A 144,179-nucleotide genomic window follows, 5' to 3' on the forward strand; every position below is an offset into this window, starting at 1 on the left:
AGACCAAGCCATAGACAGACACCCGCAGAGAGTCAGCCACCACACTCATGGGCAACCCCCCCTTAAGAATCTGTGCGCCAAGCTTCAACTTAAAGACCCATGGAGACTCCAAAACCCAGACGCTAGGGACTACACCTTCTACTCTCACCCTCATAACTCATACAGCAGAATAGACTACATCCTTATCTCAGCCACACACACACACCTCATGGAGCATACAGAGATCACCCCGAGAACAATATCAGATCACTCCCTCGTCAGTCTAACACTTAGCGGGCGCCACAATGAACAAACAAGCCATAGATGGAGATTCAACAGGGACGTCATTAGAGACCCAGCGAATGCAGCCGCCATAGAGGAGGCCATAAAAGAATACCTAGAACTCAACGATAAGCCAGGCACAAATAAAGGAAAACTCTGGGACGCCACAAAAGCTATTTTTCAATGTATAGGGCTGCAGCTGTTTCCAGGAGAAAAAAACTAAAATATGTTTAGCCAGCCCGACTCCATTCCAGTGGAGGGGGAGCTTGTATGCCATGGGGAGCAGGTCCCAGAACCACTTTCAAAGAGAGAATTGCTCAATTCCCTAGACACGCTCTTGGGTCTTCAAGCTTCATCCAGGGGCAGAATGGCTCAGCTTCTTAATTTCCTCTGAGAATGTTGCTTTGTGGGATAGTAAGGCAAACAGGATGTGTAGCAAATGAGAGAAGGCTTACCCGTGGCAGCTTTTTGCCCATTAGTTTGCGAGAATCCAGGACTGACCCATACACACTGGCACCTCTCCCCCACCTCATAAGAACACATGTGTACACATGTATCAAGGACTAAGAAGTGGACTCCACTGGCCAGTTGACTGACTGACTGAAACTGAGAAGACATATTCCTAGAGTGACCAGCTGACCAGTGGCAAGTGGACATGGACAAGTTTGTACTTGTGGTCTCTGATGGAGTAGGCCCTGGACTCTAACGGGTAGATTTACAAGAAAGTGTTGCATCTGTAGAGATGCATCACTTTCCCTGTGCCACCATGCAAAACCCTTGCGTCACAATGGATGCGCCGTATTTACAATATGGCACACCATGGCGCAAGGATTGACAGATGCGTCAGAACTTCTGACGCATCTGTTGACGGAAAAGTCACGCATTGATGGAATCGTGTATCAAGCACGACGCGACACCAGCAATGAGTGTTGCGACTTATTCCCAATACACTGCGTCACTTCTTATGCCTCCTTCAAGCAGGCGTAAGGTTTTGATGCAGTGGCATCCTAAGTTACGCAGTGAAATCTACAAGATTTTACTGCGTCACTTTTACGAGGCTTTTCTGAGTGGGAACTCCTACTGTGCATACATTATACCTGATGCAGGTATAATGTCACACAGGGCTTTACAACGTGACGCATCTTCCTAGATGCGTCACGTTGTAAATGGCCGGCAACTTTTACACCAATGCTGCTTCACAAAAGTGATGCAACGATGACGCAAAAGTGACGCAAGGGGCTTGTAAATCTGTCCCTAAGTCTACAAGCTTTAGAAATGAGGAGATGCTACTCCAAAAAGTTGGAATATTTGGAACTTTCTAGCTCCTGATGCTTGGGTTGAACCTCCAAAGGAGGGACTTTGGTGGACAAGGAAATCAGGTTGGGCCCACTCAGAGCTTTTTGCTGCCCAAAGGAAACTAGAGGATCCCTGTGGCTAAAGTACCATGCTTCTGTGCAACCTGCCTGCTATGTCTTTTAGGCTTGTCCTGATGGATTTAGATTTCATGCTCCAAAATTTCCCTGACTCAGGAATCTTGATTAGTTGCAGGAATGAAAAGAATATGGCCATTGTAAGGACTTCACTGTGCCACGCTCTTTTTCCCATTCGGCGACCAGACTTTGGAATGCCCTCCCCTTTGCCATCCGAGGAAATAGCAACCTCCTCTCATTCAGAAAGGCCTTGAAAACGCATTTGTTTGCTAAATCCTGCTGATCTGCCCCGAGCCTGCGCTAAACCATTTTATCTTCAAGCGCTGCGAGGCCCTAGGGCAGTTATGCGCTATACAAATGCAATTTGTCATTTCATTCATTTCATTTCATTTCAAATCAGACTTTTCCTGCTATGACCTTTCCTTGCCAAAACCAACAGCTTCAGGGAACATTTTTCAGTGGATATTCAACTTCAAGTGGACATCGTCAGATGCAACCTGCCAAACAGAAGACTAGGTTAGAAGGTAAAAACTTTGACTGGGACGCGTGCTTGGTGTATCTGACCACCACTCCATCATGGTGACCCTGAAAGCACGCCAGGGTCATGGTCAGTCACAAGCTGTGACTTTTGACTGGGGCTTTACTCTTTCTTAGTAATTTTTAGCTTACAAGTTTTTAGGTTACTCATTTTATGTCATTTTAAAAAAATGGTGTGGAATTCTTTTGTGTTTGACTTTCTAATTGCTTTGGTACAGGTAAATATTTAACACATTTTCTTCAAGTGAAGCCTGTTGGCTATATGCCATAGCTACCAAGGTTTGAGCCCAGGTTTATTTTATTGAACATGTGTGTTAGCTCTGACCACATTTGGACTTATTACTCACATCCTCCCCAAGTAATAATCCATTTTCTTACAGTGGACCTTCTGGAAAAGGTACGTTTCCTCTCCCTTTGATGCACACTACCCATATCTACATGTTATTTGTTATCTCTCTTATTTATGAAGTATTTGGAATGACTGGTGAACCTTTTCCAATACTGTGTTATGCAGACTGCAGAAGACCTCCGCCTGTGTCAGCCCCCTATAGTTTGGACATTTGCACCGCTCTAGGGGCCTCATTTATGAGGCTGTGCGTCACTTTTACGCCACCGGTGCTTCACTTTCTGTGACGCACCAGCAGGGTAAAACATGCCTCCTGTTGCGCTCTATTTACAAAGTGACGCATCTAAGCAGATGCGTCACTTTGTAAACCCCTGTGCTACATTATACCTGTGTCAGGTATAATGTATGCAGGGGGGGGGGAGTCTCCCCGCAAAAAGCTTCGTAGAAGTGACGCAGTGAAATCTGTGAGATTTCACTGCGTCACTTCTAGGACACCGTTGCGTCAAAATCTTGCGCCTGCCTCACAACAGGCGTAAGACTGACGCAAGCCCTTTCACTACAATATCTGCCTTTCCTCCCATTTCTAAAGTTGGTAGTGCATCGCTAGTTCTTTGTAAGGAAGCCCTACATCCATTTGTCTTGGTAATAAAGGAGGCAGGTCAAAGGTTTGGTATCATTTATCATTGTCAGCAGAAATATGAAACATGCTCAGGATTTCTGTAAGGAATGTTTATTACTTTCATGTCCTCTCTGGCTCCTTCTCATTACGCAAATGCACATCCTTAAATAACACGAAAGTAAAACGAAGCTTTTCTTTTTATATCACTGCCAAAGAAGTCACTCACAATTATTTTATTTATTATCAATAAATCAGACCAACTCTCTTAATAGCCTCTGAATTGCACTAAGTTTCACAGTTTATAATTGAATTTTGAGACAAAAGGCTCTTTTAAAATATTACCTTATTCTCAAGATTTAAAGCACATTTCACGATGATCCTTTTTACAAAGTGATTCGTGATTTGATGTCCCTTAAGTGCAAAGATGTTCCCCTTGATGCAAAGTACCGCACAGTAGGTTGTAAGGTTCCCTGCTCATGTTGAAACAGAAATACACTTGTACAATTCTGATGAATTAAGTAAAACGCTCATGCTGGATGTGAAAAGGTCTGTCCAGGAGCTTCATATTTGCCTGCCTTCCCAGAAAGGAAGGTAAATATGTCCATAGTTATATACTTTTTACTGTCCCCCAATAACTATGCACCAACAATTCAAAATATTCCTCTACTTTTATTATTACTTTTAGCATCCACTTATCTGTACAAGTAGAAACTTACGGCACACATTTACTAGGTGGAGTATTACTGCAGAAATAGGTACATTTATATTTATGCAACAAAGCTGCTCACGTCACTGCACAGGTTTTGTGAGATAAGTAGCTTTGGGATAACAATATGGAATTATATTAATCTTGATTTACTTTCTAAATCACAACTGTTGAAAAACTAGTCATTTGTTTTTCCTGCTAGTGTGTGCTTTTCCCTCTATTCTTCATGTCTTAATGTGTCCTGAAACTAGCCTTTGACATTTTTCATCATAGGATTATTCTCCTATATTAAAAAAGTAAATAAACATGGCTCATGATAATTGCATATTGTTCAGAATTGTACTAACATACGCATGTTGCAATATAAATATAGCAGCCATGAGCTTGTGTTTGCCAAGGTGTTTTATTTGCAGATAGGCAGCATGTTTCTGGCATGGTGTCCTTGCATGAGTATTTTTCGGATGTATGACATTACAACGCATGCTTTTACATCGCATGCCTTTACAACGCTGTTTTTACAACACATGCCTTTACAACGCATAGTTCTTTGGGGTGCTGGATAGTGAATAGTTTAATTTACTATTCCAACTCCAGTCCCCGTGGATAGTAGGGAAGGTGTTGGATAGTAAATTAAATCTATTCCCTATCCTAGAGCGCCCCCCCAGTGCAATGCATTGTAATGGTTTGCGTTGTAAATACCGCGTTGTAAAGGCACTACGTTGTAAAAGTTGCGTTGTAAAGGTTGTTTACCGTATTTTTCATATCGGAAATATCGAACACTCTTTAATAAAAGCCAGCACGTTGTGGGTGAAAATAGCAGAGGCCCTTTCGTGGATCCAGGGGAGGTGGAAAAGTACCTCCAGGGATGGAGGGAGTGGAGAGAAGGGAATGGGAGGGAGGAAGCTGTGGAGAGTCCCTTCCTCTGAAATCATGTGACCACGGAATTCTTCTAATGGTTTATATGCTTAAGCTGTCAACGTTCTAGCATCCCTTGATTTTTTTTAATGAGAGTTATTAGACATGACGTTTCACTTCCACAGCTTCAAACATGGGTCAGCAAGTCCCAGCATGCATGCCAGTTCCCGGATATGTAATTAATTCCATTAGGAAAAAACAAATGTGTTGATTGACGCACTGGCAACTGTGTATGGGACGAAAGTCACACATGGGCTAAAGTCTGGGTCAGGCAGTTTTGGTGCCTTTACACAGTGGCCAAAAGCATGGTAGAATCTTCATTCTTTACCGATAGCTACATTAGTTGACATAAATGCTGCTAGAATTCTCCATGTCTTCAGGGTACATGTTTTCCAAAATCGCCTTTAATATATATATTAGACAGTGGTATCGAGTGCATTTGTTCAGTTGGTTAACATGCAAGAACCAAGATGCCTGGACACAGAGTGCATTAATTTGCTACATGGGAGCTCGATAGTCTCACATGTTGTTCTACCAACTTAGAGCACTTGTTCATCCTGCCCTCCATGACCAATTACTAACCTGCAGCTCAAACAGGAACTCTGTGTATCTGCTGCAGCAGCTGTACAATTTTAAAGGAAAAGTTTGAGAAAAATGGAAGCAGTGTAATGTTCTATGTATCGTGAGATGAGAGAGGGGTGACTGGGTGAGTCACCCACCTGCGTTTCACAGTTGGTTTGACCCGCGAGTCGTCATGCGCAGGGGAGTTAAAATAATAAGGGCATGGCCCGGGGATGCAGTCTCGGGACCAGAGTAGTGAAGGACTGGGCCCCCGCGTGGTCTCCGCTGCATCAAAGTGCCTGGACTACACTACAGCTAGGCCTCTACACTGGTGATGCGGTGGTCGGTTATCCACATTGCTGCAGTGGTGCTGGATGCTGCCAGCCCGCTCACTACACTCTCAGTGGGGCACGCTTGCTGCCGGCACCACTTGGTGCTCAGAAGGCCTTAGCCCCTCCCGCCGCCTGCTTCACTGCGAAGGACAGCAGGGTGGCAGCCTATGTGCTCGGCAAGGCTGCCAGGAGCATTGGGGAAGGCTGTGTGCTTTCACGGTGAGAACATTTCTTACAGAGGTGCCAACACCCATATCAACAGGAAGGGAAAAAAAAATACAGCGTCTGGTGGCACAGGGCACAAGACACTCACACCTCCAGGTGAATTACATTGCCTCAAGTGTTTCTCACCCTCCGAAGGAATTTCCTGCCCCCCCATGAATGCAGATCAGTGCAGGTGAGACTTTGTGGGCATAGTAAAACTCCATCACCTACACAACAGCCCATTCAGACTAGGAGCAGTAATAACGCAGCAACAAGCAAATGAGAACTGGCCCCCTGAAGCCTATGCCAGTCGCTCCATGACAGACACTGAACAACGATACTCCCAGAGGCAATTGCAATCCACTGGGCATTCTGGCATTTTCACATATATGTGTATGGACACCCATTCACCGTCTCCACGGATTACAAGCCACTTCTATCCCTATTTCAGGGTCCAGCATCAAAACCTCCCCCAGGATCGAGAAGTGGATCCTCCAATTGCAAGGATATGACTACAAGCTAGAGTACAAATCAGGAGCATCAAACCCTGCCGACTATCTATCAAAACATCCTCGAGCTGCCACCGCAGAGGAAAGAGCCAAGGCGGAAGACACGGAAGAATACATATGGCTCGTGATGGAATGATCACGCCCCCTCAAGATAGAACTAGACTCGCTGGTCGAAGCAACCAAGAAAGACAAATCCCTGCAACTTGCAATCACTGCCATCAGACCCAATGACTGGCGTCCTGACATAGCAAGCCTGACCCGGAGGACACCACAGGCCAAGGACATTTTTGAGTTGCTGATACATGTTCGGGAGGAACTGTCTATGGACACCAGTGGATGTGTCTTGAAAGGGCCTAGGTTGGTCGGTCCATCAAGACCTACGTCGCAGGGAGTGCAGTTGGCCCATCGCGGACATCAGGTTATTCTGAAGACCAAGTGCTGACTGAGAGCGAAGGTGTGGTTTCTAGGAATGGACAGAATGGTTGAGCAAGTGGTCAGCTCCTGCCAGTGGTGTCAAATCTCTGGAAACCCTGAACAACCACCCCAGTCATTACTGAAGACAACCCACAGCGGCCATGGGAGAATGTGAGCATGGATTTTGGACACCTTCCAGATGGACCATACATACTCATCGACATTGATGTCTACACAAAATATCCCAAAGTAGAGATTATTGGAAGCCAGACTAACGCTGAAGTCATCACCAAAGTCAAAAAGTTCATCGCAACCCAAGCATTGTTTAAAGTGGTAAAGACCGACAATGGGGTGCCATTCCACAGACAATAATTTGCTGACTATCTCCATTCCTGGGGCACACGTCATCAAAAAGTAACACCATGGTGGCCCAAACCAACGGGGAGGTTGAGCGATTCATGAGGACCCTAAACAAGGTAATTCGAATCACTCACACCAAAGAATCATATCTGGAAAGAGCTATCTACAGCTTCCTGAGGGAGTACAGGATACACCTGTATCCTCATGTCTATCATAGGTGTACCCATTTGAAAGAAATACTGATCGACTACCGCATACTGCTCATACAGACGCTCGAGCATGTAGAAGGTTGAGTTCCAACGTGTTGCCACCTCCTGGATGAGTGCTTTCACTGGCAATTTACGTTCATGTTGCAGGCACCTCAGCTGCTTCCGGGCAGCTTGAAATGTGTGCACAATCTTCGGCAGGTGGTCAGTAACTCGGAGACTGGACTTTCTTCACTCAAGAATTTTTTAACAACCAGGTTTATACAGTGCGCCAGAAACGGCACTCTGAATTACTTACCCATATCCATGGCCTTAACTACATTGGCGCCATTATCCGTGGAAACATAACCAATCATGCGTTTTCTTGGGGACAGCCATTCAAAGACCTTTGTATTAAACTCATGCAAAATGTTTTCTCCTGTATGACTTTTCTCCATGGCAAACATGGCTATTGTTGCATGTTTCCGAGCAGCTTTATAAACTTTGTCCGAGTCAACACCTGCGTTTATCTTTGCTTTAACCCCTGAAAAAGAGACCCAGTGTGCAGTGATGCACATGCAATCAGTGGCTGCGCAACTGGTCCACATGTCTGTTGTCAGATGTATAGTGTGAACAGCACTCTTCTGCAAAAGCTGCCCCAATCACCTCCAGCACATCTTCATGTAGTCCTGGAACCGCAACTCTGGCAAAATAGAACCGGCTAGGAACCTTCCATTTAAGGCAGAGCGTTGCCACCATTTCAGGAAAACCCACCCCTTCCACAAAAGAAAAAGGGAGAAGGTCCAGCGCTAGCATTTTAGCCAGCTTAGTGTTATACAGACGCGCCATTGGGTGGTTGCTTTCATATGGCGCTTCTGAAAACAACATGCTTCTAATGGTGGGCTGGACCATTTTACGGGATGATGATGACTTCTGCGACCCAGTTACGCTCAGGGATGATGAACTTTTTTGCATTGGTGTCTCACTCTCTCCCACACTCTTAGTGTGGCTCATATATCTTGCAGGGGGTGTGCTGCTGACAGGAGTACTGGGTGTAACTTAAAAAATGTTTGACGCTTCTTCCTCCTCGTCATCAGCAGATGAAACATCAACGGATACAATTTGTTGACTTGCAATTCGGGCATCCTTGATCTCCCTTGATCTCCCTTAGGTGCGCATGCCATTTGACAGTGTGCTTTCTCTCAAGATGACCTCTCTGGCCTCCGGTACCATAGTTGGTACCAAGCTTACCACGACTAACTCGAACCTTACAAATGGTACAAATGGCTATGTTTTCCCTTGTTGGGCTAACACTAAAGAAGTCCCAAACTGGGGACTTCAAATGTCTGTGGGGGGCGGAGGAGGCCATACTGGGAATAATGCTAATGCCAGATGAACTGGAGGATGTGGCTCACTGATTAGAGCGGCAGACCCGGATGCAGAGGTCTGGCCCGGGACCAGGGTTCAATTCCTGACGCGGCAGGGTCCTGAGCCCAAAATGTCCACGGACTCGATAATTCTCGCCTCGGTGCCTATTCTAATCATGGGGTCCCACGCTGCAACTCTGGGCAATAGTTGCTTAATCTCCACTACGGCGGCCCACCCGCTGCGGGATGCCTGGCTTTCACCCTGGGGATACCCAGTAGGGGTTATCTCACAGGGAAAAAGCCAGGACGGGTTCCCAAGGCAAGCGCCTTGATGCCTTCGGGTGATACGTGCGCTATATAAGTCGCAATACATACATACATACATGTGTGTTGCCGAAATTTAGTACGTTGTGCACTTACAGCACCACTAATTGAGGAAATGGAGGTCGAGGTGGATGGAGGTCCCTTCTGGCGAGAAAATATGGAAGCTGTAGGTGGTGGTGTACTAGTTAACTGCATTTGTAGTGGTAGTCCCATTCCCACGTCGCCATCATCATCATCACGCTCAGCAGCATTTCGGGCTAGGGTTAAAATGTCTGTTTGCTGCATGCCTGCTGAGGCTGGAGTGACGTGTATGATGACTGCGTCGTCGTCGTGAGAGTCTTCATCAGCAGGAGAATACGCCACTTCTTGTTCAGCGTCATCATCACACTCCATAACTCTGAGACTTTTGGGGACCTTCCTTTTATGCTTAGCTACCTTTGTCAGATCATGGTGTGCCTCACTCTCAGACGGCCGTGGTGGTTCCCAAGTTTCATCCATATCACCAGAAGGAAGGGGGCTTGAAGAAGAAGTAGACACCATCCTTGATCTTTTCCTTGCTGGGGATCTGGAAGACAATGAATCATCAGGAGGAGTGGCTTCCTCATGTGATACCTCGGCTTGAATGTCGATTTCCTGATGTGCCCCTACTTCGGGAGGAACAACTATTGTGGGCACTTGTGCCGCTCCATGCACCTCTGCTTGCTCCTCTCCTTGCGTCGCCTCTCCTTCCACATGTACTTGGGCTTGTACTTGCACATGTGGTTGTTGTTGCGGCTGTGGTTGTTGAACACTCGTCAGATGAGTTACAACACCTGTGTTGATTGAAGGATGCTGCTACTTTCTTGCGATGAGCCAACATCACTGGTCGATGGTGATTGAACAACTATACTGGCTGCCTCTGCAGCACTCAAGGGCTTGGATATAAGTTGGCGTGGTGGTGGTGTCACTGAGCCCAATGGAGCGGAGGTGCTGCTCCCAGCTTGGTCCCCAGCAGACCCCGCTGCTGCTGCAGGCGTACTTTTTTTTTCCCCAAAAAATGCGGCGGTCGGCACACCAGTCTCCTTGGTATGTGGCGCCACTTGCTTCTTCTGCTCCTTACTGGCAACTTTATTGCTAGAGGAGCTACGGGCAACTTTTTTGGGGGCAATCTTCTTCAGATGTCAGAACAACAGGCCGCAGTTGCACAAGTTGCAGAGTTGTCTGTGGCCACACGTGACGTTGTGCTGCACACACCGCAGCAGGACTTCTTCCTGGCACTGATGAAGAACGATGAGGCTGATGATTCGTCTTTCTGCAAACGAAGCCAGAGGAACATCAGTTAAATAAATGTTGCATATGTAGCGCTTCAATTAATAGTTTGCAAGTAAGCATTTTTATTATACCCACCACCCAAAATGGAAAGACCAATAAAATGCACCACTGACAGAGTACCCCTGGGCATATTGGATGAAAGCATGGCAGATTGGGTGCAGGTCTATGACACAACAAAGCACACTGCCTGGCTTCAAAATTGCCCCTAGACCCCCACCCACATGGCCAGGCCCTGCCTGGACCAGGCCTCAAAATGGCCCCCACCCACATGGCCATGCCCCATCAACACCCCAAAAAATCGAAAAACACACATAAATCACCACAATCCAATGCCATCCATGCCCTCCATGATCTTTACATTCAAGACACCCCACAGAAAGACTAGGCCCATGCACCACTGAGTACCCCTGGGCAAAAGGCCCCAACAGCCAAAAAATCGAAAAACACACAAAAATCACCTTAATTCAATGCCATCCATGCCCTCCATGATCTTTACATTCAAGACACCCCACAGAATGACTAGGCCCATGCACCACTGAGTACCCATGGGCAAAAGGCCCCAACAGCCAAAAAATCGAAAAACGCACAAAAATCACCTTAATCCAATTCCATCCATGCCCTCCATGATGTTTACATTAAAGAGACCCCACAGAAAGACTAGGCCCATGCACCACTGGGTACCCCTGGGCATAATGGATGAAAGCAAGGCACATTGGATGCAGGCCTATATCATAAAGCACACTGCCTGGATTCAAAATGGCCACTTCACCCCCACCACATGGCCCTGGACCAGGCCTCAAAATGGCCCCCACCCACATGGCCATGCCCCATCAACGCCCCAAAAAATCGAGAAACACACCAAATCACCACAATCCAATGCCATCCATGCCCTCCATGATCTTTACATTCAAGACACCCCACAGAAAGACTAGGCTCATGCACCACTGAGTACCCCTGGGCAAAAGGGCCCAACAACAGCCAAAAAAATCGAAAAACACCCAAAAATCACCTCAATCCAATGCCATCCATGCCCTCCATGATGTTTACATTAAAGAGACACCACAGAAAGACTAGGCCCATGCACCAGTGGGTACCCCAGGGCATAATGGATGAAAGCAAGGCACATTGGATGCAGGCCTATGGCACAAAGCACACTGCCTGGATTCAAAATGGCCCCTTCACCCCCACCACATGGCCCTGGACCAGGCCTCAAAATGCCCCCCACCCACATGGCCATGCCCCATCAACACCCCAAAAAATCGAAAAACACACACAAATCACCACAATCCAATGCCATCCATGCCCTCCATGATCTTTACATTCAAGACACCCCACAGAAAGACTATGCCCATGCACCACTGAGTACCCCTGGGCATAATGGATGAAAGCAAGGCACATTGGATGCAGGCCTATGGCAAAAAGCACACTGCCTGGATTCAAAATGGCCCCTTCACCCCCACCACATGGCCCTGGACCAGGCCTCAAAATGGCCCCCACCCACATGGCCATGCCCCATCAACACCCCAAAAAATCGAAAAACACACAAAAATCACCACAATCCAATGCCATCCATGCCCTCCATGATGTTTACATTAAAGGGACCACACAGAAAGACTAGACCCATGCACCACTGGGTACCCTGGGCATAATGGATGAAAGCAAGGCACATTGGATGCAGGCCTATGGCAAAAAGCACACTGCCTGGATTCAAAATGGCCCCTTCACCCCCACCACATGGCCAGGCCCTGCCTGGACCAGGCCTCAAAATGGCCCCCACCCACATGGCCATGCCCAATCAACACCCCAAAAAATCGAAAAACACACAAAAATCACCACAATCCAATGCCATCCATGATGTTTACATTAAGGAGACCCCACAGAAAGACTAGGCCCATGCACCACTGAGTACCCCTGGGCAAAAGGCCCCAACAACATTAGCCAAAAAATCGAAAACCACACAAAAATCACCACAATCCGGCACCACCCGGCACACATCAAATGTGCCGACCATAACCGCCCGGACATTTGGTGCATGAAAAACATAGGTCACCTAATCCGCAAATTCAGATTGCGTTGGAACTCGTAGAATGGAGCCTCAGGATTCGACTGCGAAAGTCAATGTGTCCCATCTGATTCTCCCTCTGAGTGCTGCGCTTTAGTTATAGGAGGAAACCGCTGGCTGTTGCGTTGGCCCCCATTGTTGCGAGCATTTGTTTTTTCCCCACTTGGCGCCATCCTTCCAGCCAGTCCCAGGCCTCCTCTGGGGATAAAAAAAACAATACCTGCCTTCTGATTCCACCCGTAGTTTGGCTGGGAATAGCATGGAGTTTTTAATGTTTTTATCACTCAGGGTTTTTATCACTTCAGTAAAACTGCGTCGTTGTGCCTGAACTTTGATTGTGAAGTCCGGAAAGAATGTAAAGTTTGCGTTGTCAATTTTCAACGGGGATCCGGTCCTTGCCGTCTGTAAGATGACGGCCCTGTCTCGAAAATTAAAAACCTTTGTAATTATGGGCCTCGGAGGAGCTCCAGGTTTTGGGCATCCCCGGGGTCTCTGTGGGCCCATTCAATGGAGAAGAAGCTCGAGAGACGCTTGGGCTGAAGTTTATTGAGTACCAAGTCCTCCATGAAGAGGTCAGTGGCCGGACTTTCCATTTTTTCAGGCACACCAAGAATACGGATGTTGTTCCATCTCGCCCTTCCTTAATAATTGTCTAGAAGCTCTGCCATTCTTTTCTGCTGGTTCTGAAGCTGAGCAATTTGTTGCTGAAGAGTAGATGTGTCGGACATAAGGGCTGTCGTGGTAGTCTCAAATTCTTTGACCCAAGAGTCCATCTTCTTTAGGTCAGCTCGTAGGAGGGTCACTTCAATATTGACTGAGTCTATACATGTTTCCAAAGATGTCCTAACTCCTGCTATAGCCTCAATCACGTCCTCCAGGGTGAGAGTCATAGCTGGGGGCCGAGATTGTGAGGTTTTAGGGTTCACGTCTGATGCCATCTCATTGTCTTCTCCTTGTTTAGTCCTGGAGAATTTTGCCAATTGTTTCTGACCTTGAGATTTCGGTCCTCTGTTAGCAGCCATTAGCAACAAGGCAGAGATAGGAGGTGCAGTCGTTCGGGGAACCACACCTGCAATGGCCGCCACCTGCACGAGGAAAAAAATAAGGGTGCTATCTCCTCGCCGACCTGTCAGTGTTCCAGATGGTTTCAATAAGCTAGAGAAAGTAATTGCGCCTCCCTAGTGGACCAGAGCCTTCAGAGTGTAGAACCAGCTATGAAGTATTTGTGGATAAGGACCCCGGCTTTCCCGCACCAGTGCCTCCCAGTGGCTGGTCGTGGCCTGTATTGCGTCCGTCACCGCAGGGGTCCAACTGAGATCACAGGATGTATAGGAATGCTCCACCTAGCAGCGCTCCGCCGTGCTTCCCCGGGCCAGAGTTGAGGAGCCCACTGTCACCGCATCACCTAAGGTGGGTTGGGGCGTATTGCCCTCGATTGCCGCGTGAGTGTCCACAGAGGCTGGGCTGCCCAGTTCTCATCCAGGCCCTCCTCCGCTTGCACAACGTTCAGGGATATTGGAGAAAAATGCAGGTATTGGTGCCTCCTGCCCGTGTGCCAGCAATACAATATCCCCACCGACTCCCAATGAATCTAGAATCCGGGGAGCAGTCACAACTTGGCGTTTTCAGTGGAGTAGGCCTGGCACCTGGGGTCTTTCTTTATTGTCCGCTGCCGTGTCCGCTATTCACTCAGTGCGGGCGATGGTAGACCTGCTTGCGATCCTTTACCCCCAGGAGCCCCAGATGTCCCCAAGTGCTCCTCCTCACCTCAGTGTTGCTGGTTGTTCGATGATTCAGTGGGATCTGGCAAGATTAGAGGCTCCGCGCATAGGCCCCAGATCTGGAGATCTCGATTGCGCCGGTCCTCTGTTCAAAGCTCTGTCGCGGGTGAGTCTCAGCTGCGTCCTCTCTTCCGCAGCCGCACCTGATTGTTGCCACAGCACTGCTGCTCCTCAGGATCTCCCAGGGGGTGAAGCAATGTTCCGAAGTGCTGGTTTCCACGCCCGGACCGTGTAGTCGCTGTCTGTTTGTCCCGATTCGGGCTAGTTTGTTTGCTCCTTCCCAGCCGCCACTTTGGGTCTCCCAAGGCGCTGCCGTCCGGGCGCTCTCACCGGCTGAAATGTGAATAGGTAGCCTTCCCGAGCCGTTCAGAAGTGTTGGACTAGTTTTAGGGAGAGTTTCCTGATGTCTTGGGGAAGTCTCCAAAGCATTGATGCACGCTACGCTTATCTACATGTTATTTGTTATCTCTCTTATTTATGAAGTATTTTTGAATGACTGGTGAACCTTTTCCAATACTGTATTATGCAGAGTGCAGAGGACCTGCGCCTGTGCCAGCCCCCTATAGTTTGGACATTTGCACCTCTCTAGGGGCCAGATGTAGGAGCCCAAATACCGGTCGGTAACGGCCGATTTCGGCCGATTTCGGCCGTTACCGACCGGTATTTGGGTTTTGCAATGTAGGGGGCTTAAAATTACAGAATCGGTATATTTACCGATTCGGTTAAATTACCGATTCGGTAAATTACCGAATCGGAAAATATACTGATTCTGTAATTCTAGATGTAGCTAGCACTTCGAAGAGTGCCACAGGCCCTTAAGAGTCGGTATTTTACCACACAATCCTATTGTGTGGTAAAATACCGAATTCAGGTGTGCATGCACATCTTTGCATGCACACCTGTGCCATGTGACACACAGACATGCCCTTAGGGCATGCATGTGTGCCACATGTCACACAAGCCTGTACTTGGGGTGCTAGAGGGTGTCAAAGTGACACCCCTTGCACCCTTGCAGGATTCGGTATTTACTGATTCGGTAAATACCGAATCGGTATTCCCCATTGATTCCTATGGGCTTCAAGGCCCATAGCAATCAGAGACCGCCCTCATCGCAGCCACCGACGACATCCGGACCCTGCTCGACAAGGGGGAAACAGTGGCCCTCATCCTCCTGGACCTCTCCGCTGCGTTCGACACGGTCTGCCACCGCACCCTAGTCCAGCGCCTCAGCAACATCGGTATCCAAGAGAAGGCACTGGAGTGGATCATCTCGTTCCTCGCTGGAAGAACACAAAGAGTCCGCCTCCCTCCGTTTTGCTCCGAGGCCACCGAAGTCATCTGCGGCGTCCCGCAAGGATCTTCACTCAGCCCCACCCTCTTTAACATCTACATGAAACCTCTCGCAGCCATCGCACGCCAGCACAACCTCAACATCATCTCTTACGCCGACGACACCCAGCTGATCCTCTCCCTCACCAGAGACCCCTACACCGCCAGAACCTGCCTACACGAAGGGATGAAAGACGTCACCGAGTGGATGAAGGACAGTCGCCTGAAACTGAACTCGGACAAGACGGAAGTCCTCATCCTGGGATCTTCGCCCTCCGCCTGGGACGACTCTTGGTGGCCCCCAGTCCTGGGCACCGCACCCAAGCCAACCGACCACGCACGCAACCTGGGCTTCATCCTGGACCCCTCCCTCTCGATGACCAGACAAGTCAACGCCGTCTCCTCATCGTGCTTCAACACCCTGCGTATGCTTCGCAAGATCTTCCGCTGGATCCCGACCGAGACCAGGAAGACTGTCACCCAGGCACTCGTCACCAGCCGACTGGACTACGGAAACGCCCTCTACGCCGGAACCACAGCCAAGCTACAGAAAAGACTCCAGCGCATCCAGAACGCCTCCGCCCGACTCATCCTGGATGTCCCCCGACGCAGCCACATCTCCAGCCACCTGAGGAACCTGCACTGGCTCCCCGTCGACAAGAGGATCACGTTCCGGCTCCTCACCCACGCACACAAGTCTCTCCACGACCTGGGCCCCAAGTACCTCAACGACCGCCTGACCTTCTACACGCCCACCCGCCAGCTACGGTCCACCAGCCTCGCCCTCGCAGCCGTACCACGCATCCAAAGAGCCACCGCCGGAGGAAGATCCTTCTCTTACCTGGCTGCCAAGACTTGGAACTCCCTCCCCATCCACCTTCGGCTGACCCAGGACCATCTCGCCTTCAGGAAACAACTCAAGACCTGGCTGTTCGAGCAGTAGTATACCCCTTTCCCCAAGCGCCTTGAGACCCTCCCGGGTGAGTAGTGCGCTATACAAATGGCATGATTGATTGATTGATTGATTGATACCGATTCGGTATTTACCGAATCGGTAAATACCGAATCTTACAGATTCGGTAATTGTTATTTAAAAATTACCTACATCTGCATCCTTCTAATTTACCGATTCATAAATACCGAATCAGTAAAATTCGGTATTTATGAATCGGTAAATTAGAATTACCTACATCTAGCCCTAGGTTCTGTATTTTTCAAAAGAACTATGGCCTGATATTGCTCTATAAAACTATTATCTCAGATGCACAATCTAATCATCATATTGTTCAGCTCTTTTGTACATGTCTTCCTCAATATCTACTCCACCCACTCAGAGAGTCTACTACAATATCTGCCTTTCCTCCCATTTCTAAAGTTGGTAGTGTATCTCTATGTCTTTTGTAAGGAAACCCTACATACATTTGTCTTGGTAATAAAGGAGGCAGGTCAAAGGTTTGGTATCATTTATCATTGTCGGCAGAAATATGCAACATGCTCAGGATTTCTGTAAGGAATGTTTAATACTTTCATGTCCTCTCTGGCTCCTTCTCAATACGCAAACGCACATCCTTAAATAACACACGTAAAACGGAGCTTTTCTTTTTATACCACTGCCAAAGAAGCCACTCACAATTATCTTTTTATTATAAAGAAATCAGTCCAATTCTCTTAATAGCCTCTGAATTGCACTCAGTTTCACAGTTTATAATTGAATTTTGAGACAAGGGGCTCTTTTAAAATATTACCTTATCCTCAAGATTTAAAGCACATTTCACGATGATCCTTTTTACAAAGTGATTAGTGATTTGATGTCCCTTAATTGCAAAGATGTTCCCCTTGATGCAAAGTACCGCACAGTAGGTTGTAAGGTTCCCTGCTCATGTTGAAACAGAAATACACTTGTACAATTCTGATGAATTAAGTAAAACGCTCCTGCTGGATGTGAAAAGGTCTGTCCAAGTGCTTCATATTTGCCTCCCTTCCCAGAAAGGAAGGTAACTATGTCCATAGTTATATACTTTTTACTGTCCCTCAATAACAAAGCATCATGGGGCCTCATTTATGAAAAGTGTTGCATCGCTGCGTGAAAACAGTGATGCGTCACTTTTCACTGCGCCCTCCTTGCGAGACCAATGATGCGTCATATTTACAGTATGACGCATCATGGCGCAAGGAGTTACAGATACGTCAGTATTTCTGACGTATCTGTAATCGTAAAAGTGACGCATTGCTAGAGTGTGTCACAAAAGTGACGCAACTCCAGCAATGTGTCCTTTCACATGGGGAAAGCCCCATGTGAAAGGGCCTGCGCCAGTCTTACGCCTGCTGTGAGACAGGCACAAGATTTTGACGCAACAGCGCCCTAAAAGTGACGCAGTGAAATCTCATAGATTTAACTGTGTCACTATTACGAGGCTTTTTGCGGGGGAACGCCCCCTCTGCATACATTATACCTGACACAGGTATAATGTAGCGCAGGGGTTTACAAAGTGACGCATCTGCTTAGATGCGTCACTTTGTATATAGTGCGCAACAGGAGGCATGTTATACGCCGCCGATGGTCACAAAAAGTGACGCATCGGAAGCGCAAAACTGACGCAAGGCCTCATAAATGAGGCCCCACCAATTCAAATTATTCCTCTACTGGTATTATTACTTTTAACATCCACTTATCTGTACAAGTAGAAACCTGCGGCACACATTTACTAGGTGGAGTATTACTGCAGAAATAGGTACATTTATATTTATGCAACAAAGCTGCACACGTCACTGTACATGTTTTGTGAGATAAGTAGCTTTGGGATAACAATATGGAATTATCTTAATCTTGATTTACTTTCTAAATCACAACTGCTGAAAAACTAGTCATTTGTTTTTCCTGCTAGTGTGTGCTTTTCCCTCTATTCTTCATGTCTTAATGTGTCCTGAAACTAGCCTCTGACATTTTTCATCAAAGGATTATTCTCCTATATTAAAAAAGTAAATAAACATGGCTCATGATAATTGCATATTGTTCAGAATGGTAGTAACATACGCATGTTGCAATATAACTCTAGCAGCCATGAGCTTGTGTTTGCCAAGGTGTTATATTTGCAGATAGGCAGCATATTTCTGGCATGGCGTCCTTGCATGAGTATTTTTCGGATGTATGACATTACAAAGCATGCTTTTACATCGCATGCCTTTACAACGCTGTTTTTACAACGCATGCCTTTACAACGCATAGTTCTTTGGGGTGCTGGATAGTGAATAGTTTAATTTACTATTCCAACTCCAGTCCCCGTGGATAGTAGGGAAGGTGTTGGATAGTAAATTAAATCTATTCCCTATCCTAGAGCGCCCCCCAGCGCAATGCCTTGTAATGGTTTGCGTTGTAAATACCGCGTTGTAAAGGCACTACGTTGTAAAAGTTGCGTTGTAAAGGTTGTTTACCGTATTTTTCATATCGGAAATATCGAACACTCTATAATAAAAGCCAGCACGTTGTGGGTGAGGATAGCAGAGGCTCTTTCGTGGATCCAGGGGAGGTGGAAAAGTTCCTCCAGGGATGGAGGGAGTGGAGTGAAGGGAATAGGAGGGAGGAAGCTGTGGAGAAAGTTAGTCCCTTCCTCTGAAATCATGTGACCACTGGATTCTTCTAATGGGTTATATGCTTCAGCTGTCAACGTTCCGGCAGCCCTAGTTTTTTTAATGAGAGTTATTAGACATGACGTTTTACTTCCACAGCTTCAAACATGGGTCAGCAAATCCCAGCATGCATGCCGGTTCCCGGATATGTAATTAATTCCTTTAGGAAAAAACAAATGTGTTGATTGACGCACTGGCAACTGTGTATGGGACGAAAGTAACACATGTCTGGGTCAGGCAGTGATGGTGCCTGCACACAGTGGGCAAACGCATGGTAGAATCTTCGTTCTTTCCCGATGGCTACATTCATTGACATCATCCAAGTCTTCAGGGCACATGTTTGCCAAAATCGTCTATAATATATATATTAGATAGTGGTATTGAGTGCATTTGCTCAGTTGGTTAGGATGCAAGAACCAAGATGCCTGGACAGAGACTACATTAATTTGCTAAATGGGAGCTCATAGTTTCACATGTTGTTCTGATGATAATAATAATAAAAAAACGCATATTTTGCGGCTTGCCGAAGTCAAGAACCTCGTTTATGTGTAATAAGGTAACAAATGTATGTTTTACTAACGTTTATGTTAAGTTTGAACACAGATAGTGAAGCTTGCACATGTGTTTTACTAAAATAATTTACCCAAGTCACCTAAAATGGCCGCCGCTTGTATTTAGTTACTGCGCATGCGTCAGCCACACTCACGTGTCCTGACGCGTCTGCAGAAGTGGAGGGAAAGTTATGCGCATGCGTAATTCATAGCTGTGCTTATCATGTGGTACTGCTCGTGCCATTGCTCTTGTGACTGTGTCAATGTAGCTAACATTTTAATGCAATAGTTTTATTTCTTGATGATGAGTCAAAAGTACAAATCCTGTGATGTATTTTCATAATGACATTATTATGTATTAATTTGTTTTTCGCTTACTTTTTATGTACCGCGGGGAATGGGGTTTGTCTGTGCCGAGAACCATTTTGGAGGTCCTTCTGCGCCTGCGCGACCTGCCAAGCCAGAGCAGACCTTGAGTGATGGAACTCAGCCAGTTGGCAGTGATGAGCAAGATGCTCCTGAGAACGACCCGAAAACTCGGCTGAACCAATCACATGTACTCACAGAGCAACAATGTTAAAGTTGCCATTGTATTTCTGCACCAGTTCTCATGAGAACCCCAATCTAGTTAGGCGGTACCCTATTATGCAAATGAAGGCTTGAGACTCTATGTCGTGATTGGTGTGCTACCCAAATCCTACCTTAGGACCAATCCAAATTGAAGGATTCTGACACTTTGCAACATTGGGGGGTGGTACACTGACCCCAAACTGTATATCTACCCTGGGTTCACCTAGTGAACCGTCCGACTTGTCTGGTTTAGCTGACCTGTCACTGACCCAACGCACTCAATAGGTGACTGAAGATACAGAGCGCTGCGAAGCACTCTGTCCGAATTTGACCATAGACGAAGGTTCTACTGAACCTTAAAGTGCTGGCAAAGCACTTAGCTGGGAGTTCGCTGACCCAATCGGGGTCTTGATCGATAGCTGCAGAGCGGGTGGAGCGCAGGCGTTGCTTCCGAACTGTGGGTTCCGGTCCTGTCCTGAAGAGGGTCCTGTCCTGAGGGTTTGCTGTCCTGTCCTGAGGGTCCTGTCCTGATTCCTATTCCGAGGGTATCCTGTCCTGTCCTGGGTGTCCGTTCTGCACCTGCTGTCCTTTGAGGGGTATCCTTCCTTGAGGGTTTCCTGTCCTTAACTGACCCGTGGCCAGGGTTTGGTTTCCACACCTTTCTAGGTAAATATTGCTCTGAAAACTCTTTAAATCTTGCACCTTCTGAATTTCTGACTTTTGCTTTAATAAAGTTCATCATTGCATATGTTATATTTTCCATGCTTTTCCGCAACTATTGAAAGTCAATTACATATTTTTCCATAAGGTTTTGTTCCTATGTCTACTCACTGGTTAGAAATTATATTTTGCATTGCAGTCTGTAATTTTATGATATGGTCTAGAACTTCATTGCCTAGATTGTTCAAAGGCCCATTCACCTTAAGTGAAGCGTGTTACTCTTTATAGACCCTCCCATAGTTATTCATGCATAAACTGTCCATGCTTAAACATTTCTGAGATTTTATAGTATTTTCCATCTGCATTTCATATTACATTCGAATGATTACCCTGTCATTATTTCTTTATGCCTATATAATTTACGTTACCTTGGTTATTGATTGCCTTATTTTACTGTACCTCATGCAAGAAGTTATTGAATTTAGATAAACATTTTAAAACTTCCAGTTGTCCGTGGTCATTTAAACAGTATTTGAATGTTATTGTGTGGGTTTGCATTTTGCTGCCTTTCTTTTACAGCTAGCTCCCTGATTCATTGTGGTCATTAGATACCCGCATCGGTGGATGGTAAGTCGGGTGCACTGAAAATTATTAGCAGGGAACACACACACATCAACTTGGTAGAGCTCGTGAAGTCACCCGATCGATGTATATGGTGATTTGAAAGTATATGGGCCCTGAAGCCGGAAACGGCGAAAACTATTGGTCGGGTGGCCTCGCGCGCTCTATCAGTTTTCTGGTAGCTAGAGGATGGTTAGGGACTAGTTGAGAGTAAGGCAGGGATTAGTTGGACTAAGTTGAGTCGGAAGCTGCTATTATATTGATGCTGCTAGAAGAGCGGCTGTTCTAAGAGACCTGATCATTCTCTTGTGAATACGCTGCTGAAACTCATGAATTTTTGCATTTTTATTATTCTTGTTCTTATATTGTTATATGTACTAATCCATGCATTTGTCAATCGTTTAGTTTCATGTTGTCCGAACTCCCCGGGGAATTGAAAGGGCAAGTGGTGAATAGAATCCATTGTCCTGAGGTCACAGGTTCGAGGAAAGTTAGGTGCAGGTTAGGATAACCGGGAAGCACTAACTAGGGTTTTCTGAATACATGTGTGAATAAATGACAGTAACGGGGTTCATTGGCAAAATTCCCATAGTGGCGTAACCTAGTAAGGGTCACATCGGAAGAGTAGCAGGTTCCTCGGAGCTAGCGTGAAAGCAGAGGGGTCCGCTGAGAAACCTTAAAACTCGGAATATATCCCGGATAGAAGTGGATGAGTTTAGGGGAATAACAGGTTCACCGAGGCTAGAGTGAAGGGTAGGCGGAAGAGATCTGCCCGCAGCGAGTGAAAAGTAAATGGAAGTAGTTTACTTGCAGTAAAACAATTCTTTCTCTGTCTAGACACTTGAGCACTGTGGCGAATGTGTATTTGTTGTAAAATAACCAAGCACTGAGCACTTTAAAAGAAAGAAAGTTTCCGTTACCTTGTGAAGGGAGGGAGTCAGTCGCGAAGCGCCTCTGACGTCACTCTGTGCCGCGCTGGGATTGGTAGAAGCAGCGGGCGGGTAGCGGAGCTGGAATTGTAAAGGAGGGGTGAGCGCCGGAGCGTGGGAACTGTCTCACGAAGGGGCCGCGCACCCATTGGCGGAGCTTATTTAGTGTCGCGCACCCATTGGTTACACGAATTTCTGAAGCGCGTTCTGATTGGAGGTAGTTTGTAAACAAAGTTTAGCGCAGAAGTCGTATGTGGCACTCGCAGACTACAGGAACTCGACCTGATCCAAGGCACCTAGGGTTTGAAAGGGATCAGTGGAAGACTAATAGATACGATATTATGTACGGAACAAAAAGAAAAATGTCCCTTATAAGTAAGGTGAAAAATTATTTTAAAACGGACAAACCGATTAAATCTAGGGAAGGTGTTCTTGTCCCACCACCTAATAGTCCTGCCTCATTCATGATGTTTGACCGAGGGTACAATACCTGTGTGTGGTTGGAGAATTGGGTGAAATACACAAAAGATGACGGAGTATTGGCTTTTCCGTTAGATGGTACTTTCAATGGTAGGATCCTATTTAATTTAAGGACTCGGATGAACAAATTGCATCCCAGACCGAGACTAACGCAGTATGAGGCATTAGAGGAATGGGAGATTGAGGCTTTTGAAAGAGAAAGACCCCGAATGGACAAGGGTTTGACCAAGTGGTACCCCAGGCAGAAACAGGAGTCCAGGGATAAAAGGATGAAACAGTGGAGGCAGAGCATGATTGTTGAGGGTCTGTTTCCCATGATGCCGGCATGTCATAACATTGGAGCGGGTGAGAAAAGTACTGAAAAATGTAAGCATTGGGGGGCCCTGGGGGAATCAGATGATGAACTAATAGATGACATCTGTACCAGAAGTCCGCCACCTTACAATGAGGGAACCCGACCTTCCAGTGTAGGAGATGTTCCCCGACGCCACTTCCTAAAGGAAGAAGACAGGTCCCTGGGACTGGGAGGGGGTGGTCATGTATTGCCCTATCCTGAAAAACCCGAACCGGCGGAAACAAGGGATATATATCCCAAAGTGCCCGCGAGCCAGGAAGAAAAATATTCACGTACGAAAATCTTTTTTCCCAGACCCTTGTATGAAAGCGAAGAGAAACCATCGAATTCAGGACTGCCTTTTGTTCAACCTCCATATGGGGAAGAGCGCAGGTCCTTTAATACTGGAACTTTATTCCCGAAACCAAATTATGGGGGAGGACCAAGTGAAACGCATCCTACTGCCCCGAGTTTTACTCCTCCGTTGACCCCACAGATATTACATGACACAACTTTAAGAAGGGTACTAGTGGAAAAGGAACAAGAGGCTCTAGCTAGACAAAGGACAGAAATAATTCAGAAAATTTCCCAGTTAAATACCAGTCCTGAGGCATTGACTATTCCAGTAACTATTGGACCGGTGGTCCCGTTATACGGAAATGGTCAGGGAAATCCGATTACTCCAGTTATGACCCCAGTCATGGCAACCCCGAGACAGGAACCGATCATCATAGATGATCAGTCCAGTGAGTGCGAGTCTGAAGTTGCGTTCTTGGAATTGCCAAACAAACAGACTGGAAAGGGAATACAGCAGAGGCATAACCCTTTTAATACAAAAGAAATTAAATTAGAGACAGCAACAGGTACTAGGAATGTCTCTCTGGTAACTCCGGATGAAATTGAGAGTTGGAGTCGTGAATTAGAGAAGCAGACTCCGCAAACAAAACCTTTAGACCTCTACAAGCTGAGGGTCGAAATAGAAGAATTAATGGCAGGAAATGTGGGGTTGGATCGATTGAATACCTACTCTGAAGAAGAATTGTCGTTCATATGTAAAAGCTTTACAAGGAACACCAGAGTGCTCCACGAAAAACTGACCGAAACAGCAGTTAGTATGGGGGTAGATATCTCAAAATCCAAGCCCTTACAGAAACCGTACAGAGCAGACTTCTCAGACAAAGATATAGAACACCTGAATGTGGCAGGGAAGAAGTTGCAGATTAAAGAATTAATGGGGGTACTGCAGAAATGGGGAGATGTGGAAAGATGGAGAAGCAGGTGGGCGAAAAAGAGGGAAGAGGTTCGCTCCCGACAAGTGACTCCTGAGTTTGCTTTAAGGGAGGTAGAAAAACCTGAGCAGTTATGCCCCATGCGCGAAGTTCCAGGAGGGAAATATGTGCATGTCCCCTGGTCTAGGCAGGATATTGTGTCCTTCACGAACGATTTTCCAAAATTACGAGAGAAACCAGTTGACTGGTACAGGCAGGTGGAGAGGTTCGTGAAGGTACAGAAATGTCTGTGGAAAGACCTGGATGGGTTTTTCGACATTGTGGTTCCAGTAGATTTATGGACCCAGTGTAAAATAGCCATAGACTGGCCCAGTGAGGAGTATCCCAGAAACAAGGAAACTGGGGAGCCATCAAAGGATGTCATGCGAAAATATGAGCAGGTAATTCAGCATTTGAAAGAAAAGGTGCCCGCAAAGGAAACTGATTGGACAAAAATAGATAGAACAACTCAGGAAAGGGACGAGACAGTGCACTCCTTCTATGAGAGGTTATTGCAGGTATTTAAAACATACAGTGGTATTGATAACATCGATTTGAAGGACATGACGCACTTTATTTACAGGTTTGTAAATGGTTTAAGACCTAAAATTTGTCAGTGGATAAAAGATAATAAAATCTGTTGGCATACTAAGAAAATGGATGAGGTCCTGCGGTACGCTAAGTACTGCGAGGACGAGATGGCAGAGAAGAAAAAGGCCCTTAAGGAAAAGGTGATGTGGGCTCAGGTGAAGCTCGCAGAACAGCAGGAAAAACAATTGAGTAACATGGTTAAGAATGCTGAGAACAAAAGTCCTGGGGGAGGGGGTGGAGGAAAGCCCCGGCCCAAATTTAGCAGGGAAGAGGCTATGAAGAAATTTCCCTGCCATCAGTGCGGCGAAATTGGACACTGGCGAAACGAGTGTCCCCAATTAGTAGATGCTAATGAAAAAACTCCTGATTTAACTCCACAGACGCAGAAAGAAAGACCAAGAAAGACTCAACCCCAGGTAAAAACAGTCCAGGTGCCTCGAGCACCCAAGCAGGTATACAGGGGAAGACAGGCAGAAGATGAAGAGATAGAGGTTTGGGAAAGCGGGGAGAACAGAAATACAGCAACTTCGCAGTATCTGCTAAATGATACCTTCCTTTGTAATGATCAGGACTGACGGGGCCTGAGAGGGGAGGACGAGGAGTGCGTACTTGGCGCTTCCTTGCCGGTAGACCAGTCTGGACCATATATTGAAGGAAAGGTTGACGGAAATGATGTCACCTTTCTGTTGGACACTGGCGCTACCCGTTCTACTGTAAGAACAGTGGACGTTCCAAACCTACCCCTCTCGGGAGAAAATATCCAAGTAGTGGGTGTATCTAATCAATTGATTAGTACTCCTGTTACCGAACCAATGGAGATTTCAATTGGAAATTTTAAACAGATGCATAGATTTGTCGTCTGTGACACCAGTCCAGTGAATCTACTGGGTCGTGATTTGCTGTGCAAAATGAACTGTACCATCTTTTGCACACCAAAAGGTGTTGAAATACAGACCCCAGATGAAGATGGCATTTATAAACTATTGTTACTTAGACCTGACTCAGAAATTAAAAGATTGACCCTGCAGGACTTGCCCCAAGAACTCCAGGAAGCCGTAAAGCCAGAGGTGTGGGATTTCACTGGAAAAGATGTGGGGTTGATGAAAGATGTGGACCCCATACAGATAGCCATCAAGGACAATGCAGTATATCCTAACACTAGGCCCTACCGAATGAATGCTGAAGTGAAAGCAGGTGTCACTCTGGAAATACAAAAATTATTAGAAGGAGACATCATACAGGAAGTGATGAGCAGCCCATGCAACTCACCGATTATGGGCATCAAAAAGCCTAGTGGCAAGTATAGGGTAGTGCAGGACCTGAGAAAGGTTAACAAAATTGTAGTTCCTTGCTGCCCTATTGTCCCGAACCCTGCAGTGATATTGTACCAGATTCCTTGGGATGCTGAATGGTTCACTGTGATTGATTTGTGTCATGCATTCTTTTCGATACCCCTGCACCCCGACAGCAAATTTCTTTTCTCATTTGCCTTCGAAGGTCACGTGTATTGTTGGAACCGGGTCCCTCAAGGGTATACAGAGAGCCCCTCTATCTTTAATCAGATCTTGAAAAAATGTCTAGAGACTTTGATCTTACCTGGGAACTCTGTGTTAGTGCAGTACATAGACGACCTTCTACTGGCGTCTAAAAGTCATAGGGACTGTGTAGTTGACACCATTGCCCTCTTAAATCATCTGTGTGAGAAAGGGCATAAAGTGGCCCCTGACAAACTACAGTTCTGTGCGAAATCAGTGAAATATCTGGGACACCAAATAGAAAAGGGTGTCAGAAAGGTCACATCAGAAAGAGTGAGAATAATTCAAAAGATGCAGTTGCCCCGTACTCAAAAAGATGTCAGAATGTTCCTGGGTGTATTAGGGTACTGCAGGCAGTGGATTCTGGGATTTGCAGCCTTAGCCAGGCCCTTGATAAAAATGACCACGAGAGGAATGCCAGATGTTGTAGAGTGGGACGATGAAAGTCTAATGGCTTTCACAAGACTGAAAAATTGTCTGTGTACAGCCCCTGCGTTGGGAATGCCAGATTATTCCAAAGAGTTTGCCCTATTCTGTGACACTCGCGATAATTGTGCATTGTCAGTCCTGACTCAAGAACATGGCACGACCAGAAGGCCTGTGGCCTATTTCTCTGCCACTTTGGACCCAGTAGCTGCTGGGTTACCAGGCTGTCTGAAAGCGGTAGCTGCTACCTGCGCAAGTTTGGAACAGAGTGAGTCCATTGTCATGGGACATCCTGTGACCGTGTATGTTTCACATGGAGTGGTAATTCTATTGACCAGAACTAAAACACAGTATCTCACCCCTAGTCGGCTGACTAAATACGAGAGGATTCTTGTGGGTGCAGCAAATGTAAGCATTGTTAGGTGCGGTATTCTGAACCCTGCCACTTTACTCCCCGACCCCTTGGAAATAGAAGGTGGGGAGGATGATGAACATGATTGTATTGACCTGACAGAGTTCAGTACTAAACCACGCCCAGACATAAAAGAAGTGCCATTGCCTGAACATGATAAAGAACTATTTGTGGATGGTTCCTGTCTAAGACATGAACTCGGAGGCTTGAGTGCTGCTTATGCAGTAGTCTCTTTCACAAAAATTGAAGAAGCAGGTTACCTATATAACATCAAGTCTGCACAAGTAGCCGAATTAATAGCTATGATAAAAGCTTGCAAAATTGGGAAGGACTTACGCATAACAGTGTATACTGACAGTCAGTACTGTTATGGAGTTGTGCATGACTTTGGCCAATTGTGGCTGCAGAGGGAATTCATGACTTCCTCAGGTACTCCCATTCGGAATGCAAAGGTTGTTCATGACCTTTTAGAGGCCATCCAGTTGCCCAAAGAACTGGCAGTGGTAAAATGTGCTGCTCATAAAAAGAGCATGGACAAAGTATCACTGGGAAACGATTATGCTGATCGAGTGGCCCAATGGTGTGCCAAAGATCGGTATATTGTAAATCCAAAACGAGGGGGGCCAGGAACCAGCTGCCAGCTTCAGGTGTTTGAAGAAGTGCCTACATGGGATGAAGTGAGAGAGTGGCAGGAATCGGCTCCTTGGCAAGAAAGAGAGAAATGGAAGGAGGATGGGTGTAGACCGAGGCGTGTGGATGGTGTGATTTTGGGCCCAACTGGTATGCCTGTGTTACCCCGACACTTGCTTGGCGCAATGGCAAGATTAATACACGAAGGATCACACATTGGTAGGGATGCCATGATTCTGGTATTTCAACAGACTTGGTACAGTAAAAAGTTCAGGAAGGTAGCAGAGTCCCTCTGCCAGAGGTGCCTGTCATGTCAACAGATGAACCCAGGCAAGAGGACAATGGTTGAACTGAGCAAGATTGGGAGATCAGGGGGTCCCTTTATAAAAATACAGATTGATTTCATCACCATGCCCCGTTGTGAAGGAAAGCGATATGTCCTTGTTATTGTTTGTGTATTTTCAAAATGGGTAGAAGCTTACCCTACTCCCAAAAGTGACGCACTGACAGTAGCGAAGTGTTTACTAAAAGAACTGATACCTAGATTCGGCATACCATACATTATTGAATCAGATAAGGGTGGACATTTTCAGAATGAGATACTGGCTGAATTATGTAAGGCCTTCGGAATAAGGCAAAAATTGCATTGTGCATACCACCCAGAGGCTTCTGGAATAGTAGAACAAGTAAATGGAACTATCAAAAACAGACTAGCAAAGCTGACAAATGCTACTGGCATGACCTGGGTGAAGGCCCTGCCCCTGGTCCTGATGGGACTGAGAAGTGTTCCTGACCGCAAGACAGGCCTAAGTCCCCATGAAATCATTATGGGAAGAGTGATGAGACAAGCATGGGTGCCAGGAAGCAAACTGTTGAATATTACTGATGATTTGGTGCTTGAATACTGCAGAAGATTGGGTGATCAAGTGCGTTCTATCTCTCGCCAGATTGGAGACGACGGCATCCTCAATCCAACGACTCCTCTCCACAGCTTGGTTCCAGGAGATTGGGTCAAAATAAAGAAGCACACTCGATCAAGCTGTCTGGCACCAAGGTGGGGAAAGAAACGCCAAGTAATCCTGGTAACAACCACTGCAGTGAAGGTCGCAGGTGTTCCCCAGTGGATCCACGCTGGACACACCCAGAAGGTATTACCAGACAGAGGATTTGAAGAAGAAGGGCAACCAGTAGAGGACCCTGAAGGAGCCAGACCAGAAGCAACTGACAACGAGCAGCCCAGCACCAGTCAGGTTGCAGGAACAGCAGACATTGGCCCAGGAGTAGTTGACTACGAACTGCCAAGAATCCAGCCTGCTGAAGAGGTCCAGGAAACTGAGCCAGGAGTAGCTGAAGACGAGCTGCCAAGCATATGGCCAGAAGAATGGATACCGATGATTGATCTGACCGAAGATCCTATCAGAACAAGAGAGCGACTTAGTGAAGGTAGAGAGTGGACTAGTCAGGAAAAGCAAGGCACAGGCGAAGAACCTCAGCCGCTTGAGATTCACATCAAAACTGAGGAAGGAGAAGGTCAGACAGGGACAGAGCAGGTGTTCGATACCCCACCGCTAACACCTGATGCAGATAAAGGAGAGACTAGAAATAGAGTGATAGTTCGAGCAGAAGAAAATCAAGAGATCGAAGTGCTTGAACAGGATCAGAGAGGGTTAGAAGAACGGGTTCAGGAAATAGACACAGAAATAAAGACAATCGAAAGCCAAAAGCAAAATATTCCTGAACAAGGCCAGATTAGCAACCAGGCAGAAGAATTTGATGCTAGCCCTGGAACTAGCCAGATAGGGGAAGTAGAAGAAGAAAGTGGAGAAGAATTACCACAAGATAAAGAGAACAAGAGAATAAGAGAAGAAAGTGAAGTCCAAGTACCGACTAAGAGACTAAAGAAAAGAAACAACCTTGAGCCTAGGTTTGTAAAAAGATTGAGACTAAGGATAAAGACAGTGGAAGAAAAACGTGCAGAAGCAAGAAGAAGTGCTCGGATAGCAGAGCAAGAAGAAGACTCTTCCAAAAGAAGGAGTGAACGAATAAAAAGACAAAACAAAAAGTACAAGTCTCCTGAATGGACACTGGTTTTGGAAGAACTTGAAGATCTTGATATAACTGACGTGAGCGACGGAGAGCCCGTCCCTGGGTACTCAGCTGAAGAAGAAGACGAACCACCGTGAATTTGCACGAAGTAAGCTAGTTGTGTAAAGCCAAAAAGAGGGGTTCGAGAAACTCCTTCTGAGCCAAAATGTCTGATTCAACAGTGAATGGTAGACCTAGTTGCAGCCGTTTTAAGACGTGTTGCAAGGTGTGTATATGTAGTGTAGTAGTACTGATAGTTATCTGGATAGGATTAACAATTTTCATTCCCTTTGCTGTAAGTAAAGATACTAACATTGTCCCTACTGAAGTTGTAAATACTGACAGTGAGGAGCTAACAACACAGAGTGTAGCACGACATGAAAGAGCCCTGAGACAAACAAAACAAAACTTAGAAGCATCAGATGAGGGAGGACTACATTATCATGGAGTTAAGAACAAGACACACTTAAATGTTTTCGCAAACTTATTAATACACTATGTAGAGACTATGGAAATTGAAGATTGCTATGTCTGCATGAAGCTACCTACTTCTGTGGCTGAAGGCGTGACATACCATCACCTGCCATTGACATATGGAATCTCCTGTAGCATTTTAGCTAGTTTATTTTACAAAAGGGGACCGTTACAGTACTATTACTCTAACAATGACGTGATCTTTTCTGAACTTCCTATACGTGGGAACTTGAATCCTGTACATACCAAAAGTGACACCATAAGATATATGGGAGACTACTTTCTGACTATAGGTAACATTGACATAGCAGACGCACACAGAGATAACTTGACTTGTTCTTTGCGTGAGCAGGAAAAAATGTTCCTGAACATGGCAGAGAAAAGAAGAATTAAAATTCAAAAGAAGGCTAATGACGAAAGTCAGAAAAAGCCAAAGTGGGCAGAGAATATGGAAGGCACCTCATCTGGTGGAGCGGGTCCTGCTCTGTTGCTGGATTTTGAAAAGAAAGGCAAGCTATGTCTTCACCGCGAGAAGACTAGCTATTATAATAATGTTTTCATTGGTTCCAGTGAATGCGAACATAATTACAAGGTAATTGGAGGTTGGGGTTTCAAAAATGGGTCAGAGCCTGTGTTTCCTGGAATTTATTATATTTGTGGGGACAAGGCTTATTTCAAATTGCCAGATCACTGGTATGGAAGCTGCTACTTTGGCATTGTCTTCCCGAAAATATACCATGTGAATGGGAAAGCTGGAAGCAATGAAGATACTAATGGCTTAGTGCGTAGTAAAAGAGAAAGTATAGGTGAAATTATGGGTAGTATTTTCAGTGCACTGATACCTGGAGTGGGAGTGGTTCTGAACACTCACAGAATTTGCAAATTGTCTACTATAGTAGATGTGCTGTCTACTGAAACAGCTCATGGATTTCTGCTGGTCAATACTGAAATGGTTGCGATCAGATCAATGGTTTTGCAGAATCGACTTGCTCTTGACACCTTATTAGCGAAAGAGGGCGGAGTCTGCCGGATGTTGAAGGCGCAACATTGTTGCACTTATATTCCGGATAAAAGTGTACAGATCAAAAGATATGTGAAAAACATTACTAATTTGGCAAAGGAACTCAAACCACTCGAGGTTGATAGTGCCTGGAAGAGACTGGTAGATGGTCTCTCAAATGTAGGTCATTGGCTTGCTAGCATAGGTAAAAGCTTATTGTTCAAAATTCTGATGCCAATTGGTATTATAGGTCTTATTATACTTTCCATTTTCTTATGCTGTAAATGCCGCAAGCGCACAAAAAAGCACGGGGTAAATGCAAGAGGAGTGAAACGAAGTGTGGATGAGATTGAATTAGAGGAAGTGAATGATCAGATATACAAAAAGGTGAAGACTTCTCACCCTACTAAAACTGAGAGAGAAAAGTTAGAACGGTTGCTGGAAGAAATAGAACTTTATAAAGTGTGAAAGAAAGTTGGCATCTGGTTCCATTATAATTTGTGATGATAGAAAATATCATCAAAGAGGGGATTGATGAAGCAAAGCTTCGCATATTTTGCGGCTTGCCGAAGTCAAGAACCTCGTTTATGTGTAATAAGGTAACAAATGTATGTTTTACTAACGTTTATGTTAAGTTTGAACACAGATAGTGAAGCTTGCACATGTGTTTTACTAAAATAATTTACCCAAGTCACCTAAAATGGCCGCCGCTTGTATTTAGTTACTGCGCATGCGTCAGCCACACTCACGTGTCCTGACGCGTCTGCAGAAGTGGAGGGAAAGTTATGCGCATGCGTAATTCATAGCTGTGCTTATCATGTGGTACTGCTCGTGCCATTGCTCTTGTGACTGTGTCAATGTAGCTAACATTTTAATGCAATAGTTTTATTTCTTGATGATGAGTCAAAAGTACAAATCCTGTGATGTATTTTCATAATGACATTATTATGTATTAATTTGTTTTTCGCTTACTTTTTATGTACCGCGGGGAATGGGGTTTGTCTGTGCCGAGAACCATTTTGGAGGTCCTTCTGCGCCTGCGCGACCTGCCAAGCCAGAGCAGACCTTGAGTGATGGAACTCAGCCAGTTGGCAGTGATGAGCAAGATGCTCCTGAGAACGACCCGAAAACTCGGCTGAACCAATCACATGTACTCACAGAGCAACAATGTTAAAGTTGCCATTGTATTTCTGCACCAGTTCTCATGAGAACCCCAATCTAGTTAGGCGGTACCCTATTATGCAAATGAAGGCTTGAGACTCTATGTCGTGATTGGTGTGCTACCCAAATCCTACCTTAGGACCAATCCAAATTGAAGGATTCTGACACTTTGCAACATTGGGGGGTGGTACACTGACCCCAAACTGTATATCTACCCTGGGTTCACCTAGTGAACTGTCCGACTTGTCTGGTTTAGCTGACCTGTCACTGACCCAACGCACTCAATAGGTGACTGAAGATACAGAGCGCTGCGAAGCACTCTGTCCGAATTTGACCATAGACGAAGGTTCTACTGAACCTTAAAGTGCTGGCAAAGCACTTAGCTGGGAGTTCGCTGACCCAATCGGGGTCTTGATCGATAGCTGCAGAGCGGGTGGAGCGCAGGCGTTGCTTCCGAACTGTGGGTTCCGGTCCTGTCCTGAAGAGGGTCCTGTCCTGAGGGTTTGCTGTCCTGTCCTGAGGGTCCTGTCCTGATTCCTATTCCGAGGGTATCCTGTCCTGTCCTGGGTGTCCGTTCTGCACCTGCTGTCCTTTGAGGGGTATCCTTCCTTGAGGGTTTCCTGTCCTTAACTGACCCGTGGCCAGGGTTTGGTTTCCACACCTTTCTAGGTAAATATTGCTCTGAAAACTCTTTAAATCTTGCACCTTCTGAATTTCTGACTTTTGCTTTAATAAAGTTCATCATTGCATATGTTATATTTTCCATGCTTTTCCGCAACTATTGAAAGTCAATTACATATTTTTCCATAAGGTTTTGTTCCTATGTCTACTCACTGGTTAGAAATTATATTTTGCATTGCAGTCTGTAATTTTATGATATGGTCTAGAACTTCATTGCCTAGATTGTTCAAAGGCCCATTCACCTTAAGTGAAGCGTGTTACTCTTTATAGACCCTCCCATAGTTATTCATGCATAAACTGTCCATGCTTAAACATTTCTGAGATTTTATAGTATTTTCCATCTGCATTTCATATTACATTCGAATGATTACCCTGTCATTATTTCTTTATGCCTATATAATTTACGTTACCTTGGTTATTGATTGCCTTATTTTACTGTACCTCATGCAAGAAGTTATTGAATTTAGATAAACATTTTAAAACTTCCAGTTGTCCGTGGTCATTTAAACAGTATTTGAATGTTATTGTGTGGGTTTGCATTTTGCTGCCTTTCTTTTACAGCTAGCTCCCTGATTCATTGTGGTCATTAGATACCCGCATCGGTGGATGGTAAGTCGGGTGCACTGAAAATTATTAGCAGGGAACACACACACATCAACTTGGTAGAGCTCGTGAAGTCACCCGATCGATGTATATGGTGATTTGAAAGTATATGGGCCCTGAAGCCGGAAACGGCGAAAACTATTGGTCGGGTGGCCTCGCGCGCTCTATCAGTTCTACCAACTTAGAGCACTTGTTCATCCTGCCCTCCATGACCAATTACTAACCTGCAGATCAAACAGGATCTCTGTGTATCTGCTGCAGCAGCTGTACAACTTTAAAGGATAAGTGTGAGGAAAATGGGAGCAATGGAATGATCCATGTGTCGTGAGATGACAGGGGGATGACTGCGTGAGAAACCCACTTGCGTTTCACAGTTTGGTTTTCCCCGTGAGAAGTCATGCGTAGGGGAGTTAAAAAAATAAGGGCATGGCCCGGGGATGGCAGTTTTGGGACCATGTTAGTGAAGGACTTGGTCTCCGCGTGGTCTCTGCTGCAGCAAAGTGCCTGGCCTACAGTGCAGCTAGGCATCTACACTGGCGACGAGGCAGTCGCTTATCCATGTTACTGCGGCGGTGCTGCATTCTGCCAGTCCACTCACTCCACTCTCAGTGGGGCGCACATGCTGCCAGCGCCATTTTGGTGCTCAGAAGGCCTCATCCCCTCCTGCTACCAGCTTCACAACGGAGGACAGCAGGGTGGCAGCCTATGTGCTCGGCAGGGCTGCCAGGAGCATTGGGGAAGGCTTTGTGCTGCCACAGTGAGGACATTTCTCGCAGTGGTGCCAATACCCATACCGACAAGGAAAAACAAAAAAGAAATACAGCGCCTGGTGGCACAGGGCACAGTACACTGTTATGGTTTGTTATGTTATATATACTTCTATAGCGCACTACTCACCCGGGGGCATCTCGGCGCTTGACTAGAAGTATTCCTGAGACTGAACTCACCCCTCCAGGTGGATTACATTGCCTCAAGTGTCTCTCACCCTCTGGAGGAATTCCCTGCCCCCCCCTGCAGGTGAGACTTTTTTGGGCTTAGTGAAACCCCATCACCCTCACAACAGCCCATTCAGACTAGGAGCAGTACTAATGTAGCAACAAGCAAAATGGGAATTGGGCCCCCGTAGCCTATTCCAGTCGCTTCCCGGACAGACACTGAACAACGATACTCACAGATTGAACGGGAGGCAATTGCAATCCACTGGGCATGCCAGCATTTTCACATATATGTGTATGGACACCCATTCACCGTCTGCTCGGATTACAAGCCGCTTTTATCCCTATTTCAGTGCTCAGCATCAAAACCTCCCTCAAGGATTGAGACGTGGATCCTCCAATTGCAAGGATATGACTACAAGCTAGAGTACAAATCAGGAGCATCAACCCTGCTGATTATCTATCAAGCCATTCTTGAGCTGCCACCGCAGACAAAAGAGCCGAGGCGGAAGACACAGAAGAATACATACGGCTTGTGAAGGAATGATCACACCCCACTCCCGATGGAACTAGACTCACTGGTCGAAGCAACCAAGAGAGACGAATGCCTGCAACTTGCAATCGCCCCCATCAGAGCCAATCGCTGGTGCCCTGTCATAGCAAGCCAGATCCAGGGGACACTGCAGCCCAAGGAAATTTTAGAGTGACTGATACTTGTGCGGGAGGAACTGTCCACAGACACCAGTGGATGTTTCTTGAGAGGGACCAGGTACGTCATTCCGTCAAGCCGGTGCAGGCAGTGCAATTGGCCCATCGCGGACATCAGGGCATTGCGAAGACCAAGTGCTGACAGAGAGCAAAGGTGTGGTTTCTTGGAATGGACAGGATGTTAAGGTCCTGTCAGGGGTGCAAGTCTCTGGAAACCACCCCCGGTAATTACTTAGGACAAACCACAGCGGCCATGGGAGAATGTGAGCAAGGATTTTGGACGATACATATTCATCGACATTGATGACTAACAAAATATCCCGAAGTAGAGATTGTTGGAAGCCAGACTACCACTGTAGTCATCACCAAAGTTGAAAAGTTCATCGCATGGATTCTTTAAGGTGGTAAAGACAGACAATAGGCTGCCATTCCACGGACAAGAATTTGCTGACTATCTCTATTCCTGGGGCACACGTCATCAAAAAGTAACACCAAGGTGGCCTATACCAATGGGGAGGTTGAGTGATTCATGCGGACCCTAAACGAGGTAATACGAATCGCTCACGCCGAAGAATCATCAGTGGAAAGAGCCATCTACAGCATCCTGAGGGAGTACAGGCTGATACCCCATGTCATGACGGAAAGAGCACCCAGACATGCCAGCATGGGGTGGGTGGCGCAGGACACCATCCTGCATCATCCCAACTGGACGCAGTCACCCATTGATGATACCCAAGTTCGAAGGCAAGGAACTATCACAAATGCCCAATCCAGCAAAAGACAAAAGGCTAAAGCCTCAGCCATCTGCCTAGAGGACTTGGTATCCATCAAAGACAAATACCCAGGAAGCAAATTCCGACTCCCGTTTGAACATCGTCCTTGAACAGTCATGCACCGGAGAGGAACCATGGTCACAGCACAGAGAGTAGAGAAAAAAGTCACCAGAAATATTTAATTTTTTAAGAAGGTGCACAACTGGCCAATAGCTTCAAATTCCTCTGAGGGGACCACTGCCAGGGGTAATGTCAGTGTGACTCCAGACACCCCTGTGCCGAGCCCTAGCAGCAATCCTATGAGACTCCTGCTGGATAAGAGCAGCCCGGAATGTTCCGAGGCCACCCTGGTCAACACTGACGACCAACCATCAGGGGACTCACCAGCACCAGCACCGCAACCCCGGGTACCATCTTCTTCATCTCGTCTGGCAGGGTTTCTGGAGTGAAGGAATCCAAAAGAAGAGCTTGAGTCGAAGGACTGGTAACTGTATACTGTTAGACCTGGTAAATTGGTGTGAGTCTCCCTTCCATTATTTTACTGATTGCCTCCTCTGTTTTTGATTTGTTTTGCTGGTTAGATGCTTTGGGCACTGTGCTACTGCTATTCAGCGCCACAGTGAAAGTGCTCCCTATGTTAAATTGATGTATTAATTAGTGACTCCATGATTGGGTTATTTGACTTACTTCTCAGACCCTAGAACAGTGCTCCATGTGTGCCAAGGGCTGCTGGTGGGATTGCAGCACTGATTGTGCCACCCACAGAAGCAGCTTGTAAAGTGTGTCTCAGGCCTGCCATTGCCAGGCCTGTGTGCAGTTTGTGATTGCCATGTCGACTTGGCAAGTGCACCCACTTGCCAGTACCTAAACTTTCCCTTTTCTTTATATCAGACACCCCTAAAGTAGGCCCAAGGGCAGGGCGCATTGTAAGTATAAGGTAGGATATGCCCTGGTGTGTGTGGCATGTCTTAATAGTGAATTACAGCCATTTTCGTTTTTCACTATTGCAAGGTTACCCGTTATCCATAGTGCAGAATGGGCAGTTTGTTTATAAAATCGTGTAATCCTGACTCAGGGAACTAAGTAGAAATTCGAGTTTAGTATGCCTGAACTCAGAATGATAAAATACATCTTTTAGTGAAGTTGGTTTTAACATTCTGTGTTTGAAAATACCACTTTTAGAAAGTAGGTATTTTCTTGCCTAACAGTCCAAGCCTGCCTCTGCTAGGTTTGCTGCCTCCTTGTCTGGAGTTTGAGTGACAGGGGTTGGGGGATTTCCAGTACACAGGGTAAGTCACCACAGGGCTGAATAGAGAGATCTGCATGTAGATGGGTGGGAGGAGTTTCACCTGGGACCTGACTAGAGCTGTGTCTTCCCTCCACAATGCTGGCTCCAACCCCTGTGGTGTGTCTGAAGTCCCTGGCCTACACTGTCAAAAGAAGAGAAGGAGTCCTGTAAACAAAGTACTCCAGGACTGCACAGAACTGGTTTGAACTAGGCACAGAGACAAAAGATTCTGGTGTATAAAAGAAGGGACCCAGACCCCAGAATTTTAGATCACTTCTGGGATTAAGACACACCTTTTGCCAAGGAGAAGAACCTAGGAAGCTGCAGGAGTTTGTACTGCCCCTCTGCCAGTGTGCTGGTTGCTGGGTTGACCTGCAGTGATCTCTTCATTGCCAAGTAAAGAAGAAGGAACTTTTAAAGAACTTTCATCATCTTGCAGAATATTACTCCAAGGACTTGATTTGAGATTGCCTCCTGATCGAAGTCTCAGGGATACCAGACTTCACCCCCTTCTGTGTGCCGGCATCTGGAACTTGCTGTTCTAGTGCTACAGAAGTAATTTGCAATACTGACACCGGTGAGCGATGCTGTAATCTGCAACAAAGTCGTGAGCGATGCTTCGACTTGCAACGTAGACCCATTGCCGGCCGCTCTGCCACATCGGCGCCAGCGAACAACTTTGTAAGCCTGCCATAGCTGTGAGCACTGTCCCGGTTTGCGACGCCGGCCCGACGCCTGCTGCTGTGCCGCATCGACTCCGAAGCCGACATTATCGCGGAGCCGACATCGTATGGAACCGGGGTTTTGGTGCTATCGTGACGTCATCTCCTCTCTGGTCAGGAACCGACACCTCCCCTGTCTGCGCAAGCATCCAGGACACCGATGGATCACCTCCCCCGAAGTAAGGAACTGACGCCGCAACGCGCCAGTGACGGCGCACCTCCACGACACCGTGAGCTGTCTCTGTTTTCACATTTCCCAGGTACTGTTCTATGTGGGTCTGTTTTGACACCGGGACCGATGCCGCACACCTCGCAGTCGGCGCCGTACTGCTAAAGACTATTTGTAAGTAAATAACCTATTTTTGAACCATTTCTACTATCTAGAAGAATTATTAGTAAATACAGTATTGTGGATTTTTGTCATTTATGGTCTTGGGATAAGTCTATATAAAGAATACCTATTTTTATAAAACCTGTGTTGCGTCCATCTGTAGTGTTTTCACTGTATTACTGTATGTGCTCACAAATGCTTAACACACTGCCTCTGAGATAAGCCGGTCTGCTCGTGCCAAGCTACCAAGGGGGGTGAGCAAGGGTTATCCAGTAGTGTAATCCCCTTTCTCTGACTTAGAAGCAAGGGTCCCTATTTGGTCAAAGGTGTGTTCCATTGCCAACTAGAGTCCCGCAGTTCTAACATATATACAATTTGAGCGATAGACGCTGTGTTTGGATATTACACCAGGTGTCATGTGGTTATGTTGTTATGTTTCCAAATTCCGTTTGATTTGTTTCATTATTAAAGATAAGTTCCATGTATCGTGAGACGACCGGTGGGTGACTGGATGAGCCTGTGTTACACAGTTAGTTTGCCCCACGGGATGTCATGCACAGGGGAGTTAAAATAATAAAGGCGTGTCCCGGGGCTGGCAGTCGCGGGACCCCAGAAGTGAAGGACTTGTTCTCCACATGGTCTTTGCTGCAGCAACATGCCTGGCCTACATTTCAGCTTGGACTCTGCAAGAAGTTCACAAACAACTTGTTTTTAAATTTTTAATTAATTTTTCAAAACATTATTCAATATTGCCTAGTGGAAGTGCCAAAAGCTTTGCTTCCTCCATTTTCAGTCTCCTCCTCATCTTCCTCTTGTTATGGCGCCACAGCCTCTCACCTTTTCTACTAATGAAACAGTGCTGAGGGGCAGGGTGACTCTCATAGAGGAAGAGGTGTGGCACAGTGGGCAGGATGGCTGACTTCGGCACCATGTGACTCTGGGAAATAGCTCACTATTAGCCCGATGTAGGTAGCCAAATACCGGTCGGTTATGGCCGATTTCGGCCGTTACCGACCGGTATTTGTAGATGGAGATGTAGGGGCATGTTAAAATACAGAATCTGTACTTTTACCGATTCTGTAAAATACCGAATCGGTAAAATTACCGATTCTGTATTTTGACATGTAGGTAGCACTTAAATCAGTGCTACAGGGGTTGAAGAAATTGAGGGGTGCCACAGGGTGTTTCCCCCAATTACCAAATCGGTATTTACAGATTCGGTAATTGCCATTCATTCCTATGGGCCTACAGGCCCATGGGAATGAATGGCAATTACCGAATCTGTAAATACCGATTCGGTAATTACCGAAACTTACCGATTCGGTAATGAAATCGGTAATATTACCTAAATCCCGATTGCCAGTTCTTAAATACCGAATCGGTATGATTCGGTATTTAAGAATTGGTAATCTGGGATTACCTACATCGGGCCCTTAATCTCTCCGACGGACTCCAGCGCCATGAAACCATCAGAGGTGATATGTTCACACTTTGCAAGTTTGGATTTATTTTATTTTATTTATTGAGGGTTAACACAAGGAACTAAGAGGCTAATTGGTTTAGCCAAATGCGGACAAATATTACTTGACAACTGCTTCCACTCAGTGAACATGCCCTTCACAAAAAGCAGCAAGTTGGCCTCAAAAGGTGAAGGGAATGCATGTCGCACTCCCTTCAGAGAAAAGGAGAATGGACAGGTTTCTCTCACTCTTCTCTTAGACTCACCCAGGATTAGAGAATCAGAAAACCCAGAGAAACTGTCATCTTCAGGGACAGGCAGCTATACATATGTGTATACATATTCCCTGAAACAACCACCCATTCAGATCCACCAGTAAGTGCTGCTTTCTCAATATATATATAAAGAAAATCTATCATATTTTGTACTCTCCTACATATATATTTTTGTTATTTGGTAATAACTGAAAAAAACTATGGTTAAAGTAACATTATAGTTAGGTGAAATGTTCAATAGCAACGCAACCTTTTAACCTATAAAAACCACAGAAATTCACCAGTTATAGGTATCTTAAGTAACAATAGTTCATGGCCTAAAGTAACTTTAACTTGTGCCCCTACAGTGCACAGTTTTCTCATCAATAATTTCACTGCAAATGTTGCAGTCATATTAGCAATGATGTCATAGAAGATGTCTTGAATGATATAATATGTGGGGCAATCAGCATTGCATGGTGAGGGCAAGAGTTATACTTCCTTTAGGAGACAAGTTACAGTTACCCGTGCTAACCGTAACTGGTGAATTTCAGGGTGTTTGTACGTTCAGAACATTACAATAAGACCGCAATTCTCACATAATACTTTACTTTAGCCTTTGTTTTTTTCAGCCAATGTTGTTTAGTTTTCTAACCTAAAGCAACATTTTGTTACCATACATAAAGCCAATCCCCCCTCTGCAACAAGGCCCTGTGGCCAACCCACCCAGAGGCAGCCAACCCCTGGTTGTGCATGGTCTTTGGTTGTGCAAGGCAGGGGGTTGGCCGCCAGGCCTGATTTGCAGTCAGGCCCTGCATCCATCCCACTCACAAGCATCCAATCCCACTCTACGCATAACCTTTGGTCATGCGCAGATGTTGCTTGGCCAACCCCATGCTGTGCATGAGCCTTGTGGTGTTGGCCGCAGGTCCCGCTTGCTGCCAGGCCTTCGGCTAACCTCCTGGAGACAGCCAACACAACACTGCATCTGATCTGTGGTCAGGCTGTGACCAACTCCCCCAGCAGGCATTCAACCCCACACTGCTCACGGCCTTCGACCGCCCTTGGCAGGGTGAGAGTCAACCCATGCAAAGCCCCAAACATGTGTGATCACAGTTCCATATTCCTATTAGTCTAAAATCCCTGTCTATTATTCAAAAGTATCTTCAGCCATATAACCAAATTGCTTTACCATCTGAATAATATACAGGATACCAAGCCATGGTAATTTTTCCTGCTCGTGTTACTGGTGGGCGTGCAGTTGGAATACATTCTTTCATTATGTCTCCCTCACCATCTTATCCTTATGTTTAACCGCCCCCTTTCCTGGCTACTCTTTAGACCCTAGGTTCCAATGATCTCCTATGGAGAAGGAAGGGTGGACTGCTGCTCAGCACACGTATTGCTACCAGTGTACACATAGTGCTCACTTGCCGATGTTCATAGAAGGTAGCGGCTTGACTAGCTAATTTTGTACACGACGAGATAGTCTTGTAGCTGCTAGCGCCACCTGCACCTCAGAAGGACTGAAATTTGCTTTAAGATGCACACTGTGAAAACGAATAAAGCTTATTTTCGACTTTGACTTGGACTGAAACTTGCTTCTCTGTCCTGTTTAGGTGAACACTGTCAAAAGCGAATTTTTTAAAACATGACAATGATGCATACATTTGTTAGCATCCAGGAATCTACCATTCAAACCCCTTTTCAATTCCCTGAACCTAATTGACAGTACCCCAGCAATCCCCATTATCCCAATAGCCACCAAGTCCCCTATAATCAATAGGTCAAGGGGACGTAAGCTTCCTTCAATTAAATCGTCAACCACAAGGTTACAAAAGTCCTCAACATAGATGGTGGAGCATTCAGGATTCAAGAAATACAGATTGAGCTAGACCTAAAATCCTTGCAACCATTTAGGCACAAAGAACTACAAATGCCACACCCCTCTAAAACCTCACCGTTATAGGCAATCAGAACCAGATGAGGATGGAACTCACTATTGCCATGCCAGTCAGATGAGTACCCTGCCTTTGTATTCTGAACACAAAATCTGGAAGGATCACCCCCTCGCTGACATAAGGAGAGGCAGCAGAAAATGAAAGGTATGCTTTCATTGGCTAATAATAATATGTTTGGAATATAGTTTCTTTTCTCAATTCCAAAGCTTACCCATCCTATTGGTATACCTATATTAGGTTTAAATCATCTATGTTAAAGTCAAATAAATACTTGCAAATGATTTAATTGGCTGTTTGTGCCTTGTCACAGCAAAGCTTGGTAACACATGTATACCTAAATGTGTGTAGTGCTAGAGGCACTCCTATGGTTTGAAACCATGTGGTGACCTTTGACTACCATGATTGTAATTGACTTTTGGTGTTTTATTTTACTCTAACCTGAATGTGCAACATTATTTTTCCCTGCATGTGCTTTTTTTCTTGAAGATGTCTCTTGTGAAATCTCAAAGTTTTAAAGTGGGAGAGCTTTCACAGAGGGGAACAGCGTTGCCAAGAACAGAATGTGTGGGATGTGCATTTGAAAGCATGAGAGAGAGGTGTGGATAGTACTTCTTGGTCTCGAAGTGCAGTGTTATAAGCAGTGGTGCTCAATTGTGCATTATGTTGTACAGTGGGAGATGAAGTGTGTGATGCAATATTCAGGGTTGCAGAAATGTGCCTTAATTTGTACGACGGGAAGTATTATGAAGTTCTTACTATGGCCTCATGTCATCTTGAAATCTGACTCTGTCTTCCTTGAGTTTTTTGCGCGTGCAGCAGGCCCCCAGATTACTCAAGTTGTTTAGGTATTTACGTTCAAGGTTGCCTTGTTTTTGGAGATTCTTGAATATACTGCTAGAGACTTGTAGGACTTGGCCCTATTTGGCTAAGTCCCTAAACGTTTTGCTTTCTACCTAGACCTTTTTCCGACATAGTGTTGCCAACTTGGATGCTTTGGACGCTTTCCCACTGGGGAACAGTGTCAAAGTAAAAGTGTTCCCTGTATAAATTAATGGTAATTGGTTGTCCATGATTGGTATGTTTGCCTTACTAAGTGAAGTCCCTAGTAGTATGTGTGCCAGGGCTGGCAATGCAACTGCTACTAGTGGGCCTGCAGCACTATGTGTGCCACCCACACAAGTAGCCTTAAAAAGGTAACTCAAGCCTGCCATTGCATGGCCTGCGCCCAGTTTGTTAAACTGCCATGTTGTTCCGTCAAGTGCATTCACTTGCTAGACCTTACCCTTCCCTTTCTGTGTACATCAGACACCCCTATGGTAGGTCTAGGGTACCCCTTGGACAGGTAGGACATGTACTAAGGTGTGTGTCATGTCCTGACAGTGAAATAATCTCCATTTCATTTTTCACTGTTAAAAGGCCATCTAGCCCATAGGACAGAATGGGAACGCTGTGTAATATGTTTTCCAGCCTATCTTCCGAAGGGATTAAGATGGAAAGGTCAAGTTTAGTATGCCTGAACTCACAATGTAATACCACATTTTTTTATGAAGGTGTTTTTTGCACTGTGTGTTCAGAAGTGGCTGAGTTGTGTGCTCTAACATTTCTGTGTGTCTCTGCCTGGCTGTCGATTGACTGTCTGGATTTGAATGCAATAGGATCTGGGGAATGTCTTGACCCAGGGGATGAGGTGAGACAGCAGCAGGCTGACCTGCATCTGGAGTGTAGGGGGAGGAGAAGCCCTTAGAGGTGAAGAGGCCTGGGTTGCTGCTCTAAAACAATTGGCTCATCTCCTGCCGTGTGATTGAGAATCCAGACCCCCACTAATGAAAGGAAGAGAGGTGTCACTGGCAGAGAGGCACTCAGAACTGGTTTGAACAGTGGTCAGTGCCCCTTGAAGCACAAATACATCAAAGCCATTGAGGGGTATAACTATGAGCGCTGAAGCACCTGCACTTTGGAGAACAAGGCTTGAGCTATTTCGTGGTCAAATTGACCTTTGCAAAGGAAGAAACAACTGAAGAGACTGAAGGATAGGGCTGATCCTTGCTGTGTGATCTGGGGCTGGCCTGTAGTTTGCTGTTTCAACCAAGGAAATCCTGCTTGAAGAACTTTGCTGTGTGCTGTGTCCCCCTGCTTGAAGAACTTTGCTGTGGGCTGTGTCCAGAAGTAACTACCCCCAAGGGCCTGCGGTGAGCTGGGACACTGTTTGGAAACACAGGAACATAAACGTTTCCAGGAGAGTCTCAGTGGCGCTGTGGGAGGGTGCCTGTTGCAGTCTGAGACCCTCATAAGAACTGCCTGTGATTGCGGGCGCCTGGTGTCCAAGTGAGTCGCTGTGCGTGTGCTTTGTGCAGCACTGAGACCTTCAGGAGGATCAGCCTGTGAAAGGGGGCACCTGAAATCCAAGCAAGGATCAGCGACGCTGTGTGTGCATGCTTTGTGCAACCTGAACCCCGTTGTGAGGATTGTTCAGTGATCGTGTGCACCAGAATCCAAGTGAGTCTCATTGACGCTGTGAGTGTGTGCGTTGTGCACTGTGAGACCTTTGTGAGGATTTGCCTTGTTATCATGTGCAATGGAATATTGGAGAGTCTTATCGCCACTGTGTGCAAGTACGTTGTGCACCGGGAGACTTTTGTGAGGATTCGCCATGTGCACCAGAGGAAAGGAAGACTCAGCGACGCTGTGTGCGTGTGCTTTGTGGCACCCTGAGATCTTCGTAAGTAAAGCGGCACAGACTGGCATTCCCGGAGGAGCTGTGTTGCCGGCCCAAGCCGCCATTGCCATTTCACAAAGCTGGTTGGAGGCCCAGCCGCTGGACGAGATGACTGGGATTGTGCCCCACGGGTAACGTGTGTTGACTTCTGGGGCGGGGCGGGGCGCGGGCTCGGAGGGAGACCCTCTCTTCCTCTCCCTCATGTTGGCAGTGCAAACCTCTGCTTCGGCTCGTGTCGTGGCCCCTATTGCCCAAGGGAGTGGCAGTACAGGGGCCGTAGTGCGAAGCTGGCCTTTGGAATTACATCGTACTGTGTTGGGGGCAACTGTGAGAGGCTGACTGAAGGTCAGAAGAGGAGGCGGAGAGACATTGCATTCTTTTCATTGCAGAGTGTCTGATTGCTACGTTAAGCTTTACAGTATTTTTACATTGCAAAAGTACCTGATTTCAGCATTGCAAACTGTATGACATGTGATTAGGAGTACGGGAGAATGTTTAGAAGTGCTCATTGAGGATGTATGTCAGTACAATGCGATCTTTTAGATCGCGGTACTTTACAACGCTGCCATTACAACGCAAGTCGTTACAACGACTTGCGTTGGAGGGCGCGGATTGTGGAATATTATAATTTTATATTCCAACACCAGTCCACGTAACAGTAGGGAAGGTGTTGGAATATAAAATTACAATATTCCTTAACCAACAGCGCCATCCAGCGCAAGTCGTAGTAACGACTCGCGTTGTAATGGCAGCGTTGTTAAGGTAGTGCGGTGTAAACACCGCGTTGTAAACGATGTTTCCCGCTCATTGACATAGCCAGAACTTACAAGGGCTGGCTGGCTTAACAATCTGCCAGGAGAAATATTTCACAACCGCATCTGTTGGTATTATTGTATATCTTTTTATATAAAGTTTATACTTGTTTTTATAAAACTCGTGTGGAGTCTGTTTGTGGTGTCATCATTGGATTGTTGTGAGCGTGGTTGTGAATACTTTACACATTTGCCTTGAAGCTAATCCTGGCTGCTCGTGCCAAGTTACCAAGGGGGTGAGCGGGGCTATCTAAGAAGGTGACTTTCCTTTCCCTGACATTGGAACGTGGGTCCCTACTTGGCCTAAAGTACCTACCTCAGCCAACCAGGGATCCCGGGTCTAACAAGACTTTAGTAAGCTTAGTTAAGATAAAGGCTGGAACACATGAGAAAGCAGAAGGAACATGAGAAATCCCTTAACTTTGGAATGCTTACATGGAAAGTGGCCAATTCCAGTAAGTTTTCTTGGCACAGAGGGAGGGCCTCTCGGGAACTTCTAGTGGGTTTTGAGATTATAATGCTGGGGTTTGTTGACTTGGAGACCGGGATTGGAGTCTGAACGGCAGACGCATTTTCAGTTCAGGAATCTGGCTGCTGAGTCTCCTGAACCCGGCTGTGAATCCCCCAGTCTGGAGCGGGCCAGGATGAAGTTTGCACCGAGGTGATGTGTATTATTTTTGATTGTTTCCAGTCCAGAGAGAGCCTGGACTGGCAGTTTGGGCTGGACTTTTCCCATTGGGCACAGGGTCAAGACTGATTTGCATATGGCTGGGTTCAAACTGGAATGGCATGGGGAGAAACAAAGATGGTTATAGGTCCAGATATCTGTCCTGGGGTGAATGTATGACATTGTTCTGCATTCTGTCCATCAATTGTTCTTTTTGCAATTGTCACCTGAGTGGGACGGATATGCCCAGACGTGGGTCCCGTGGTCCCCATGCCACTGGAGTCAAGCTATCCTGGCTGATGAGTGGTGAAACCCTGAAACTGGTCCTAGGATGATTGTTTCCAGTCCAGGGGTGACCTGCCCTGGCATTTTGAGCTGGACTGTTCCCATTGGGTGCAGTGTCATGCTTGATTTTCATATAGCTGGGTTCAAACTGGAGCGGCATGGGGAGCAAAAAAAGATGGTTGTAGTCCCACATCGGGACTACAACCAATAAGGACTTTTCCCAAAAAGTTTTGCTTCAGGTATCAGGCCATTGTCTGTTTTACTGTCATTTCGCTGCTAGCGCCTTGAGACCTCCTGGTGAATTGTGCGCTTTATAAGAATATCTGACATTGACATTGACAGATCTCTGTACTGGGGTAAATGCATGATATTGTTCTGCATTCTGTCCATCAGTTGTTCTTTTTGCAATTATTTTTGATTGTTGCCATGTGATGCGTAACTGTCTGTGTGCCCATTCAGTTTCCAGTGGCTATACCATTCATTGTGATGTGTGAGTATCTGTGTGGACATTCAGTTCCATTGGCTATAATCATTTGAGGTGTTTTCTTTGAGTATTGACTTTGTGATGTGTGAGAGTCTGTGTGCACATCCAAGGTAATCATCTGATATATTTAGTGTATATATCTTTCTGATATCTTGCAGAACGTCCTGTAGAATATGCTTGTGTTTTATTCCTGCTTGTGTTTCATTGTATTATTATTATCTACTTGTGTTTCATTTCATATTATTATCCATGTATTTAACAGTTACATTTGATATTATTGCTTGCATATATATACGTTTCTATGCACATTTGAATGTTGTTCATTTAACAACTGGGAATGCCTTTCTGTTAGAGAGCATTGCATGAATAAATCCCTAAGCCTTATTCTGATAACAGTCTTTGATGTGTCTCATTTTATAAAGTGAAATCCCTTTCCAGGTGGTGTTTTGTTGTGTTTATTGCTTCGTCGTGTTTGAGCCTCTGTGTGGCAGGGTGGTATTCTCTATTATCTAGGTGTGCAAAGCAATAAAATGTGCCCTGTTGCGTTTCTGTTTGAAACTAAAGTACTCTTGATTCTGCCACCCAACTAAGCCCATGGGAGATATGACTAGACCCCTCTCTGTTTTCCTAAGTCTGCAGATCAATAGGCCATCTACACAGCTCCCCAGGAAACCCTGATGAAAAGGCCAAACAACCTGTCCCATGAATGGCAGTTAAAGCTAGTTGTAGCCTGGGCTGAAAGAATAGTTTCAAAATGTCATGGTCTTTAATTTCACAGCCACTCCTCAAGAGTTGTCAAAGGATGTGTGTACAAGAATGCCTTAAGCTTAGTGCAATTCAATCGTTGGTTGATTTAGGGTAACACCTACAGTCAGTGAAGTGATTTGAGGGTTAGCTTTAGTCTGTTATATTTTTCAGATCGCATGAGAGGTCAGTTGCACTTATCTCAATATGCTCTTTTTAGGAACACCTGTATAGGTCCATTAGTATGTTTTTGACATGTCATCAGGAGGTATTTGTCAAACTCCAGAAGTTGGGCAGTTCATCAAAACATGGCCAGCACGGAATTGTGAATATATCCATTCTATGAATTGATGAGATAAACAAATTTGTGCATTAAATATAACACCCAGATTTCTCATGTTCTAATATGTGGATGGTGCTGGTGCAGGAGGATGTTGCCAACTGATTGAAACTGTCAATCAAATCGGAAAAAGTTATTAATACTTTAAACCACTCTGTATACAATTAGGTATTAACATTTGAATTCATTTAAAATGTGACCTCCTTCTTTCGATAGTTAACCCCTCCCATGCTCATGACGAGCTCAGCTCGTCATAAGCCACGGTTGCCGTGAGCTCATGACGAGCTGTGCTTGTCATAACGGCTCCAATGCTTGCACGCGGGGCTAATTCCCCCGCTGTGCTGAGCGTTCTAAGAAAACGGGTGTGGCCGTGACGAGCTCAGCTAGTCATGAGGACACTGCCACCGTGGCTCATGACGAGCTGAGCTCGTCACAAGCACCGGGCCGCTGTGCACGCCCACGTCTCCCTGCACAGCGGGGGAATTATCCCCGCAGCCGAGGGGTCAACATGTAGTTTGTTGAGAAAGAGGTATCATGGGCCTTAATCTGTCCAGTATCAGTCACTTTTTAAAGTAGAACCTCCTTGAATACAGTTGACCTAGCATATTTCCACTGTAAAGTAGCGACCCTGTTTCTGTCCTTCGTTGTTTATCTAGTGGTCAAAATTCAGACCTCCCCACACATGGAAATAACAGTTTGCTGGATATTGCTACCTGTGCTCAGATCATAGAGTGGGAGAGGACGAGCCCTACTTGACATGATAGAATATTTGGAGGTGATATAGCAGGGTTTAGCCCAACTTTTGGTGCTAAATGACTTGTCTCAAACCAGAAATCAAGGCATTATTTTTGCAGATTGTAGAAGGTTGCAGAGATTTTTAACTAGTTTCGAACCTGTTTCATTTTTATTTTTATTTTTATTAAATTGTTCTCCTAGGTGCAATATGATGTTTATGTATAGAAAATCAATATGTTGAGTAGTAGGACTCTAGTGCTCACTCAAGCATAACACAGTATTTACCTGATTAAATAATGTACCGCAGTGCTTTAATTCAAAGGGGGAAGATCACCCAACTTCCCCAGTTAAGTACTTCTTTTTAAGTCGTAGGGCGTGATGCCCCATACGACGAAACATGTGTTGGCTAAAGAAAAACTAAACAACAAAAGAACATCTGATGTTTCAAGGCTTAATGCTGAACTGTTATTTGAATTTCCTATGTTTGCCTCAGGCTGTGTGATTAATGAATGAATGAATGAAATTGGGTCTTATAAAGCGCGAACTTAGCCCAAGGGCATCAAGGCGCTAAAGCAGACTGTACATGATGAAGACAGAAAAAGTTACGCTGCAGACTGAGTGAAGAGCCACGTCTTCAGGGCCTTACGAAAGAGTAAATGAGAAGAAAGGCCGGTAAGATCATGAGGAAGGGAGTTCCAGAATTTGGTGGCAGCTAAAGAAAAAGCTCGACCTCCCCATCTGACCTTACTGAACCTTGGCACTATAAGCAGGTGCTTATCCGCCGTCCTGAGATTCCTAGAGGGAGTATAGCGATGTAAGAGCGTCTTGATACCCTCTGGACCAGACCCAAAAAGAGCTGTTCATATAAGTCTACTGAGAAGTCAAATGTGAAATCCATCAGGGGTCTCCTCTGACTCCCATGTTCATTAGCTTTTACATAAAGCATTTAATTTACAAGGCTGTGATACTTGGGTGTTTCTCCCTATTACTGGTCAATCAATCAATGAAACCAGACTTGTATAGCACGATAATGACCCATGAGGGTATCTAGGTGGTGAGGATCTTACTGAGGAGGGTCAGTCGACAGCCAGGTTGTGAGCCCGTTCCTGAATTTCAGCAGAGAGGGTGAGGTCTGGAGGTGAAGATGTAGGAGGTTCCAGGACCTGGCCGCAAGGTAGGAGAAGGAACCACCTCTGCTGTTGCTTTGACGCATGCGAGGGGTATGAGCGAGGTGGGGCCACATTACACAAAAAGCATATTTTCATTGGTTGTGCCAGGAGCACCTTTACAGAGGTGTGACCGGCGTAAATAATGAAAATGTGGTCCTATTACCATGGATGCGCTGCCCTGGGGGCAGCGCATTCAAGTGAAAAACAGAGCGGCTGATTTACAGCCGCTCCCTGTTTTCACAGTATAGGCGGCAACCCGCCTGGACTTTTGAAGGAGATTAGAGATACCCCTGTAGGCGTGTACAGTCAGTGACTGCACTTGCCTGCAACGGGATGCCTGGGAGGGTCCATAGGACACCCTAGCCCCCACCAGATAAAGGCTGCTAATCCTAACCAAGACATTCAGAATTTGAATGAATTTCTGAAGGGAATACAAAGCAGATCTATTTAAGCACTTGAATGAAGGAAACAAGTCTTGGTCTGTGCCGGTCAGCTAAGCACTTACAGGATGTGGAAACTGCCTTCATCATTTACTTCAGGTGCACTTTGCTCATATATTCATGTCGTAGAGAGCCACCAGAACAAATGAAGGTCAGTACAGCAACACAAATATCAGTAATGGCAGGCTGTCCAGGAGTCAGAACTGTGACAACTGAACAGTATCTGCAGTCACAGAGACTAGAAACCTTACTATGGTGAGGCAGGCCTGTCTAACAACCACCAGCAGGGCCACAGTAAACTTATTAAGAAAGTGTCAGTGAGACTTACTGACTTCTAGTGAGAAATAGTGAAAGAAATAAAGATAACCTTTTCTAAAACCATATTGAAGATCACTAATTATTGAGTGTTCGTCGGCCCATATTTGTAATCTGTTTAAAATCACATGGCCAAAGATCTTAATGGTGGAGTCTAGCAATGATATAGGGTGATAGCATTGACAATTATCGACTCACACCATGAGGGTAGCAAGCCATTCTGAATAATGATTGTAAAAATCATTAAAGTAATCCATGTCTTTCCTGCTTATATTTCATATGCTTAACTTAATCTTGCATTCCCCATGGGTGTTTGTTTTTCTCCAGGTTGTTGTTACATTTTTATTTTTTCAGGCAGTATATTACTCTTATTTTGTACATGATATGAATTGGGCTGCATCCAGGTTTTTATAAATGGTCACAATTGAGTTGTGGTTGAAGTCATTGCGAGTTTTTCTCAGTGCCTGTCAGGGGCAAAAAAGTATTCATATTCAGAACACCTGGTAAAAGGCATTAGCAAAGCCATTAGCAAAGCCTCTCGTCTATGCGAGAGCTATTGACTTTGTCAGTGTGTTTTAGCATGTTGTACTGTAGTGCAGCTGCTGTGCAGCATTGCTGAAAGTAAACCAAAAGAAAGTTGTCTGATGTGCTGACCCGGGGATAGTGTTTTTTTTTTAATTTACTTTTCAGATACGCTGCTGTACAACATGGCTAAACAAAACATTGACAAAAGCCAATAGCTCTCACATAAGACAAGACCAATTGCTTTGTTAAAGCTTGCTTAGCTACTGTAAAGACCCGAAAGATTTTGAAAGTGTAATCCTTGCTTGAAAGTTGTCTGCCCCCTTCGTATTTTTGTTAACTTTATGCAACTTAACCGACCTATACACTGGTAAGAAGCGACTTTTGAAGGGGAAATCGAGGCCCATCACAGATTACTTTAAATTACCTTGTACGTTCTACTGGCTCTTGTGTGATAGCTAAGTTTGTATAGTGGCATATGCCACAAGCAGTGGTGGCCGTTCCATTAGGGCATTTGAACTGTAGTTACTGAATGCCAATAATAATGTGTGAAACTGGAACCTATATATTTGGTTACCTGCACCTGTCATTGCATCACGCACTGCAAAGCAGGCAGCTTGAGTGGCTGATTGGCACAGTGAGCATCAGTGAATTTTCGGTCTGTGATGTCACATGGGCTGGTCTATGTTACGCTGGTGTATCTTCATACTATTAGAGGCAAACCACGTTATTAGTGCACATGTAAAATGTTGCAAAAACAACAGTTGATGGACAGAATGCAGAACAATGGATGGATTAAACCCAGATCTGTGACTGGGGGTGAATGTTTTGCCATTGTGCAACATTCCATTCATCATCTTGTGTGTTTTGCTGTTCACCCTATGTGGGAAGGGTATGCCCAGACGTGAGTCCCGTGCTCACTATGCCACTGGAGTCAAGCTATCCTGGCTGATGAAGGCTGATAGCCAGAAACCGGTCCTAGGATGCTTGATTCCGGTCCAGGAAAGACATGGCTTGGCAGTTTGGTCTGGACTGTTCCCATGAAGCACAGGGTCAAGACTGATTTGCATATGGCCATGTCTGAACTGGGGTGGCTTGGTGAGCAAAATAACGATGGATTAAACCCAGATCTGTGACTGGGGGTGAATGTTTTGCCATTGTGCAACATTCCGTCCATCATCTTGTGTGTTTTGCTGTTCACCCTATGTTGGAAGGGTATGCCCAGATGTGGGTCCAGTGCTCACTAACCCACTGGAGTCAAGCTATCCTGGCTGATGAAGGCTGATAGCCAGAAACCGGTCCTAGGATGCTTGATTCCGGTCTGGGAAAGACATGGCTTGGTAGTTCGGACTGGACTGTTCCCATGAGGCACAGGGTCAGAGCTGATTTGCATATAGCCAGTGTCTAACCCAGGGTGGTGTGGAGTGCAAAAAAACGATGGATTTAGGCCCAGATCCTTGTACTGGGGTGAATGTATGACATTGTTCTACATTCTGTCCATCAACTGTGTTTTTTGCAATTTTCACCCCGAGTGGGCTGGGTATGCTCAGACGTGAGTCCCAGGCTCTCCACACCACTGGAGTCAAGCTATCCAGGCTGATGAAGGCTGATAGCCAGAAACCGGTCCTTGGATGCTTGATTCCGGTCTGGGAAAGACATGGCTTGGTAGTTCAGACTGGACTGTTCCCATGAGGCACAGGGTCAGAGCTGATTTGCATATAGCCAGTGTCTAACCCAGGGTGGTGTGGAGTGCAAAAAATTGATGGATTTAGGCCCAGGTCCTTGTACTGGGGTGAATGTATGACATTGTTCTACATTCTGTCCATCAACTGTGTTTTTTGCAATTTTCACCCCGAGTGGGCTGGGTATGCTCAGACGTGAGTCCCAGGCTCTCCACACCACTGGAGTCAAGCTATCCAGGCTGATGAAGGCTGATAGCCAGAAACCGGTCCTTGGATGCTTGATTCCGGTCTGGGAAAGACATGGCTTGGTAGTTCGGACTGGACTGTTCCCATGAGGCACAGGGTCAGAGCTGATTTGCATATAGCCAGTGTCTAACCCAGGGTGGTGTGGAGTGCAAAAAAACGATGGATTTAGGCCCAGATCCTTGTACTGGGGTGAATGTATGACATTGTTCTACATTCTGTCCATCAACTGTGTTTTTTGCAATGGGCATGGTCCCTAGCACAAGGCTTATCCAAAATATACAATACATATACACTTCACACACACTACACCAAAATGGAAAAATAAGACATTGTGTACCGACACAAACAGCGCAGACACCGATGCCATGAACGGGACAACACACAAACGCACAACGTTTTCAAAAAACGGCCTTTGGAATGCAGTCTCCTCCGAACTATTGCAGATTTCAAAACAACGCTTTCAGTATGTTTCCTCGTCGAACTGTCGCCTTATATATGAAAGCAAAGCATGGGACAAGGAGGGTGGGAGCGGCCCACCGGAGTTCACACAAGAAAACACCAGGACCCGGTCAAAGTGTGGTGTCTGGCAGCGCAACGCCTTAAGAACACCATTTGTCACAATCAATCACAGCAGACTTGGTGCTACAAAAGGAACTTTTCTACTAATTTGCACAGCCTCTGAACCTACCGCTGCAGGGCTGTGTGGTGCGCACCAGACTTTTGAGCTTCGGTTTTTACAATGTACGCCAAAGGAAAAAAAGTGTGATGCCTTTTGAGTAGCGCGCGTGCAGGCAATACTTCTGAGTTGTTGCATTATGTCTTGGGACTGCTTGGTACTCATTGCTCTCTGCTTATGACATGTCCGGGCCGGCATGACTCGAGGGTGCGGGGTGGGGGGTCGAAGCAGGGAAGGGGGGTAATTTAATAATAACAATTTTAAAAAAAGTACCTTCTGGTCCGGACTCCCGTTTTGTCTCCTGATCTTTCTGCTCATGGGTAGCAGAAGAAGGCAGCCTCCCTCCCCTCCCCAAAGCCAATCACAATGTTGCAATGGCAGCGTTGTGATTGGCTAGGACGCCGTCCTTACGGGCGTTGATGGGGAGGCTGTTTTTCTCATGCAGGCTGCACAGCGGCCTGCATGAAGAAAACGACGAGTGCCATGACTGGTTTGGTCAGCCCTTGGGCCGACCAAACAGTCAGCGCCCCTAACAATGGGCTAGTCACTCCTCCCCAACCTGCCCACCTGCGCGCCCCCAACCAGGCATATCCTTTGACTGCTTTCTCGCAGCGCGAGAAGCAGAAACGTAAAATGGTATTTGTACCATTTTACACATCATCTTCTCGCAATGCGAGAAAGCAGTGGGGCGTCGCTCCGACGCCCACGTGGAGGAGACACCACTGTTCAAAGGAGACACATGGCTCAGAAACCCTAGTTGTGACAGTGTTGCGCTTTACAAATGGTGTTTGGTTGATTGATTGCCCACAGCAAAGCGTATTTCTCCATTAAGATAGTTAAAAATATTACTTTACTTAAATAAATGTCTAAATAGTGCAAGTTGAGATTGTCATTCACCGATCCTTCATTTTGTAATAGTGTCCATTGTTCAGTAGATATTAATTGAGAGACATACTGAATAACTTTCATTGGAGAACTGTAAGTGCTGAATCTGAATTTTCCTTTTCCAATACTAGCAAATGTGTGATAGTAGCAGAGTAAAGGACTAGCAGTAAGTCTGCAAGATTAGCTCACGCTTGGGGAATGATGATACTATACTTAATAATCTGGATGTAAACTTACTTTCAGACATACCTTAGTCTTTACTGGCAACATTATTTGCTTATTGTTCAGATTTTAAGGAGAAGCCTGTCCTCCCTTGACACCAGGGTACCAACTAAAAAGGAAACAAAAGACCTCTGACTCACAGTAGAATTAAATACGGTGCTCTTCAGATAAACATTGAAACAGACACCCCTTCAATTTCCATGGAGGGACAGGCATACGAGCTGGGCGGGCAGTCCAATGAATGAACAAGTATGTTGCAACCGGTCTAAGGCACATCTGGAGTGCAGTCACGTGATTGCTGGGAGCAAAAAGTAGCCCACGCAGCTTCACTCAGAATTGCACATTGAAAAAATTCAAGAGCAACAAAAGATTCTATAGCAGAGAATCTGTCACGATCTGAAGCAGGCAAAATGCAGCATGCAAAGCTTGTTACATGTGCCAAAATTAAATAATAATTTTATTGTACACTATATTTTTAGGAACATGTTTTCGCAGAATGATCTTGTGCCTGGCGTCTGTGAAGGGTTACTTTCAGCAGAGGAGCAAAAAGTCTGTCCTAGGCGGAGGACCATCAGGGGCCCCCACCGTCCCCCTTCCCTGCTCTAGCATCTGGAATACAGGGTGAGTAAAAGAGCAGTCATTAGCAAGGAAAAATGGCATCTGGGTAAATAGAACAGGGAAAGAAAGAAGGAATATTGGAATGGAAGGGTGAATAGAAGGAAGTGTGAAGGGATCAGTGGGTGGATGTATGAGTATATGGATGAATGAGTGGCAAAAGGATGAATGGATGTTAGGTGGATGGACAGGTGAAAGGATGGCAGAATAAAGGGATGGATGAGTGAGTGAGTGGATAGGTAGATGGACAGGTGAAAGGATGGCAGAGTAAAGGAATGGATGGATGGATGGATGGATGGATGGATGGATGGATGGATGGATGGGAAAGTGGAAGCATGGATAGCAGAGCGACTGGATGCAAGGATGGATGGCCGAGTGTTTGGAAGTGTGGATGGATGGTAGAGTGGATGGTTGGTGGACGGATTGCTAGATCGATCGATCAATGGCATATTTGATGGATGGATGGATGATGGAGGAATGATTGGATGGATAGACGGATTGAATGGGGAAAGATTGAATGATGGATGAAGGAATGAATGGATGACAGAATGTAAAGGTGAAATAGTGGATGTAATGGTGAAATAATGAATGGATAGATGCTTGGATGGAAGAGAAGAGGAAGCTGTTCTTGGTAGGGTTGGGCTCACTTGCTTTGCTTGCTTGATGCCATCAGCGCTTTAGTTCAAAGTGCGGGTTATTTGCTTTGTTCTCTACCCCCTTTAGAACAATGATCCACATACTAGCCATCAATATAATTCAGATGTTTCGAAAGTGGGAGTTGGTATGGGCGGTGATCTGTCATTTTGACAGACCCACAAAAAAAAATCAGTGTAATGAAAACAGGCTGATGAAACTTGATGAAATGCTTTTTTACCAAATATGTAATTCTTTCAGGGAAAAGATAAATGCTCATTTTAAAGGACAGTGTGACAAAGTATTGATAATCAAAAAAGGGATTGGGCATACTGGATGGATGGATGCATGGGGAAGTGAGCCAACAAAGGTTTTGTAAAAAAAACAAAACGAGTTAAGCAGCAGAGGCGGTAAGGGCTTTGAAAAATGAGAGCAAAAGAAGAGGTGGAATAAGATGTTTTGTAAAATAAAACAAGGCAAAGGTGGAGGGGAGTAGTGGTTTGTAAAAAAGGGAGAAAAGAGGTGGAGGGAATAAGGGCGTTTTGAAAAAAAATTCACTAAGGTGGGAAAGGGTGTATTTGGGCAAAAGAAAAAAAGCAAGAAGGGGAATAATGAGTTTGAAATACAAGCATTGGCATACCCAATAGGTCTCGCCTTTGAGAATTTTATAGGTGTTTAGGCAGATCTGTTGCTTTTGCCAATGTTTTTAAGCTATGTTGTAGAGAGGCTAAGTATTCAAATGGTTAATAAGCGGTCACTCAATTCCAAGGTTTCTTTGGCGACAGGAGAAATAATGTAACTGCATCGTAGGGGTATATGCCTGTAGAAACAAACACACAATTAAGGAAATATATACATGTATAACTACCTAAATACATGACTGCCAACTATAAGCGGATTTGCCCAAAACATATATCAGATGTTACTCCCTGCCCAGCACATACATCAAAGAGGCTTCCTTTAGTAAGCAGTGCACATTGGTGTATAAATGCACAAATCGATTGTGCACTTATGCAATTGTTATAGAAAGCCGCACTGGCTTCATATCACGTTGCGATGGCCGACATGGAGGAACCGCTGTGAAGGAGTTGTTGACAAACCCTGGGAAGGAACTATGGGAAAAAGGCTGCACATCAGCAATTTCAGCCCACAATATTATTAAAATACCTGGAGAGAAGAATTGCACAAGTCGTTCCTCAATTTGCACAATGGCCGGCATGCATATTTGTGCCTGTCAGTTAAGCATTACAGTTCTAAGCACACTCATGGCAGATGGTATGAAAACACCGAGCACGAGCAGTAAACTGTCAAGAGTTGGCAAGGAAACACTATAAATTCATGGTAGGAGGCAGCAGCAGCGGGAGTACCTGCAGGGCGGTGATGTGGGAAGGGGGAGGGGCAGGGTGGGAGTTAGTATTGTATGGATTACGGAGCTTCCCAGGCAAGTAAACATATAAATGAATAAAACAAATTTCGTTGAGTTCACTGCATCCCCAAATGCGATGTAGTGCGTGCAACTGGCGGCCGTGGCTGGTGGGAGTGTAAACATGTATAGCCAGCACAGCAAACATGAGACAGAGAGCTGATGTGGTGGCAAACGGGGTTAAAGAGAACATATGGTCACTTGCCATCCTCACTCCAGTCCCAATATGCTGCTGGGCCTGCCTGATGTCAGCGAGGTGCCAGGCCTATTGCATGGGGCCTCGGCAGCCGGTTTGGCCGGGTTCCTTGAAGCCACATTTACACCTAAATGTCTGTTGATCTCTGGGACAGTATTTCTTAACTGGTAATTTCTTAAAGGAACATACTATGAGTATTATGAAGCTTAAAATCTGAGCAGTGCATGAAAAACTGACCTCTGAACATCATCTCAAAGACAAATGCTTTGGGAAGCTTGAACACCAAAGAAAATTAGCCCTTCAAATAAGGCCTGTTTATGTCCAGAATGCCACAGTAAATACATCGAAAACAAAACAGAGGTGGGGGGTGTGGTGCAGCCATTGTAATAAATATACTTTCATTAATACTGCCAACTGCACTGGGATGGATCCCTAGAAAGTCTGGGATAAATACAAAATCCAGTTTGAATATGGTTCACGACCCCATTCTAACCCTAGACATGATTGCTCATTATAAACCTCCCTCATTGAAATCTACAAAAAGCGAATGCGCCGCAAGTGCATACATATGTGTTTAACGCCCCCACCCCACAAAGGACTAGCCGCACACCCTGACCATAAAAAGATGACAAATTCAATAATTGTTCCAAAAGCACCATTAATGGATCATCTATGGCCTAAAAGCAAGCACGGACGTCATGCATACTTCTTTGCACTTGAGAACTTTCATGTGGCAGGTTGCTAGAGCAAGAGGACTGGGACCTCGCTAGAATGTGGCAGGATGCATGCAGGGCAGCTTAAAGTGCAGGACTGTAGATGAGAAAGCAGAAACTGCTAGACAGTGGTTGAAATGGCTGCTGCACCCCGTTTTATGCAGTAAGTCCAGAGATCCAAGAGGGAAAGCGGGGGCATGCACAGTGCCCTGTTTTAGGCATCAGCACATGTGGAGCATGCATGGTGCGGGGCAGGTATACCTAGTGCCACAGTCTACCACAGCATGCATGCGATTGCAACAGCCAGACACTGAGTGTGGTGGGGGTACTCACACACACCCTGGTCCGTTGGTCTCTCCCCGGCAGCATCAAGACATACCAGCATAGTGACAATCCCCAGTTCCTTAGCGGCCAGCCTACGCAAAAGCCACGCTGCCTTGATAATGCAATGGCCAACCAGGAGGAACTGTGTTGAGTAACAAACTAAAAGCTAAAAGTAGGGGGCGTGGCTACGATGGCAGCCTGACCGGACGGACTTCTCGTGGCTCCCCAGCCCTGAACCCCGAACACTGCTCCTACCTAGCTGGTGGACCCCCAAACCACGAGCTTCTGAGGCGCTGACCACAGTCGACCGGCGTGGCGAGTCTGGGCTCGCGGTGACCTGCCTAACTGCCGTGGCTTTGATCCAGGCGCTGCGCCCGGAGAGGAGGAGCCGCGCGGCCGACTGGAGAGCGCGTTGCCTGGCGTGCCCGTCGGCTGCCGACCGCCGGACCGAGTGACCTGCTACGCGCCCGCAGGGGGACATAACTAGTGCCCCGGCTGTGCCAACGACTCCTCAGCTGCGGTGATATCCGCCCCTACGATCTGGGGCACCGGACCCTCTGCTGCCGCTTTTGACGCACTACGTGAGGTCCCCGGCTTGAGGCCTACCTGGCGGGGGTCCTCCTCTCCGACTGCAGCTTGCGGGAAACGGAAGCGGACGAGAGCTCAACCACAGTGAGTACACCCGGCGCCGCCTCTACGTGACTGGAGGGAGCAGCCCTACCGGCAGAGGGGGGACGGCTGGGCAGGAGAGGGCCCCGGCGGAGCCTCGCCTGGAGCCTCGGCCCCAGACCTACTAACCACTGACTGAGCTTGCCCCATCTTTGCAGCCGGACCCCGGTGTATTTGGGACGCATTTGCAGAGGAAGGTACTGATCGCCCTCCGTGGTGTGCCCTGGGCCTGGTACCACGGGGCTTGCCGTCTTCAGCTGCTGAGTGAGGCCTAGTCCCCCACGTGGACCCGATTTCTGTTCCGGTGCCAGGAGCAACCGCCGAGCGCCTCTGGCGGTGGGAGCGGCGGACAGACTACTCTGAGCAAGATCTCTCACCGAGTCCTACCCCCCTACAGACATGGCTGGTGCGGGGCGCAGGGGAGGCCGCACGATACCGGACATGCTGAGTAGGAGCGCCGTCAGGGGGGACAAAGCGCCAACTCCCCCTGCCCCAGGGACCTCATCAGCGCCTGCATCACAAGACGACAACAATGCCCCTATAACCAAAGCATTTCTTGAATCGCTCTTTAACACGCTGCGCGAGGATTTCACGGCCCTGAAACAGGACTTGGCAGGTGAGCAGCGTGAGATCAGACGTGAGGTGGATGCGCTGGGTGAAAGGGTGGAGGCAGTGGAACAAACGGATCATGCCCGCACTGAGGAGGTTGAATTCCTACGGCAGGAGCTTATCACACTCCGGGAGCAGCAGGTGAATCTGCAAGCCCACGCGGAGGACATTGAAAACCGGAGAAATAACATTCGCGTCCGTGGTGTTCCTTTAAAAGCCGAGGGGAACAGTGTAACGGCCTACTTACAAGACCTCTTCCGGGAGATCCTGGGGGAGCCGGCGGACTTCACGATCCGCATTGACCGAGCACATAGGGTGGGCCTAGCGAGGCGATCCCCGGCTCCCCCGCCAGACATCTTAGCCTTCCTTCCAGACTTTCCATTGAAGGAACGTATCTTGAGAGAGGCGCGCCGACAACAACCTCTCAGCTTCCGAGGCCATCCGGTGGCCTTATTTCAAGACCTGTCGACGATCACGCTCCAAAAGAGGAAGGCTTTTCGAGTGGTAACCGCATTCCTTAGCGGCAAGGAGATTCCGTACTCCTGGGGTCACCCCTTCCGACTTATTTTCAAATGGCAGGGATCTCTCCACCAAATGAGGTCCGTGCGGGATGCCTGCGCCCTGTTAGGTATTGAAATGACAGAGGACGGGGCAGATGGCGAGGCATCATCGGAACGACCACATGGAGAACCATCCCGGTCACAGACTGGCGGCTGGCAGAGAGTTCGCAGACGTCGAGGCCCTAAAAAGGTTCTCACACCTGACCCAGAGACATTGCTACAGGAACGATCGGCGGCGGTCGAGATGGTGCTCAAGGACACGACTTCTTCTGGTTGAAGACAGCAGGTTTGGGGGTCGCCGAACAGTAATGCACCTAGATGGGGGGAAGGGGGGGGGGCTAGGGCTGCCACTGCCACATTCCTTCACGTTGAACTTCCACAGGTCTGGACTACAGACTGACTGACCTGGGACTATGATTCTTCTATGGGGTTGTTTGATTGGGATTTGGGACACGGGAGTTGGTGGGTGGGGGGGAGAGAAGGGTGGGCAGTTGACTGACTTTGGGGGTTTGGTAGTTGGGAGGGTAGCCAATGTGTCCATTGCAGCTCAGTGTGACGTGAATGTGCCATTCGCAATCATTGCTGGTGTTTTTCCTTTTTGTGATCCTTGATGGCTCGCTCTCCTGTAAAAGTGTTAACTTTGAATGTGAAGGGGTTAAATAACCCAATCAAAAGACGGGCGGTACTTTCTTATCTGGAGAACTCCGGGGCGAAGGTGTGCTTGTTGCAAGAGACCCATTTGCTCTCGAATGACTGGCATAGGATGCGCTCCCGCGCCTTCCCTCAGCAGGTCTTTTCTTCCCTGCCCTCGAAGAATGCAGGGGTAGCTATTCTGCTTTCCAACCGCTTCAGAGGGAAGGTGGGAGCTAAGGTGGGGGAGGTCAAGGGCCGACTGCTGGCTTATGATTTTCTGCTGGGGGATCAACGTCTTACCATTGGCTCTCTCTATGCCCCTAACACAGGCCAGGAATCCTTTTTGAAGGGGGCTCTCTCCGAAACTCTACAATCCCCCTCCTCTCTCCTGCTCATCGGGGGAGACCTTAACCTAGTCATGGATACACACATAGACAGATCTGGACACAGGTACGGGGATACAGGGTCACTGTCTGATGATGGGAAACCATGGTTGCAAGAACGGGGCCTGTTAGACCTCTGGCGCACACAACACCCTACCGCCACCCAGTTCACCTACTATTCACATGCACACCACACCTATGCCAGGCTGGACCACTTTCTGGGCTCTGCTGACCTACTTGCCGCTCTTACAGATATTACGATAACTCCTGCCGCCCTCACGGACCATGATGCCGTGGAGCTCCTTCTGGATATCCCACGTCCTAGCCGTCCTCCCGGAGGGTGGCGACTACGCGAACCGATGCTGCAACGCCCGGAAGTGACCAAGCAAATTACGAAATGCATCACTGACTACTTAGTTATCAACGACACCCCTGATACTTCGATCTCCGCTCTCTGGGGTGCCCTAAAATCTGTGGTTCGGGGAGAACTGATCGCTATAACAGCGGCGGAAAACAAGGCCCGCTCCGAAAAAAGAGCGGATCTCTCTGCCCAAGTCCTGGAGCTGGAAAGGGTCCATAGTCGCACTGGGGCCCCACGGGTGTGGAGGAAGTTAAAAGCTGTTAGGGCGCAGCTGGCTGGTCTGGATACTGACAGGGCTGAATTTGCTGCCCTGCGCTTACGGCACTCATACTATGTTGGAGGGAATAAAACTGGCCGCCTTTTAGCTAGCGCCTTGAAGGCCAAGTCGCAACGTTCCAAGATCTCCGGTTTGCGGGATGCTCAGGGGGATGTTGTGGAGGGGGAGTTACAGATCGCGGAGACCTTTAGGGATTTCTACGCCACGTTATACAGCAATGATCCCATTTCCGGTGCTGCTGCTACTCGCTACCTGGAGACGGCGGAGATTACTGCAATCTCTCCGGCTATCGCCGATGCCCTGGATGCTCCCATCCGGCTGGGTGAGGTCACCGCCGCTATCTCCCGCCTCCGACCCCTTAAGGCCCCAGGCCCGGACGGCTTTTCGGCGGGCTTTTACAAGACCTTTAGCCCTCTCATAGCGCCGATCCTCACTAGGCTTTTTAATTCTTTCGATGGGCCGGGTTCCATACCTCCGCATATGCTGGCGGCGGAGGTGGTAGTGCTGCCCAAGCCAGGTAAAGACCCTGTCTCCTGCTCAGCGTTCCGCCCTATATCTCTCCTTAACCTGGACCTAAAACTCTTTACCGGGGTGCTGGCAGCTCGTCTGGGCCCTAACCTCCCGGGAATCCTGGAGCCGGATCAATCGGGCTTTGTCCCGACGCGCCAATGCTGCGACAATACGAAACGTATCCTTCATTTGGTGGATAAAGCACATTTTCGGCAGGCGGATTCTGCCCTGGTCGCCATAGACGCCGAGAAGGCGTTCGATCGCGTCAACTGGACCTTTCTGCAGCAAGTCTTGCTCAAATTTCAACTTGGAGCTCGCTTTCGTTCTTGGATAGATAGCTGCTATCATCACCCGTCAGCTCGAGTCCGCATAGGCGGATTTCGGTCCAGTCCCTTCCGCATCCAAAGGGGTACCCGCCAAGGATGTCCCTTATCGCCCCTTTTATTTGCCTTATATGTCGAACCGCTGGCCCAAAAAGTTCGCGATAACCCTGACATTCGTGGCATTTCTTTCGGGGGAGAGGCCCACACAATCGGCCTCTACGCCGACGATATTATTGCTGCTCTTGATGATCCGATCCGCTCCATCCCAGCTTTCCCGAGTGAAGTTCATGCCTTCGGCGCTCTTTCAGGGTTCAAAATTAACAGAGGGAAATTGCAGATTTTGCCTCTGGGGCGCAACGATGGCGCCATGCTGGCGGGTACCGCGAACATTGACGGCCTGCAAGTCGCGCAAACGTTGCCGTACCTGGGTATTACGCTGGCCGCCTCTACAGACCACACGGTTCGCCTTAATTATGACTCTCTGTCTTCTCAGATCAGAGCCGACCTCCTGCGCTGATCTAAGCAGCCGCTCTCTTTGTTGGGCCGAGTGGCCGCAGTGAAGATGTCGGTTCTCCCTAGAATCCTATATATTTTCCAAACTATTCCGGTCACTCCCCCGCCGGGCGTCTTACAGTCACTGCAGTCTGCCCTCCTCCATTTCATTTGGGGTGGGAAACGACCACGCCTGCACAAGCAATTGGCATACCATAAGCCGGATGACGGTGGGCTGGGAATCCCTAATCTCCAACAATACTTTTGGGCCTCCCAGCTACGCTATTTGGTGGAGTGGTACCGCCCGGAGTCCGAAAAGAGGTGGCTATTCCAAGATCGTGCCATGGCCCAAACATCCCTCTGGAAAATTCCATTTCTCCGTCGACAGGATCGACCGCGATATATGCAACGGTCCCCTATCACTCGCTCTATCCTTAAGGCATGGGATGCTGTGGCGACGAAGCGAGATCTCACCACCTTTCCGTCCCCACTGACCCCACTTCTGGACAACCCCGAGTTTGAGCCAGGCATGGATACACATGCCTTCCGTCAGTGGAGGGGAACTTGCTGCAGATCAGCGGGTCATCTCTTTGACACGACGGGATTTCTACCCCTGTCCGACATATCAGAATACTATGATGTGCCCTCGCCCCACTTATTTCAGTACTTTCAAGTCCGACACTGGCTCACGCAGACGGACGTCGCCCCACTGGTGAGCAGGCCCATGACGACCTTTGAACGTTGGCTGGTGACGAAAGACTCTGACAAACATCTTATCTCTGATCTTTATAAAATGCTTAGCCCTCCCGTCACCCCGGGTCGCTCGGCCGGACAGAGGCGCTGGGAAACCGAAATGGGACGCACGTTCACTACTAAAGAATGGCAGTCTATTTATTTCAGGGCATCACACACCACTCGTAATACTGCAGGTAGGGAGGCGGCAGTCAAACTCGCCCTATACTGGCACTTAACCCCGGTTAGACTTCACAGAGGGAACCCATCACGTAGCGCGCTATGCTGGAGGGGGTGCAGGGCTCAGGGCACCATGACACATCTTTTGTGGGATTGTACGGAACTGGCGGAGTACTGGAAGAAGGTCCTGGACGACATAGATCACACTTTTGAAACCGAAATCCCAAGGTTTCCGGCTTACACGATCCTGGGCCTCCCCAACGCCCTCACCTTCCCCTTGCGATCGATCAGGGGGCGGCAAATGGGCATTGCAATGCAGGCAGCAACACAGCATATCCTTTCCCTATGGGGTTCCTCCTCCAAACCCTTGCACACTGGCTGGCTCCATAAACTGTGGTTTACACTTGGTATGGAACGCATACAGGCCACACTCACTCAATCCGCAGACACTTTCAGGAAGGTGTGGCGGCCACTGCTAACACTTCTCTCATCAGAGTTTAATGAAGTCACTTGCCCCAAATACCTTCGATTACTGCGTCTCACGGACTCCACGCAGCCGCCCTCATGATACCCTTACACCGGGTGCTTTCCTGCTACTGAGCGTTATTGCACTATCTACTTGGCTGAGACACACTAGCTGGGGTGAGGGGTGGGATTGGGAGTTGGCGGGAGGGGAAGGGCGGGGAATTCTTGTTCTGCATTCTTGCGCTATTGTTTTTATTGGCAGTCACATGTGTCATATTCTGATTATAGCGGAACTCATGGCCCTTATCGATGCTTTACACTGTAGAGAAGACTGGAGGTCTGTCTCGAACGCTTTCCTTCCATGTTGTTTCTGTATTATGGTATGTGATTGCTATTTACCCGCTGAACTCAATAAAACAAATGTTAAAACTAAAAGCTAAAAGTATTTAGCAATGCAGAATATTGAATATTACAGCACAATGACATAACCAGCTGACGGTAATCACCACAACGCAGGGTAGAAGAAACGACACCTGGTGATTATTATATATATATAATGAACAAGAGCGGAAGTATCCAGGAGCCTCCCTCAATCATCGATGAGCTCTGTTTTTTACGTTTAGACAGGGCAATGAATTTCAGACAAAGACCACAAAGGAAAGAACTAAACAATCAAGGCAACGTAAAGGATGATGGAGAAGGCATGGAACTCTGCTCAGGAGTCAGGACCAAGGAAATCAGGACGACAAAAATAAAGGGGACACCAGCTACCATTATCAATTTATCGGATTTGGATCTAAATGACAATGAAGTAAGAATTCTATCCTTGGTTCTCTCTTTCTGTACCAGAACAAACTTCAATTATGGGCAACAAATACTGATTTTTATAAATTTATGAGGAAATTGAAGTTGAGAACGTTTTTTTATAATTGGCCAGATTTGAGAGCAGTGGAACAATCATCACAGAAGATGCTGCCACAAATCAAGCAGGGGGGGACCTGAATGTGTCAGAGCAATTGGAGAGGGACAATGATGGGATCAGGCAATTAAGATCTTGTAAAGAGACAGCTGATATGTTGGGACTAGATATATGTGGGAGTGTGAAAACACACTTTAGACCAAAATCCGCCTTTGTCTTGAACCTGCCTAGGGATTAGATTGATGTATTTTCTGATTTGGTAATCACTGATTTGAAAGTTTTATCTATCTCATCTAGCAAGGAATTCTTCAAAGGTACTAACCAGAGAGAGCAAGATTACTTCAGAGTTGTAAATAAAATTAGATCTAGCAACCACACACGGTAGTGGTGGGTTATGATGTCACACATCAAACAGGCAAAATATTAACAGATAGGGGTACATTTCGGCTGTCACTGTCTTATTCAAACGATTTTTGGTAGGTGCCACTCAGGGTAAAATATCCCACTACCCAGAATATCAATTTGAGCAAGTCAAATGGCTTGCTCGAAATACAAGAAAGACTGAACCCCTGCACTCTAAGTAGTATGTATACAATTCATAAACAACTTTCGTTAGCGGAAATGAACAACATATGATGATGGTAGAAAACTTTTAAAGCCAGGTTTAAATAGGCAAAAAGCAATCAAGTGATTACACAATAATTTATTACCACGGGCTGTTTCTGTGCAACCAACTCAAGATTTGAAACCTCCATTACACCAAATGAAGCGGCGTTTTCTCCAAATGTTTGGATTGTTTTGAAATTCAATTTAGATGCCTTTGTTGTAATAAATTATTGTGTAATCACTTGATTGCTTTTTGCCGGGGTTCAGTCTTTCTTAAAACTAGATCTAGGAGTGACATCGTAGTTTGTCAATCTGCCAAAGGAATAACAAGGAAAAGGGTTGAGGCAAAGGACCTGCACCTATTAATATGAGTGGCTATCAAGTGTAACGATGGTGCTTAAGAAACCAGGGAACACAACCCTATCTGCTCCCTATTGAGCAAACGCCAAAAAGACAATACAAGGACATTTTTGGGAATCAGCACCCATCTGGGAAAATTATCATGTAAGTCTTTTGCAAATAAGTCGATCCAAGGAAATAATGATGTAATGACCAGGTCCGGACTTGACTGATGATCGGAATATATTCTTTACTGTTTCATCCACACAATAAAATCCAGAAATACAAGTGACTTTTTTTCTTAGCCAATGCGTTTCGTCTCATAGATGAGACTTCTTCAGGGCTCAAAAAGATGAATGTATAGATCAAAATTTGGAAATGTAATTCATGAAAAAGAGCATCACATCGTATTTTCAATTCTGTTGTGGTCCACTGAAACTGTTTAAACGTTGTGTGGCATGGTAGCCAGCGTCCAAGAGCAGCGTCCGCATTCGAGTAGTGACTACTCGACCAAGCATGCTATAGAATGAAGGGAGATTGTTGTCATCTGGGTAAGAGTTATAGACGACCTATTTATACTTTAGGAGGGTTTAAGAGATTCAGCTACTTGGTTTGTATGCACACTGAGTGATAACTCATTGTATCTTCAGTTTACCAGCACAATCAGTGTTCTACAACTTTGTTATTTGGACCTTGAGGTATTCGTGGAGAATGGGAAAATATACACAAAAACTCATAGAAAACCCGTCGGCAGGAAATTCCATTTTATATTCTGGTAGTTTCCACACACAGAAACTCAAATATAGCATTCCTTATGTGGAACATCTACATATGAAGAGGAATTGTAGTGAAATTTCGTCTTTGAGAGATGCCCAGATTAGATTGTCACAGATATTTACTGAGAGAGGCTATAGTACTCAGTTTTGAATCAAGCAAGCCCAAAGTAAGGTGGAGGATATCACAAGAAATGCATTACTATTCCCAGAAAACACATCCAAAAATAAAAAGGACAAGGACAATCTGAGAATGATGACGGGATACAATGCCTAACATGTCAAGGTGAGAGATTGCATAAATAGACATTGGCACCTAGTGTGATCCCATACTAAGTAGCATCACTCCACGAAAACCCTTTGTAACATTCAGAAGGGCGAAGTCTGTGAGATACCAATTGGTGGTAAGCAGTCCAGAAGTAACAAAAACAGAGGGGTGTCTGAGAGCCAATCCAGGGTCCTTAAATGTCACAGGTGTAAGGCCTGCAGACATGGCATCAACAAAAAAGAGATCCAATCCCCCTTGCCCAAAAATCTGTGAGAAATGTGCTGCTTCTTCAACTGTGAGTTTGTTATTTACTGTTATACCTGCTGCTCTGCCAGTGTGACTGTGGTGGTGGCATGTTGGTGTGTGAGGATGCTGTGGAATGATAGTGAGTTAGAGAGTCAGTTGGAGGGTGGGCTGAGCAGCAGGAAGTCTGCTCCTGGTGGGGCTCTTCATAATATCTTACCCAATAAAACTACTTATATAATCTACCTTGAAACTGGACGTCCTTTCTTCAACAACATATTTTGGTGACAACTTTAAGAGAAATCTATGGGTGCAAGTGGACTCAGATAGGAAACAATCAGATTTAACCTACATGAAACAAAGCTGAGAAAACTACTTAAAGAAGACATTTTAAGGACCCTCGGAAACTTGAAGTACACAGAAAGACAGTTTGCCCTCTAGCCCCACCAGTGTCCTATTCTACCAGACAGCCTAACAGCCAGGGCATGCTGGAGCCATATACACCCTCACAGGCGCTTTACTGCAGTGATATTCCCAACTTTCACCTACGTGCCTCCCTGTCAGCAATGTATGAGGATATAGGCTTCTGGGTCATTTTGTATGTGCTTGAAATGTCGTTAGCACACTAGAGGCAGATTGAAGAGTTAAGCTGTCATGAGGAATCTAAACTGCCGAGGGATGGTGTCAATTGCAGGCACAGAATTGCTGTGAAGGAGAGCGTGGCAGAATGGGATGTTGAGACAAGAGAAAATGAGCCAACTGTTGCTGGTACATTATGCAGCATTTGAATGGGCACCAACAAAATTATCTCGAGGAAACTGTTGCCGTTACAGTACGTGGCATTTAAAAGGACTGCGATATTCCGTTAAGTTGACTCATGCACCCTTGTTTACTGGGTCTGCGTTCCTCCTCCGTTTCCAAGGTGATACATTGAAAGGATCGGTGAGGTCTCCATCGTCTCCCAGAGCCGGGCGTCTTCGCTTTCAACGTGTGTGCACTCCTCTGCCTCAAGCCTTATGGCGCACACCACATGTGCGTTCCTCCATTTTTGGGTGCTACTCACATCTACATGCCGACGTCTGCAAGCTGAGGCAAGAATACTGTCGGACGCATAAGACAATAGAGAAGTAGAGAAATAGAGAAGCATGTGGATATCCAGTGAGACCTCCCCCTCCTGCCTTGCGTCATTCACCGTCATTCAGCTTGAGACATTTACAAGATCTGCGGACTGGTTTGTGGAATCTTCAATTGTATTTGACCATTAATAATAACTTAGCTTTGGTTCAGCCTGCTCCAACTTTGTGGGAAGGTTAGTGAATTGTTAATGTTAATGTTAATGTTATGTGAATTTATATAGCGCACGGCTGCCCCAGCCAAGGGGCGTCCCGGCGCTGCGAGCAGACAAAATGCAGAGTGAAGGTAACAGAAATAGATGACAGATTATTGGAAAAGATGGGTTTTGACGGCCTTTCTAAAGGCTAAAAGGTCTTGAATCTCCCGTATGGTTTCAGGCAAACTGTTCCAAAGCTTGGCAGCAAGGAAACTGAAGGAACGGCCACCGACTCTGGCCAGTCTAGTGCGAGGGATGGTCACCAGATGTTGTCCTTCTGAGCGGAGCGATCTTCTAGGGATGTACTCAGACAGGAGGGGACTCAGCAATGGAGGGGAGGCGGTTTTAAGGATTTTGAAGGCTAAACATAGAGCCTTGAACTGGATCCTTTTACCCACTGGAAGCCAATGCAGTTTTTTTAAGGTTCCAGAGACGGAAGAATGGCGAGGAAGGCCAACCAGAGCCCTGGCTGCCGCATTCTGGACTCTCTGCAATCTGGTGGTTTCGGCCAGGTTCGCTCCCAATAGGAGAGAACTGGCATAGTCCAGTCTAGAAAGGATCGTCGCCTGAACAATGAGCTGGCGGGTGCGGCAGTCAAAGAACTTCAGAATGGGCCTGATGTTGCGTAAAATGCCAAAGCACGTGGCAGCCACTTTCTTAGTGTGGATGGTAAACTTTAAAGCCGAGTCGACCCAAACACCCAGATTTTTGACGCAATCTTTTGGCTTGGGGGGTGGGCCTAGGATGTCAGGCCACCAGTTATCTCCCCAGGATGCGGTGTTTTTTCCCAGGAGCAGAATCTCAGTTTTTCCGGCATTTAATTGGAGAAAAATTGCCGTCATCCAGTTGGTGATGTCAGTGAGTGTCTGTTTAAAGTGATGGGCTTCCAGACCACTGTTGTTATTCAGAGCCACCACCAACTGGGTATCGTCTGCATAGGATACCAGTGCCATTCCATTCCTTCTAGCCACCTCCGCTAAAGGGCGAACATAGACATTGAACAGGGTAGGGCTAAGGGACGAGCCCTGCGGCACTCCCTGTCCAATGCTATGCTCCTTCGAGATGTAAGGAGGGGTGGAGACTCTGAAGGACCTGTTAGACAGGAAGTCTCTGAACCATCCCAATTGACTTTGCTTAAGAGGCGACAACGTAATGGGGCCCAATAAGACTGGGATTATTCCGGTTTTCAATGGTAAATCTATGGTGGAATTGTGATGTTAAAGAATGATGTTGATTTCTAAGAGCATTAAATGTTCAGAAGCTCTAGAGGGGTTTTGGGTGAGAGGTCGCTCACCGGTGTTCTAGAGCGTCCTGAGGGTTGATGTAACATGCCATTTACATTGTGCGTCTGTGTGTCTTTTCTGATGTGCTGCATGGATTTTTGGTCTTTAAGGGTGCTTGTGTTTTTCCATACTGTTTCTGGGGTTTGACGTGTACATTTCTGGGCCAATATATCAATGTCCTTAAATAGGGGCCTCATCGTTCTTATGTTCCACACTTCCTATGGGGAATGGGTGAAGGGCAGTGAGTATGCCAAATAAATTAAATGTTTTTCCACTCTTCCTATGGGGTGAGAGTGGGGGGCAGGATTATGCCAACTCTTCAGTGGTTGAAGATTATATGTGTTTTCAGAATTTGTGTTCCAATCTCACTACAGGTTTGGGTGAAGGGCAGGGTGCATGCCAAATGACTGGTGTTTGGAGTGTGTTTTTTTTTGTCCACCCTGCCTATGCGGTAAGGGTGAAGGGCAGAAAGGAAGCCACATTTTGAAGTTTTCTCCACACTTCCTACGGGGTAAGGATGTAGGGCAGAGAGGAAGCCAAGTTTGGAAGTTCAAATGAAGCCATATAGCTTGTGTTTGCAGTCTTTACATTTGCTTTCGGTTTAGGGGAAGGGCAGTGTATTTTTTTAATTCCACTCTTACTATGGGTATGGGTGAAGGGCAGGGTAAATGTCAATTGTATTAGGGTCTGTTTCAGAGTGAAGCCAGAGTACATATGATTGCAGTATTTTTCCACCCTACTAGGGGTTTGGGTGAAGGGCAGGGTAGATGCCAAATTGATTTACGGAGTGGTTTTCCATTGTTACTATGGGTTAGGGTGAGGGGTAATGGTATGCCAAGGTGGGTTTTTATCCATTTACTTTTCCAGTTGTTAGGATGATTCATTACCGTGCCTTGTGGTTGTACTATATGTACTACATTTATGTTATCCTGGCCAGCTGGCATGGGTTGTGATATCAGGGTTTGTATTGAGGTTTTGTGGCGTGGTAGAGTCTGTGTTTTGTTTGGTTAGAAAGGGAGAGGATGTATGTGAATGTAGTCTTATTACAATTTCTGTGTTTTATTTGCAAGTATTATTTTATGACATGTGCTAATTGCATTCTATATTTTCTATCTGTCTTTGTTTGCACATTTGCAAGTATTGTTTTACGACATGTTGTGCGTGAAATGTTTTCCACCTATCATTTTCATGCATTAGTTCTCATTGCTACATTGTATACAGGCATTCAAGAGTTCTAATGTTATTCTGTGTAAAGAAAGGAGTTGTCTTATACCTGCTGCTCAGCCAGTGTGACTATGGTGGTGGAATGTTGGTGTGTGAGGATGCTGTGGAATGTTGGTGAGTGAGAGAGTCAGTTGGAGGATGGGCCGAGCATTAGGAAGGGTGCTCCTGGTGGAGCTCTTCATAACATCTTACCTAATAAACCTACTTATGTAATCTACTTTGGAAACGGGACGTGCTTTCTTCTACAACATTTACATCTTGAAATGTTCTTGTCCCAAACTGCATGTGGGGTAAGCACAATTCACATGGTCCATGTGGAATCATCCAGCACTTAAGGGCTGTGTAGAATAAATAAAAAACGTACCCAATAATGAGGTTCATGGTGGGAACATCAATTAATGTTGAATACTAAGATTCCGCATGGCCATAACTCAGAAGAAGAACACAACATTCATGTCCATATTTAGAGGGAGTCTTCCTTGGGGCTGTATCTATGTAGCAGGAAATCATAAAATAAAATGTAAACAATGCTGTTATTGAAGAAAGGTATACATATATCTCTGAATTCATAAATTGAGTAACAGCCCATTTGATCTTAAGAGAGTTAAAGATATGCACTTGCACAGTTATTGAAATAAGATATACCAGGTTGATTTGAAAATATCAATAATGAATGGTGTCAGTATTCAACAAAAATATCACAAAGGGATTGGATATAAGAAGCAGTTTTGGTTTATGATTTTGTATAAGAATAAGCCCTTTACTGTGATTGTAATGAATGCACATTTTAAGCACTTGCACTTTTGTATATTTGAATTACGATATTCAGTGGCTTTGGAGAAATCTAGCACTTGCACTTTTTACATGTACAGATAAAGATTGTCTGAGGTCGGAAAATGTGCAATATCAAGAGACTGTGCAAAGGATGCATTGGAGTGACAGGACATCATAAGCATATGTACTTAAATTTGATTAATTGTTTCAACCTGTGCAATACTGAATGACATTTTACTTTTAGCACTTGCACTTTGCTGTGTCATAGAGAATTGATATTTAGCAATATTGAATGACACCTTTTTTCCAACACTTTAATATATTAAAGAATTGAGATTGTGCAATAATGAATGTGAAGGTTACCGAGATATGCCAGTCAAAATTCGAGTCAAAAGTTGCATTTAATTTGACATTCGAGATTCAATGATAACGAAATTAATGGATAATAAAAAGAGCAAAACAGGTTATATTACAAATAAAACAAAAAAGTGCTGTATATTAATATATAAAAAAGTGTATTATTGTAAGAAAAATACTGAGAGAAAAATGTTAACATTGTAACATGTATTTGCACTGTGCCATATATGTCAAGGAAGTATAATATCCATTTCTATGGAATTATGGGAATGACTGCTCCTGACAAAATACAGGGAACAATGGCGCTGAGTGTGTGAGCAAGGCAGGAGATACTGTCGAAACGCGTTATAGCGAGAAATAAAGAGGGAAAGTATTATACAAACTTGTTGTGTTGGTGTCCAGTTTTGGAAATATATATATATTACCTACTGGTGGTCGCGAGTAAGAAGTTATATTTAGGACCAAGTTTCCATAGGAAGAATTTTTCTTTTTTGCTTATAACTTTAGTATCGTTTGATGAATCTTCATGACATTTTTCAAACTGATTCTTTGTTCATATCAGCTCCTATGTTGAAAGTTTGGGAGTGATTCGTCAAGGGGGGCCGAGAAAAAAGGGGGGTCCCAAAATGTGTTTTCTTCATGTTCATTTCCATAGGAAACTTTAGACAAGGCTACAGGTCGAACGGGTGAATGGAACTACCCCAAATTTGGCAGGAAAAAGGATATTGGTCTAGAAAGCACGCTTTAGTTTATTTGGTGTGAATCCGTTCAGTAGTTTTTGAGAAATATTGAAATTTACAGATATCGATATTTGGGAATTCTGCCATCTGATTTGCTGAGGCGTTACGAGCACAAGCTTGCTGCTTATTGGTTGCAAGCGATGCGACCGGTTGCAACTAGGAAGTGTTGGCCGCCATTTTGTGATTCTGTTGAAGCGATTAAGGGGAAAAAAGGGCAAAAAAAGTAGGAAAGAGGAGGGTAGGAGCACTGTAACCTCTGTAGGGTGTGCTACAGAGGGGGTGCAAAGCAAACTACTCATACCTACTGGTCTGAAAGTGCTGGGCTACAGAACTTAAGTGAGGTGTTGCCAAGAGTCTGATGCTGCTAAGGTGAGCTGATGCGGGACACAGGATGAAAGCGTGAGTCTAAACTGTGTATCATATGCTGTGAAGTCATGTGCTCTGGCCGCTGTACCACCTCTGTCGACGTAGTGTCAGCCTGTAGTTAAACGTACTCGGAGGAACTGTTGTTTCGAGCACTGTAACTTGTGTATGGTGCTTAGGGGTGTTATATAGGGAGTGTGAAGGTAAATTTGCGTGTATCAAGTCAATTCTGTATTTGTAAAGTAGAAACTACTCACTCCTACGGGTCTGATGGCACTGGGGACGTAAGCTGAGCTGGTGCCGGACTCTGGGATAAAGCCACTGAACTACTGACCCCTACCGGTCTGAAAGTGCGGGATATGGAAATTAAGTGAGGTATTGCATAGAGTGTCATGCTGCTAAATTGAGCTGCTGCTGGACTCGGGGATGAAACCGGTAGCCCAAACTGTGTGTCGTGTGCTGTGAAGTCATGTGCTCTGGGCGCTGTGCCACTCCTGTCCAAGTAGTGTCAGCATTATTTTATACGTAGTAGGAGGAAGTTTTGTTTGGAATACGGTAACTTGTATATGGTGCACAGGTGGTGTTATACAGGGAGTGCGAAGGTAAATCAATACAGTATTTGTAAAGTGCAAACTACTCACCCCTATGGGTTTGAAGGCCTTGGGCCGGCGTGGAAATTATGTGCCCTATTAAGTGAGCTATTGCCCAGAGTCACATGGTGCTAATCTGCTGCCGGAGAAGGGGATTAAACCGTGAGCCCTGTGCTCTGAACGTATGTTTTCTTGGTGCTGTGGCACACCTGTCCAAGTAGTGTCAGCATGTCTGCATACGTACCAGGAGGATCTTTTGTTTTAAACAGTGTGACATGTTTAGGGTGATAAGGGGTTGCTACAGAGAGAGTGTGAAGTTCATTGTGCTGTTTCGAATCAATTCGGTATTTTTGAGGTGCAAAATACTCACTTGTACGGGTCTGCAGGCGCTGGGGGCCAGCGTGGAAATTAAGTGAGCTATTGCTCAGAGTCACATGGTGTTATCCTGAGCTGTTGATAGAGCCGGTAATCAAAGCGAGAGCTCTGTGCTCCAAAGTCAGATGGTATGGCGGTGGAACAACAGCTGTGTGGGGAAAACATTTTGGCGAGGGTCCGGGAGTTGCCGTTACCTGGCCCTAAAATAGCTGGCCTAATTTGTCAGTTATAAGGCGGCTCTAAAAAGAGCCCTTGCGTTTGTTGTTGGAGCTACATATAAGTGCGGATGCACAGCTTCAGGTTATTCAGAAAAACTTGAATTCCCTGATCTGTGAAGTATACTCCATCACTTCTGAAGATATCAGCCATATCAAAACGTATGTTGCTGTTGTAGATCAATCCCATTCTATGGTCTCTGGGGTATGCAGACACAGCTTTGTTGACATTCTTCCTAGATTTTTCAATCTGAGGACAAAATTGGTTTGACCATTTCCACTTCTGTCTTTGGAATATACAAAGACTGTTTGAGGCAAAAGTAACATCAATTGTCCAAAGGTGCACTGCATTAGCATTTCCAAACCTAACCCAGTCACTGTGCCTAGGTCGTTTCTACCACAGTGCACAATCATGAGGTCACGGTGTTGGAGATGCAAACCGGTTTTAACCAAAGGCAACAATTGGTGCCACTTCAATCCTCTCTATGCAAATCATTTAATGTCCACATTTTGTAAACCTAGGTTTAAATCAATACCTCTCTGTTCTGCATACCTTTTGCAACAGAAAATATAGCTATGTCATATGATCCACAATAGCATTTTGAAGGTATGGCTCGGAGGAATGGATAGATGTCTGTAGCTCATGCAGTCTGTTCGTAGAGTAAGAGATATCTTTAAAGGTGGGGAACTACTTTTTTGCACATTTGTTTTGTGGAAAAGCATCTTTGTGATTGGTTAAGAAAAAGAAGTTGAAACACAGATTATATATCATAGGATAAAATGTGCTCAACTCAACCACATGCATTTGGAAGGCACTGTTTGAACTTAAAACAATTGTGAACTTTTAACCTACATGTGCCGTTAAATGTTCAAGAAAATGTTGCAAAAAAATATCGTTAGTTGTAAAGAAATTGATGAAATTTTAACCTGCACATGTTGTAGAATGTTCTAGAAAGTGTGTTGATAGAATATATTGCACTTTTGACTTCTATGTGTCCTTGAATATTAAAAAACATGTTTATATGGAAAATAAAAAAATGAAAATAGAGAGAAGTTTTGAAACCTAAAAGAATCAAGGAAGTTTTCTAATTTGTTCATTACATCTATTTCAGTGTGGAGCAACAAAATTACAGACACAACAGTACCAGGGAGAGGAAGAAGCAGGGAGTGGGGGGACAGGGGGAGATGGGCACAATGGCACACATGCACAATTAAGTACAGAAGAACTATAGAGAAACCATGGTCAAAATGAAACACACCAACAAGGAGGACAAGTCACACAACCCGCCAACATCACACCAGTGACCGAGCATTGAAGTGAAAACCTCACTACCTGAAAGGGAGAAGGGTGAAGAAAAGCTTACATGAAGGGACATCTCACACACAATGCAGCACACACACATAAGAAGCACAGTACACCAACATCCAACACAATGTTGTCCAAACACAAACAATCGCACAATGGTACACAGGACACAAATGCACTCGCCTGTGGCGGATAAGCGTCCAAAAGCGTCAGTACGAAAGAGGCACATGAGAAGGCATAAGTACAGACTCACAGTCCGGTTGGAGTAGCAATTCACGTAAGGCAGGCAGCCAGAGAGTCTGTGAAACACACATTGGCATACAAATGAAGACACAACCGATTTGGAGACAAGTGATAATGTGGAAACTTTATTAAAAAGAATGCTGGTGAGTACGGCCAAGAGTAGTGCCACGATATGCAGAGAAATGCAGCAGCATGCCTGAATAAGGTACGTAGAAAAAGTCCATGTTCACCTCGGGGTAGTCCATCACCAACACACTTCAGTGTCAAGCAGCGTTGGTTGTCTACTCCTCGGATATGATTCGAAGCCTATGCAGCCTTGTCCACTGTTGTTTTGGCACATGTGACCAGATGTACAATGTGCAATGTGGCACATCGAGTCGTGGTTGCAGGTATCTTGTCACTCGTCCATGAACGCGAGTGCAGCCAGTATCTCTGATGAGTGATGGTTGGCAACAATATTTGACATGTCGTCAACGTAATCCATGAGCTGACTGGGACAGATGTGCGGACTCCAACCACTGTACCCAATGTGCGCCAAAGCAGAATCTGGATGTGGGTCAATTTGCTCACTGCATACTACGACACGTGCAATCTCCCAGGCCCAGTTCCCAACATGCATGCCAAACATCCATGCATGCCATAAACAGGCATCACCATGACACTTCTGGTCGTGGACCAACAGGGGGTGCACACACCCGTCTTAATCCATGTCAGCTACCCACTCGTTGGAGAGGCACACGTCCATGCACCACTCGGAGAGGCATGTGCGACATTGCAATATAGGTTGAATGCAGGTGATGTCCGCAATGCAGAAGCTCAGCCGGTAAGTGATCCGTTTCACCCAGGACATGCAGCAGACGTGAAAGGTATAGGTGGACGTGAATGGTGTTGACCATCTGTTTCGGATGCCCTGCCATTGCGTCAGTGGCTCTGCTTGTAGCTGCAATGGCTTGCTGTGTGCCAGTCTTATGGATGAAACAGCTTGGTGCTATCAGCTGGGTGTTTGTGCAATGGGTGCATTGCACAAACACCCGGCTTATAGCACAAATGGGTGTGGTGGTGAAGTGTGAAGGTCATTTTACGCACGCTATTTACGACGAAGAACTTTTGAGTGTGGGATGTGTACTCATTTTCAAATCGGGCAGTGCGTAGTGTGGGAGACTGATGCAAAAATTATCTTATCTGGCAGGGGCGCTGGCCATTTGCAAGTTCCTTCTCAGAGCAGTAGATGTACTAGTGCAAGATAGCTCAGACAAAGAACCTTTCATCCCTAGAATAAGTTCTCTAGCTGCATTCATACAGGATGTGTACAAAGGCCAGTCGTGGGTGTTGTGGGATGTCTGCAACCCTTGTCATCATGGATGAGATGCACAGCACATGGAAAGTGGGAGGGTTGACTGTGTTATGTTGCCAAACAGCTGCTCCTCCCTCCCACATGCCCCCACACTTGTCACGCCCACTGAGGGCGTGTCCCAAGCGTGCATGGTAGTCTTTGTAGTTTAGATAATTTAAAAAAAAAGTCCGTAGTAACTGCAAAGACCACAATGCACGCTTGGGACACGCCCTCAGTGGGCGGGACATTATAAGTATATCACGAGTGCAAAACTAACTAACATTGCCGTTTCTCCGTTGAAGCCAAACCAGAGATCAAGGGCAAATGCAGCCCGAAACGTGTATGGAGTAGTTGGCAAAAAGAGATGTGACAGCGAGTGCGTTTGTTCCACCGTCCTGCAAATAAAAATTAAATTAGCACGACTGTGTGAGGCGCCTTCAATGTTGGGAGCTTTTCGTATGGATATATATATATATATATATATATATATTCACAGAAAAAACCATAGGTTATAGACCATATATAGTTAGGAATTAGCATTTACAAAACCTTGAAAATTCACTGAAAAAACCATAGGTTATAGACCATATATAGTTAGGAATTAGCATTTAGAAAACCTTATTTTACTCACACAAAACCATTGAAATTCCATATATAGTTAGTTGCACTAACTATATATCGCGCACCCGCAATCCACTGCTGATGATGTCACATATTACATCATTCATGACATGGTCAGTGACATCACTGATGACATCACTGATGACATCTCAAATGACATCACTGATGACATCACTGATGACATCTCGAATGACATCACTGATGACATCACTGATGACATCATCCAGTGACTGTGTGTTTCTGTAAAGTTTAAATATGTTTGATATATTGAAGAATGAGTGGATGTATAAGTGTCTGGATGAAGGATTTAGTAGGTGCGTGACTGACTGTATGAGTGAGTGAATAAATGTGTCGTACTAAATGCATGGGTTAGTGACTAAACTGTCTGAATGTGTGCTTCAGTATGTCTGTTGTTCTGTAAACTGCTGTATGTGTGGATCATTAGCTATACGAGAGGCTATATATGTTATTGATTGGTTGCCCAAGTATTTGTATGGGAGATTGAGTTTGTGTGGGGGTGGCTGGGAGGTGTGTGACTCTGTGCATAGATGTGTGAGCAGTTGATTCACTAGGTGTATGAGTTCAAGAGTGCATGTGGAAACAGCTACATGGGCGGTTGACTGTGTGCATGAGTGTATTGATGAGTGAATGGATATCTCAATGCTACATGTCATAGTAAGTACATATGTAAAACACAGTACATGTGAGAGTTGGCATATATAAATAACTGTGCATGAGAGCCACTGAATGTGTGAGTGGCTGTATGGATCATTGTGAACTTGTATCAGGGATTGTATAAGAGAGTAAATATGTGTTAGTATATGTTTGAATAAGTAAGGTGTGTATAACTGTATAGTTGAGGAAATGGAGGTGTGATTGATTCTTTGCATGACTGACTAGGTGTGTGAGTAACTCCATGGATGAGTGACAGTGTGTGAGTGTCTGTATACACTGAGTGTATCTAAGGTTATATTAGAGTCTGAAGAGGTTTATCGTATTAGCACAAGAATGATGTCAAATGAGATGTCATCAGTGATGTCATCAGTGATGTCATTTGAGATGTCATCAGTGATGTCATCAGTGATGTCACTGACCATGTCATGAATGATGTAATATGTGACATCATCAGCAGTGGATTGCGGGTGCGCGATATATAGTTAGTGCAACTAACTATATATGGAATTTCAATGGTTTTGTGTGAGTAAAATAAGGTTTTCTAAATGCTAATTCCTAACTATATATGGTCTATAACCTATGGTTTTTTCAGTGAATTTTCAAGGTTTTGTAAATGCTAATTCCTAACTATATATGGTCTATAACCTATGGTTTTTTCTGTGAATTTCATTGGTTTTTTAACAGCTAATATCTGTAGCTGTAAAATGTATTCTTCTTTAAATCCAAAAATATATTTTATATGTTTATGAATAATTTTTTTTTTAAATATTTTTTTTTCTTCGTTCCCGCTTCGCGAATCGGGAAGCTTCCCGTTAGCTGACCTTGATGCCGCGAAATAGACCGCGAGCCGGTAAACGTTTCTTTACCGCAAGTGCCGCGTTAGAAAACAACATCGTGACGCCTCCCGTCCGCATGACGTTTCACGTTGTCGCGTGATACGTCATATGACGTGCTACGTTGGCGAACTGGTACGCGAAGCGAGTCGCAAAGCGCAGGTTTCTGGAAGCAAACCGGGAGGCCCTGCAAAGCGCTTAACGTAAACACAGCAAGTCATGTGACTTGGTAATAACACTTTTCATTGGTTCATTTCACTTTTGGTTTCCTAATGATGTAAGACTAGGTCATATAATCTAAAATGAACACTTTTGATTGGTTGAGAACTCTTGTTTTTCCCAAATGATGAAAATCCCTCCTTCTTTCCTCACTCTGACTTTCATCATTGTGAGAGAAAGACCCTTTGTGATCATGAGCAATGGCTTCTTTAGTAGCTTCAGCTGGTGCTTCCCCACCACCTCCACCACATCCAAGGAAGAGTGGACCACCTGCTCAAGTTGTAATTCAACAAGAAGAAGAAGAAGAGGAACAGGAGGACGAGCACGAAGAGAGGCAGTTTTTGCCTGAGCAGCCCAGGACGTCTCACCGGAAAGAAAACTTCATTTGGCAATTTTTTAAAATTCCCAAAGGTCAGAAAAAAGTAAATGCAAGATACGTAACTTGCCTTATATGTCAAGATAGACTGTCCAGAGGGACCGACAAAAAATACAGTTTCGGAAACTACACAATGCATCGCCATATGACTAGGTGGCATCCTAACAACTACAGTGCTGCACAGTTTCGGAACGACCTAGATAATCTCCCTATTATGGCCAGAAGATCTGTTGTACCGGAAGTAACGGGACCAGAGGGCAGGGAGATGGTGCCAAATATACAAATGAGATTTGGTGATGTAAAACACATCTGCGCATTTTGCGATGGATTCATTTCCTACGGAGAAAAAAGCATCACTCTGATCAACAGAGCTATTGACTATCATATGCAAGTTTGTCCGAAACGCCCAAAATAATAAATACTTCTTTTTTTTGTTTTGTTGCTCCTGTTGAGCCCTTTACAATGAATCGTTTTCATTGCCCCCTCCAAGAAAAACCCCAAAAAATATAAAACTGTTCCGAAAAATTCAAAAACAGTAAAAAAATGTTCAGAAAAAAAAAAAAAAAAAGTTCTTTTCAGAACTACCTCCCCGTTATTAAAAAATTGGTACAATATTTGGAACTGTGCCAACCTCTATTTCTCTTAGTTCGCTTCCTAGTTCGCTCGCTGGTACGCGAACCGGAAGCGAACCAAAAACAGTAAGTATAAGGGAAGGAAACAGACACTTATGTTAAAAGAAACACAGCTATAAGGGAGTAAACTAGAGATACCATTACCCGTAATCCACTGCTGATGATGTCACATATTACATCATTCATGACATGCTCAGTGACATCATCAGCAGAGGATTGCGGGTTTTTTGGCAACATGCCTTATCCACGGTTTAATAACGCTGCCTTTTGCTTTATATAAGTTTTCAAATTGTATGAAATATATACCAATAGGTCGTTATGAACCTTTAGGTAGTGCTTTTCTTCATGAGGTCTGGTCGCTTCCATACACATACAGATGTTTCAAAGATGATCAAGAAGTTTATCTGAATGGAGAGGAATGCACTGAGACGCCAGATCATTCACTAATGTGTAGGCACATACAGTTACACGGTTCATGCAACAAACACCGACCAAATATGGCTTGCGTGTTGCAAGGCACGCCAGTTCCTGCTATCATCCCCACGTTCAAGTTGTTGGAAAATGGTAGTTATTTGATGCTCAATAATGAAGATTGTTCTGAGTTAATTAAAAGTATTCCTTTTATCGTAACAGTAAGTGAACGGGTTATTTGCTGCAGAAATGTTCTATTTCCTCCCACACATGAACATAGGGAGTTTTCAATCTGGCCACAAATACCAACCTTGGGACACGTTTCAACGGCATGGCAAGAATAAGAGCTCTTTTGTCTCAGAGAGAGGTGGCCTTGAGTTTGGCCCGTGAAACTTTCGTACTTCACATAGCGAACACCCATACAGAGGTGCACACCCTTTTCAATTAAGATTTGCCTTTCAATTTCAGCAACATGTTTCCGACTATCTTTAACGCATCCTCCACAAAGTCCCTGGCACACTTTTTTAAAGTTGTTACCAGTGGTCTCGTGACTTCATTTGAGAAAATCTTTGGAGTCATCCCTGCTTCCTTTCATTGTATTTTCTGCACTCTGGTTCGTAGATTGGCATTTTTACTTGCATTACCAGCGGACGCTCTTGTGCTTTTTTACATTTTTAAATATGGATGTCCCTCCTATGCAACCTCCGACCCTGCAGCTGCTGACACTGTTCCGCAATCGCATGCTAGAATATTATGGCACAATGCCGTTGGCGATATTAAGCACGGCATATGGATTATCTTTTCGGTTCTCCTACTTCACCTGTGTCCAGCCTGTATTTCACTGCCTGACCTGTGATTTCGATTGGGCCATTGATTTGTGTCTCTGCGGACCGGTTTCTCCTGACGTCGACTTTAATCAGCTGATGACTCCTATCATTACTCACGAGTTGGTTTGTCCTGGCGAAAGGATTATGGCTGTGGCATTGATGCATGGACTACTTGGTCCCTGGAATTTACTGGCGGCAGCACAGTCTTTCTTGGAACAGAGCTTTCTTGAAAACCCACCGAGCTGTCCTCTGATGGTGATAGAGGATCCGGTGCTGGGAGAGCACGTATGTTCTTTTCCGCTTTTAAATTGGATGGCTGAACTGTTTTCGGATGAAGACGGTGACTTCCTATTGGAGGCTGTTGCAGCTTATTTTGCATACACAGTTATGTCATAGACCTTTTTCATGTTTGATATGCTGAGTACTAGCATTTCATTGACAATTCATTGACTTATTTGTCAAGTTTTTATTATTTACCTTGCCTATTGGCTTAAGACTCGATAAAGTACTTGGCTGTTTTATTTTCTTTAGCATTAAATTTTCCTAGTTTTTAATGCTTTACCTTGCGGACCGTCCACATATAAACTTGCAATCTGCTCTCATGAGATGGCACTTCTATTATCTTATTCAGTTTGTTTCCGGATCATGAGGAGGTGTCATCTAGGTCCTGGATATCTTTACACCGTGTTAAGTTAGCATGGGCTCATTACCGGTTTAAACGCCATTTTTCCTTTTTTGCAACTTCTGCACACGACACTTAGTTGTTGCTTTAGCTTTCCACCTAGTAGTTCATCGTGGTTTACATGAGAATAATATGTTATTGGTCTACTATCTGCTTTACTTGTTAAACTATATCTGTACAGCGAGTGCTAAAGTTTCAAGAACAACACGATACAGAATTGTTATGAGGTCTGATCTCCACGACTTCATACTCATAACATAAGTGCAACTTCTGCCAATTCTGGGCATGAGGCGGGTTTTATATTGCTTTGCCGAACACACATACACAACAGTTGATGCGGTTCACATGAAGAGAGAGCTGGTGTATGCTGATGTGATTCCTTCAAATCTAAGACACTAAAGTATGGGCACGCCCTAAACCAACACAAAGAGACCTTCTTAGCAAATAATATAATATGTGTATTAGGGAGGGTGAGATATAAGCAGCCGCGGGCCGTGCAGGGAGTTACGATGGGGCAGGGAGGCGGGGAGGGGGAGAAGCAGGGTGGAGCCCTCTCTACCTTGCCCCTCCCCCTCCCCGCCTCCCTGCCCCACCGTAACTCCCTCCACGGCCCGCGGCTGCTTATAAGTGTTGCTAACTCTTATTCATTTACAGCATGTTAACATACTGTCACCATTCGCTTTTTATGTACTAGTAACTATGCTGGTAATTTTGCTACTGATAATATGTGTACTTGTATTCTCCACCCTGCTTCTCCCCCTCCCCACCTCCCTGCCTCACCGTAACTCCCTCCACGGCCCGCGGCTGCTTATAAGTGTTGCTAACTCTTATTCATTTACAGCATGTTAACATACTATCACCATTCACTTTTTATGTACTAGTAACTATGCTGGTAATTTTGCTACTGATAATATGTGTACTTTTATTATCTAAGGTACTACGCCTGAGAAGACGGCATTAGTAAATAAACATTTCAAATACACATCTGTTCTTCTTAACTCCATGTTCTGGTTTCTAAGAAATCTATAACGACCGACTGTTCATGAGTTCCACGTATCCTGAGGTACTATAAGTTCATATTCTGGATTGTCTAAACATTGAGAGTTTGTTATATCCAATGTGACACTGTACCTAGCTTGCTAAGGGGTTTTTGAGTACTAAGGTGAGTTTTGGGACACCCTAATTCGCCGAGGTTCCAATCCTCTGTCCACAGTTCTGTGTGAGAACAGAAACCCTGCGACAGGGGCACCCCCGACCCTTGCTGGAGCTTCATCACACTTGCGATACAACTCCAGCAATGCGCCACCTTTACGGCACAGATACATCACGCATCTGTGCTGTTTTTGCCCCATGATGCGCCGCATTGTAAATGCAGCACACCATAGGTGACGGAACAGCGGCACAAAATGACTAACACATCCCTGGTGATGCGCCAGTCATCATAAATGTATCCCTATGCTTCTTATCTTGTTAGAGATGAACCGCCATATGTATCATCAAAGTTATTTGCATTTCCTAAATAGCGAACTTTAAGGAATAAATAGCGATTCTTTACCATTCCTAGTTTGCGATGAGCTATTTGCTAATTAGCCGAATGTAGCCCAATGAAGCCCAATGTAGCCCAAAGATGGCCGCCAGACACACAAAAAAACAAATGTAGCCCAAATATCAGCCAGATGTAGCCCAACTATAGCCCAGTGACAGAATGACCAATCAGCTTCGCAAACCTCCGTTACGCGAAGCGGAGCGCTGTTACAGATATATATCTTTTTTTGAACGTTAATTTCTCAAAATCCACTGGAGCACATATATTGAGACCTAGCAAAGGCACATCGGGCTACCAGTCCCTAATATTTTACCAAGTTTCGTGCAAATCCATTCAGCCGTTCAATTATTATTATTATTATTTTTTTTTGCCCCGCGGGGCCCTTTTAAAACCTCCACATCAAACCTAGGGGGTCAGCGAGGATCTACTATGCCCCCTTATAGTTATTTCCCCCTTTGTTTTGACCTCCTCTTGTCTCTCGATCCTACCGAGAGACAAGATGGCGGCCGCTACGGACTGTTTGGAATGTTGACAGACGCCGGAGAACCAATCAGCTTCGCTTCACAAAGCTCCGTTGCGCGAAAAGTCCGCGAACCAGTGCGCTGCCCGGTCCGCTGTTACAGATATATATCTTTTTTTAAACGTTAATTTCTCAAAATCCACTGGAGCACATATATTGAGACCTACAAAAGGCACATCGGGCTACCAGTCCCTACAATTTTGCCAAGTTTCGTGCAAATCCATTCAGCCGTTCGGGCTAAAAGTGAGGCCAACCGCCCTATGGAAAACTCAATGTTAAAAACACGTTTTGGGACCCCCCTTTTTTCTCGGCCCCCACTGGACGAACCCCCCCCAAATTTTCAAGGGCTGCTCAGAAACAAAATGTGCCATTTTCCTGAAAATTTCAGCCAATTCCGTCCACAAACGTCAAAGTTATTAGACATAGAATTTTCAAAAAACCCATAGAGAAAAAATCCTAACTATATATACCTACTGGCGACCGCCAGTAGGTAATATATATATATATATATATATATATATATATATATATATATATATATATATATATATATATATATGTAGGAACACTCCTGTGGGGATCATGGATGTCGACGACCGAGCCTGGAAAATAAAGCACAAAATAAGGATGTGTGTAATGCGCCTATCAAGGGACTAAGACAGAGAAACAGAAAAAAAAAGCAGAAGAGAAAAAGAGAGGAAAGGAAAGAGAGGGACGGGAGAGATAGAGAAAGAGAGAGAGAGAGACACTGTCGCCTCTGCGCATCCATGAGCAAATAATTACCTAGTGCCAGCAGAGTGTGCAGCAGTGGGCGCTCCACGTGCCTGTGAAAACACCGCCGATTTCAGAGGTATTGCTGAGTCCTGAGTCCTGAATGGCGGAGTCCACATGAGCTTGTAATAAATAGGGAAAGTGGCACCAGAAGCATTGAGATTGTATGAACACAAGACAGGCCGCACTGGGAGTAATGTGTTTTGCCTACTGGAGTGAGGCCTGCTGACCGTAGTGTAGGTCAGAGGTAGCTGTGAGGAAGGGCCTACAGCCACGTGCATACGTTGGTTGCCCCACCGGCCTGTGTAGTGCAGGTTCAGTGGCACCACATGTCACCGGCCTTCCATATGCAAATACTCCTCACTAATTGAAGGGAGTCAGGTGCTGTGGTCGCTGTCACGAAGTTCGAGTCACTGCCATTCAAGGCTTTAGGACACAGTTACACATGTGGGATCGGCTTGTGTTGAAGAGGGTTAGTGGGACTATGTGTCGCCGGCCTTGCATATCGAAATATGCCTCACTGATCGAAGGGAGTGTGGTGCTGCGGTCGCTGCCACGGACGTGGGGTGACTGCCATTTAGGACTCAGGACCCAGTTACACGTGTGGGATTGGCTTGTGTTAAAGAGGATTAGTGGCACCATGTGTCGCCGCCGTTGCATATGGAAATATGCCTCACTGATCGAAGGGAGTGTAGTGCTGTGGACACTGCCACGGCTTGGGGTGAAAGCCATTCAGGACTCAGGACACAGTTACACATGTGGGATCGCTGGTGTTGAACAGAGTTAGTTGCAGCATGTGTCGCCAGCCTTCCATATGGAAACATGCCTCACTGATTGAAGGAAGTCTGCTGCTGTGGTCGTCTCACAGAGTTGGGGTCACTGCCATTCAGGACTCAGGACACAGTTGCACATGTGGGATTGGCTTGTGTTGACGGCGGTTAGTGGAACCATGTGTCGCCGGTCTTCCACAGTGTAGGCCAGAGGTAGCGGTCAGCAAGAGCCCACAGCCACATGCATACGTTGGTGGCCCCTCCGGCGTGCGCAGTGCAGGTTGAGTGGCACCATATGCAAATACCCCTCACTGATCGAAGGGAGTCTGGTGGTATGGTCGCTGCCACAAAGTTGGGGTCACTGCCATTCAGGACTCAGGACACAGTTACACATTTGGAACAGGCTTGTGTTGAACAGGGTTAGTTGGCACCATGTGTCGCCGGTCTTCCACAGTGTAGGCTGGAGGAAGCGGTCAGGAAAGGCCCATACCCCCGTGGGTTTGACTTGAGCTGCACAGATTGGGAGCATTTTGTCTTCTTAATCCATTATAGTCATTTACACAATTTGCGTCGCTACTAATCTTGAATTGTGAAGCGTGCTAACCCCAGTGTAGGGTGGAGGCAGCGGTCAGAATGGGTGCACAGCCGCGTGGCGTTGAGTTGGGCTACACAGTTAGTAGTACCTTTGGCGTTCAGCGTATGCGCAGCCTGCGATGATATGGAGTCTTGGCGGGCCGCACTGGAAGCAATGTCTTTTGTCTAATGAATTCTGCCTTGATAAGGCCATGTGGCGATGAGTTATGGTGCAGTGAGTTAGTGGCACCTGAAGCACACAGCGTGAGCGCAGCCTGCGATCATGCGTGGTCTGTGCGGGCCACACTGGGAGCAACATGTCTTGTGTAATGGAGTGCATTATCTGCAATCACCACTGCATCTGAATTGTGAGCTCTGCTGTCCGCAGTGTAGATTTAAGGCAGTAGTCAGTACAGTCATAAGTCTGCGGAGGTGTACAGCTGGGTTCGCAGAGGGCCTGTGTTGAGGAGACCCGCGGTTATGGCGGCAGCCACGTGCCAGGGGGAGTGCCGCCGCTCTAGCAGACTCATTGGCCTTCCCACAAGTGAACCAAGCCCAGAGAACCAGCTTATTTATTCATACTCCTACGCTGGAGTGGAGTATTTTGGACCAGCCCACTCCCCTTGCGCTTCCAAGGGGGGACACAGCTACATGACCGAGATCTTCCCCACTGACTGAGGTAACATAGTAGCACCCACTATGCACAACTCTACAAGTATTAATAGTATATCTCCACATAGGGAGGTTAGTGCTTTGCATAGTGAGGTCTGTGCAGCACATCAGCATTACACTTGGCATTGTGTGCATTATTATTGATGGGTGACTTGCCTCCTTCACATATAGTTGGTTGCCACATCTCCCAACATTCAGCTATTGTGCGGCTGAAGGGTCATGATATTTTGGGAAGGTCCGTTGTCCTGTTTTGTGCTGCCTCGGTTGTAGTAGGGAGGTGGTGATGGTGGCGCTGGGTGTTGTGGCCTTGTTGGCTGTCGGAGCTGAAAGATCAGTAGTTGCATCACGTGTTGTTCTTTAGATGTGGCTGTGAGTTGGGTCCATGTCACGCAGTAGATACTCGAGCTCCTTACACCCATTAGAGGTTGATGTTAATTTGTTACTGCTAACTTGGCTCAATGCCTGCTTTTTGGATCGCATTGCAGATTTGGCTGGTCATTGAAAATATGGGAAAGTGGCATTTTCGTGTTTTTAATACACAGGAATGCTTACTTTGCATATCATTAGCGTTAGTTGTGGACTCTAGTTTGTGGCGATTTTGTTGGCGGACGATATCGATGGAAAACTGGTGAGATTTGCAGTTTTCACCAGGTTGAGAATGGGATGATAATTAAAAAACGCAGAAAAAAAGATAGGTTTAATGAACATTATAATTAGAAATTAGCATTTAAAAAACCTGTGAAATTCACTGAAAGAACCATAGTTTTAACAGACATAGTTAGAATTTAGCATTTAAAAAAATTCACTGAAAAAAACATAGGTTTGAGGGACGCTATAGTTAGTTGGACATATTACTCATAGAAAACCATAGAAATTCCCCTGTTATAGTTAGTTGAGCTAAGTATAACTCGCGCCCCTGCAATGCACTGCTGATGACATCACATATTGCATCATTCATGACATGGTCAGTGACATCACTGATGATATCACTGATGACATCTCAAATGACATCACTGATGACATCATCCAGTGACTATGTGTTTCTATAAAATGTAAATATGTTCATATATATATGCCGAGGTATATTGAAGAATGAATGGGTGAATAAGAGTCAGGATAAATGATTAAGTAGGTGTGTGACTGACTGTATAAGTGAGTGGCAAGCCTATTCATGATAATAAAAAAAAATTGACAACATGGAGTCGAAAAACACCTTACATCATAATCAAGGACCAGATGCACTAAGCATTTTTACAGTGGTAATCAATTCAAATTGCTGCTTGTGAGTACATAGACCTTTTTTTAAAATGCACTAAAGGAAGTTAAGGAGCCAATACATTTGTATCACCTCCTGAAATGGCTCTGCGCCACCATTCATGAATCCCTATTTGGAAAGAGCAGATTGTAGGCATCCCTTCTAATAAGTGATTTTTTAATGAGGAGTATCAATGTTTTGCTTCCAAAATCCACTCGCAAAACATTGAACAACTACTGACTCCCGAGTCAGGGCGTGTCAGAAATTGAATTGTTAGTTGGTGTAGCTGGTTGTCTACCACAAGTAATAATGGCATTATTCTTGTTAGGTCCAATGAAGGTATCAGTAATGTAAACCTGAGCTCAAACCCTGAAAGCTATGGAACAGAGGAGACAGACTTAACATAAGAAAATGTCAAAAAACACATAGAAGCACCAAAACAGTCAGGGGAGCTGGAGAGATAAATTGTTAAAAGGTTGAATAAAAATAGTGCCAAGAAGTGCCAACCCTTAGCAACTGGTAGCACAAGACTGGGACAAGGTTGATGTATAAGGCTGACCACGATGGAGCGTGGGTTGAGAACACAAGATGGAGTCAAAAAGTTACCTACACAAAAGGTAGATTCCTTAATGGGGCAAGGCAGAAGGCAGGATCCAAAGATGGACTAGTCAAAATTTTTTTGATGAAGGCGTCGACACAGGTGGGAAAAGCTCTGAGTTGAAAATGTCCAGAGTTCTCATGCAGGAATTTGTTGATGTTGATCAGATGCTGCACGGCTTCGGGCCAGGTGAAGATTTCTATCTTCAGACTGAGACTCTTTCTGGAAGTTGGACTTCCTCAGCAGGGCAAGGCTCCAGACTGTAGCCGAAGAGTGTTTGATGCCATCATCTAACAGTAAATGATGGCGCTGCTGACATTTATTTTCTGCTGCTGAGAAGAATGTAGCCGGTGCTGCATTGAAGTCAGGTCCACCAGCAATACACCCTCACTGGCTAATCCCGGTCCATCGATACGATTACCCTCCATGCAAAAAGTTTGCAAAACATTTCTGAGCCCCAAGTGTTTAGGGTTAGGCACGAGGAGCACTCTCTGATACCAGCCATGGGCTCCAGGACCTCAGGAACAGTTCTTGTGGGTCAGGACATACTCCACTGAGCCACCAGCAGTGCCCAAGACAGGTTCAGTTGAGCTCTTCCAGGAAGGTGGGCTTCTTGCAGCTTGTGTGTCCCTGTAGCATAAAGGGGGCCAGCTAACTGACTCTTGGAGATCACCTTTTGTTGTCCTGACTACTAGTGGGATCAAGTCTATTCCTTTGCATTCTCCCCACAGGTCTCAACAGTACATGCAGTCTTTCTTCTGCCTTCTGTAGTGTTCTGAAGAGGGTGCCCATGTGTGCCATATTTACGCCTGCTCTTAGCCTGTGGGTAGGAAGGATACCTGACCCCTTCCTAACCAAATAGAACAAAGTTCCCGGGGCTAACCATATTAACTTTTGGAGCAGTTCTTGTGTGCCCTACTGTAAACAATCCCACAGTGCCCTTGTCTACCTAAAATCAAGATGGAAGATAATGTTTTCCTTTGTGCAGAACTCCTGTGTCAACCCTAGAGGAGTGGCCGGGGAAATGAGCAACCCCTCCTATGTGGTCACTAAAAAACAGTTCTGAGGCAGCTCTTCTCCCACTGGGATTGGTGCCTGGCTGGCTAGAAGAGCAAACGAGGGGTAGGCCCACGTCTTAGCCACACTGGCATGTGACATGTTGGACCTTTTTGAAGATAAGTTATTCCTGGCCACTGCTCAGATGTTCATCCTGCAAGAGGAAGAGAACACCTCCCCATACCCAAGACCTTTGCATCAGTGCTGGGTGCAAATTCACACCAAATCAAGGAGCTATTCACTTCCTGGGTGACAGCTGAAGGCTCATGCACATGGGCTTCTAGAGGCCTTACACAGGCAAAAGGTAAGCCTTGTAAAACATGCATTGAAACTATGAATTTAGCAATGAATTGGAGTTGTAGTAGATATTTTAAGAAATCAGAGAATTCACTTTTTAGCTGGTTCGTGGGCATATATAACATTATTTAATTTTTATGTTCATCTCCAATGCTTTTCTATAGCGCCACTAAACCTGCTACTCTACAAATAGCTTTTGGGGCCTTGTCACTCTAAGAGCATGTTTTATATTAAACATTTACATGTCATATTTTTAATTACCCTGCGCCCAGCCTTATTGAGCATTAAGGCTTACTTGGGGTGACTTATTAATATTTAAAAGTAGTTTAGGCTTGTCAAAAGGGGCTATTTTGACAGGTTGAATTTGCAGTTTAAGCCTGCACAGCTGTCATATACCACAACTTGGTACAGGTAACCAACACAAAACATTATGACTGAGGAAGATCATTACTGTTATCTGAATCTAAAAACACCCCCTTCCCCGAAACCCACCAGAAATAACCAATATTTATTCAGGTAATTCTATAAATATGAAAAAATATATATAAGTAATTTCTGCACAGGTAATCTTGATCCTCAACCAATCACGTCCATACACTTTTTAGCCAGAAGAAATCCATAAATGAAGTATAAAAACTGAGAAATTGCAGTATAGGTTATTAACTTAAACCTTGGTACCAGACCAGGCAGTTTTAGGCACATTTCATTAAAAAAATAAGTATGCAGTTCTTGTTAACCCCTTCGATGCTGATGACGGGCTCAGCTCGTCATGAGGTACACCTCTCGTACACTCATGACGAGCTGAGCTCGTCATGAACCGCGGCTTTTTGAAAAAGCCAGCGCACAGCGGGAAAATGAGCCGCACGAATGCGGTTAAAAATGCCATTGGATATTTAGGGATCTTGTAATGGAAGCACAAAGGGGAATTGGATAAAATAAGAAAATAACAAATCTCTGACCTTGACAACTTTCTTGGGTCACCCTTTAGGCTTGTCTTCTGCCTCCCAGTGTGCGAGAGTCTGAACAATACGAACAAATATTTTATTTGTTCAAACAAAAAAAAAACTTTACAGCTTTCGATTTATAGTTTTGTTTCCTCAATCTAGACTCAATATACCTGTTGATTCGCATGAGAATCTTTTACAACATTAGTTCTTTCTCTTCTAGTTGTTTCTTCACTATAATCAAAATAGTCTCTGGATTTGGTACAAGCTGCATTGTTTCACTAATGTCTCTCTTGTTAGCATGGATTGCTCAATTCACCGAATATTAACTAACTATCTTGTAAATAATCAAGTACCTTGCATTTATACCTGGAAAGTTTTTTTTACTGGTGCTCTGTCAGGATTCCTTTGTCTAAAACTCCCGACCTGCATACACGCATGAAGGAGGTAAACATTAGGGGGCATATTTACGTCTTCTGGCGCATCTCTGCAAATCAGCAGGGATGCGCCAGAACAGATGCGTCACTTAATGCCCCCCCTTGCGCCACCACAGATGCGTCACATTTACAATGCGGCACACCATGGTGCAAGGAGGGGCAGATGCGTGACAGAAATATCACCAACCCAGGGCCCGGGTCACTCCGGTGGGGCCCATAACACTGAAGCCCAACACACCCAGTCACACACACTTTACAACAGACCCTTGCAAATATATAAAAAATGGGTTGAGTGAATTCTCTCCTATGACAGGATACCTTTAAGCACACAAATTTTGGTTATTGCTTGTCACCCGAGGGGATCCATATGGATCCTAAGAAAGTTGAGGCAATCTTAAACTGGCCAATTCCGGTTTCAATTAAAGACACTCAAAGAATTCTTGGATTTGCCAATTTTTATAGACGATTTATTTCTAAATTTTCTGAATTTACCAACATTTGTGTTCATCAATAATTTTACTAACTGATCTATGCATCAATGTACCCCGCCAGTTAGGTCGATGGACCAATTAATTGAGCAAGTTAATGGTGATTATCGAAACCAGTTTAACCTCACTACAAAAATACATTGATTTGCATAATTAATTGACTCTAAAAGAATCACGAACACCTGAAATCATTTAAAAAAAATGTATATAATTAATTTGCATAAAAGAAAATTATCATTTATTCTGTCATTGTAAATTCTCACTGAGCATTGCCATTTATTCAAGAAATACATCAAAAAAACTGTTAATAAAAGTCATGAAGAGAAAATTCAGGTTCACATTAATTCCATTATCCTCTAAATAGTTAAAAATTATTCAATCCTTGGTCATGTAATTGAAAGAGAATTCTTCATGAAAAGATCAGAGAACCATAGTTCTACACTAAAACCTTACTACCCAGCACTAAAACCCAAACTTACTTAATTAAACATTGGCCTCCTCGGCGACATCTCTCACACAGGCTAGTGTCCCGCAATGATCTCGTCCCTACAGGGTCATCAGTGCGCATTCTGGCGTAGTGTCAGGCTCTCAGCATCTCTGAGAACAGCTTCAGTGACACTCCAAATTTTGGTCTGATATTTATACTGTATTTTCTGTCTCTACCCTCAAATGTTTCAACTCTTGCCGTTTCCCTTTCTTAGATTGGTCATGACATTGCAGTTCTTAGCTCTTAGAATGTCTGTTCATTGACAATGTATTTTTTAATGTGTAAGTAATATTTTATTGAGTGATTAATAAAAATCAATACAACAAGAGGACATTCAATATTAAAAACAAAAGAAAAGAAAAGAAAGAAAAAACAATCAGTGTAAAAAGATTTAAAATCAAGTAAAACAGCATGAGTGTGGGAAGCGTATACTGTATTGGAACTTCCACAAGTTAAAAGTCAAGTTATGCCATGGATGGCCTGTCCGTTAAGGCTAGTCGCGCTTAGTAGATAAATTTGCCAAATGTATTTTTTTACTTTTAGGATGTTCATGAATAGCTTCCTGATTAAAAAGCTGACAGATACAAATTCGACTGTCCATGCATTTCTCAACTTCCAGAATGCCTGTGAATAACTTTGTTTGACAAACTGATAGATACAAGTTCAACTGTCCCAGTTCTTTAGTAGGCATTTAAATGTTCATTGGCAGTGATTCAGCTGTTTCTACGTGGTCATTGTTTGGCAGGCATTCAACTGTTCCAGGGATATCATTCTGGTTCTCAGCCACTCACCGGCATTCATACCAAATGGCTTGGAACATAGTCAGCTGGAGTTACAAAATTTTAGTGAAGCACAGAGCATGCATGAGGTTCTCTCAGCCAGATGATGTAAGCATTTTCTACTGCGCAGAACCGGGAAAAGCGAAGCCATTTGGAACTGGCAACCAGGCAAAACTACCAGTAACACAAAAATAAAATGTAAATACACAGAATATAAGTGTTTTCTGTCCCCCCACCCGCCAGTGATAATATTTATCCCCTAAAACTGTTACCTGGCGGAAAAGCATCACACTGCAAGCCATTAAAAATGTAGCAGAAAAGCAGCATGCAATACACAATGTACATTACAACATAGACATGCACTATTACACCACTTAAATGCACAAAATAGGTTAAACATGCGTTTTACATCATTAATTAATATGTTAATCAAACCTGTTAGTGCAAAGCATTTCCCACATGTAATGTGTGTGTTTTTAGTTCATACACAGCAATCAAAATTAATATATTTACTTTGTTATGGGGGTGATTGATCAGAATGGGGTACACACAAAAATCTTCTGTACCTCGCTCCATCAAGACCATCGAAAACTCTCTCCAGGAAGTGCCAGGTTCACAGAGGAAGAAGATTTCTTGGATTCTCAGGTAGGCTGGGTCGGCTTGAGAAAATGGGTGATGTCTACACTGGAACTCTGATTGCCTAGTAAAATGGTGTGGTCCATGGTAGTGGTATTTATACCCTCGTGAAAGCAAAGATAGATGCCACCATTACTTGGCTGTTTTCAAACCCTTCTGCTTTGTTCAGGAACATTCTGGCTTGTTCCAGATGGATTGCCATGTAGTATCAATGTCTATTGATTGGCTTGTTTCAGAACCTTATGGACTGTTCCGAATAGATTGCAATGTGCTTTCAAAGTCTATTCAGAAGTGATTGGATGACAACCTTGTTTCCTTTTACCAACAATCTTAAATTAAGTTAATTCGTTATAGTTCCATTATATTTTAACACTTGTGAATCCCCCCTGCCTTCAAAGTTCCGGGAACCATCTTTTTGCATCTCTGTGAACCTACCCAAAAAGGCCTCCCCTACTGGTTGTTCTGTGAAACACCTGACTCTGTAAACTAGGGGGTGGTCACGATAACAGCCAGGTTACTGGGGGCAGGTCCACAGTCGGGTTTTGCACTGTCACTCCAGTAGTGGCATAATATATGCTGCAGTCCACTATTGACATCTAACTTACAAGGGGTTACACTTGGCAATTTATACTGGGGATTTATACGCAGGTTATACATGCCAATTAAGAATATAGCTAATTTTGAATTGCTTGAGGGGTCAAAGCACATGCATTGGGTCCTGGTTAGCAGAGTCCCAGTGCACAGTCTCGAAAAACAAGCAGCATCAGTCAGAAGAACATGGGGGTGCTACACAAATTGGGAGATCCCTACAGAATGGCAAACCATCTGCAAAATGGAATGTGTACCCTTGGTATCACTTCCCCTTTGTGAATGTGCAAAAAGTTAATTGGGGTTTAAGTTTTGGTCTGGAGGACAACTGCGAACTCAAACAAATATAAACATCACTGTTTATTTTACCTGAATGTGATCGCAGACATGCTGGTTTGCTTACTCTAGCAGGCCACCATCCTTGTAATGGTCACTAATTTGAGTGAGCCAGAATTTGCAACCTGCCACAATAATATTCATGGAGGTAGGCCATATTGTGACCCTTCCTGATTGAAATTTTTAGAACTGACATACTAGTACAAAGGTCAGTTTGCAAAACTCCCTATTGGTTGCAAAAATACTGGTCACAAATTGCAACCACTTTTGTAAGACCAGTTTTCAGTAATTCGGGCCCCACTTTCTTTAAGCTGTTTTTTTGTGAAAAGCACATGTAACATATGCGAACCTTGATTGCTAATTCAGCTGCTCTGCACAATAATATGATTACTGTACACTTTTGTTGAAATTGGTGTTCAGAAACCTTCATCTTCAATTGTAAGCTCAGGTTTGCTTTTGTGAATGCATAATGCTCCCAGAGGCCCGGTTCTGGGTGTTTCAGCAGATTTATGCCTGTTAAATATGTGAACCTGCTCAAACTACGGTAGGCACGAACCTTTGGAAGGCACATCCTGGAAGAAATGAGGGAACAGAGCCACAACTGCAGTGTGCATAGAGCAAGGGGTTTTCTCGTAACACAATTGCAAATGCACTTGTGCAGCACATTTAGGCATTCATGTATTATAACTTATTGCAGTAACATATGTGTTAATAGTTACACAAGGCTCTAAAAAGGAAATAACTAGCCCTTCATAGCTATTATTGTCACAGATTCTTTCTTGGGATCAATCCTAGAATTTTGGAATTCTTCATGAAATCCATGAAACTCAGGGCTAGATGTACTAAAAAGAATAGTTGTCCTAACTGCTAGGGTGGTTGACCTCGAATCTGGGTAACTGAGTTCGAGTCTCGGCCATGATGCTAAACATCCTGTGATTCTGGGTAAATCAGTAGGGGCCAGATGCAGGTAGGCTCTAACCGGTCGGTAACGGCCGAAATCGGCCGTTACCGACCGGTAAAAGCCTTTTCCTATGGAGGAGGCTATTTTACCGATTCGGTAAATAACGAATCGGTATTTACCGATTCGGTATTTACCGAATCATCATTTACCGGTTCGGTATTTACCGAATCGGTAAATGAGACGTATGAAGCACTGAAAACAGTGCTTCTGGGCTTTAAGAATTTGTAATTTACCACCAACTATTAGTTAGTGTTAAATAAGGAATTCCTATGTAAATGCATAAATGTGCCTTTACATCTGTGCCATGTGACAGACATACATGCCCTTAGGCCATGTATGTATGCCACATGTGCACACCAGCACTAATCAGGGGTGCAACAGGGTGTCAAAGTGTCACCCTGCAACCCTCGAATTTTTCGGTATTTACCGAATCGGTAATTACTGATTCGGTAATTGACATTCATTCCTATGGGCCTCTCGGCCCATAGAAATTACTCGGTATTTTTTACCGAATAATTACCTACATTGCATTTACTGATTTGAAAATACCGAATTGGTAAAATTCTGTATTTTCGAATCGGTAAATCTAAATTACCTACATCTAGCCCAAAATCTCCTTGTGCCTTAAAAAAATAAATGTATCCTCATGTATCGCAACTGCTGCTATGTAAAGCACTCCGATACCTTCGGTTCAGGTTCGCGCTATACAAAAACTGCTGCTAAAGCGGCGACAATGGACTTGATAATATGCCCTTGGGAATTCCAATAGAAGTCCATGTTCTGGTGTGAACATGGGCTTCCATTGGAATTCTCCAGGGCATATTATCAAGTCCATTATCGCCGCTTTAGCAGCAGTTTTCTGCCGCTAAACTGGCAATAATTTTAACGCCGCCCTTGATAAGATGCCCCTGAATATTGCTACTGTTGCAAACACACTGAATCACTATGTATAAAAATTCATATTTTGCTATGTACTAATGACTTTCTAGGAGTAAATACATTTTTAATGTCTCCTAAAAGTGGTTTGCAACTCCATACCAATCCGCCTTTAAAGGCGCTCCTTACAAATAGTGATTCACTCCGAGATGTAGCAATGTTTTCTCAGGAAACATGCAAGATGACAGAATAAAAATAGGAGAGCAGAGTGAAATATAGTTATTTTTGTATGTGTATGTCTTTTTTAGGTTGCTGGTTAAAGGCTGTTTTATTATTAAGGCGTAGGAAAATTTCCCTTGAATCTAATTTTGGCCCCAAAACTTCTAATCTAAAAATATGTTAGAGGCTATAAATATATTTATTGGCACTACATCACAGTATATTATACAAGTACTTTGAAATTATTGTGTGCACGCGATTCATGAATCTTAGCAAGACCTTAGGTGTCAATGTATTTTCATTTTCATTGACCAGTTTAACTTCTAACATTGTCTGCTTTTCTGAAGTAAACAAATGTTGGTACATTCGGTAAGTATCTATCCCAATAGTTGTGACAGAAGAAACATTTAATCTACAGCAAAGTCCTGTAACACCAACATTCAACATCATCAGCTGCCACAAATAACAAAATATTATCCTAAACCTTCAATATTTGTCTTCATGTCCCTTGATAATATTGAACTGTTTTCAGCCCAGGGAGGTGTCTAGCCCTTTGCGTCCAGTAGGGACTGCAGCACAATACAATATTGTATGGACCTTTGCGAGGAAGAGCAACATTCAAATGACATAAACCATGGCTGTATTCCTGGATCCAAGATTCTTTTTCAATGAGCATTTACAAAAACTCATAGATGCATGATCTCAATATGGTAAAGTATAGGGAAATCTGAAAAGATTGTAAAACATCAAAAACTAGCAAACATATTTTTATGTTTAATATTAATTTAATACATTTTAATTTAAATTTAGACTAAAATCATCTAAACATATAAACATATTAAATTAACTTAACATTATTTTCCTGAAATGTACCAAAATGTATATTTTATTATTTATTAATCAAAAGTGTGAGGGGCATATATATGAATGGGGTAGCATTGCGCTTGCACCACTCAATATGGTGCATGTGCATTGCAAGCCCAAAATGCAATTTATGAAGTCTTGTATGGCCACTTTTGTGGCCCTGAGAGGATTCATAAACCAGAGAAAAGCAACACAGAGCAAATCGCTGTGTTGCGTTACTAAGAGCCAGGGAAGCCTTCCATGGGTGTTGCATGGGTGTTCCCAGGCAACATCCATGGATTTTTACACAATCCCAGATTTACCGAAAGTAGTAGACTTGGGAATGTGCCAAAATGGTATGCCTTCCCAGGTGAGGCGTAATATCTTTATTTTTCCCTGTTGCTTCCTTTTTCTATGTGTGTCACATGGAAAGAGGAAATACTTCAGGGGATTGATTTTGTGCCGGAAGGTGCCCCTTCCGGCACAAAAAAGAAATCATAAAAGGAACGTATCTGTTGGAACCAAAAACTTCTATGACGTATGGTGTCAATAATGGAAAATAACTACAATCACCTGCATCAATATGAGGCCAATCTCAATTGACGCACGTTTTTCACCAAAGTATGCTAAGTATCGTTCAAGGAAAGCATGCCAGTACCACCTGCAGTACACACCAAATGCTCCCTGGATAGTTAGAAAAAGAGGCCCAGGTAAAGAGTAAGTAAGACTGTGATCAGTATCTTGAAAAATAGAAGTAGGATTGTTATGGATTGATCTACCTGGTGGCATTCAGTGATGATGCAGCTGCAGACATGCTGAACTTGCATCAATATTAAAAGGTACCTGAAACCTTGTGCAAAATTATAAACTTTCCAGGGGCTGGCTAAGGGAAATACCTAGATCATGTAGGTATTTTACGTTTTTGGTCATTGGTCCTCATGAAAGGCATAGGCAGGCATTCACTCACTCTGTGTTCTGAAAGCTACAATACCCCACTGTTTAACATGACTCCATTAACCAAATTATTAATCTTGGGAGTCATAAAGACCTTTTCCCCACCATATCAAATGATTTAGGTCATCCTGTATAGAACAGGGCAATCTAAAAGCACCAAAACATAGTTGGTTGAGTTGTTGGAACATGCGGGTGGTTGGAGCATACTTCACACACTTGTCCATCACTATTCTTGGAGCACTGTAAATGCATCAAATAGGTAAAGTCAATGTGCAGTGTATATTCCACAACACAGTGGTATACATCATGTTTGAACAATATGTGGCCCATTGGTGGACCTTTTAAAATACTTATGGAGCATGGCAAGGTCACAGTTACTCACTCAATGAAGGTTTTGGGGAGGTACCTTACTTGACAAAAATATTACACTTTCAAGCAAAAAAACTGATTCCATCCAAACACCTAAAGTGGCCAACTTCAGGAACATCCATAAGCACATAAAGGACATTGGTCTTGGGAGGAGCAATAGCTCCATGCAAAATGATGTTGTAGTAGAGTGTTGGAGTGCAATACTTTATCTTGTTATCAGCCCTGGTTTGGAAAGGGTGACTGCTACTAGATGGGGAGTGTTAGACCTGTCTGCCCTTTGAGTAGTCCCTCCTATTAATTTATTTATTTTGTCCCCTTTTTGCTCCTCAACCTTTTTATCTTTTATGTCTACGGGACTTTTTAAGGTGTTGACTAAGGGGTTAGATGCTCTTTTGCCCCCATAGTCCTTTTCCTGAGGCCTAGGTGCATTTTTCTGACTAGAAAGTATGGGTCACGCAAAATGGTGGTCAGCAACTGCCATAACTGTCACCTCAGGAGCAGGGGCCCATAGGATAACACTGGGAGACTCTAGAACCTTCTGGCCTGTTCTGGACACTTGTGGCTAGGGGTATAAAAGAGCAGAACCTGGTCGGCCATTTTGGGTAGCCACAGAACCAGTCGGAGTGCAGGCTGTGGGGATAGAGGGTTAAGAAGCTCAGAGGGTTGACTGCCTGTCAGAGGGTTGCTGCCTTACTGCTGCCACTGCCCCTTTTCCACAGATCTGGCCCTGCTGTATGACCTCCTTCTTGTTCCTACTTGGGGTCCCCTGACGAGTTAGGAGGAATTGACCTCTAGCCTTAGGAAGGACCGCTGAGGAGAAGGAAGGGGTAGAGTGGGTGAGCTGAATTGGGACTTCCTATCCATTGTCTCTGGCGTGGGAGTTAATTACCGGTCCCCTGAGCTTTGAGAAAAACAAGGCCTGGACTGGGAGAATTAAGCAGCTTCAACTTTACCTGGGTCTTTTCTGGACACTGCCCCGCAGACTGGGCTCCATCGATTATCTTCGTGTGGTGGAAAAAGTGGGTCCCACCCTCTCCTTGACACGCTCCTGGGTTGGAGGGCACTGCCGCTGTGTAAGGAAGAGGTAGCCTGATTGTGGACCCGGTCCCGGCATTAAACCCAATCCTCGTTTGCGCTACGGGGCGAACGATAGATGAAAGGGCCGGATCGAGGGAAACACTGATCCTCTGCGCAGGCTCACTGAGTAACTTCTGAAAGTGTCAGGGGGCGGAGTGGCCTTGGAGACTTAATCGCTGGAGGGCGGAACCTGCTGTGAGCATTGCCACCGGTGAGAGAAGGAGGCCGGCCCTACGCCTCAGACGCTGTTCCTCTGCGCAGGCCCAGTGTGTGGCTTGTGGCAGAGAACGCTCATGTGAGGAGACGACGAGACGCGATCCTGACGGCTCCACCTGGAACTCCCAATGCTGGCGGGGAGATTTGCTAGCAGATTCCTGGTGAGGCCGGGGGAAGTGTGGTATATAAATAAATAATACCGGATCTAGGTTTTACTGGACATAGCAATAACAGATAGCTCAATAAATAAGAGTCAAGATTCGAGGTAGTAGGAGTTTGCAGGTTTAATACAGCATAAAGGACAGGAACAGGACAACCTGCACGGGAACAGGATGGCAGCGCTGCCGGGGGCAGGATCAGAATCGGCGTAACATTTAATAACAGTGCACAAATATATATACTAAAACAGTTACATTACAATGAATTACAGTAGGCGGAGCAGTGGGTGTGGTCAATAGCAGTCGCGAAAGATAAGGGTGAAAATGGGTGTAACAGGGGCGTATACATAGACATGTGATGCAAACGTAACAGAATATGTCATAAATGGGGCGGAAACATGGAGGGGGCTACCTAAGGGGCCGGGACCTCTAACCTAATGGTGCGCGCAAACTGACAATGACGTGTTACTAGGAGAAGCTGGGGGCTATGAACTCTGTGCTAGGAGCAGAGACTGAAGTCTGGAGAGTCAGGGCGACATGTACCTAAACAGTATCTAGTATCTAATGTTTAGAGAACATGTTGATAGAATCCAAAAGTTATCGGGGTAAAGGCTAACAGACTCTAAGACTGGAGCATGCATTATTCTACATGTAGTGCGTGATGAAGAATATTAAATGACCATTAAATGCAGTATTTCTCTTACATGGAGACGTAAAGGCTAGACAATGACGGAAACTATTGATGCGATTCAGTAGCTTAGGAATGCAGAGAAGGAGGGCTGGACTGATAACTAGAATCATAACATACTCTTGGCAGACTCAGAGGCAGAGCCAGGCTGAGCCGGGCACTGTGAGGCAGGAAGTAAGTGAAGGGTCAGGGATACAGGTGGGGGCTGTATCGCTCCTCAGCGAGGACTCAGAAGACAGGAGCTGAATCTGGTGTCCGGGCCCTTTTGAGGCCTAGAAACGGGGACTTTTCAATGAAATAACGTGCACACTGAGAAACGTGGCAACAGAACTTTACATAGGCCTGATATTCGTAGCTTTCACGAGAACTGGAAACTGGCATACTAGTGATGGACACAACTTGTAATTGCGTCTTTAATCAAACATGGGGGATACATATGCATATTTAATCATGCACACATAACATAAGATGGAGGACACGTAGGGACACAGAACATGGCAAAATTTACTTTTCCACATTCCCTCCTTGTCACTACGTTTCCATCAGGAAACATCAATATTCATGATACCATCTATCATTTCATACAGTATCATTTGCTCGTCTCGAATTTTCTTGGAACGGGATTTAGGACGGGACTTGGGACTAGGAACACATGATGTAGCACAAATGCCGCAAATCGCAGGGCCACATTGTAAACAGAGGCAGCAACTGAATATGATCGCTACTGCAATACCTAGAAATGACAATACTTTCCATCCCCAGGCGGAAATTATATTCCAGAACCAACCGGACCATGTCCAGGTGCCTGGATCTTGGTGTAACATATGGGCAATTTTATGGAGTCTGGTAATAGCTGAATAAACAGACGGTGCGTTATTAGGAATGAAAATGCAGCAACTAGATCCGATGACTACATGCCCCGCCCCTATCGGCCAGTATGACGTCAAGGACGAGACGATTCTGGAGCACGACAATTCTCATAAAGGATTGCTCTTCGGTTAAGTTACTTAGAGCAGAAGTAGTCTCAATCACTACTGCTTCAAGGGTTCTGGTTAATCTACGTATCAGTTTACTATTCACGACAGTACCTAAGTAGGGGAAGACACCTTTATTGATATCTATGTATTGTTCTAGAGCAGTTTCAGTATAATCGACAATCGGGAGATTTCTCTTGTGTCTCGTATGTACTAGGTGGGAATTCCTATGATAGTCAGGTGGGGCTAGGAAAACTGGTGGCAGTAGGAAGGCAATGTAACATGTACCATCCCAATCAAGGGGCAGACGAACATATGCGGTCTGACCACAAACAAAATAAGAATGACGTGAAGCTTTGAAAATAGATTTCCTACTGTCACTATACTTGATAATAGTAGTACAATCACTATGACCTACATGTACGGAACCATTATTTCGGACACATAATTCACCTTTGACTGGTAGTACTGAAATAGCAGGTAAGTCTGGAGTAGAATCAGACTGAACATTCAGGACCATGAAATTCGAGAATAATTACCTAAATTATAAACTTCATTTTCTAGATCTAACCCTGTTCTGTGGGGAAGACCTTGCTTGTCTGGGAAACATGTACTGTTCAGAAAAGACATATCTGTTGAGGATGACGTTAACGTGGACCATGCTCCACACGAACCATTATGTGAAAATGGATAAGGAAAGAGTGGCAGAACTGCCTTCGGTGTCTGGAAAGGGGGGAGTCGACCACACACCCAACAATTTGTGGCATTGCTGGTCTGGTGTGAATAATGTAACATGCGGATAAAGGAGTTATTACGCATAGCAAGACGATAAGAAAGTTCATGAGGAGGCAGATCACTAAACGTGTGCTCTACTGTAACATTAGCAGACTTATTTACATGAGAAACTGGAAAATACAAATAAAATGCATAACTGGTGCAGGAAATCATAATGCTGAAATATAGCAGAAAACATAAAATAATAGTGCAACTTCTAGAGTTCTCACTAACTCTCTCTCTATGGGGGTCTATTATATACATGTCAGAAACCGGTCTAACCGTTTCACCTAGGGGAGGACTTAGACAATCAAACTGGCTGACTTATTTTACTAGACCTTAGTTTAAGCTTATACTCCTGTTGCGGAGTTTTCTCTAACAGGGAAGGGTTCGTAGCAATGTCTTTTGCGGGACAGTCCTTAAGAATAGTACTTTGGCAGTCTTTAAGATCCTCGGAAATGTTCTTTGAAACAGGCTTTAGTCCAAAAAATCTTTTCACATGTGACAGGTTGACCCAGCCCTTCCTGCCTTCCAGCTTGACGGCAGTACGGGTGGCCAGGAGGACCTGTCGGGGTTCCTTCCAGCGAGGCTCCAGCGGACTTGAACGATCAAAATTCCGGACAAGAACCATGGATCCGGGAACGATTTCATGCGGTGCCACCTCGGTATTGTCTGGAAATGCGGCAGCAACCTGTGAACGACAAGAGTTGAGGGCAGACATCAAGGAAGCTAGGTAATCTGTCAGCATATTACTTGAAACATCGGTAATACTTCGAGGTCTAGGTGTATCCCACATGTTAGGGGGGCGGCCGAATACGACCTCATAAGGGGACAGACCTGATCTGGAATGTGCGACCATGCGCATATAAAACAGAGCAACTGGCAGAGCTACTAGCCAGTCTACACCCTTCTCTTTACATACTTTTGCAATTCGGATTTTCAGGGTCTGATTATGTCTCTCTATGAGACCGGCTGCTTCTGGATGGCGTACACAATGGAACTTCCACTGGTACCCTAACAACAGGGAAATATGTTTCATAAGCTCGGATGAGAATGGTTGGCCGTTGTCTGAATACACAACCCTAGGGAGTCCATAACGGGGGAAGAATTCACGAACCAACTGCTTGGCAGTGGTCGCGGCTGTGTAATCTGGGACTGGATATGCTTCTGTCCACCTGGACAAAGCGCATACAACTACGAGGACATACTTGAAACCTCGACATCGCTCCATCTGAATATAATCCATCTGGAGGACTTCAAAAGGGTGGTCAGGGGGCTGGAATCCACCTTGTTCCACCGGAACACTTTTACCTGGATTAAACTGACAACATATCATACAGGTACGGACTTTCTGCTTGGCTGCAGCTCGTAAATGCTTGTTGAACCAAATGTTCTGGATACTATCTAACATAGCTTTTTCTCCTAAATGTGCTGGACTATGTGCAGTATTGATAATGACTTGAACCATAGAGTCGGGGAGAAACCATGTGGCTTTACCCTTCGTTACCCATCCCTGATCTGTCTGGACCCCTCCTTGTTCGGACCATTTCTTGATTTCCTCGGGAGTAGCATGTAACTGGATATCTATGACATCTTGAGTGGGGTCCTTAACTGTCATGCATGTAGTCGGATCTGGAGTAGGTGTCTGTGTTGGATTAACTGGAATGTCTGGTGTCTGTGCTGTAAGCTTGGCTGTGCGATCTGCTAGATCATTACCTTGAGAAATAGTGTCGGTAACTTTCGTATGTGCTTTGCATTTCATGATAGCAATAGATGTCGGTAGGTGTATGGCATCTAACAGAGCTTGAATAAGGAGACCATGCTGAATCGTGAGTCCATGAGAAGTCATGAAACCTCTCTCCTGCCAGAGCACTCCAAAGTCGTGTACGACTCCAAATGCGTAACGTGAATCTGTGTAAACATTAACTTTCAGGTTCTTGGCGTGTATGCAGGCTTGTGTCAGAGCAACTAGCTCTGCTGCTTGAGCAGACAGGGTGTCAATACGGTGTGTTTCAATAACTTCAGTGTCAGTAGTCACTGCATACGCGGCTACTAGTTCTCCTGTACTTGTTCTCATACATGAACCATCCACATAAAGTGTCAGGTCGGGATCTGGTAATGGAATATCTGTCAGATCTTGTCTTGGCTTCGTCATAATGTTAACTACTTCCACACAGTCGTGTGTGGCAGGATTTGAATTAACTGACGGTAACAGTGTAGCAGGATTTAGAACGTTGCAGCGTCTGATTTCTATGTGTGGCTGGAACAGTGTCAGTTCATAACCTGTTAAACGTGCAATTGTCAAGTGCTGAGTCTGTGTTCGGTTTAAAAGAACTTCCACGGAGTGTGGAACTTGTACTGTCAAGGAATGTCCTAATACTATGGAATCACTTTGTCTGATAGCTAGTGCTGTGGCTGCAACTGACTTGAGGCACGCAGGCAGAGCCTGGGCTACTGGATCTAATGTGCTCGAAAAATAAGCACAGGGCTTGTATTGTCCTGCTTGATCTTGTGTGAGAACAGATAATGCTGTACCCTCCCGTTCAGTGACAAAAAGTGTAAAAGGCTTACTGTAGTTCGGTGTTGCTAGAACTGGAGCTTGGCATAGAGCTTTCTTTAACTCATTAAAACTAAGTGTATGTTCAGATGTCCAAGGGAGGACAGTCGATACGGCTGCCTCCTGTGTCGTTAACTGTATCAGTGGCTTAGCTAGAAATGCATACTGAGGAATCCATTGTCTGCAGTAAGAAGTGAGGCCGATAAAAGCACGTACCTCCTTCTGGGTCTTGGGCTGAGGAAGACTCGCTATTAACTGGATACGGTCAGGTGTCAACTGCCTACCCCTCTTGGACAGTAAGTGGCCTAAGTAGATCACTTGCTGGACACAGAATTGAAGCTTAGAAGGGGACACCTTGTGCCCCATCTCGGCAAGGAAATACAAGACTGTAAGGGATGCTCGCTCGCAAGCACGTTCAGAACGGGCTGTGATCAGTAGATCATCGACATACTGGAGCAGGGCAGTGTCAGTTGGCATGTGAATATTGTCTAGTTGTCTCTTAAGTGCTTGACTGTAAATACTAGGACTTTCTGTGAAACCTTGAGGAGCTCGTGTGAACATATAGCTCCTTCCATTTAAACAAAATCCGAAAAGGAACTGGCTGACTGGATGAATGGGGACACTAAAAAATGCGTTCTTGAGGTCTATGACTGAAAAAAATGAGGCTTCAGAATCAATGGCTGTCAATAGGGAAGAGATATCTGGGACAACTGGGTACTGGGGAATAATACATTTGTTGAGTTCCCGAAGGTCAATCACTAATCGATATACTGGGGGTGCATTTGGATCAGTACGTTTCATGACTGGAATGATCGGAGAATTACATACATTGGAGTCAGTTTCTACAACTACTCCTTGAGCGATGAGCTCGTCAATAATTTTGGATAAGGCTGCTACAGCCTCAGGTGGCAGTCTGTACTGTCTGATTCGTGGTAACACTACACCTGGCTTGAGAGTCACACGATGGGGTGTGATTTGCATGAAGCCAACATCAGTTGGACCTTGTGCCCATAGATGCTGCGGAACATTAGACAATCTCGGATCAAAATCTCGTAATACATAGTGACCCTTGAAGTCACGTAGGAACAATCGTATTCCCTCTGGGGAACAGCAAATAACTGCACCTAATTCTTTCAGTGTTTTAATGCCTAATAAATTTTCTGGACATGACTTCGTAAGTAACAGATCAGTAGTGCGGGACAATGGACCTACTTCTAGAGTAACTGGCCTAGATATCTCATTTACAATAGGCTTTCCTGAAAATCCAAGGGAAACATTTCTTGAGCCTGAGAGCGGAGCCCCTGGAACTTCGGCGTGACTGATAGTGGTCCTACTTGCCCCTGTATCAATCAAAAACTTTCTGTCTTTCCCTAATACTTGACTATGAACATAGGGACCCTCTTGATCTACAGGTATCTCGATGAGAGGCAAGCCTACCTCCCTCTCTAGGCTGTTTCATGAATATGGCTGATACTCTGGATACTCGGACTGCGCATACTGGTACATCTGCTGTGTAACATGCTGTGTTGCAGCAATAGGCTGCGGTGCTGGAACTGTCTGTTGTGCATTCTGTGGCTGAGAAGTCTGTGAAACTTGTTCTTGTCTAGGCGGACGTGGTCTTTCTTTAGTCTTACCGGTAGCTATATTGTGTTTCAGAACTGCACACTCGTTTATATAATGACCTGGCTGTTTACAATAATTGCAGGTCCCTTTAACGGGAACTGCAGGATGACTGACTTGATTCGTACCCCTCTTCTGACTGTCTTGTGGAACAGATTGTGCAACTAGTACTTTCATTTTCGTGTCTTTCATACGTTTTCTTTCATGATCTTGCTCTTCTCTGATTCTATTCTGGTGGTACTGGAGCATCTGTAACATCTGGGACGGGGTATTAGCTTGCCAGGTACTTTCGACTTTCAAAACTCGATTCTTAACTTGTGGACTTGAATTCTCGACTAATTTAGTAACAAAAAGATGAGGGTATGACTCGCTACTTGTCTTGAGGCCACTGTTTATAATAAAACATTTTTCAAATCTAGAATAAAAATCACTAGTGTCTTCGTCTTGTTTCTGTTTACAGGCTGAGATTGCATCCCAGTCTTCCTTTTTAGTGGCTAATAATCTTGGCAAAACTTGTATTAACAGTTCTGGTAATTCTTTACATTTTTCTCCTAGACCGGTACCTGGTACTCGTATCTTATCTTCAGCTTCTAGAACTGCCCAATCGATCTTTTTCTCTCCCACCTCCCAATCTTTTTCCTTGAGTTTCTCGTATACGCCTGCGGGCAATAAGACTTTTAACATTTTAATTATATCTGGATACGTGTATTCTCCCATACGGAGCATGTCTTTTAATTCCCGGTGGAACCCTGCTGGATCTTTATCATGACAGGGAATTAACTTTTTCATCTCTAAGAGTTCCATCTTTGTAATCGGAGTGTAAACAAACACTCGTTGCATTTCACCATCTGTTGTCCTAACTGGGTGTACTTCTCGTAACGGATTCTGTCTGTCTATGTAAAACGGTTTACTTTCTGGAGGTGAGACATGAACAAAATGCGGGTTCAAAAACGTTCTATATTTGTGGCGCTGTTCTAGAACATTGTAAAATGAACAAAGCCTCTGACACCATGGATTACACAAGTTATTTTCTATTCACGTCCTATTTATTGACAGTGAATGGTCTTGTTTTTTAGCACATTTTTTTAAAAGGTTCAAATGGGTACACATTGGGTGTGAACAACTCAATTTTGATTGTCTCCTTACATCAAAAAATACATTCGATATTGGCAAAAATAGCTTACTGGCTATTAAATTTGATCAACGTGAAACAAACACAGTGACAAAATTGGTGGAAAAACTTAATAAATTCAAATATAAACAATCCACAAATAAAAGAAAGAAAGGTGAGTTCATGTATCAACAGTATCTTATTTACAAATGGTATTTCAAGGGTCCTACTGTAAATCTAAAGGAGATTATATTGATATCCCAGGGGGATGTTATTGGTTTGTCCCTCAGTGGGGAAAGTTAATTGTCCTGTGGCGTGCCAGGGAAAGTCATATATTCCAAAAGTTATTTAATGCCTAATGGTGAGATGCATCTCTCACTATATGTCCCAATGGTTTGGTTGGATCATATGGCATATATTCCTCCTGGCACCAAAGTTGAGCCTACGCGTTTCGACCTTAGAGAAAATCTTGACAGGAAGGGAACTTTATAAAGGTCTTCATCAGGGCTCTTAGTAGGTGATGAGGAGCATCGAGTTGCACCTACAGAAAAAGTTTTGGGAACATGTTTTAGTGGTTGGGTATAAAGTGTATAGGACCAAATACAGTGCTTGTAAGTAAGGTTTACAGATAGTGGTTCTCTCAATTTAAAAAGACTCACGTACCCAAGGGTGGGAAAAGTCAATACTGCATCCGATGAGTACAGTTGGCTTACAGAAGACGAGAAGATGGTTCCTCACACGTCAGTGTGGTGAAGCTGTATGACTGCAGTCTTTTTTTGTTTATTTTGTGCTGTGAAAAAGAAGCAGAGAAAAAGAGTTCAGACCTCCGTGTGGGAAAGCTGGGTCTTGTGGGTTTCTCTTAGGTGAAAATATGGCCCCTTGATTAGGCTGCATTGGAACAAGTGCTGTGATTAGCCTCGTCTGTAGTGCGGCTGGCGTGGGGCTTGTGCACTCGGTAGTTAATTTCGAGGGTAGAATTCTGCCTCGCTATGTTAATGGTGGACTACGGCGTCTCGTACCTGCAGTTGTCTGAAGAGTTCTTTATCAGCGCTACAGCGTCGTAGTTGCGGAACGATTTCTCCGCAATATGAAGGAGCAGGGGTACATCACATTCCCGGCGCTACCTTCCTCTGGCGTGTTGCTTCTTTCTCGGCTCACGTTGGAGGAGTTTTGCACAGTGTTTGTCAGGCATGGATTCTTACATCCTAGTCGGAGATGAGAGCGGTTCTGACATTGGTTCATTCTCCGGCAGTGTTGTCTTGACGCTCCTGATAGGGCTGGTTTATCGCGTCATATACACGTGGTCCTGTTGCTAAGTGATCGGGACGCTATTGGCTGCAGTGGAAGCAATCGGTCTGCGCGCTGAGATTATGTGTTGTGTTTAGCACATAAAGCTGGAAATTTCCGCTAATTCATTTAGTCCGTGGTTGACAGTATCTAGGTACATGATAGTCTTGGCTTCCTGCTTGGACAGGTTGTCGGCTACGTTTTTGCCTTTCACTTGTTTCACCACAGTCCATTTCAGGTCGTCTGGTCCATGTTGTTTTTCAATGAAGTGAGAAACCATGGGTGCATTTTCTTTTTCGCATCGAATTCTGGAGCGATGTTGTGATATCCTTGTTTTAATAGGTTGGCTTGTCTTGCCTACATATGCAAGTCCGCAGGGGCAAGTGGCACAATAAATAACGTTGCTGGTATTACAGTTGGTGAATATCTCGTGCTTGATTTGTTTGTGCCCATAGTAGAAAATAGTTCCTTCAATGGTACTATTGCAGGAAATGCAATTTCCGCATTTGTGATGTCCTTTAACTGGCGGAAGGTTCAGGAGTGACTGAATTGAGCTATCTTGCCTTGGTAATGCTGTGTCCGCTCTAACCAGTTTGTTTCTCACACTCTCATTCTTTTTGAGTGCGAAGATGGGTGGATCTTCAAGTGGTTTCAGACTCCGTACTGTATTCCAATTTTTTGTGACTATTTTCTTGATTTCTGTAGTAGCTCCAGAAAAGGTTGTCACGCATACGATAGGAGTGCCCTCCTTGTTCTTATCTTTAGGAGTCAGAAGGGTATCTCTCGGAATATACCAAGCTCTCTTCATGCTTCTCTTTAGCAATTTCTTGGGGTATCCTCTTTCAAGTAGTTTATGCATCAGTTCCTGAGCGTGTAGAAAATAGTCAGGTTTCTTTGTGCAATTCCTGCGCAATCTCAAGAATTGGCTGAATGGTAAATTTTCTCGGAGATTGCGCTGGTGAAAGCTGGAGAAGTGCAGAAAGGTATTGCGGTCGGTCTCTTTAGTGTATAGTGTGGTATACATGGCGCCCTCTTCATGTTTGACCATAAGATCCAGAAAATTTATTTGTTTTTTGCTGTATGACAGGGTGAATTGGATGTTGGGATTGCGATCGTTGAGCCAGACGGCGAATTCTTTTAATGTTAGTTCTTCGCCTCGCCACAGCATGAAGACGTCATCTATATAACGGCGCCACACTTTAATATGTCCATCAAATGGATTGTTGTTGAAAATCCAAGTTGCTTCATATAGAGCCATGTACATTATGGCCATTTCCGGCGCAAAGGGACATCCCATGGCCGTCCCCATGGTTTGGAGATATTGTATGTTATTGAATTTGAAAAAGTTGAATTTCAAGCAAGTCTCCGCTAGTTTGATTAGAAAGTCAGTTGGGACATTATGTGGCCGTTCTCTCTTTTCAAGAAAGAATTCAAGTGCTTCCAGGCCGTCTTCTTGCGGGATGTTAGAGTATAAACTCACGATGTCCATAGTGACCAGAAATTCCATTGATTCATCAAAGGGTTGGCCATCTAGAAAATTAATCGCTTCCATAGTATCTTTAATGAAGCTCGCAGTCTGGCCAACAAGGGGTTTTAGAAACGTGTCGACGTATTTGGCCGGTCGTTCCAGTATTGAATTAACCCCCGATATAATCGGGCGGCCTGGAGGGTTCATTGGGTCCTTGTGGACTTTAGGTATTATGTACATCAAAGGCGTACGTGGATTTTTGTTTATTAGATATTCACCCTCTTTTTTCGATAGCCATCCTTCTTTTTTGCCCAGATTGACCAGCGTTTCTAAACGATTTTTCAATTTTTCATTCCAGTTGTCGTTCGTTTTTTTATAGTATTTTTCATCCGTGAGTTGACGTAAAACTTCAGCTTCATACATTTCACGCGGGAGGATAACAATCCCCCCGCCTTTATCGGCCGGCTTTATAATGAGACTTTTGTTATCTTGAAGTCCCTGTAGTGCAACTTTCTCTTCCAGTGTTAGATTCCATTTGATGTATCTTTTCTTCCTTTTCTCTAACGTGTCTAGGTCACGTAGCACGTTCTTCTCGAACGTTAGTAGTTCAATGGGCATCTGACTGGAGTTAGGAAAAAAGGTGGAAGGATTTTTCAGTCCAGAATAATTTCTGAGGGATACGTCTTGTTGGTTTTCAAAGAATATTTTTAGTCTCATTTTTCTGAACAGTTGGATCATTTCCAATTTGGTTTGGCAAATATCTGGACGGACAGTTGGAATAAAAGTGAGGCCTTTCTGAAGCACACTTTTTTCACTGTTAGACAAGGTATGATTGGACAAATTAAAGACTGCGTTTTCATTCGGGTTTACCATCGGTAGACTCGTCTCCTCGTTGTAATCTCCCCTTGGTATTGGTTGTTGGGGCGATTGAACCACCTGTTGCCTCTCTGGCGGCCACGAGATCTGCCTCTGCCTCTGTCGGAAAAAGGTGCCTGTTGGTAAAATTGGCGGGCTTGGTCGTCTCTGTTGCTGGTGGAGGCGTCGGCGTCACTTGAATTAGTAGATGCTGAGGAGTCTTCTGAGAACGTTAGAAATTGTCTTCTACTTCTGCCCCCGTATGTGCGTAGGGCACTGGTGTTCTGTTGTTGTTTGTAGTAGTCCTTGTCCAGATATGGATAAGTTTTTTTCTCAGAGTAGTTTGTAATGTCTTTCAATAGTTTCTGTTTTTTGAAATCTTCTGTTGTTTTCTGGAAAATTTGATTTTCCTTTTCCAATTTGCTTAGTAATGCCTGGGCGTTCTCAATTGCTTCGTTGTTCTTAAAAGCTTCTTCCAGTTCCTTAATTAGCTTCTGTTCTTTTAGTCCTAGTCGTTCCGCCGTTTTAATTGAATGAAACATCCAATCTCGTGAACATTTTGTGCCGATGTGGCTAAATCCTTCCAAATATTGGGGATTGTCTGTGAAGATCACCGGCACATTTTTCACTTGTAGTCCTACTGGAGTGGTTCCTGCTCTTATGTGTTCTAGTAAGACCTCCCCGTGGAGAGATGTTCTGATTTGTTTTTTCTTAAGGCGGGCAATTTTTTCTAATTCAGTGGATTGGCCGGCTTGAAGAGCGGTATTTCCAGGGTTCAGTGTTGATGGTCTCTTCAGCAGTGTTTCGATATCTTCCTCTCTGATGCTCAGAGTCTTCGGTTCTGACATTTAGATATCGGCAGGATGGAAATTGAATCAAAGTTCTCGGGTACGTGAAATTTTTTGAGTTGCACTGTATGTAAGGGATAGATGTTGTGTTTATTAAGGTGTCACGCCCATGTACCAAGAGAGAGTCTCTGCAGAAGGTAAACTTATGGTTCTGCTGGATGGAGGGTGTCTCTCCAATGAGGAAAATTGGATTTCCAAAATATCCCTCGTAGACGGGTGTCTACACTAAGTTTTGCAAGGTAACAGGGGGAGTCTGGAGAGTCAGGCGACATGTACCTAAACAGTATCTAGTATCTAATGTTTAGAGAACATGTTGATAGAATCCAAAAGTTATCGGGGTAAAGGCTAACAGACTCTAAGACTGGAGCATGCATTATTCTACATGTAGTGCGTGATGAAGAATATTAAATGACCATTAAATGCAGTATTTCTCTTACATGGAGACGTAAAGGCTAGACAATGACGGAAACTATTGATGCGATTCAGTAGCTTAGGAATGCAGAGAAGGAGGGCTGGACTGATAACTAGAATCATAACATACTCTTGGCAGACTCAGAGGCAGAGCCAGGCTGAGCCGGGCACTGTGAGGCAGGAAGTAAGTGAAGGGTCAGGGATACAGGTGGGGGCTGTATCGCTCCTCAGCGAGGACTCAGAAGACAGGAGCTGAATCTGGTGTCCGGGCCCTTTTGAGGCCTAGAAACGGGGACTTTTCAATGAAATAACGTGCACACTGAGAAACGTGGCAACGGAACTTTACATAGGCCTGATATTCGTAGCTTTCACGAGAACTGGAAACTGGCATACTAGTGATGGACACAACTTGTAATTGCGTCTTTAATCAAACATGGGGGATACATATGCATATTTAATCATGCACACATAACATAAGATGGAGGACACGTAGGGACACAGAACATGGCAAAATTTACTTTTCCACAGAAGTGGAAAGCAGCGATCTGCCACAACAAGTAAGCAGGTTCAAAGGTACAGGCGGGGGAGACCGAGAATAGACACCTGCATCCCCAGCTTAAAAGTCCGGATGGTCCGGAGCCCGGAGGAACTGAATCAGAGATGCGGGGCTGAGCTAAAGAGATAAATCTTTGAAGGGCATTAGTGACTTGAGCGGAGTACTCTTTAACTGAGTGTCTGGGTAGTCCAGACCGTGAGAAGCCTTGTGTAATAACACTTGTAATTCATTGCCAGATATAGGTTAATTCATCTAGTGCTCCAGTAGATGAGGCGAGGAGAGGGGAGTTCTTCAACCTAACTGATGTATCGATGCCCTGGTTCAAGTACAAATGAAATGTCTTCTAATTTGAGCCTTACATAATATCCAGTGAACGCCTAACAAGAGAATCTAAGTATATATGTTAATCCTTTAGTTCTTGGGAACCTTGTACAAGAAAACCTCCTCTTGTAAGTGCAAACAATTGTTGTAAGAGGTGCTGAATCTCTGTACTAAGACAGTGCATCATAGTGTAAAATCATTGTAGGAAGTTTGAAATGCTAAGGGGTTGTTGAACTGAGTTCTAGTGAATGTGTAGAATTTAAGCGACCAAGCCTGGTGGTGTTACAGGGTATGTTTGGGGAAAAGTCAAGATGTACAGTTTAATTAATTGTTGAATTACTGAAGAGAGAGAAAATTTAACAAAAGGATTTTATAAAACAGCCCGTATTTTTCTAAAAAGGTGTGGTGTCTTTCTTTTCTAGTGGAGGGACATTGGGTTACTCAAGGGTGAGACGCAAACTTTACACATGTACCTTTGAGTTAGGCCTTTCTACTTAGTGTCAAGCTACCTTATGTAACTTGGAGCCCCAAGGTCCAACATAATTGGTGTCTAGCGGTGGGATGAGAACTGTGTTTGCGTCTACTCTGCAGTAACAAAGTGTACTCCACAGGCCCACACCTGGAGTTTTCGCCTGGCGGACCTCCCAATTACTTCTTTTGCTTTTTCCAAATTTACTCCTGGTGTTGGGTGGAGGTAGCTTCGAATTGCGCCTTTTGAACCAATCCTTCCCGAGTGGTTGCCCCTATAATTCTCATGAGCAAAATGGAGTTTTTGTCCTGGAGGAACTGGTAACCTATTCTGTAGCCCAGCTTAGGGATTTTTGCCAAAAGATGGGAGTGTTTTTTAAGCGTGGTGCTAAGAAGGGGGAACTCCAGACCAGTTTGAGAGCTTGGGTAGCAGCACATGGAGAGGGAAAGGAGGAGGAAGAGGGGACGGGTCGGGACACAGTCATAGGGGTAGAGGGATTGTTCCATCCGGAGATGGAAAACCTACTCCCAGGACCTAGGACCTTCTCAAGGGAGGGCAGCAGTGTCTCCGGAAGAAGCTTAACCGAAGCTGAACTAGTGGACAGGAGGGAAAAGAGACAGCTAAAGTGGGAGTTAGCCAAGATGGAAAAGGAGAAAGAAGAACAGAGAATGGCTCATGAGTTGAAACTTAGGGAGCTAGAACTCAAGGCCCTACAGATAGGACCCTCCAATTCTCCAAATGGTGGCAGTGAAACAAAAGAACTGACCAGGGAACCCAGACCCTACCTACCTAAGGATATAGTTGCCAGCTACAGCCCAGGGGATGATATCGCCAAGTGGCTGGCTGCCTATGAGGCCTCCTTAAGAGCCCATGGGATCCAGGAAAAACACTGGGGGGTGGCTTGTACAAGTACATGCCCCCTGCAGGACAGGATACATTATTGGCCCTAGAGCAGGATGAGCAGACCCACTACCCCACCATGAAAGTGGCGCTACTTAAGAAGTTTGGGCTCACCCCAGAGAAGTACAGGCAAAAGTTCAGGGGAAGTCACAAATTAGGCACACAAAATTGGGTGGATTTCCTGGACTATGCAAGGAAAGCACTAGAGGGTTGGATACAAGGCAGCGAGGTGAGGGACTATGAGGGGTTGTACGACCTTATTCTCAAAGAGCACCTACTCGAGAAATGTTTTCCCGAGCTGCGTCAACACCTGGTGGACAGCAAGCTGACCACCCCCCGGAAGCATGCAGAGGAGGCGGACATCTGGGCAAGTACCCGGGTGTCCTCAAAGGGGACTGGAGGGGATTCCCAAAGGGCCGGACAGGGCGCCCCCCAGAAGAAGGAGGGGGGAGATAAAAAGCGGGAGTTCTCTAAAGGGCCCCAAAATAGTTTCCAGAGTAAGGGAACAGGATTCACCCCTAAGGCTAACCCGCCCAGAAACCCTCATCCTGGCCAAAGTCAGCAGCCAAGGGTTGTCCACTGCTTTGAGTGTGGTGGTGTTGGACATTATAAGGGAGATGTCAAGTGCCCAAAGAGACCACCCCCTCCCACTGGAGGAAAAGCCCCAGGAGTAGCTAGTGTAGTGCTCGGGGAGGAGTTGCCCTTAAATAAGGGGGGTGAGTGGACGGGTGTCACCTTAGTGTCCCTGGGAGATAGGGAGATGGTTCCTAAGATCCAGGTGCCCTCAAATACTGTAAAGTATGGGCAATGGGTCACCATCAATGGCCAAAGAGGGGAAGCTCTGAGAGACACAGTAGCCAGTATGACTATGGTAAGGAGTCAACTGGTGTCTCCAGAGCAGGTGGTTCCACATGTACTCCACCCCGCCGCGATGGCTGACGGCAGATTGGGCTACTACCCTGTGGCCGAGGTTCCCTTTGAGTGGGAAGGGGTTGCAGGTTCACTTCGAGTTGCCGTACGCCCTGCCGTGCCAGTCGATTGTTTGCTGGGAAATGACATGGAGCACAATGTCTGGAAGGAGGTGGAATACCGGACTCATTCGGAGATACTGGGTACACTTGACTGGGCCTGTGCAAGCACCAGGTCTGTGACTGCCCAGAGAGGGAGTTCGCCTGGGTTGGAGCCTGGAACAATGGCCCAGCCCGCTGCCAAAAAGGGAAAGACCCGAAGACAGGAAAAGCCTGCTTCGGCTTCCACGCCCCATGAGACAGATCGGCCACCTGTGGTGGTGGACCAGGAGTCCGTGGAGGGGGAAGTAGTCTCCCTGGAGGACCTACCCATCCCTGCTGAGTGGCATGTGGAGGGAGGGCCTACCAGGGAGGAGTTCTGTAAGGGCCAGAAGGAGTGCCCTACCCTTGAAGGACTGAGGCGACAGGCCGAAGCCCAGGCAGCAGGGAACATTGCAGGGCACTACCATATTTACTGGGAGGACGGACTCCTCTACAGTGAACCCAAGGTACCTTTGCCTGGTTCATCACGGGCCTTTCTTCTCGAGTTGGCTCATGAAATACCCTTGGCAGGACACTTAGGTCAGGACAAGACCTTTGCCCGGCTTGTCCCCCACTTTTACTGGCCTCAGATGAAAGTGGCATCTGACACCTACTGTCGGACGTGTGTATCCTGTCAAGCCAGTGGGAAAACAGGGGTGAATCTAAAAGCTCCCCTGGAACCACTACCTGTCGTTAGCACCCCCTTTGAAAGGGTGGGCATCGACATTGTGGGGCCATTGGATCCACCAACTACAGCTGGTCACAGGTTTATCCTGGTTCTGGTTGATCACGCCACGCGGTACCCAGAGGCAATTCCTCTGAGGACTGTCACTTCACCGGTTGTGGCTAGGGCCCTGATGGGGATCTTTACCCGAGTGGGTTTCCCCAAGGAAGTTGTATCCGACAGGGGAACCAACTTCATATCAGCATATATGCGGACAATGTGGAAGGAGTGTGGGGTGACCTACCGGTTCACCACTCCATACCACCCCCAGTCCAATTGACTGGTAGAAAGGTTCAACAAGACCTTGAAAGGCATGATAAGAAGTCTGCCTGAGAGCCTGCGGAGGAAATGGGACGTCCTCCTACCCTGTTTGCTGTTCTCCTACAGGGAAGTGCCGCAGAAGGGAGTGGGCTTCAGCCCCTTTGAGCTACTGTACGGGCACCCAGTACGTGGACCTCTCAGCCTGGTGAAGGATGGATGGGAAAAGTCTCCCAGAAAGCCTCCCCAGGATGTGGTGAGCTACATGCTGGCTTTCCTGAGCCAAATGGCTAAGTTGTGGAAGCAAGCTTCAGACAACTTGGAAGCCAGCCAAGCAGTAATGAAAGAGTGGTATGACCACAACGCTCACCCGGTGGAGTTGGAGCCTGGCCAGAAAGTGTGGGTGATGGAGCCTGGAGAGCTAAGTGCTCTCCAGGATCGCTGGACAGGCCCCTTTGAGGTGTTGGAGAAGAAGGGTAAGGCCACCTACTTGGTGGATCTTAAGACCCCTCGACAGCCCCTACGGGTGCTGCATGCTAATTGCCTCAAACCCCACCATAAGAGGCCTGAGGTCTTCTTGATGATGGTGACTGATGGAGGAGAGGAAGCGGAAAGCGAACCTCTCTCGGACCTTTTTTCGTCTCAGGAAAAGGATGGGTCGGTGGAGGGAGTGATTCTCTCCCCATCCCTAACTCCTGAGCAGCGAGAGGACTGCCGCCAGATATTGGAGCAGTACTCTACGTTGTTCTCCCTTGTCCCGGGAAGGACCCACCTGTGTACCCATGATGTGGACACAGGAGACAACCCACCAGTGAAGTCAAAGACCTACCGGCTGTCAGACAAGGTGAAGGCCAGCATCCACGGTGAGGTTACCAAGATGCTGGAGCTAGGAGTCATTGAACCTTCCAGTAGCCCCTGGTCCAGTCCGGTGGTTTTGGTACCAAAATCTGCTCCACCAGGCACCACTCCAGAACTGAGGTTCTGTGTGGATTACCGGGGACTGAACTCAGTGACCAAGACTGATGCTCATCCGATCCCTAGGGTGGATGAATTGATTGACCGGCTGGGAGCTGCCCAATACCTGAGTACCTTCGACCTTACTTCAGGGTCCTGGCAGATCTCCCTTACAGATGGAGCAAAGGAACGGTCAGCTTTCTCCACACCTGAGGGACACTACCAGTTCTGTGTGATGCCCTTTGGGCTCAAGAACGCCCCTGCCACTTTTCAGCGGCTGGTGAACCAGGTCCTCTCCGGAATGGAGGCTTTCTCCGCTGCTTACCTGGATGACATTGCTGTCTTCAGCAGCAGTTGGGAGGGCCATTTGCATCACTTGCAAGCTGTTCTCCGGGCCCTGAAACAAGCTGGCTTGACAATCAAGGCCAGCAAATGTCAGATTGGGCAGGGGTCGGTTGTGTACTTAGGCCACTTGGTGGGTAGGGGAACAGTGCAGCACCTCCAGGCAAAGATTGAGGCAATCATGGCCTGGGAACCCCCCAAGACCCAGAATGAGGTCCGAGCTTTCCTGGGCCTCACAGGTTACTACCGTCGCTTTGTGAAGGGGTATGGCACTATTGTAGCGCCCCTCACAGAGCTCACATTCAAGAAACAACCTCGACGGGTAGTCTGGACAGAGGCTTGTCAGCAAGCTTTTGTGAAATTGAAACAGGCAATGTGTGCAGCACCGGTCCTGAAGGCCCCAGACTTCTCCAAGGAGTTCATTGTCCAGACAGACGCATCAGAGCATGGCATTGGGGCAGTGTTATTGCAACTCAATGAAGAGGGTCTGGATCAGCCAGTAGTCTTCCTGTCCAGGAGACTGCTTCCCCAGGAACAGAAGTGGAGTGCAATTGAGCGGGAAGCTTTTGCGGTGGTTTGGGCTCTGAAGAAGTTGCGGCCATACCTGTTTGGTTCGCACTTCCTGGTTCAGACTGACCATCGACCTCTTCGTTGGCTGATGCAGATGAAGGGGGAAAATCCCAAGTTGTTGAGATGGTCCATCTCCCTACAGGGAATGGACTTCCGGGTGGAACATCGGCCTGGAGTGGACCACGCCAATGCAGACAGTCTCTCTAGGTATTTCCGCCTTAGTGATGAGGACACCCAAAGGGTTGGGTAGCTCTCCCCACTTTCAGCTGGGGGGGACGCGTGTTAGACCTGTCTGCCCTTTGAGTAGTCCCTCCTATTAATTTATTTATTTTGTCCCCTTTTTGCTCCTCAACCTTTTTATCTTTTATGTCTACTGGACTTTTTAAGGTGTTGACCAAGGGGTTAGATGCTCTTTTGCCCCCATAGTCCTTTTCCTGAGGCCTAGGTGCCTTTTTCTGACTAGAAAGTATGGGTCACGCAAAATGGTGGTCAGCAACTGCCATAACTGTCACCTCAGGAGCAGGGGCCCATAGGATAACACTGGGAGACTCTAGAACCTTCTGGCCTGTTCTGGACACTTGAGGCTAGGGGTATATAAGAGCAGAACCTGGTCGGCCATTTTGGGTAGCCACAGAACCAGTCGGAGTGCAGGCTGTGGGGATAGAGGGTTAGGAAGCTCAGAGGGTTGACTGCCTGTCAGAGGGTTGCTGCCTTACTGCTGCCACTGCCCCTTTTCCACAGATCTGGCCCTGCTGTATGACCTCCTTCTTGTTCCTACTTGGGGTCCCCTGACGAGTTAGGAGGAATTGACCTCCCCCTCGGCTCAGTTTCAAACCCGAGGCAACGACGGAAAGTGCGTGGCCTCCTTTATCCTGAGCGGTTGCCAGGTGAGGTGAGGTTCTTCCTCCCTTCAATTAGGGAGAAGATACACCAATTTTCTTTGAAAATTGGAGAGTGGTTGTAGATTACCTATCACATCACATAAAGTAAGTGTTGCAGTAGTACATCATAGGTCCTGACGAAAGCCGGTAAAGGCTGAAACATGTTGACCAAATAACACACATGGTGAATAGCAATTCCTTGCATGCTATTATTACACTGCTTTTAATTATACCACCTTGATGGACAGACCTAATAAAGTTTTTCTTATGACATCAAAGTAGGTATTTTTAAACCACTTGGATTATTTTCCTTTTCTTTCTTCCAATTTTGAGCACTGCAACGTTTGCCCCTTCAGCTTACACACTGTCATCTTCTTTGGTTGAATGCTCAACCAGTGGGTTCAATATTAGGTAGCCTCAGACCTTTCCTGAGGAGGCGCCTACTGGACACCATGTTCCAACGTAAATAACCCAGATGACGAAATTCCACTTTTGAGTGGGCTGATGGGTACTTTTTCTAGTTTTCATACTTTGTATCGTCTCTCCCGCTCTCTTCTTGGTATAACAATGTCACTTCTCTGGACTAACTTTGTGGTCTCAGTATGAATGTGGGACACTATTAGGTTCCATTGAATCTATTTAATTCAGACTTCTGGTATCTTTCGTGTGTTCAATTGTCTAGTTGGGGGACAAGGTACCATTCGGTCAATAAACACACTTTCCCCTTGGACCCTCCACCACTCTTTTGTCTCTTTGTTGGAATTGACCTCTAGCCTTAGGAAGGACCGCTGAGGAGAAGGAAGGGGTAGAATGGGTGAGCTGAATTGGGACTTCCTATCCATTGTCTCTGGCGTGGGAGTTAATTACCGGTCCCCTGAGCTTTGAGAAAAACAAGGCCTGGCTGGACTGGGAGAATTAAGCAGCTTCAACTTTACCTGGGTCTTTTCTGGACACTGCCCCGCAGACTGGGCTCCATCGATTATCTTCGTGTGGTGGAAAAAGTGGGTCCCACCCTCTCCTTGACACCCTCCTGGGTTGGAGGGCACTGCTGCTGTGTAAGGAAGAGGTAGCCTGATTGTGAACCCGGTCCCGGCATTAAACCCAATCCTCGTTTGCGCTACGGGGCGAACGATAGATGAAAGGGCCGGATCGATGGAAACACTGATCCTCTGCGCAGGCTCACTGAGTAACTTCTGAAAGTGTCAGGGGGCGGAGTGGCCTTGGAGACTTAATCGCTGGAGGGCGGAACCTGCTGTGAGCATTGCCGCCGGTGAGAGAAGGAGGCCGGCCCTGCGCCTCAGACGCTGTTCCTCTGCGCAGGCCCAGTGTGTGCCTTGTGGCGGAGAACGCTTGTGTGAGGAGACGACGAGACGCGATCCTGACGGCTCCACCTGGAACTCCCAAAGCTGGCGGGGAGATTTGCTAGCAGATTCCTGGTGAGGCCGGGGGAAGTGGAAAGCAGCGATCTGCCACAACAAGTAAGCAGGTTCAAAGGTACAGGCGGGGGAGACCGAGAATAGACACCTGCATCCCCAGCTTAAAAGCCCGGATGGTCCGGAGCCCGGAGGAACTGAATCAGAGCTGCGGGGCTGAGCTAAAGAGATAAATCTTTGAAGGGCATTAGTGACTTGAGCGGAGTACTCTTTAACTGAGCGTCTGGGTAGTCCAGACCGTGAGAAGCCTTGTGTAATAACACTTGTAATTCATTGCCAGATATAGGTTAATTCATCTAGTGCTCCAGTAGATGAGGCGAGGGGAGGGGAGTTTCTTCGTGACCTCTCTTACCTCGTAGGAAGCGGTTGCTCCCATTGCCCCCTGCCCGACTGCCATAGCGCTTTGCGCAGCTTGAATTTGGTATCGTAGCACTATACGCCTTGCCGCATTGTTTTGCCTGCCACTGCTGCCGCTTTGAAAACGTGCACTTTGTGTCCTTTTAAATTGCATTCTGTAAACGTGCACTTCGTGTCATTTCAGTCATTTTATTTTGCATTCGCAGCTAGCGATCAGGTTGTATTGGTGTTTGGCTTTGTAATTCAATATTTATATTCTGTTTGTGCCGGTGCCACTGCCCTCAGCGTCTCTCCTCCCTGTGCCCCAATATCGCCCAGGCTCAGTTTCGATTTCCCCACCATTTTGTTTGTTGTGCCTTAACCAGCACCTCCAGCCCGCCTCCCAGCTGACCCTCCCTCGCCCCTCCCCTTCCACTATCCATTTATGACAGATGCCTTTGCGCGCAGCGTTCACGCGCAGCGATCGCGCCCCATGCGCGCGGAAGGTGCGCCAAAGGTAAGCCCGTCTACGCCCATCCGCGCCTGGACCGCGCCCAGCACCAGACCCCCTGCCCCCCACAAACCGCACCCCTCCAGCATAACGTATGACGCCTCCACCCTTCGAGCCCTTAACCCCGGACGCACACCTCTATGCTGCGTAGCTGCCCCAGGACACACCCATGGACCCTTCGCCTGCCACTCCTGCAAATTCACCAGCATCAAGACCCATACCACTTCCACTAACCCCAAACACAGCCCCGACTCTAACCACCTGAAGTGCATCCTGCTGAACACCCGCTCGATCCACAGACACGCCACTGAACTCTGGGATCTACTCGACACAACATCACCGGACGTCGCCTTCCTTACTGAAACATGGATGAACGCATCATCAACACCCGACATCGCCATTGCCATCCCGGACAATTACAAGATCATCCGAAAAGACCGCACAGTCCAAACAGGAGGAGGCATCGCCATCGTCCACAAGAACACCATCAAAATCACGACCATCTCCGACGATAACCTTACATCCGCCGAACACCTCCACTTCCAGATCCACACCGACCCTAGGACCACACTCAGAGGCACCCTCATCTACAGGCCTCCAGGAACCCGTAAACAATTCAGCAAAGACATCACTGACTTCATCGCTCCACATGCCCGCGCCTCCGAGAACTACATTCTACTGGGAGACCTCAACTTCCACCTGGAAAAGAAGAACGACATCAACCCCACCACCCTTCTTGACAACCTGGCCAATCTCGGCCTCAAACAACTTGTTGACACCCCCACCCATGTAGCCGGACATACGCTCGACCCAATCTTCACCTCCAGCAAACACATCTCCTTCGATCGCACCACAGCTCTCCATTGGACGGACCACAGTTGTGTTCACTTCAGCTACAAAACTACCCCGACCCACAACCCCCCTCAACCTATTCCCCGAAGAAAATGGAACAAAATCACCACCGACCAACTCCTCACATCGCTCAACCAAAACCCACCCGCCCTCTCATCGGACCCAACCCAAGCTGCCATCAAATTCAAACAATGGATCACTCACAGCGCGGACGAATTAGCACCCTTGAAAAACCATCAAACCAAACAAGACAGCAAAAATGCCCCCTGGTTCAACGATGACCTTAAGAAATCCAAGAAGTTATGCCGTACTCTCGAGAAAACATGGAGAAAAAACCCAACCACCGACAACATGACCACCTTCAAGACTGCCACCCGCAAACACCACCAGCTGATTCGATCCACCAAGAAATCAGCATTCAAGAATCGACTCGACAACAACGCCCATAACAGCAAGGAACTATTCAACATCGTCAAAGAATTCACAAACCCCACCGCAGCCTCAAACGACATTACTCCCTCCCAAGACCTCTGCGACTCATTATCCTCTTTCTTCTACAACAAAATCGCCGAAATACATAACAGCTTAAAGAACATTGCGAAAGAACAGCCCACCCCACCCACTCCCAAAACCAAACAGCTCTCTAACAACCTTAACGCCTGGAACCCAATCACCACCGAAGACACCATCCGCCTAATGAACTCCATCCATTCAGGTTCGCCAACCGACCCCTGTCCCCACCACATCTTCAACAAAGCAGACTCAATCATCGCACCCCATCTCCGTGATGTCATCAACTGCTTCTTCAACTCCGCTACCTTCCCAGAAAGCTGGAAACACGCCGAACTCACTGCCCTCCTGAAGAAACCCACAGCTGACCCCTCTGAACTTAAGAACTACCGCCCCATTTCCCTCCTCCCTTTCCCAGCCAAAGTCAATGAGAAAGCCGTCAATAGCCAGCTCGCCGCCTTCCTTGAATCCAACAACTCCCTCGACCCCTCACAGTCCGGCTTTCGAGCCAAACACAGCAACGAAACCGCCCTCATTGCAGCGACAGATGACATCCGAATGCTACTGGACAACGGAGAAACAGCTGCCCTCATCCTACTCGACCTCTCCGCCGCCTTCGACACAGTCTGTCATAGCACCCTCATACATCGCCTCAGCAACATCGGCATATAAGGAAAAGCATTAGATTGGATCATCTCGTTCCTCGCCGGGAGAACCCAAAGAGTCCGACTCCCCCCTTTCAAGTCTGAGGCCACCGAAGTCATCTGCGGAGTCCCACAAGGATCTTCACTCAGCCCCACCCTCTTCAACGTATACATGAGCCCCCTTGCATCCATCGCGCGACAAAACAACCTCAATATCATCTCCTACGCTGACGACACCCAGCTGATCCTCTCCCTCACCAAAGACCCTAACACCGCCAAAACCAATCTTCATGAAGGCATGAAAGAAGTAGCCGAATGGATGAAAAACAGCCGCCTAAAACTTAACTCAGACAAAACGGAAGTTCTCATCCTAGGATCTTCACCCTCTGCCTGGGACGACTCTTGGTGGCCATCGGCCCTGGGCACAGCACCCATACCCACAGACCACGCACGCAACCTGGGCTTCATCCTAGACTCCTCCCTATCAATGACCAGACAAGCTAACGCCGTCTCATCCTCTTGCTTCAACGTACTCCGTATGCTCAAAAAAATCTTTTGTTGGATCCCCACCGAAACAAGAAAGACGGTCACCCACGCACTGGTCACAAGCCGACTGGACTATGGAAACACCCTCTACGCCGGAACCACAGCCAAATTACAGAAAAAACTCCAACGCATCCAAAATGCATCAGCCAGACTCATATTGGACATCCCTCGCCAAGCTCACATTACCGGCCACCTGAACGACCTACACTGGCTTCCCGTCAACAAGAGAATAACATTCCGTCTCCTCACCCACGCTCACAAGGCCCTCTACAAACTAGGACCTGATTGCCTTAACACACGACTGTCCTTCTACACACCCACCCGCCAACTAAGATCCTCCAACCAAGCGCTTGCCGCAGTTCCGCGCATCCACAGATCCACCATGGGAGGAAGATCCTTCTCCTACCTGGCGGCCAAGACCTGGAACTCGCTCCCCACTCACCTCCACCTCACACAGAACCACATTTCCTTCAAAAAGGAACTTAACACCTGGCTATTCGATAAATAATGCTCCCCATCCCACAAGCGCCTTGAGACCCTATGGGTGAGTAGTGCGCTATACAAATCTCTGAACTTGAACTTGAACTTGAGTTCTTCAACCTAACTGATGTATCGATGCCCTGGTTCAAGTACAAATGAAATGTCTTCTAATTTGAGCCTTACATAATATCCAGTGAACGCCTAACAAGAGAATCTAAGTATATATGTTAATCCTTTAGTTCTTGGGAACCTTGTACAAGAAAACCTCCTCTTGTAAGTGCAAACCATTGTTGTAAGAGGTGCCGAATCTGAGTACTAAGACAGTGCATCATAGTGTAAAATCATTGTAAGAAGTTTGAAATGCTAAGGGGTTGTTGAACCGAGTACTAGTGAATGTGTAGAATTTAAGCGACCAAGCCTGGTGGTGTTACAGGGTATGTTTGGGGAAAAGTCAAGATGTACAGTGTAATTAATTGTTGAATTACTGAAGAGAGAGAAAATTTAACAAAAGGTTTTTATAAAACAGCCCGTTTTTTTTTCTAAAAAAGTGTGGTGTCTTTCTTTTCTAGTGGAGGGACATTGGGTTACTCAAGGGTGCGACGCAAACTTTACACATGTACCTTTGAGATAGGCCTTTCTACTTAGTGTCAAACTACCTTATGTGACTTGGAGCCCCCAGGTCCAACAGGGAGCGATGTATGTGACAATGTGTTTGAACAGTTTTAAAAATGGCTGCAATTTAATTTGAGCATAGGATATAATTACTGTCTTTAAAACACCAATCCCTCATATTAACTAGCACCTTTCTCCTATTAGCAAGATACTTTCTAAACTATCATTATCATTAAATAATGCACTGCTGGTACTATATAATTATGGGTTAGGGAATACGCATAACTATGCAGACACAGAATTACCGTATGATATTTGCAACAATATTCCATAAACTGAGAAGTTGAACACACACATTTACAACCTACTTTGAAATGTTGGTAAATTTGTATTGAGACTTTTGTCTGGGATATTTGGATATTTGGATATTTGGAGGGGTATTTATAAAGCGCTGCGTTCGCTCCGAAGGGAGCATCATGGCGCTGAGTGATCCTTGAGTCCAAGTCGCAGAGGGTAAGGGGGAGGCTAAATGGAAGCTTTGGCCCATTCGTCGGGGAGATTGAAAATCCATGTTTTGAGAAGTTTTCTGAACGGATGAAGGTCATGGGATGGAAGACAAAGTAGGCGGTCATTTACAAAAGAGAACTCACCAGGGGATTTGGGGAATTTGGTGTGCAGAGCGCAGTCGGCGCTACCATCCTTGGTGGCAGCTGGTCCCCCCCGCCGCCCCGACCGGAACTACATGCGGCCGCCGAGCGGGGGGACCACAACCCCCACAAACCTTTGCTTCCTTTGCTCCGCCACCTCCCGCCCACTGAGGCGCCCGGAAGGCGCAGAAAAAGACAGAACCGCATCTGGGGAGCGGGCGGTCATTTACAAAAGAGAACTCACCGGGGGATTTGGGGAATTTGGCGTGCAAGGCGCAGTCGGCGCTACCATCCTTGCTGGCAGCTGGTCCCCCTCGCCGCCGCGACTGGAAATACACGCGGCCGCCGAGCAGGGGGGCCACAACCCCCACAAACCTTTGCTTCCTTTGCTCTGCCCCCTCCCGCCCACTGACGCGTCGGGAAGGCGCAGAAAAAGACAGAACCCCATCTGGGGAGCGGGCGGTCATTTACAAAAGAGAACTCACCGGGGGATTTGGGGAATTTGGCGTGCAGGGCGCAGTCGGCGCTACCATCCTTGCTGGCAGCTGGTCCCCCCGCCGCCGCGACCGGAACTACACGCGGCCGCCGAGCGGGGGGACCACAACCCCCACAAACCTTTGCTTCCTTTGCTCCGCCCCCTCCCGCCCACTGACGCGCCCGGAAGGTGCAGAAAAAGACAGTACCCCTTCGGTGTCGTGGGACGCGTGCGGGTGACGCCGGGCGAAGCCCGGGCAAAGGGCGGGCCCTCTGTGGCCCTCAGAGACGGGGCCAACCCCCTTGGCTCATCGTCATAAAGAGGTAAAGAAAGACACTTGCTTCCTTTGGTTCTCCGCTTATTGACTTTGCCCTTCTCCAAGTACATTCTCCCTTCCGAAGCGTAAGATTCTCCATTCTGATACCCCCAAATCACACTATGACTCGTAAGGGGGACAATATAGACAGCTCAACTTTGCCCATTGCTAGAGAAGCTGACAAAGGCGTATCTCCCCAGCCCATACAAACAGTAGACACAGAGTACGCCTTTGCATGGTTAGATGACTTAAACATCCTCTGTAAAACCAAACATGTCCCAGTGGAATCGCCGCTTCCTGTTGAAAGCTCCTGTGTATTACTAGATACAGTTAGCCCCCTGCAACCCATCCCTTCATCCAAAAAAGCCAACACAGAAAATACCCAAAGGATAGTATCCCCCCAATTTCCATCTGTTAAAAGGAAACATAGTGGGGTTGATTACATTGGGAATCAATCAAAACTTCAAAAATTGTGTTCTAGCACCATAGCACCAGTCAGCAATTCTTCCACGACTCCTGAGGCTGCCGAGAAATTAGTCGCTCCAGCTCCTCCTCCACAGCTGGATTTACTATCCCTTATTGAACAACTGGTCAGCTCTATTATATCACCACTAATAGAAAAAATAAACATACTAGGGGACAGGCTGACTGGAATGGAGGAAACCATCAAATCTAACTTGCTAGCCAATAAATGCAATAATTGCTTTATAACATCTAATTGTTCCCACCCATCTACTACTCCCAATGACCCCAAGCCAATTACGCAAGATAAAAGGGCTCCAACCCAATCAATAGTCCCTAACGCACCAGCCTAAATAGCTCAAAAAACTTTTTTAAAACCCCTTTTGCCACAGATTATTGCTCCTAGAGCACAGTATAAAAAAGCTACCCCTATCCAACTCCCTCCGGAGGCAGCTCCTTTTGTATGTGTCCTCGCGGGAGATCCATTACTTACACCTGGGAAAACTGAGAGACAACATGACTTGCTGAACAAGGTCAAATTTTGGTTGGCAAAAAACAGACCCCTGCCACCTAGACCTCGAGGGTACAATACTGAGTGTCAGAAGGGTGGATTGGCTGGGTTCCCTCCCAAAAGACATTGATGGTGACCTAGTACTCGTTAGATTTAGGCAGAGAGACATTGTCCCATACCTGCGTACCTGTGCACCCCAAGTGGGTAACGGCCCAATCTCCGCCTGGGATCTGCATGATTTTTACCCCAGAATGCCGTGCATCCCCATATCCAGCCTAAAAGTAGGCTGCAACATGATATTGGGCTGAGGACTCCAACTACCCGCCTCCGCCTGACCCAAGACCACCTCGCCTTCAGGAAGCAGCTCAAGACCTGGCTGTTCGAGCAGTAGCGGACCCCCCCCAGCGCCTTGAGACCCTCCGGGTGAGTAGTGCGCTATACAAATGCTTTGATTGATTGATTGAACTACCGAGCGGCCGCAGCCTACCCACCTATACCAGACAGGAATCATTGTTTTATAGTCCCAAGTATTGGAACCCCTATTAATTACTGTCTGATTTAAGCTTAACCTGTGAAAAGTATGCTATAATTAAGATATTTATCTCCACAGGCTGGACAAAAACTTTTTTAAAAAAACAACAAAAAAAAAACTTTAACTTCTTATATTATGTGTTATTGTATGTATGTTTATACTTGTAACTGATTTTTAACTGTACGCTTTTATGATTTTAAACCAAAATCGAATAAAGCAATACTGACTGACTGACAAAGTAGTTCTGTCAGGGGAGAGCATTGTATTCTTGCAGCTGAAGCCTGAAGCTGAATTTACAGCCAGGAGAAATCAAGTCTGGAGTTCCCGCACCAGGCTTTTGCCAGGTGTGAAACACTAAGCCAGTCATGATCAGGTGGAATGAAATCCCATATGTGGACTGCACCCTGCCTACTAGAAAAAGTCCTCTCTGCAGGGTCAAACCAAATATTTTGTCTTCCTCCACCCCTTTTTCTGACCTTGTCTCTGTTGGAAATAGGACTCTGGACACTTTACCCCCACACCATATGGGAAAACTCCAATGGCAAGCAAATCATTGGGTTTTTTTTCAAAAGAAAATCCCACTTTTGGATTCTCTTTCTGAAAATATTAAAAAGCTATTCAAAGTTATATTGACAGAGTACCAGGGCACATTTTCAATGTAAGAGATTTCCACTGGGTCGGCAGACATCTCTAAATACAGAATATACTCAGCAGGTCATGAAATACTCCACAGGGCTGGGCAGAGCTTTTCTACTGGAGCAGCAGCTTCCTTAATGCGACCGGATGGTTTCTCTCGCTGGGAGGTGGTCAAGTGTTGGATTCTCCTCGCTCGCACTCACCAACCTAATATTGGCAAGTGCGAGTGAGGAAAAAACTCTGCTCCGGCGCAGGCTCCATGGAGCGTGGAGTGCAGAAAACTCTGCAAACTCCATGAATGGAGCTGAGTTCACCTCCCAGGTCAAATACTCCAGCATGCCACATACTCCATCTGCCGCTCTCTAAATCAGTGCTGCGACAACAAATGATGGACAGGTGAAACCCCGATACCAGTCTCAGGATAGTTGTTTCTTGTCCAGGGAGGATCCGGCTTGACAGTTCGAGCTGGATTATTCCAATGAGGAACAGGATGAAGACTGATTTGCATATGACTGGATCTAATCCGGGGGGGAAGGACTTGTGAGAAGGTGGGAGGCAAGATGGCGGCTGCTTAGTTGCAGCCGAAGCAGCAGAGCAGTGAAGCTCGTACGAACTCCCCCAACGGAGACCTATGGCAATGGCTATCTATAGCTTTCTATAAGCTTACGGATTTTCAGATGCGGTACATAAGAGAAATACAATAAATCCGGCGGAACATTTTGGAAAACTCTTGGATGCTTTTACCGCTTACCTGTCGTGGCTCGGCGGTACGGCTGCTCCAGGTGCTGACGCGGGCGGCTCTCTCACTGTGCTCCAGTCGGAGAGCAAGAGGGCGGGGCTTGGGTGAAGCTTCGCGGGTGCCGCGGAGCAGAGCAGCGTACAAGGCCAGGTCGCTGAGGTTTGCCGGACGGGACGAGGAGCTCGCTGTAAGGAGGTTTTGGGCAGGAAAGAGGCGATCTGCTATGGCTCCAAAGGTCAACACAGGAGGGAAGTCGGCCACAGAGAGAGAAAAGAAAAAAAAGGCTGGAATGGAAACTGCGTTGAGTGACACAAATGGCAAATTATAGACCCCGCCGGTAAGAAAACAGGTGGTGGGCAGAACAAGACAGGGAACAGCCACAGCCATGGCCCCAATAGCTGATATATTTGCAAGGGCTGGCAGAGAGAAGGGGGCAAAAAATGTAATACCACCACAGGAGGGGGGCGAGCCTGAAACAGGGATTGATGATACAGACATCGTGATTGACCAAGATGTAACTGATTTAACTGATCCTCTCCCCCCTCCAGAATACTATAGGACTATGCGTGATGAAAGGGGATGATTTGAAGGAACCCGAGCCAAAACTTAAGCCTGAACTTGACCCTGAGCCAGAGCATGAGCCTGATATTCCAGGCAAATGTGATAGCGAGGCCATGGGGAATGTGAAAGAGACTGACAGCAACATCATAATGGGTGAACCAGGGGTCTCTAATGGCGAGACAGCTACGAGTAACTCCCAGAGGAGCCCAGTGGATCTCGTTGATGTCGCGAATATGGCAAAGGATCAAGAGGTACCGAGTGATGGCACACCTATAAAGGAGAATCCTGTCGCCAGCGGAGAAGCTAAGAAGGGGAAAGAAAATGAAAAGGTTCCGAGCGAATGCTTCTTCTCAGTGTCGGAGGGGGGGAGTGGTCAGAGGACGATGAAGATGAGGATCTTGGCTCCAATGCCATCTCAGATCCAGATGTAGAAAGTGATCTTGAGTCTGGCTTCCCCATAACAGCAGTTAAACCACCAAAGAAGCGAGACCTCCCTCAGAGTGAGCTTAGTTGGGACCATTCCTCAGCACTGCCCCTGCAGGGGAGCCCGGGAGGAGGTGCCGCACAGATGTCGCTATTAGAGAATATTCACAGCGAGATTCTGGCTCACAGAGAGGAAGCTCGGCAGGACAGTCGAAAATCCCAAGCAGCCGTGAAGAAAATCCAGGGAGCTGTTAGGAAGCTGTCTAAGGCCTGTATCAATCTGGGAGACCGGGTAACTAATCTGGAGGATAGAGTTGTCTCCACAGAGGCGGAGGCAGCAGCCGCAGTCAACAAGGTCGAAGCCCAAAATGCACAAGTTATAGATATTCAGTGGAAACTGGAAGACATTGAAAATAGGATGAGACGGAATAACCTTCGGGTTCTTGGGGTTCCCGAAGGGGTGGAAGGTTCTGATGTCAGAGCTTACGTCATCAAAATATTTGAACAAACATTTCCAGAGCTTTCTAACTGGACTTGGTCAGTCGAGATACAGTGAGCTCACCGCACTCCATTTATGATCTAAAAGGGTACTAAAGAAGGAGATAAACCGAGAGCTATCCTAATCTTTTTGGGTAATTTTGTGCTGCGGCAAGCAATTGCGGAGAAGGCAAGACCGGATGCTAAGAGGAATGTTGATGGGATCTCGTTCTTCGTTCGCCCGGATTTTTGCCATATTACAGTGGAGAGACGTTGGAGACTCAGGCAATTGATCAACCCATTTCAGCAGAAGAAAATGCAGGCCTATCTAATTAATCCAGCCCAACTGAAAGTTATAAACGAGGGGAGGACTATGTACTTTACCTCTGAGATTAAAGCCAGAGAATATCTGGACTCTTATGGGAATTAGAACAGCTTTGGATGTATGGAGCGTACGTCTTTGTTTCTAGCCCTATGGAAATTATTGGTGAAGGTTTAGGTGAATTTGTAGTCTGGGTGTCAATTTAAAAAAAAATAATAAAATGTCTCAATGAGTGTGAATGATGAGTTAAATTATAATATTAAGAACTTCACTGCTCTCACTGTGACCATCACACGCACAGGCTAGGTCTGAGCGCCTCACTAGCTAGGGAGCAGGGGTGGAGGGAGAGGGTGGGGGATGTGTAAGGGGGGGAGGAGGGCGAGTCGGGTGGTGGGGGAAAAATCTAAAAAAGAGAAAATAAGGTGTAATAAGGTAAAAGTTGTTAACATTAAAATTCAGCAGGGAAGCTTAATACAAAAATATGTCATGCATTAAAATTTGTACAGTCAATGTAGGTGGTTTGAATGACGCGAGAAAACGCCAAAGGGTGGAGCATTTTTCTAAGTTTAACAATGTTGATATTTTTTGCATACAGGAGACCCACCTTCCCTGGGCAAAGAGAAATCTGATGAAATTCAGGTGGCTTGAAATTTTGGCTTGTTCATCTCAAACGTCAACTATTAGAGGAGTGGCCATTTTAGCTAAACCTATGGTAGGAGGAGCAAAGCGTTATAAGGCTGACAGCGCAGGGAGATGGGTGATAGTTGAGCTTAATTTAGGCTGTACAATATGTGTGATATATGGCTCAAATCAGGACGATCCTGAAGTCTTTGATTGTTTGGAAGGGGAATTAGCTAATTGGCCAACACCCATAATGGTTTGTGGGGATTTAAATATTTCAGTAGACTGGAGCAAAGCAGATGATTACTCTGGGCGGAAACCCAAAGTGTTCCGAGCTCTCGACTCCCTTATGAAGTCACATGGTCTTAAAGATGTGTGGGCGGTTAGGGAACCCTTAGACCCATGCTACACTTATTTCTCCTGCCCCAATCTGAAATATACTAAATTAGATTACATTTTGATTTCCTCCACGGAGCTGAATAAGGTGCGAATCAAGAAACTCCCAAAATCAATTTCAGACCACAATCCTCTAGTGTTGTACTATGATATGCCTAAAATAGAAAGGAAAAGAACCAGCTGGTCTTTCGAGAGAAAATTACTATTAGACACCAGATTTGTTGAACATCTTAAAAAATGGGCCGTGGAGTTTTATGATACTAATAGGTATAGTGCGTCTCGGAATAGTGTTCTACGAGGAGAGACGATAAGCTGTTCCGCTAGGATTAGGAAAGACGATAAGAGGGAGATCGAAAAGTTTTTAGATATGCTAGTGGTAGCGGAAGAACAGCATATTAAGGACATAGGTCAGGGACGGGAGGGACGGGAGAGTCTAAAAAGAATAACTGTCATCAAAGCGGACCTGCAGAAAATAGTCACTCGGAAAGAAACTAGTGAGTTTCAGGTTTCCAAGGCAAGCCGCTATGAAACAGGAGAACAGGCAGGTAAGGCACTTGCTTTGCAGATAAGGCAAAAGAGGACTAAGAATTTAATCTCCCTTATACAGGACGAAGATAAGGAGTATACCGAGCCTAAAGACATTTTAAGAGTCTTTCAGAATTTTTATCAGAACCTGTATAATGAAGAGGGCGTCATGGGTGAACATGGATTAGATTCTGGTTATGTGGATGATGGGCCGTGTCTAGACATTCAAACTAGAGAAGATCTTGATAGAGATCTAGATATGTTAGAATTAACTAAAGCCTTACAGGAATTAGCCTCAGGTAAAGCAGCAGGACCTGATGGAATCCCCCTCGAGGTGTATAAATGTTTAGAAAAGGAGATCGCCCCAATTTTACTAGATCTATTCAATGGTATCTTGTGGTCAGGTTTAATTCCCGAGTCCTGGAAGGAGACTAACATCGTTAACTTCCACAAGAAGGGGAAACCCAAAGAATTGCCGGGGTCCTACCGACCAATATCGTTATTAATGCCGATACTAAGCTATATTCTAAGATCTGGGCTGGCAGGTTGGGGGGGATCATCGGACGTGTCGTTTCCCCGTGGCAGCATGGGTTTATACCTGGGAGAGGTACCACAGAACACACTAGAAGAGCAATTGCGCTATTTGATGCCCATGATGCCACAGGGGGGAAATGGCCATGATCCTCCTCGACGCTGAGAAAGCCTTCGACCGAGTGGTTTGGGACTTTCTCTGGGGGATCTTGGTCGTTAGAGGCTTTGGTAATAACTTCCTGAGGGCAATTAAGGCTATGTACCTTGATCCTGTGGCTCGGGTTATGGTTATGGGGGAAAGGTCTGATAAAATAGTGATAAAAAGGGGGACACGCCAGGGTTGCCCTTGCTCCCCGATCCTATTCTCCCTATATATAGATCCTTTTATTCAAAAAATTATAGGCTCTCGCCAAATCAGCCCTGTAGTGTTTAATGGCTTCACAACAAAATTGCTTGCATACGCTGATGACCTGGCGATAACTACATCTGACCCACATCAAGCAATGCCAGCGTTGGTCCAACTGGCCAACGAATTTGGGCTTCACTCAGGCTATCGGCTAAATGAGGGGAAAACGCAGATAATATGTACTAAAAATATAGTGAAGACTGATTATAGATTTGTAAATTCAGCCATATACCTTGGGGTTAGAATTAATTCAGCAGTCAAGAAGATGGTTGGAGAGAATTATCTTCCCCTTATTAATGAAATTGAAAAGGATTTGAAAAGAATTGACGTCTTACACCTATCTTTAATTGGTAGAGTAAATGTCTTAAAAATGACGATGTTCCCCAAAGTTTTATACTTGTTTAGGGCTATCCCACTGTTGTTGGAGGAAAGTGTGTTGAGGAAAATCGAATCCACATTTGTTAAGTTTGTTTGGCAGTACGGCAAAGTTAGACGCTCAATTAATTATATGTCACTACCATGGGACAGGGGAGGTCTGGCTATGCCGAACCTCAGATTATATCATTTGGTTTGCCTCCTTACACAGATGAACATACTAATTCAACCGGACCTTCTTCCATCTGAAGATCAAACTGAGAGTCAGGCCCCTCCCTCTATTTTCGAACTGTTATTGGGGAGGAAGGCCTATGGATTATTGCATCGCAAGTTAGATCGAAGATATTATAGGAAGGCAAGGTATAAGATCATTGAAGGGGTCTGGGGAACTTGGAGAGCTATCAGCAAAATCATGAAGATTCCCAAAATAAACACCAATGTAAATCTTTGGAAATCTAACCTATTTCCACATCTGGGCCAAAGTGTGTATTGTACTGTATGGAGAGAGCATGGGATAAGATATCTGGGTGATATCATGAAAGGTGGTGCTGTCTTTAGCTTTGACGAGCTACAGAAGAAGTATGGGATCCCTGGTACCCACTGGATTTTATATGAACAAATTGCTCAAACACTATTAGCACACAGACCAAAGATTTTGATACCCCCAGATAGTAACTGGTTGAGTACCTAAAAAAAGGGGGAAAGAAGATAGGTACTGTCTACAATTTTGCGTTGCCCGCCCTCACAGATGATCTGGAGAAAACAGAGGCCACTTGGGCACAAAAATTGGGGGATCCGGATGTCGATATAGACCTAGCCCTAATATTAAGTAAGAAAGTTTTTCGTGCAGCAAACTTTAGGTCTCAACATTATAAGACGTTGTTTAACCTATACTATACTCCTACGAAATTGTATGGGTGGGGACTTAGAGAAGATGATAAATGCCCCAAATGCAATTCAGGCCCGGCAGACCTATTGCATATGTTTTATGACTGCCCCAATCTGGTCTTAATACGCAGTGAAATAACTTTATTTTTGGAGGGGTTGCTAGGTACTAATATCAACCTATCCCCTACCCTGGTTATTACAGGGATAGACAGTAAACATAATGTTGAGAGAGATACCCAAGCGTTATTGTTCATTGCAGTAGCGGTATTACGAATTCTTATCTCGGCTGGGTGGAAGGACACCGTTGCTCCCACATTTCAAATGTGGCTATCCAGATTGTTAGGTATGCATAATTTAGAAGCATGTCTATATGAATTTAAGGGGAGGACAGCTCGAGAATTTGGTAGAAATATTTGGGAGCCCCTGAAGAAATGGAGGAACTAACAAAAGACAAGCTTTTGATTACATTATTTATGAGTGTTTTAAGCTGATCAATGTATTTATAATAGTAATATGAATCCCCCATGAGTTATGAATGTACATATTTATACTATTTTTGTACTATGCTGACTAACTTTTTGCAAATTTTGGAATTTTATATATGTATAATTTTTCAACTAAATATGTATTGGATTTTAATGGAATTACATCTTATTTATCAATAAAAAAATAAATAAAAAAAAAAGGATCTAATCCAGGGGGGCAGGGTATTGTGACCAAAAGAACAATGGATTTAAACCAGATCTCTTGATGAGGGGATGAATGTTTTGATATGTTCTGCAGTCCGTCAATCAATTGTCTGTCTTTTGGTCTCTAAATCATATCTGTGGAACGGTAATGATAAATCCTCTTTTCTGGTACAGTTGGATTTAACATTACTGTTTTAGAAATGACACTTTTAGACCTTTAGAAAGTGGACTTTTCTCTGCTCTTATTGCTACAGCCTGTCTCCAATACACATCTGGGATGGGTAACAGCTACACTTTGTGCATTCCCTGTAGACAGCCAGAAACACAGGAAGGTGGGTGTGACAGAGTACTAATCAACAATCACCTGCATTCTGATAGCTCCTCCAGGGCAGGAAAACGGAGGGGGTCTGACCCTTACACTTAAGTAGTCAGTGTCTTGTGTCCCACACAAAGGGTTTATTACCCCCTAAGGATACTCTGAAGACATGGCTAGAATGATAGGGGACCTGTGCACTTCAAGGGCCTGCTTTAAAGTAATTGCCACTTCAGAGGCACATTTGGATATAAGTATTGCAGCTCTGACCCTACAAAGACAGTACACTGCTGGACCTATAAAGAACTCTGCCAGGAGTAAATACTGCTGTGACACAAAGATTGCCACTTTGCATGGCTACTGCTTTGAAGGAACTGCTTTCTGCTTTGCTGAGCTGCCCTGCTGTCTTCTGATCTCGGCCCTGCCGAGGACAAGGACTGGACCCATCTCACTTGAACCCAGATGGACTTCAAGGGCTTGCTTGCCCCCTATTCTGAATTATCAGTGCCAACACATATTTCCTGCAACTCTGCAACAGCACACGGCCTGTAGTCCTGGGCCCTTGAAAGGTGATTTTTGATGTCTAGAACCATCAGCATTGACACAGTGATGACTTTATACTGATTGGAACTGACACAGTGCCCTTTGACTCCGACGCAGTACCTATCTGAGAACATCCCTGTGTGGCTCAAAGACTGTTCAGCGGTAATGCAGTGCTTCCATCATAAGGGGTTCGATGAAGACGGGGAACCCGACTGCAAGACTGGCCAACGAAGCATCGCCCCGACTGCATGAACCATAACTGATGCATTAAGTGTTCGACTCTGACCCTTCCTCTATCCAAGGTACTTTTTACCTGCATGACTCCTGTAGCGAGTAGCGAGCCTGCCCTCGATCGCAGTCGGCCTGAACTTTGGATTTACCCTGGTCCAGTGCGACCTCAAGTAAACCCTACGCGCTATTTGACTGTAAGCAGTATTTTTTATTTAATCTTTAAAATGTCATAACTCCTGCTCTACTTATTGGGTTTTTGTCACTTTGTTTTTTTTTATTCATAAACTTATGCTATATTTTCTAAGCCTGTGTGGAGTATTTCTGTGGTATTTTCATTGTGTTACTGTGTGTGTGTTTCACAAATTCTCTACACATTGCCTCTATAGATCAGCATGACTGTTCTATGCCAAACAACCAAATTATGGTCCCTACTTTGAAAGGGTGCATTCCTCTAGCAACTAGAGACTCAATTTCTAACATTTCCTTCTGTCCCCAAGTTTACTAATCTATGTAGATGTGATCTTTAGAAATTCACCCTTGGATAGTTACCTATGGATGTAAAAAAGAGGCATGTGTACACCAATTTGCCATCTAACTTGACAACCTTTTTGATAGTTAAATATACCAAATGTGATTTAACATCCTTAAAAAAGAGGGCTGCTAGTATCTCAAGAGTTTTCCTACAGGATGTGTGGTATTATACATTAATAATAGTAATACAATAAATCCTATATTAAAACTCCTTGACTGATGTTTATGTTTGAGAAATGTGTTTGTACCACCACCATCACTTCCGAATAAGGCAACAAATGCTGAGTTCTATGTACTCTGGGCACATATACACCTAACACTTCAGTGAGTCTGTAGGACCCCCAGGCCCTGCAGGAACATATAGGCTTACCCCACCTGGCCACAGCCCTTCCTCTGTCATTGGGGGTCAGTAATGCAGGTACTCTTGCCAGGACAAGGTGCAAACCTGGTTTAGGGCAATAAAACACCTCACCAGTTCATCTTGCATGGACCAATATAAGATCAATAGTCGACCAAATCCACTGGTGAAGCAGGGATTCTGGGAAACTGCTTCTATTGCTGCCTCTCCCATCAGCATCCTCCACCATGAGAGGAGACCCTATAACAGCTGTGTCCGAAGCTCCTCTTACCTCCATCACATCTACATCTGAAGCTCTAGAAGCAGCCTGGGAGCCCTACTCCCTAGATGAACCGGTGTATGATGAAGAATTGGCTCATGATCTCACATTCAACTAGCAAGTAATGGAAGATGCTGGGAATGTGCCTGGTTGCCTGTACACGTATAATTACCATGCATATCAATTGCACACAAAACCGCATGTTTCTTTACTCTGCAAAGTGTCAGAGCAGCACAATGGCTCATTTGGGACAGTTTGACATGTTCTTATGCCAGATAACTTTTTCATGGTAAACTGACATGATTCCAAAATTAATTTAGGATTAATGTGTAATGGTTCACATCTGGAATAAATCAAAAGATCTATGTTGGGAGCAGATCTGGGCATGCATTCAGAATTTCTAAGTGTTCATGCAGGAATCAATTCTTCAAGATATTATTACTGAATGATGGTGCAAATTTGGGTAGGTACTGAGGAATCGCGAAATCCTGAACATGTAGTAACGAAAGTTAAGCAATTAGGCACATTTAAAGATGCCCTATGGACTTCAGTAATTGGGGCTGACATGCTTAGCATATGCTTGGCTTGAAATATAATGTTTTTTTCCATAATGGTAGCACACATTCCTGTGCAATGGCTCCACTAGTGTACATCTGGTCATTCATGCCACGTTGCAGGCACTATTGGAATATGTTTGGCCATCACCTGTGTCATGATTGTGCTGGCATAAAAGTGGTGTTTATATTAATATTGGTAGCATCCTTGGCAGAATGGTGTCAACCCTGGTATAATGTCTTGGCAATTCTATAAGAAGAACGACCGATATCTGAGGCAGCAGCTGGTGGGACTGCGGCACCACGTGTACATTCATTCATGCACTCACTCAATCATAAGTGCTCTCACGCCTCCAACCATTCCCTCTTTCATCCATACATCCATACGTAGACAACCTTTCACCCATGCTGTCAATTATTATTAATCCATACATTCAGTTACTCATCCATCGTTCTATGAACCCCTTCATACTCCTAACCATTGATGCTCTCACATGTGCTCCCTTACCTGCCCTCGTACCCAAACCGCACACACTGTCCAATCAAAGAGGAAGGATTTTAGCATACAAAACAGACGTAGCTATTGGCTTTTCCAATGCTTGTTGGTCAATCAGGTCATTGCCGACAAAGTTTTAAGGCACATCTGTCCAGAGTTTTCGTGCAGAGAGGAAGCAGAAAACCTTTTGAGAAGGTGTGATTTTTATTGTACTCCTGTGAGCGCATAATAAATAGAGGACATTTTGCACATAATGGTATTAAATGGCTACAAAATGAAATCCGATAATCTCTCTGTCAACTTCTAAGATAACTTTTGTACTTTTTCAAAGTAGGGCACCGGATTATTTGTACGGAGGCATTACTTGAAGCCTAAGAAAGAAAAATGAGTTTATCAACGCCACTTGAAACTCCTTTTGTGCCTGATGAATACACAGTAGCGGCAGAACAGAGCAGAAGTAATAAGGGGAAACCTTGACAAAATACATCTTCATGTCTTCAGATTTCAGGCCTGAAAATTATGAATGAGCAAAAAGTGGTGGCAGCTGTCAAAATGAGTTACCGCCACTTCGTGTGCCTCTGTTAGGGGCGCACCTGGAGCAGTGGAGGCGAGGGTGCAATGCAAGCATGTTTTCTTACAGAGTTTTCAAATCACATTATGAACTTATTAGGTTTTGCTTTCCTCTCCTGAAGTAATAAATCACCATTTCCTGATGAACAATCCTGTCATTTTGAATTTGTGCCATGTTTTCAATTAACTCTGTGACTCCGATAAGAAACTGTAATACGTTTGCTGAACCTGGGTAACAGAGGCTTAGCAGAGTGTGGCACCCTTTCCGGTGCAATGTTGACCATGGCATTAATCAGAATTAGTGAAATGCCATTCACAGGTATTAAAGTAATGTATCTCCACACGCTCAGCATACTTTGGAGCATTGTTGGTGGAATTAGCTACAAAGAAAGCGTCTTGTTTGGTAGGTAATAAGGGTTCGAGATGTAAATGTGATGCGTGCAACTTCAGGTTTCAAGTTTTTATTAAAATCGTATTTGATTGTATCACCGTTAATGAGGCAGTATTAGAGATGCATTGTCACACTACTAATAGTCAATGCCAATACGTGCTCTATACATAATTAGGGCGAGCGAAATTCTATTTATGCTGATGCAATTTGCGAAATCTCAGAAATTCATGTTACACAAAATTTCTGAAAGGTTCAACATTTTGCAATAAGTAGTGGTGTTTGTCTAACTTAAAGTGACTGAGAACCTCAAGTAAAAAAGTGTTACTAGATATGAGTGTGTTACGGATTTTTACAGAAACTGGCTTGGGAGAGGGATTTCTTACTGAAACCAGTCAGCTTTCTCTTATATTGCCCCCAAATACTGGAATTCGCTTCCAGAGGCCCTGCGAAAATCCACCTCCTATATATCTTTCAGAAAACAATAAAAAACTTTCTTGTTCTAAATCTGTTTTTTTGCAGACTCTATTTTTCCGCTCCGCTCCTGGTATCCCCTTGGTAAGCGCTGAGATGCCCCCGGGTGAGTCATGCCAGGCGCTATACAAGAATCCATAACATAACCTGCTGGTATCTCGCGGGACTTTTATATGAGCTTACAAGGTCCATGCAAGATATGAGCAAACCACGTTTTGTTCTGAAAGCATAATTACCCATCATTTTGTGAAACGTTCTTGGATTTTCTTGATATGCCACGAAAAAATACACAATTTTGCACATGATGAAAAATAATTTACATCACTTAGTCGATGACAAAACATTTTACAGGGGCGGCTCCTCCGATTGGGCAGAGGATCGTCGCCCCACTTAAAAATCTCCTCAAGGTCCCGAGATGAAAAAAAAGGGAAATTCATGACCCTTTTATTTTTCATCCTCCTGTCCTGAACCAAGTGTCACGACGGGGGTGGGGCCGCTGCTGAATGACAGCAGCAGGGAGGAGGGTGGTTTGAGCACTCTTCCATGTGCTCATGTCTCTTTTGCCGGCCAGCCAGACATGCGCACTTTGAAACCTCTAACCCAGCTGTCTCAAGACAGCAGGGTTAGCGCAAGTGCAGTTCTCCTCCAGAGTGCTGTGGAGCACTGAGTAAGGCCGCTCCCTCCAATAAGGGCGCTGCTCTCACAGCATGAGAGCAGCAACAAGATTGATCTAGGGAGTTTCTTCG

This window comes from Lissotriton helveticus, chromosome 2_2, assembly GCF_964261635.1.
Source record: "Lissotriton helveticus chromosome 2_2, aLisHel1.1, whole genome shotgun sequence".
NCBI classification, from domain to species: Eukaryota; Metazoa; Chordata; class Amphibia; order Caudata; family Salamandridae; genus Lissotriton; species Lissotriton helveticus.